Source organism: Aedes aegypti, chromosome 2 (assembly GCF_002204515.2).
Source record: "Aedes aegypti strain LVP_AGWG chromosome 2, AaegL5.0 Primary Assembly, whole genome shotgun sequence".
Taxonomy (NCBI): Eukaryota; Metazoa; Arthropoda; class Insecta; order Diptera; family Culicidae; genus Aedes; species Aedes aegypti.
In genome coordinates this window covers 322,840,278-322,962,173 of record NC_035108.1, presented here as the reverse complement: position 1 = coordinate 322,962,173, position 121,896 = coordinate 322,840,278, and the positions used below count along the sequence as shown (strand labels likewise).

At 37.6% G+C, this 121,896-nt stretch overlaps 2 protein-coding genes and 1 long non-coding RNA gene across 6 annotated transcripts; 2 read left to right on the top strand and 1 right to left on the bottom strand.

Annotated features, from left to right (window-relative positions):
- Window positions 1-2,869: 2,869 nt before the first annotated feature.
- On the top strand, window positions 2,870-38,746 carry LOC5565693 (transcriptional repressor CTCF). The gene is made up of 4 exons (XM_021845833.1): window positions 2,870-3,462; window positions 25,370-26,296; window positions 26,399-27,193; window positions 38,291-38,746. Exons 1-4 carry the CDS (start codon window positions 3,328-3,330, stop codon window positions 38,447-38,449), a joined length of 2,016 nt encoding a protein of 671 aa, XP_021701525.1. The 5' UTR covers window positions 2,870-3,327; the 3' UTR covers window positions 38,450-38,746.
- Window positions 38,747-40,989: 2,243 nt separating this feature from the next.
- Window positions 40,990-118,657, top strand: LOC5565689 (nicotinate phosphoribosyltransferase). Of its 3 annotated transcripts, none has more exons than XM_021845830.1 (11): window positions 40,990-41,609; window positions 56,436-56,606; window positions 56,675-56,801; window positions 56,869-56,952; window positions 57,038-57,165; window positions 77,567-77,707; window positions 77,780-77,951; window positions 82,603-83,202; window positions 98,478-98,743; window positions 98,799-99,208; window positions 117,327-118,657. In XM_021845830.1, exons 1-11 carry the CDS (start codon window positions 41,498-41,500, stop codon window positions 117,402-117,404), a joined length of 2,289 nt encoding a protein of 762 aa, XP_021701522.1. In that variant the 5' UTR covers window positions 40,990-41,497; the 3' UTR covers window positions 117,405-118,657. The 3 variants fall into 3 exon arrangements, with proteins under 3 accessions (XP_021701522.1, XP_021701523.1, XP_021701524.1); XM_021845831.1 differs by having other exon boundaries at window positions 40,991-41,609; window positions 82,981-83,202; XM_021845832.1 differs by lacking the exon at window positions 82,603-83,202 and having other exon boundaries at window positions 40,991-41,609.
- Window positions 110,099-113,144, bottom strand: LOC110676753. Of its 2 annotated transcripts, XR_002500688.1 has the most exons (3): window positions 113,029-113,144; window positions 110,361-110,575; window positions 110,099-110,303 (listed from the first exon to the last, which is right to left on the bottom strand). It is a non-coding gene; the product is annotated as an uncharacterized LOC110676753 (long non-coding RNA). The 2 variants fall into 2 exon arrangements; XR_002500687.1 differs by lacking the exon at window positions 113,029-113,144 and having other exon boundaries at window positions 110,361-110,662.
- Window positions 118,658-121,896: the final 3,239 nt, after the last annotated feature.

Sequence of the window (121,896 nt, the reverse complement as noted above, 5' to 3'; positions counted from 1 at the left end):
AAACGAGTTCAAAAACTACAGAGCGGTAGACTTTAAACCCATTTTTCTCGAAATATGAAAAATGTCACTTAGTCCACTCTGACTTAACGCCGACCATATATAAGTGAAAATCAAAATTTGTTGTTGCCTATCTAAAAGTATAGATATTCAACCTAAGTAAATCTGAAATGAATTATTTTAATGTATACTAAAAAAACCTGAAAAGCTATGATTTGGAGAAGTAATCTTATGTGGAGAGAAAAACTAGTGATATTTTAGAATTTTGCCATTTTGTCAAATGTTTTCTAGCAAAGCTAAAAAATTTTAAACAATAATTTTTATGCAGTATCTTAGATACAATGTACATGAGCTCGAAGGATTTTGATAAAAACATTAATTACTAGTTAAGTTCCAACAATACACAAAAGTAATGCGCTGGCTAGATAAGAATTGAATTCCTAAAATAAAGAAGTTCAATGTAAAAGGTTATTTTATCAAACAAAATTAGCACAGGCCGCATTTAAAATACCCCAAAAAAATACAGAAACACAAAATTTATTTTTTTGAAAATTGCAGTCAACTCTCGCTTACTCAATATTCCGTATCTCGATATCGAGTTAGAGAACCATAGTGGATGTTGGTTTTGATAGCTAACTCGATGGTCCCTTGAATCGTAGTAGCTTTGGTTTTGTGTTCTGTAACTCGTTACTTCTCTAACTCGATGGTCCCTACAATATCGAGTTGGGGAGAGTTGTCTGTATTGTGATTATCGTTATCAAAATCGTGCCAATACTTTCTGGGACACCATATAATTGTATCTTTTCAAACTCATTCAAATGAAACTTTAAAAGCCTTTTAAAGAGTTTCAACTAACTTTTTTCCTGAAGTTATACTGAGGAATCCATACAAAAATGGAAAAGGGATCCTCAAAAAATTATTTAAAACTAGTGGTCCCGGCAAACTTCGTCTTGCCATCAAGTAGGCTGTTGCAAAACGTCATGTAATCCCACATACAAAATGACACCTTACTCTTCTCCCGTTTTCCCGATTAATCCGGAGACTTTTCCAAACTTTTTCCTTGCACGAACACGTCGCATCTCTTGTCGAGTGCAATTGTGAAAAATTAACCTCAATCCGTTGATCCGTTCTCAAGTTATTTCGTGACATACAAACACCACTCCATTTTTATTTATATAGATATTTTGACATTTTATTTTGTTTCATATCATTCACATTTTGATTATTTCTTCTGGAAGCTGAACTATCAATTTGTTTAGAAGATGCTTTTCTGGTATTATTCGCAGAAACTAACCAAGAATTCAAGAAATAATGCAGCGGTTTTCCTAGGATCTTTTGTTACATGTTTTTGACGATCCCTCAAAGAATTCAATCGGTAACTGTACTAGAGAAACATTTGGATGAGACCCGGAGAAAAAGATTCTTGGACTCCATAAAATGTTACTTAAGAAATTCTAGAACAATTCTTAAATGAATTCCTTTACAAAACTCCTTGTAATTTTATCATGTAGAAATATCTGATTGAACTGCTGATGGACTTTCTAGAAGTATGCTTGAAATAATATCAAGAGGAGTGTCTGAGCAAATTTCTGTTAGTGTTTTCAAGCTGTAGTTGCAGTCATTTTTGAATGAACATTTGTACGAATTTAAGAGATATGAAAGATGTATCAGTGGAAAAGTGACTGGTGCTAACTCTGAAATAATTCAAGAAAAAAACATAAAGAACTCTCAAAGATGAGTTGTTTTCATATGTACCTTCAGACTAACGATGTCTTCTTAGGTGCATTTCCATAAAAATATCCTGAGAAATTCGTTAGAAAAGGAATCCAATGAGATATCCATAAAGTAAAATATCCTAAGGATATATCTGTGTTGTATGAATTAAAATTGTAGGAATGTAGGATTTTTAGATTCCCGGTATGGTTCTTTGAGAATTTCCTGCGTAGATTCTAAAGTAGATTGCAAAAACAAGTTCAAAAATCAAAACTAAAAAGACGAGAACTTATCACATGCTTAGACTCACCGATATTAAAAAATATCCGGAAAAAAATCATTCGAGAACACATGGCTCTCACGCCGAAGTCCTGGGATCGAATCCCATCACCGAGATAGTTACTTATGATTTAAAAAGTTATAGTGACGACTTCCTTTGAAGGGAAAGTAAAGCCGTTGGTCCCGACATGAACTAGCCCAGGGCTAAAAATCTTGTCAATAAAGATATAAAAAATCATTTGAATCCCGTTCAAATCCAAGACTAGAGTATCATTTTTCGTAAGGGGCTTGCACTGATAGTTTCGCTTCTAGACACTAACTAAGAAGTATAAAAATACTTATGAAAGACTGTCTATTGAAACAACATCGCAGAGAGCCCCAAAAATCTATGCTGATGGAGACCCAGGATGTCCCACATCAATGTATCACGTTGACAATATGCGAACACTGAACCCACTAACACGTGCAACAAACCATGCTGAACCCCAACTGGAAAACAGATTTCACCCACAACTTCATCCAGAAGCTACCTATCTCGACGGAGCGCAAATGACACGTTGTTGTAAACTTGGCTGAGCGCAATTTCTAGCGATCCCAAACTGCATACAACTCCCCAGCCACCCACACCATCGACCATTGAATCGTCATCGCTTCTGGATTGACTCCAACGACACATTTCTCTCACTCAATTTCAACGACGTTAGTATTCAGCCAACTCACTCACCACAACGTAAGAGTCGTAAGTGCAATGTTACATCGTAACTTACGGCACTATCTACACTGAATAGCGTAGTATCGCCTGAACTGAGCTCTGAGAGTGAATCTCGTAAACGCAATTTATCCACTCAGAATCGGGCTGCATGTGGTGTATTGAAATGTACCCAACACAAGCTGAACGTGCTCAATCGTTGGCTCACTCTCGCAGCAGCAACAACAACAAACGTAAGGGCGCAATTTTCGTCGTCAACGAATTCGGTACAACTTTTTTTGAGGCGGGCTTTTCACCCAAAGGAAAGTGATTAAGGTCATAGAAAGTGACGTGGGAGGATTCGTTGGGAAGTTAGGAACGTTTATGGCTCAGAATTTTCACGAATCTGTCGTGCTGGAGTGCGTTTTGAAGTGATTTTCTCAACGGTGTCGATCGAAAACCTTGAACTATACAAAAAGAGCAGTGAGTCCAAGTGGAAGGTACAGCTTGACTCGCCAACAAAGAAAGCACGGAGCATGGTTGTGATAAAGCGTGCAGCAGTGATGTAATAGAAGAACTCGTTCCGTTGTTGAATATCCTCAGTTATTTTGGAACATTTGGAAGATTTGGATTGGAGAGGCCTTCCCATAATGAGTTTGGCGCTCAATTTCGAACGCAAGTGTCGCACCTGCGGTACAGATATCTTGGAACTGACATGTGGAATACCGATCTTCGGCAGTGGACTTCAGCTGGACCAGAAAATTCATCGCTATCTAGGGTTGAATGTAAGTATCGGAAGCCTGTTTGAGGGAAAAATCTTCATCTTCCACTGATTTCGAACTGCGTCATAGGAAAAGCGCACTTTTTGTCCCACTTACATTCACTTGCTTCAGTCGGAGCTGATGGTTTGCTATAGGCCAGGAGAAGTGGATGAACTTGTCATTTTTTTTTTCTGTCAAATCTCATACAAAATCTACTTTTTCTTTGACAGAAATTCACTCTAGGTGAACCACTTCCCCTGGCCTATAGTCTGCTATACAAGGAACGCGCATCGCAAGAGAGAGGGAGAGACTGGCTGGCTGAATCCTCACTCGGTCGGTTCGTTGTGCACTCGCCGTTTAGCTGGTGTGGGTGGCCTTGAGAGATTCCGAATACGAGCTGCGATATCACCTCATTCTCAAGAATGCAATTTCCACTGAACATCGAATGTACTGTCGCCCCACAGTTATGGATAACCCAGAAGTATGGATCAGTGTTGGATTGAACTTATAATTCTTAATCAAATATAGTTGCAACCACGCAGTTTTCAGATTGCGCTCCGGAGCAGTTGGTGCTCCGCGTAGTCATAGTCGGCTTCCGCGACAGCTCATAAAACTTCAACCGATGCTTTTGAACACCTTAAGTTAAAACTTTTTGTTTGAAAATTCACCATAAATTTTGTGTGAAATGCAAACTAAATGCATTGACACTTAACTAAAACGTATAGTTTTGATCGAAGAATGAATGGCATTATATACAATCAGCTACGAATGAAAAAATCTGCGAAAGCAAAAACTAATGCTGGAAATTAAAGTCATGCCCTTAAGGTAAATTTAGAATTGAGCTATATCTCGAATTTCCAAGAATACAAATCATAAAACCAAAACTACAATTTTGCTGTTTTTTTTTTTTTTGTAAAACATTTTTTGTAGAAAATTAATTGTGAACTTTTAGTAACAAGAAATATTACGCTCGTTCGTTCAATTTTTCAAATTATTAACTAAAGTTAAATGGCTTCTAAACAACATCCATTTTCCCGTTTGCAAGCACCTTACTAAGAAATATTCGGCAGTGAACCAAATACAATTCTATTTGAATGCCAAATTGCTACAATTTGAGTTTGTACTTAAGAAGCTTAAAAATAAAAAAAATCACATCTATTTGAATTAGGTTTTAGGTAAATCTTCGTTAGAATAATATGGTCAATTTACACTTGTCAACACACTTCAACACATATTTTTGAGCGATTTTTCTAATCACGAGTTCAAAATTAATAACGGTTTGACTAAAATGAGTTTATTGACTAATAGTAAGGCCCTAGCAAAATTAGAGCGAATGGCAAAAATTAAAAAACAGTTTGATGATTGAACAGACGATCATTTTGTACGGAAAATCGAAAAAGCCACACTGCACCACATACCACCTATTATGCTAAAAAATTGTATGTTTGTATCAAGGAAAGATATTTTCAGTCAACTCTCACTAACTCGATATTGAAGGGACCATCGAGTTAGGGAGGTATCGAGTTACAGAACACAAAATCAGTGCAAATGCGATCCAAGGGACCATCGAGGTAGCCATGAAAACCACTTTTACTATGGTTCTCTAACTCGATATCGAGATACCGTAAATTCGGGTGTAGTTGATCAGTAGGGTGAAATTGATCACCGTGTCACGCGATTTTAATTCTTACAAATAGTGCACCAAATTCATTGCAATCTAGAATAAATGAACGGTGTTTGTCTTAAATAATGTATGTTTGTGTATAGTGAAGTTTTTTGTGTAACAGAATGTTTATTTTTATGAAAATAATGTTAAATTATAGAATCAAATTTGGTGTGAAATTGATACCCGGGTAGAGGAGAATTGCAAAAGAATAACAAAACTTACCATTAAAATGGAATGTTTGAATAGCAAAATTTGTTCTTTGTTTGTTTGAAATAAGAGATAAAATAACAAAAATAATAACTAAGTTTGTATGGCATAAAACTAAATAATATCATATTTTGCCATTGTAATAACATAATAATAGCAAAAATATAAGCAACCGTAAATAACAAAATATGTTATTATTTAGATATTGATAACAAAATAATAACTAAATAAGCTATTCACGAGTAGATCAAAAGAATGGTAATTTTAGTTCTTTGACTTTAATATCTAAATTTAGCATGACTGAAAAATAAACTTTTTGCTTCCTTGCAAAAAAACATTTGCTTTTTAAATCTTCAATGAATATCATACGAATTGTAAAATGAGCTATTATGACAAAATTTGATGTTGGTTTGTTCTCATTAATTATTTAAATAAAGTTTTCAAATATCAATATAATGACATATTTTACTGTGATGGCGATGTTTGTTATTCTTTAGATATTTAATGGTTTTTTAGTATTTTTGCATAAATAACAAATTTTACCATGATAGTATATTTTGTTATTGACTAGTTATTACATGACTTTCAAGTATAACATACCAATGATAAATTTTGCTATGCTACAGTGATACCTCCATGAGTCGATGTTCCATGACGCGATATCGACTCATGGAACCATACTAAAAACAGAATTTCATGGTTACTATGATGGTCCCTAGAAGCCACTTTCCAAAGGATTGCTGTTCCATGACTCGATATTTCCATGAGTCGATGGTCCCTTCAATATCGACTCATGGAGGTTTCACTGTAGTATGTTTTGCTATTGATGAGATATGTAATGTCATATATAAGTAACATAATAATGGTTAAACTAGATATGATTTCAAAATTTGTTCTTATTTTACCATTATTTTGCTATTCACCTCTACCCGGGTAGACATCCATAAACTTCTAGTTCTAAACAAGGATTTTGACATAGTGTAAACCTGAAAGTTTGTGAGGATGGTAAAAATATATATCCAAAACAGATTTTACTGTCAAAACTCTTACCAATTTGCTCGTTTTGTTGAAAAAATTGATTTTCTGCTACAAAGTAGAGAAATCCTATATTTAGGCGTTTTTGCGGTATTATTGAAATTTTATTATTGATTATTTCCATAAATATTGTCTCGGTAAGAATTTGGCAAGCATATTTGAATTCAGGAGGCCCAAATTGAGTATGTAAAGTTAATTTCAAAAGTAACAATAATCAATTTGACAACTGATCAATTTCACCCCGAAATGGGATTCCACGATTTTTAACTTAAGAGCTACTTTTTGGCACTAACATCACATTTGTTAGAAAATTTCGGTGCATGAACCAATGAGGTTCACCGCCGTACTTGTTTTCCTGCATTTAGTTTTATGGTATTGATCAAATTTTATAGTGCATACCAAGAAAACAGTGAAAAATGATCAATTACACCCAAAATTACGGTACCGAATAACGAGTAAGGGAGAGTTAACTGTATATTAATGCTTTTTTACATTGGCTTGTTATACAGTGAATAATTAAGACCGGCTAAAGATCGGCCCACTATTTACACTTACAATGGAAGGTCACGATGGTGTTACACGGGGTTTTCAACCGGACTATTTGTGTTAGATTCTACATGTCGAAACATGAAAAACCCCAAAGCCTTTCGGGTGATGAGCCAGTGGTGTAGCCAGGAGGGGCTCTCAAAGGGTCAATTTTGTACGAATATAATATTATTGAGTCAATTGAAAACTTGCCAAAAACAAAATTTCTCAGTATTTATTGTGATATTGTGATTGTAATAAACAGAATGGACATTAATGTATATTTATAATGTATTTTTATGTCATAGGCGTAACTAGCATGGAATATGGACACCAAAACAAATTGGGTTTTATTAGAATAGTATACCAAGAAGAAACCCATCCTGATTGCGCCTATGGAATAAAAAAATACATCTTAAACATACATCAATGTCAATTATGTTCTCTACCATTACAATTTACTCTGAAAAAATATTTTTGTCAAATTTTCAGTTAGTTCAATAATATTATACATGTACAAAATTGCCCCTTTTAGAGCTCCTCCTAGCTACATCACTGGCCCATCACCCGAAAGGCTTTGGGGTTTTTCATATTTCGACATGTAGAATCTAACAAAAATAGTCCGGTTGAAAACCCCGGGTAACACCATCGTGACCTTCCCTTGTTAGTCGTTCAAAATGTTCAAACTTATGCTGTTTCCGAGGCTCCTGTCGAGTAAGTAATGCAACTGCATTCGAATGGTCAAATTATAGGAACATAGGAAAATATGATGTGTTTTCACAAATTAGATACATCATAGCAAGCGTAAATTGCTATCGCACCATTAGATGAATGCGAATTGCACCAGCACGATGAGAAATGTTTCACAAAATGACACATAAGCAACTTATTACTGAGGCGACCGATTTGAAAACGGTCTTCGGCAAAGTTGTAGCTGATGAATGTATCTCACAGTATCAATGTAGATCTAATCCCCAAGAACACATGGGCAAACACTATGACCAATTGAATGAATTGGTTGCATTTCTCATAGAAATTCCCATACAAACTTCAAAGGGCTTGTGCAGTCTCAATTTTCATCTAAATGAGCTCAAATTTTGGGAGGACACTCAGAATTTGATCTAGAATCGAATTAGCGGTGTGGAGCAAAAACGATTTTTTGAACCACTCCACTATGGTCCAGGAATCAGTTTTACGCGGAAAGATGCATTTTGAGCTTTAGAATGAAACATTAGACAAAAACGGTCTTCTACAAAGTTGTTTGTATTAGTAAGGTCCTTTGTTTGGTGTTATTGAAAATTAGGGTGGACCACATTTTCGTAGAAATTGTGTAACTAACTTTCTTATTTGTAGAAATTATACTATACATGCTTCAGCAAAGTTGTAGACCATTCAATTTTAAGCAACTTTGCCAAAAAAAGTTTTTTTATATCTCTTAAATTGACCGATTTAGAGCTATTTTCCTACAATGACATAGGGTGGTCCGAACAAAATTGGTTTTCTGGCTCTAGAGTTTTCAATTCAAATTTCTCATCAAAGTAGTCTATGAAACACTTTTAGAGCTTTAAAAAATGCGTAATTTGGTGAGTAAAGAAACACGCTATCTCTTTCCGTTTAGGAGTTATTGTTGTTTTTCTCTCAAAAACATGCCTACTTTGATTGTGAATATCTCTGATTGGGGCAAACATAAAAAATATCTTTTGACGGCATTCAAAAGACAAAATAAAATTGTATATTATATCAAAAAATTACAAATGTGTTATTTTTGTAACTCTAATAAAATGCCCTTAAAAACAAATGATTTTAAGCAGAAAAACTTTAATAACTTTTGAACTAAAAAAGATATCATCAATCTTTTTGCATGAAAATTTGCGTTTTGTTAAGTTCTAAAAGTCGTCCATAGACGACTTTGACGAGAAACTAATATTAAAAACACTAGAATTGAAAAACTGATTTTTGTTGGACCACCCTTTGATGATTAAAAAAAAATGCTCTAGATTGGTCAAATTTTGAGCTACAGAAAAACTTTTTTTGGCAAAGTTGGTCAAAATTCCAAGTTCTACCGCTTTGCCTAAGAGTATATACCAGTATTTTTGCAAATAAAAAAGTTGATTATATGATTTGTGTGAAATTGTGGACCACCCTAGTTTTGAATGACTCAGTATGAAAGCCTACATTTTTATAAACAATTTTGTAGAAGATCATTTTTGTTTAAAATTTTATTTTCATGCTCAAAATGCAAAATTATAAAGAAATACATACTATGAAAATCTTCAAAATAGTTTTAAAGCCCTATCTTTCTTATTTCAGATTTTTCGTCAAAGCGGTCTATGAACGACTTTTAGAACTTAACAAAACGCAAATTTTCATGCAAAAAGATTGATGATATCTTTTTTAGTTCAAAAGTTATTAAAGTTTTTCTGCTTAAAATCATTTGTTTTTAAGGGCATTTTATTAGAGTTACAAAAATAACACATTTGTAATTTTTTGATATAATATACAATTTTATTTTGTCTTTTGAATGCCGTCAAAAGATATTTTTTATGTTTGCCCCAATCAAAAATATTCACAATCAAAGTAGGCATGTTTTTGAGAGAAAAACAACAATAACTCCCAAACGGAAAGAGATAGCGAGTTTTTTCACTCACCAAACTACGCATTTTTCAAAGTTCTAAAAGTGTTTCATAGACTACTTTGATGAGAAATTTGAATTGAAAACTCTAGAGCCAGAAAACCAATTTTGTTCGGACCACCCTATGTCATCGTAGGAAAATAGCTCTAAATCGGTCAATTTAAGAGATATAAAAAACTTTTTTTGGCAAAGTTGCTTAAAATTGAATGGTCTACAACTTTGCTGAAGCATGTATAGTATAATTTCTACAAATAAGAAAGTTAGTTACACAATTTCTATGAAAATGTGGTCCACCCTAATTTTCAATAACACCAAACAAAGGACCTTACTAATACAAACAACTTTGTAGAAGACCGTTTTTGTCTAATGTTTCATTCTAAAGCTCAAAATGCATCTTTCCGCGTAAAACTGATTCCTGGACCACTGTGCACTCTAATAAGCATACACCTCTGATCAAAGTTTTCCCTCGCAATTCCTACAACAAATCATTTAATCTGCCAAATCTTATACTGAGATGTTTTGCTGAAAGTTCTCTGTGAGTTCCATCAAATAGTTTGTTACCGCTCCACAGAGGGCGTAGTAGACTTGGAAACAAAGTTACGTAATTTAGAACGGTTCTTATGAGTATTAATCCCCCGATCCAAAACTCAATTCGCAACAAGAACCAGGTTCGAGCATTGGCGTAGGAACAGGGCCCTGCCCTCCTCCCCAGAATTTTGGACTGGACGCGACTCTTATTATTGACAAAAGGAAAACTCTTCAGTAGTATCGTTCTTTAATTTTTAAAAACAATAGAGGGACAACCTCGCTTGTCGGTTCACACTTAAACAGACTGTGAGTGTTCGGTAAATAAAATTACTGAAACTGATCGGTAATTTCTAAAAATACCGATGTTTCGGTGAACTACTTCTTTTTGACAGATCGCTATCGTTGAAATTACTGAGTTTCGGTGAAACATAGCGAATCTGTAATATTTTTTACCGACAGGTCTGTGAATCTTCAGTGTTACCGAAAACTGTAAAATATATAACAGAATCTTCGGTAATCGTCCTCTTAGACTACCGACTTCGGTAGTTGGCATGTTGACAGCGTGGAATCATCATAGATTTGTTTTCTATTGCCGTGGGATTATTGCTGCTGTACGTGTTCATGTTAATTCAACATAAATTAACTAAAAAGGATAGTAGTGCGCATATTGTAACGATAAAGGTAAGTCAATCTAGTCTTTGTATGTTTATGTATTAATCATCAATATTATTCACATCCCAGACATCATCGACGGCAGTTTTTGTGTGCGATTGATTCCATTGGTTCCGATTGCGCTGCCGTATCGGTCGTCAACTGAAGTTGAAGGCTGTGTGCCTCTCCTCTTTTGGATTCTGATTTTTATATTTATAAGAAGCAGGTTTGATGAAATACAGATTTGTGTACGATATGATTTGCAAACTTTGTTTTTTTTTTCCTTGAAAATGTGAGATTGCCGTAAAAAAAAAACAAAAACAAGACTACCGTTCTTCGGTAAACGATTACCGATGATTCGGTTGTTTTGACAGCTGAGCAGGAATATTCGAATTACCGACTAATCGGTAATCTATTCGTTTACCGAACGCATTACCGAACGTTCAGCTGTTGAGATTTCGGTAAACGAATTACCGACTTCGGTGATTTGAGCTGAGTGTGTTGCTTTGAAATATGGATTTTCGGTGCACTTCGTTGATCACTCTTATTTTCTTCCTCGGAGGTGGTTGCCGATAATCATTTAACAAATTCATTCGAATACAAACTCTTTCAATGGAATTAATGAAAAAGATCGCATAACTGGCAACCTTGCTCGCCCTTTGGTGGTGGTGGAGGATCAAAAACCAAAACAAAACATAGAGCTTAGTGACATTTGAACACACGTAGACTAGCATACGCTCGTCATACACAGTTTGTTTTTGTTTTCCGTAAAGAAACTTGCACACGCTTTTCAGACTCATCAAAATGCATATGGAAATATTACCCAATTTGAAAAATTTACACCCGGTTTCTGGCTGTTTTTCGAGACTGAGTGCATATTGTTTTCCTCTAAGGTTCACAACTACATCTACACTAGGGCACCCATACCATTGGACGTGATAACCACTATTGAAAGACAAAGGCAAAATTGGTAACACGTGGCTTTTCTCTTTGTCAAAATCCAAGGTTGAACTTTGTCGTCACACTTCTAAGTGTCACACTTTCAAAGTGTGCGGTTCGATTTGGTGTGAACGGCGCAATATCAGCGTGTCCGTTCTGACTTCGATGAATCGCGCAACAATGGTCCAACTGTCGCTCGTTCTAGCTTATTGTTGTGTGCGATAAGCGCAATTTTGGACATCTCCGTTGCAAAAAATACCGTAGTCCGTAAAAAACTTGAATGTTCTGGAAATTCGATTCCCAAAATTAGGAATAATGCAAACAATGCTGTTTAATTAGTTGAGCATAGAGCAGGATGGAGGATGCTCTGCTCATTTCAACATGGCTAAGTTTTCTTCAGATGGACGGCAGAAAATAGGGTAGCAGTCGTATTTTGGACCCCCTAAGAAAGTGATTTTAGTTTTTTGTCCCAATGAATTAATTGCACAGCGTAACCAAGTCAAAGAACATGTCAAAATGTAGAGAAAAACTTACTCTACGAGATAAAAATGCCCATACGGCCATGTAGGATTCGAAAAACGTCGAATATAATCAAATTGTGAAACACTGTTTTTCAATATTTTGGACACACCAATACATTTTGGACCCTCAAAGTATATATTTTGGACCTCCGGCTTTTTTTATTGTTTGACGATAAAGTCCACGACACTGGTTGTATAATGTACTTGGCCATAGTCTAATCAATCGATTAACAATGGAAAACCGAAGAAATTCTACGCCTTTAGTTCAGAAATTTGAAATAAGTTTTTGTTTACATTTGTGAAATTTCTGACGGCTTCGATTTCTGTGTGTAACGTGTTGTAACGGTTGCATGGATTGACCGAATAAATTAAATTAATTTCAGATAAAATAAACACATTTTCTATGTACAAATGGTTGATGCTAGTGCGGAATAGTTATATGTTTCCAAATGGCATGCGAATTGAGTTGGTCTTTCGATTTAAACTGGTAAATTTGCAGGAAAATGCCCCAGGGGGTCCAAAATATATAGGGGTCCAAAATATATTGGTTACCCTAGTCCAAAAAACCGTATGGTCGGAAATATGTATGTAAAAAAAACTTTCCTTCTTCGGCTTCATTTTTTTTTTCAATTTAGCCTAAAACTACATTTTTGAATAAAACTTAACATGTTCAGAAATTCGAAAAAATGTTTAACTAATTTCAGACAAACTTGTGGCTTTAAAAAGTTTCGACATTCCTTGATGAATTTTAGTATAATCAAATTCCTCAAGGAATATCGAGGGCTGGGTTAAAATTTGTTGCTTTAAGTTCCTTGAAAATGAGTCTTAAAATATTGTGATATTTGTTCATGCTTTCAAAGTGAATTCATTCCAAAGCACAACCATTTCTTCTGTGCCTACTTTTTATCCACACATTGCAATGCAATCATGATTCCGAAATATGTGAATTTTCGCTTGCAGCTCCTCCAAAAAAATCATTGAGTCTGTGAAATCCTATACTGAGACTTTTCGCTAAATGTTCTACTAGAAATGTCTTTTGCCTTCGAATGTTTTGAAGAAATTTGTTGTAAAACCTCAGCAATACTTTTGCTTCCAAAATCAACAAAGCGGTAACTTTGTAGAGAAACTTGTAAATAAAGAGATGTATTAAATTATAATTTGTTTTAATGTATTAAAGAGTAATTTGCTTTAATAACAAAAAGAAATACACATTTCTGACACATCATTTAGAAATAATTCATCAATTGGTAGCCTCCATATTCTGGGATTGAGTTCTTGTGCAATTCCAGGACGGAATTGCTAGAGGCTTTCTGTCAGAATTCTGGGGAATCCAAACATCAAGGAAGAAATTATGCTAGATTTTTAAGATAATTTCTAAAGATGTTCCGAAGGAACTTCTAGAGATTTTTTTTGTTTATCAGATAAAGTTTAATTATCTTGTAATAATGTGTAACCACAGAAAAGATTATAAGTAATCACATCTTTTGTTGTCCATCGGTTGTTTCTACTTGCTTCAAACAATTTTTGTTTCTCCTTCTTCCTCATGACGCCTTCAAGAGGAACTTAAACTTCATAAAGCCACAACATTAACTGTATAAATAGGTAAATTATAGGAGTTTTGAAAAATTGGTTAATTTTTATATGGCTGCTGATTTCTGAAAGTCCATCAGGAGCTCCATCTCCAACGAAAAATGCTCCAAGATATTGATTCAGTAAAACATACGTCACAAATTTTACCATAAGACATCTTTGGAAAAACTCTTGAAAAATACCGCGTTCAATTTACACAGTTCTACAACAATAATTAAAAAAATCCTCCAATAAGTTTATTTGGCAGTTCTGCAAGTAGAGAAAAAACTGATTTCTACATCAGTCCGTTCACCGCAGTATCATGAATCATCGGAGTTCACGAAAAAATTTTCTAAGATGTTAAAAACAAATATCTTCAGTAAAAATGCCATCCGTTTCAACGCCAATCATTGTCCATCAAAAAAGACGAAGAAAAGTGAACAAGATTTTTCGAAGTAAATCCTACAAAAAGCATTCAAGCTTTTCTGTGAAATATCATCAGGATTTTCGTCAAAAACTTACAGAAATTCTGCAGTGAGTTCCTGAAATATCCGATAGTAATTTAGTAAAATTGTCCGAATAGATTTTAAGATCAAATTCAACAAATTACTTTAGAAGTTTTTACAAAACTTTGTTTTTACATGTTACTCTGGATATAAATTGGATATGGATATGGAGTGACTCGTAAAGTATTTTGAAGTAGTTTTTGAACCAAGACGAGTGGATAGATATTCAGATGTTATGCATGGAAGAAATGGAATAATTTCTAGAACCTAATCGAATTCCAGATGGCATTTCTGAACATTGTTTTTGAGAAGTTCAAGAATGAATTACAATATTCTTTAGTAAAGCTGTTGAAAAATTGTTGTACATCTTTTAGAATAATAAATGGATACCCTCCTAGAGTAACACCTGGAAAAATCATTAATTTTTTTCAGAATGTCCTGGATAATATTTGTTGCGAAATTTTAGGCAATCCTTGAAACATTTCTGAGAGCTTTTCTGAAATTTGAGAAGAACTTCAAAGATAAAGTTGGAATAACTGTTGGTAAAATCTTTGAAAAATTTGTGGGAAGAATCCTTTCTTGGTAATTTTGAAGACAATTTCGGTGAAACTCCTAAAACTTCTTGTAATATTATAAGAAGAAGAAGAAATAGAAATATTATAAGATAATAATTCAAGAAAATCCTTAATAAAGTTTTAATGATGCTACTTCAAACTAACAATTGGAACTTATTGCTGTGTGCGTTTGAAATGCAAATATCAAATGCGAAAACAACAATATATGTAAACAGCAATATATGTAATAAGTTCGTAGATGAGTTCTCCAGCAAGGGAGAAATGTTTAAAAAAATGATCAAATTGATTTTTGAGAAACACTTAGAGAGGTTTTTGTAGAAAAATGTAGATAGACCTGCGGAGTACTTATCTAAAAAATTGCTAAGAACGGTTATCCAATTGAATTCTGTTTAATTATTTTTGAATATTGTTCGAGCCGAATTTCTTAGCAGCAGCAAAACCACAAACACTGTAGTTTCAGGGCAACTATAACTGAAACTTATTTCTTAATTAGCTTAATACTTAAGTGCATGAACAGCCCAAATTACTTACAAATCTTCAGTATCTCACTTCACCTGAATTCCTCTCTTAGCTAACAGCTTTTAGGTTTACCTGATATTTAGAACGTTTTAGGATGCAAAGCATGTTTATTTTTACTTTCGTGATTTAATCGTGATTGAAAAAGGGTATTTTAATGTGTTTGTGCTCAACGCTTGTAAATGGGTTACTGTAGAAATATAAAATTTATTATATAAAATTAGTTGTTTTTAGTTCAACAAATTTTAATTCACGAATAAAAAGTTCCGAAAACTATCAAAAATCTTTAAAGAAATCGAAGAATAATTAGAGTAAAACCCATAAGAAACAATTTTGGTGAGACTCCTGAAATGTTTTCATACAGGAGTCGTAACGAAATAAAGAAACAGTTTTACACTACTGCGTCATAAATACGGACTCACTGAAATAAGTATTGCAACACTCAGCTGAATAATGAATCACCCCCAAAAAGTTCAGCATCACCTCAAAACAGGTTAATTCACATTGCTATATCTCGAGATCCTTACGACTTGCAAAGAAGCGATCTTCAGCAAAGTTGTTCAAGGGATCAAGGATATCCGGAAAGGGAACAGTTTATTGGAAGTACACAAAGACAATTCCAATTCCAGGATAGCTTATTGAGCACAAAGAAAACAAGCTAGTCCATTCCTCTGCAGACAGCTACTGACTGATAACTCAACTAGCAACCAGTGTTGTTGATCGGCGAGAGAATCAGCGAGAGCCAACGATAATTGTTCTCTCTTTCACCTTCCCTCTTCGCACCGGGTGGTAGGAGAAGCTGCGCATGGGCAAGTCAATAAATGAACGGATTGTGTCATTCGGTTGACTTGTTCATTTTCTTCTCTTCTTGCAAATGAACAAAGATACACAGCGTAGCCGATTGATTCATGCCATGATAGCGGCTGCATAGAGATCGCATGCAGGAGAATCGCCGCCCGATAATTTTCAAAAAAGAGAGGGATTTCACTCATTTGATCGCAATCATTCCATGGCGGTTTTCGCTTTACTCGCACCTATTGCGATACTTTTCTTTTATTTGCTATGTTGTTCATTTTGGACACGGCTCGCACCTACGAAGATCTATCTGGCCGTTTGCAATGCTTTTGCAAGTCCGACAGCTTTAGCGTGCGTATAATTGACTTTCTTACAACACAAATTCAACAACTCTGCACCCCTTCATAATTCTTTTTGTACGTTAATTTGACAGTTTTGTACGAACTTTAATATTATGAGGACAATCATTTGCCGCTTCCTTCAGCGTTGAGCATAAATGCAGTTAAATTATTTTAATCCGAAACAGTTATGATATATTATGATATACTGCAGAAGAAGACGTGAGATATCCTTGATATTATTTGTTACAGTGTTTAAACGGTTTAAATTGAAATATCAAACTGCAATACTTAATCGCTTTATTTCACATTCAACAAAGCGTTCTGCTTATTAAAAAGCTGAAGAAAACTGTTTTAATTTTAGTTTATTTGTTAAAAATCCAATTTTGCTCGGATTGTTCAGTAAAAACGGGAGTTCAAATGTTTGCAACAATTTATATCGTATTATTTTCAGAATTTTCGTTTGCAATAAAAGTCAAAATTAGAACGACCTACATCATAAAACTTTTGGAAGAGTGCATATTTTGAAATAAGTTTCGAACATTTGAGCGAATTATAATACGGATTCAATGATTATAATCATAACTCAGAAAATAGAACATCCAATATGAATACTGACCTGCGTATTGTCGTGTGGGTGTCAAAAAACTTATCCATGGCCATTCAGTGGCTGTTTATAATGTATTATTCAAATATACCACATTGTTTTCATTATTCTGGTTTTAATTTGCTGTAAAAATATTGGCCCAAAGTCAGCATTATGGACCAATGTATATTAAAGTTATGTTGGTGTCAATCGAAACTATTATTCAATATAATAATCAGGCTCTTTTTCCAATGTGTTTATATGGTGACTATGAAATGGAACTTCTAATTAAAACACTGTGTTTAAATCAAACCAAGGGAAGCATTTTTAACCATTGCTCAAATTGATCCTATTAGCCTTAATGCACTGTGTACATTAGCATGGGACAAAAATCAGATTCTCGCTCCATTCCACTTTATGGATTGCATTTAGGTCATGTAAAAATGTGCAAAATTTCAGCTCGATCGGTGATACTATAATTTAGCGCCAGCCGATCAAAATTTGTATGAGATTTACTATAGGAAAATTTATCTTGGCAAATAAAAACCGCCGGAGGTCGCTCATTGAGGCATCTTGAAGAATATTTTATTGTAACAACTATTCTCTATAACGACGGTCCCTTGCGATGTCGTTATAACAAGCTTCGGCTGTAGATACCTTTGAATACTTTGATAAGATGGAAAGACGAATTGCGTTCATGTGAAGTTTATTTGGACGATCTCGTTCACAGTAATTTGAACTATTTGAGAAGAATTTTATCAAAATTGAAAAGAGAACATCTAGAAAAAAAATATTAAAATGTGCCGGATACTCCTATTGGTTTTACCACATTTAAACTGAGTTCACTGTACAACACTATTTCAGTAAACCAAAATTATTAAAATATAGCAATCGTCGAAAAGGCATATTATAAAATTTATGGAGAAATCTTATAAATAAATTTCAATTTCAACATTCATATTGTCAAATTTGAGTATTTTAAATACTGTATTTATTTTGAACTTCATCGCATATATTCATCATTATTATCATAAATTCATTAAAACACTAGTTTTAATAGAATTTGGTTTAATCTCAGTGGTTTTGATCCTTTGGCCGTGTCACTTACTCTTGCGAGGGCGAGCGAACACTTGTTCGGCGTGCAATGTGTTTATCGAATTATTTCGCGAATCCGGTTAGGCGTGAATATATCATGAATAGCATCACCAACCAAAGGTGGGTTCCCTCATCCCACTAACCCAATATCCTCCCCATGACAACTGTGGAGATGCAGAAGATTCTTCGGTCTCTAGTAACAATCGTTATCTAACTAACATTCCTTCCCTTCCCCGATGACTGTAAGGACCTGGCCGGAGTCAATATTGACTTTTAAATTTTGAGCTCTCGATTTGTGCACATTGAGAATGGTAAGCTAATCCCAAACTCCATTCATTGAATTTCTGTGCAATTGCTTCGATTGCTCTGGTCAAGTACGGAGTAGCAACTGTACGGTCATTTATGCTCATGCTCAATTTAGTTTAATCTCAGAATCCCGGGAATTCCCGAAATCCCGAATCTCGGGATATTCGGAATATATATTTTGCAATGGTTTTTAGTAAAACGGCCGTAAAAGTCCACTAGTGCCTATAGTTACACTAAGGTTACGCACACTCTTCGCGGCAAGAATTACACAGCGAGGGATGAAATTTGTCGAATTCAAATTGCTGTTAAACTCAGAGAATAACTCAGATTAATCATAAACATTAATGACCATGCAATTCGATCAACCCATATGTTTTTTATTTTTCATAAATTGTCAAACGGTAGTGCAGTCGGAAGTATTGCGTCCAGACCTATCGCAGGCGCAATGATGGAGTGAAATTTCACTAGTATCAACTTCATGTAGCTTAGCAAAAAGATGATGGTTAAGGCGAAGTAGGCCGTCCTTGAAATTTGTATGCGTCATCGATGATTGTGGCTAGTTCATCTCTTGACAAATTATTGAAAATCGATTGGTTTTTCACTGACCTAAATGAAAAAGTATCATCATACTTTCTGCATGTGAGCGCACATAGTGATGGTTTTCTGAATCAATATTCAATATAATCACTGAGTTTTATTAGTTTGAATTTGCAAGCTGCAAAGTCAACATGGCTGCCAGAACGAATGATGAGCTACTTACCCTTAAAAACGTGTAATTTTCCCTCTCTAAGTCAATATCTCTCTAAGTCGATGTTACCAAATTCGATGGGATCTGTTTCAGTTTGCTATAAAGGTTAATCGATATTTTCAAGAAAATTTACAAATATTCTCTAAATGATAATAAATTTCTTAAAATTGAATGTTATGATTATTTCAATAGTTATATAAAGGCTTATAACTTATTTCAGGGCAACAAAATTTGAAATTTTTGAATGCTGCTTAAAAACTGTCACGTATATAGAATGTTAAAATTTTACTATTATTCACATTAAAATTACTATTTTGAATGTATGTATTTTGTCAATATAATTAAAAGTTGAAGAAGATTAGAAAGATTTGGAAAATATGTGTTCTGTATCTCGATACCAACCTAACGCGATTGTCCATCAAATTTTAAGCTAGGGAGAGTTAATTGAAAAATTAATTATCATGACAAACGCACGGTGACTAAACTTTGGAATCAGTAAATCACAATGAAAAATTCTTAAGGGAATTAAATGTTGCAGAAATTGGATTTGTCTTCATTACATAATATCACAAGGTTTGAAAGTTTAATAACTGAAAATTATTAAAAACCATTTTTACCATAACCAGTCACACTATTCTATTCCAAGCAAAAAGTGACAACTATGACAATACAAAAATATTATGAATTACATGGATAAATTGTCATATACTTAATGCATAGCTTTCTTAAAGCGAAGTAGGCCGTCATTGAAATTTGTACGTGTCGTTGATGATTGTTGCTAACTCATGTCACAAATTCGAATTACAGAAAATCAGTCGTTATTGCACTGATGCATCTGAAAAAGTATCAGTATACTTTCTGCATGTCGGCGCATGTAGCTATACTTTTCCGGATCAATATGATCCATGAGGACTGAGATTTATCACTTTGAAATTGCGTGCTGCTATGCCAACATGGCTGCCAAACCGAATGACTGGCTTCTTAGCCTTAAAGCACTGGATAATGAAACATTCGAACATTATTCATCCAGAAAACACCTATCACGTAATAATTAATAATGCTATAAAAAAAACCTAGAAATAAATGAAAATGTAAAAATTTCAGTGAATATGTCACACATCTACCTACAGAACCATTTCAATTGCTATAAATTGGTTATCGTCATCAATATGACTAGCTTACCCTATGCATCAAAATTCGTTCAAATGCTCATTAAAAATGAAAAAAGAAATGTTTAGCTCGCTAAATCATTTCACAAGATTGAATTGAAAGTTCAAATCTACAAGAAGATGAAGACGATACTTCATATATCACAATCGTTTGTGAAAACATTATACTAAAGGACTGTTCACGTTAGAATTTTTGTCGGTTTCTTGAACCCTTCTTCCCCATTGCTGGTGTAAGATTTTTTGTTTAAAAATTGAAAACATTGTTGAACATTGACATTGTTGAAATATTTTTTCGCATAGTAATTGAAGGAAAAAAAATCTTGAAATCCGTGCGAGAAGCCGTACTTAATACCAGCGCATATACGAGTACACATTTGAATTCTAATCACATCCAAGATTCGGCAGACAGTTTTTAATTCTCTGCCACGCCAATATGTATTTTCTGATATACCATAGGAGTCTCTTATGCATTCTGTTACAAAGTTTAAAAACACGTGACGAACGGGTCGAGTTTTCAAAACATTGCCAGTTTGATGACACGCACCGTCTATAATCTATGTGGTCGCAAATATTTCTAAGAGCGCCCGAGCGACCGACGCATTGATGCAAGTACCGATAGTATCTTCACACAATCGAATAGTGATCCGATCGAGAGGTGCAAATTGATGCGCAGGATCGGATCACAAAACGATAATGAACAGCCTGCTGGCAATGAAGAATGGATCACCAGTCAACACAAGTAGACTGCAATGAACATACGTGCCAATCGAACGATGCTGACTCTCGCGCAATGTTCATTTCAACGTTCTCTTTGTCATGTCGCCTTTCGCCTGAGAGGGTGAACTCGGTTGCCCTCTCCAAACGCAACAATCGATTCGGCAATAATTTCGGATTGAGTGTGGATTGAGGCGAGAGAAAACATCCTTGCTAGCAACTGCTGCTCCTTTTATTTCATCCAGGTATCTACAATTCATTTCCACTGAGCATAACATAATATACCTCTAAATACTACCACCGACGATTCCCGTATATTCTACCTACGGGTGCGACACTACAATCTCAACACAGTTTAGTTCGCGATTTTGCCACTAGGTGGCGCTAGTGAGCATGTAAAATGGAGCATTTTGAACTAGTTCTAGCTTGTGATCCATAAGAGATAGAAAGTTTGGGTCTTCGGCAAAGTTGCTCAGGGGTTCAAGGACATCCGGAAAGCGATCACAAGCTAGAACTAGTTCAAAATGCTCAATTTTACATGCTCACTAGCGGCAAAATCGCGAACTAAACTGTTCCCTTTCCGGATGTCCTTGAACCCCTGAGCAACTTTGCCGAAGACCCGAACTTTCTATCTCTTATGGATCACAAGCTAGAACTAGTTCAAAATGCACAATTTTACATGCTCACTAGCGCCGCCTAGCGGCAAAATCGCGAACTAAACTGTTCCCTTTCCGGATGTCCTTGAACCCCTGAGCAACTTTGCCGAAGACCCGAACTTTCTATCTCTTATGGATCACAAGCTAGAACTAGTTCAAAATGCACAATTTTACATGCTCACTAGCGCCGCCTAGCGGCAAAATCGCGAACTAAACTGTTCCCTTTCCGGATGTCCTTGAACCCCTGAGCAATTTTGCCGAAGACCCGAACTTTCTATCTCTTATGGATCACAAGCTAGAGCTAGTTCAAAATGCTCAATTTTACATGCTCACTAGCGCCACCTAGCGGCAAAATCGCGAACTAAACTGTTTGCTTTCCGGATGTCCTTGAACCCCTGAGCAACTTTGCCGAAGACCCGAACTTTCTATCTCTTATGGATCACAAGCTAGAACTAGTTCAAAATGCACAATTTTACATGCTCACTAGCGCCGCCTAGCGGCAAAATCGCGAACTAAACTGTTCCCTTTCCGGATGTCCTTGAACCCCTGAGCAATTTTGCCGAAGACCCGAACTTTCTATCTCTTATGGATCACAAGCTAGAGCTAGTTCAAAATGCTCAATTTTACATGCTCACTAGCGCCGCCTAGCGGCAAAATCGCGAACTAAACTGTTCCCTTTCCGGATGTCCTTGAACCCCTGAGCAATTTTGCCGAAGACCCGAACTTTCTATCTCTTATGGATCACAAGCTAGAGCTAGTTCAAAATGCTCAATTTTACATGCTCACTAGCGCCGCCTAGCGGCAAAATCGCGAACTAAACTGTTCCCTTTCCGGATGTCCTTGAACCCCTGAGCAATTTTGCCGAAGACCCGAACTTTCTATCTCTTATAGATCACAAGCTAGAGCTAGTTCAAAATGCTCAATTTTACATGCTCACTAGCGCCACCTAGCGGCAAAATCGCGAACTAAACTGTTTGCTTTCCGGATGTCCTTGAACCCCTGAGCAACTTTGCCGAAGACCCGAACTTTCTATCTCTTATGGATCACAAGCTAGAACTAGTTCAAAATGCACAATTTTACATGCTCACTAGCGCCGCCTAGCGGCAAAATCGCGAACTAAACTGTTCCCTTTCCGGATGTCCTTGAACCCCTGAGCAATTTTGCCGAAGACCCGAACTTTCTATCTCTTATAGATCACAAGCTAGAGCTAGTTCAAAATGCACAATTTTACATGCTCACTAGCGCCACCTAGCGGCAAAATCGCGAACTAAACTGTTCCCTTTCCGGATGTCCTTGAACCCCTGAGCAACTTTGCCGAAGACCCGAACTTTCTATCTCTTATGGATCACAAGCTAGAACTAGTTCAAAATGCTCAATTTTACATGCTCACTAGCGCCGCCTAGCGGCAAAATCGCGAACTAAACTGTTTGCTTTCCGGATGTCCTTGATCCCCTGAACAACTTTGCTGAAGATCGCTTCTTTGTAAGTCGTAAGGATCTCGAGATATAGCAATGTGAATTGACCTGTTTTGAGGTGATGCTAAACTGTTTGGGGGTGATTCATTATACAGCTGAGTGTTGCAATATTTATTTCAGTGAGTCCGTATTTATGACGGGTAGTGTATATAATATGGATTGTCTAAACAATTAACGATGATTTGGTGCGCTTTAGTTGTTCAGAATATGACGTTTTCATCTTTAAACTTCTTTGAACGGTGTGTGCTTGACTTGTTTAAAGTTAATTGTTCTCAATAGATGGGACGCAAAGGGGTGTAAGTGAGTAGTACACGACACTAAAGACGACGTTTCAGTTGAGGTCGAAATACGCGTATCTGTCAAAAAATACAAATTCTAGTGGAATTAAATGCTATAGTACTAAATTCGGTTTTCATCCACTTATAGGCATTCCACTACACAGCTCGAAGATTAATTATAATCAAAAATGTTGTTGTTTCCAAGCAACGGTATTTTTAGGGTTTTTTTTCCGTCAGAACAAAAAAAAAACAACATAATTCGTAAAAGATTGGCTTGGTTTAAGTTTTTTGGCTCCCATGCAATGGGAGCAGAAAAATGGAAAATTGCTGAAAACACTTCAAAGTCAATTTTCCCAAAAACTAAGTGTTTGTCACTTTCCTTGCTTCTAAGTTGCTAACCCCCTCAACTTAAGAAATCAAGATAGCCACTGTTACTTGGTGTGGTCCTTTGTGTAGTAAATTCGATTACTACACAAAGGACCACACGAGTTCCAATTAATATATCAATAATAAAAATCTAAAAATAAAATACTTCTGTGAGAAATCGTAAAATTCAAGGTGTATTCCTGAAAACACTTATGTTTTGCCGTGTCAGTGAGGTTAATCGCTCTTATGCATCATCACAATGATTCTTAATCATACTTTCCTCTGGAAAGCGACCTTTAATTGATTCATAACTGTGAGGTGACTGTATAAACAAGTAACAAACATTGAATCACTCTTACATGGGGATGCTTCTCATCAGGTGACACACACTCGGGCAATCATCCCCCCGAGAAAAGAGAACGACCTCCACCAGCATAGGCAGCACGCGATGTTGTCGTCATTGAAGCCATGTAGCATTTGATACAGCATACAACCTGGCTTATGGAGTGCAATCTCAAACGAACGCGCGCGCCAATGCTTAGCTATACTCTCTCACGTTGGTTGTGCCAACCTGTTCTGATGTTGTTATTTTGGTCGATCAGAGTGTTCTCCATACACACGCTTTGGTGTAAAAATGTGAGGGACGTGGTCCCTCTCGTTTCGCTCATGGACCAGAACACACCAACGAATAGTTATGGCACGTGTGTAGAGGCTAGCTGAGCAAGCTTCTCTCTGTCCATACGTTATGTTATCATGTTGGTTTGCTCGGATAGTTCGAGAATAGTTATACACAATCCACTGAGTTGTTCTCAGTATACATTCCCTAGGTTTGCTAGGGAACGCAAGCCTAATGCTTTTATTGCTCTTCCACTTATCCACAGATTTGAGCACTAAATCTAAACTCTTGGAATATTGAGTGGAAGTTAAACCCTATGTCGGATGTAATTTCATCAATGTCTAATGATATTACATGAAACATCGTCTATCTCTTGGACTTAGCGTACGCAATATTTCGATGTCGAAAAATAACCAATCTCATGTACGAGCCTTAAGATACTGAGGATATCTGCAAAAAACATGATCGAAAAGGAACAGGATATTGATGTTGACTATAGACACTTTGAGTGTTATGGTCTCGTCTATAGAAATACGTGGAGCTCAACACTTCAAACTACCTTAGCCATGTGAATATCCATGACAGGAAATTCATTTGCAGTCCAGGATATTTAACGCGTAACTCTTCAAAAGGACTCATCTAACATTGAAAGGCTCTCTTTATTTACTCAATATCTGAGTCACATTATCCACTTCTGTTGCATTTGTTGCATATACAAAAGCCCAGCGCTAGCCAAGGACGTTGTCTTTCCTATAGTGAAAAACTTCTCAAAAACTTAAATAGTTTAGCTGTTTTAATCGAAAGAGAGCGAGAGAGAAGATTGAAGCATCGCTCATTGTTACATAGGTCCAGCAAAATTCAACAAGGAATTAATTATTAGTCAAACTTATTCATACGCTACTTGTGCTTCATATTACAGATCTCACTGCACGATGATCTCCCGAAATTTCTCTGCGCCACCTGTTTCATCAAAGTCGAAAGCATCGACAAGTTTGCCATCCTGGCGAAGAAAACCGAGGAGGCCTACCTCGGTTGGTTCAAATGCATCCGTGCCAATCTTGCCAAGCACATTAGCCCCCTGCCACCACCGCTGGCTCCGGTGCGGCAGCTGCTCACTATTCCTGGCCCGGGATCTCCAACACCCGGGATGTCGATCACACCGAAAATCGACTTTACCGCGCTCAAACAGGCCGTTGATGAACAGATCAAGCAGAACGATGCCCCTCTGGGTACGGCCATGAATCCAATCCGGTTGATCAAGCCGGAGATTTCGATTGTTTCGTACAGCGATCTGAAGTTGGGTCTGTTGATCAAAGATCAGGAGTTGCTCAAACTTATCCTGAAGGCACTGCGTTGGGCTGAACACGATCAGAGGGCCACGTTTGAGGTGCTGATACAGCGATTAAAGAATACTACGTTCCGGGAAATTCTGTCAAACCCGAACCTGTTGAAGGACAGTGATCTTACTCAGTTATTGAAGTCCTACATTGGACAGGAAGCGTTCAACAAGTTTACTGGTGAAAATGGAAACTGTTCGGCAGGAAGCAGCATCGATCTCAGCAATAGAGGCGTAACCATTAAACCGATTGTCCACATTTCACCGGTGAAAGCGAATCCAGGTCAGCAGAGTTCATGTTCAATGGTTTTACCAATTGTGAAGAAAGAGCGCATACCGACCAATGAAGAGAGTTTAACCCAAATGGAAGTTGGAATCGATCCCAATCTGTTTTTGGATGACGAGGAAAGCCTGAGGAAATCAAAACCGGTCGACAAGCAAAATATGGAAAATGTCGTTACAATTCAACTGGTTCCAGCAAAGATGACTAGCAAACTACATGAGAAAAAGGTAAGACAGCGAATGAATAAAAATTAGTAAAGGTATCTCGGTATTAAACCGCTGTTTATTTAAATAAATTTTTTCTTAAATAAACATTTCATTCATTTTTAGATACCACCGACGACACTGTCTTGTAAAGTTCGAAGCATTGCGAGTTGTTCGAATGCTGGAGCTATCACAAACAATGCAGAATTGGAGTACAAATCTGCAGCAAAACCTTTGATCAAATCAAATAATCCCCCAGTAGACAAAAAAGTTATTAAAATTCGCGTTAAGAAAAACAAGGAGAAAATACAAGCAACGGCATTACCCGTTCCTATACCAGTGAATCCCATTTCGCTGCCGATATCAATTCCACCGACAACGACGATTACAATGATCCCTGTGAAGACCGCAGAATTAAAGCCTGAAGAAGAAAAAGTCCTACCACAAGCCAACAGTCCACCACCGATTCCTGCACTGAACTTGCAAAAACCAACTGAACCAGCAAAGGCTAAAAACGAAAAACCCAAGCGGAAACGTGATGCCAAATGGACCCTTAAACTTGGCGCCAACTCTGCCAAACGCACCAGGAGCCAGGCCGGTTCCATCAAAGGCTCCAAACTGGTGTGCAACGTTTGCAAGAAACGTTTCCCATCGAAGAGCAAACTAACAGCCCACATGGAGTCACACCCGAAACCGATTGATAAATACACTTGTGACAAGTGCGATCGAGTGTTCAGAACGGCTGCGAATCTAGCCAAACACAAGCAGTTTCACGGAGGGGAGAAGTTTTCCTGTGATCACTGTCGCAAGGTTTATGCCACGAGCAGCATGCTGAAGACGCACAAGCTTAGCCATAGCAATGACCGGCCGCACAGGTGCACGATCTGCGACAAGACGTTCAAACGGAATCAGGATTTGAAGGTATGTTTATGGAGAGGTTTAGGGACTGTCGATTATATCTTCTTCTTCTTTCAGGCGTTACGTTTCGAACTTAGTCTGACCATATTTACCGTATTTAACCGGTTTTAAGGCCTATTATTTATTGTTTTTTTTTTTCGATTTCTCATCATAATAGGCTGATTTTCATTACGCCAATCTGTCATGAAACGGCCTACTTTCCTGTTTTGTGTTGCGTAATGAATCATTATAAGGTACCGTGGGGCAAGTGGGTTATAGATTTCGCATAGGTGGGCTTCTCCAAATTGTAGAGACTTTAAATTAAAACAAATGTGGTCATCTGCTAATCTGCTAATCTGCTAATATCAACGCACCCCCTAGCCATGGCCAATCTACGTTGTTTACACAAACATCCCTATAAACCTCCACGCTGGGAAATACGTTTACCGAAAAAGGCGTTATGAGGTTCTGCACTGCATTCTTGTATTGGATTTACTTTAAGGTGATTATAAAACAAAGCCAAACTTTGAATTTTCAAATGCACAAGACGAGAGTATCTGACAACAGTTCGCGTTGAAAACCAATCAAATTGCTTGCTTGCTGGTGGTGACCATTGGAATAGATTGAATAGATTTTCAACGCGGAGCGCTGTTTGGTTCTCAAGTCTTGTGCTCTTGAAAATTTGAGGTGTGGCTTCGTTCTATAATCACCTTAATGGCATTGTTGTTAGCAAATTCACAAAAAGTGAAAGAGAAAGAAAACATGATTTGTGCAGGCAGAGCCTCATGCTGTACCAGTTAGCACGCCCGACGCCCACCGATGACAGAGTGGGTAGGCTCGCACCATCGTCCCGCCCTTCTAACTATTTTTGAGATAGGCAGTTCTGTCAGGGTGTAAATATTTATTATTATCCATGTAATCAAACCGATTTACGACCTTCCACGTGTTAACGACCTTAAGGTGAAGATGAATCGAAGCCAAAGTTCAAATTTTCAAGAGCACGGATCTGGAGAACCAAACATCCGTTTGAGCTGAAAATCTAATCGATTGGTCACCACCAGCTAGTGACCAATCGATTAAGTTTTCAGCTTAAACGGAAGTTTGGTTCTCCAGATCCGTGCTCTTGAAAATTTGAACTTTGGCTTCGATTCATCTTCACCTTAAGGTGGGAATATTTGCGTGCCGGGTATGCGTATCTTCCTGTTGTGACATCACTTCTCCACAATGGCTTGGAGGTTTCCTTCTTCATTTCGGTTGTTCTGGAAAGATAAGAAAACAAGGAAAGGAAGGGGCCACATCACTCCACAGAATGGCGGCCCATCTGATATTAGTTTTGTGTTAAATAATTATTGTTGTGAGTAGAGATCCTGAAAGGGAGAAATGCGAGTAGGCGGTAAGCCGCCAATCGAACCGTCAAAATCCCTTTTCAAAATGCTTTTCATGTGCTAAGTAACTTGTAAACTCCTACTCAATTATGTTTTGTTGGCCTGCACGTTTTATTTAGACACAATTTTTATTTAGAAAACTATTTGGATCCGAGATTTTAAGTGCAGATTGAGCATGTTTGATAAACAAGCATCCTGTTTTCAGTTGAAGAAAGTTTAAGAAGTTGATGATTCTGTCATTTATACTAGCTATATACAAGAATTCACTGAATAAGTTTCAAACGCGCGATTATAATACTTCAGTTTTTGTGCTGTTGTATTGGTGTATGTAGTGGGAAACCAATCAGTTTGGTGATTCTAACGGTAAAAAAATAGCACGACGAAAGGAAAGTTGATAATCTCTGATCATTATGATTTCAGTCCTAATTTCATGATCCGTTTAATAAATTCCGCGTATGATTCGGCAATTTTAACAATTTATACATGTGTATTCGAAGAAAACAGACTACGAGCATTTATTACCTTGCAGATATTTATCATTTTCTACAGCCTAATTTAATAATACCTACATTGGTTGTAACAAAAATTTGATCTTGGGATGTTGATTTGCCTCCTAATCATAGTTTCGACAATAGTCACATGCCTACTATCCCTTATGGCAGTGTTGTTGATTCTATTGTCTATCGCTCATCAGTTTCGCGCCACCCGGCAGGGACTTGGTCCTATGTACCCAATACTCTGCTGTGTCTTAACTTCACGCAATACATACTGTAGATGTGTGATACAGTTTGCGGAATATTATGATGTATCACTTCGTTCAGATGGAAAATTCTGTTATGGTACCATATTCACATATCACATAACTCCCACCTGGAACGATGTAATACATCGGAGACATGTAGATTCAGATGTATGTATACGATCTATGCCTAGTTCGGCTCTGATCGACAGGCAATCAGTGTAGGGGGGCTGGGGGCAAGAAGGACACCTTAAGATATATAGGTTCAAATCATGGTTGATAAGCACAATTTTTGAAGATTATTCCAGTGTAGGGGCAAGCTCAGCTCTTGTTCTAAATGATGTTATCGATAGATTTCAAAAATATAAGAAACACATGATGATTTGAGATTTTTGAAAATGTCCCTTCTTATGAGGTATTTAAACGAAGCACGGGGCAAGAGTGCCACTCGTATGGGGCAAGAAGACCACCGGAACAAAATGCCACAAATTTTGTATATTATTATTTCCCCGCCTAAAGGATAAATTCTAGAGTAAGTAAAGATAAAAACTGAGGGATAAAAGTTGACTTATAGTTAAAAAGTAATTTTACGAAATTAATTTAGTTTTCATCTTATTTGACTGTAACAATAATAGTAAGCATTTTCAGAAACCATTTTGAATGTCCAAGATGGTTTATTTCGATTTTATTTAGTAGGAAACATTGATTGAATGCAATATTAAACAAGAAAAATAAAAGTTCATTTGATTTTATATGAGGAAATTGCGGTGTCCCTCTTGCCCCATAAGACATACTGTTATTATATATGTAAAATTTAATGTCAAAAGGATTTTTTCGAAAAAAAATTCCTCACAGTCATATTAAACAATTGAAAATCATCAATACTGTGCGGAAAAATCAATATGTTTTGTATTTATTGGGAGTCAAACCTTGTTTTCCAGTCTTACATTCTTATAATATTTCGCATATTTTGCGTTGGTGAGTTAAAGACATTTTTCTAATTTTTTGTACTAAACATTTTTAACTGTAATATTTACACAACCCTCAATCAGTACTCAATTTATACTTATCCTGCGTTAAACATAAAAAAATTGATTTGAACTACGTGAAATTAGAGGTGGCACTCTTGCCCCGGGTGTCCTTCTTGCCCCATGTCCCCCTATTCAGTTTTTCAACTAGCTTGAAGCGATGAACGTTTCAAGACAAGCTCTCCACTATATCTGCTAGCAATCACCGGTCGTCGATAGACATTTCGGTTCATTTCTGCTAAAGAAAGATCCGATTGTATGCCAAAGACTATGGCTCATGCTTTTCAATACAGCTGGAAAAACAAGAACTACACCCAGCACCAAATAGTACGTAACTATGAGGCGGACCGGAAGGTTTGATGAGCAATCCCCACCAAATTAAAACAAATGTGGTCATGTATATTTTTTAGCTTGACTCCCACCAAATATAAGCAGTATGCTGAAATTGATTTTTATGTAAAATTGAAGAAAAAAGTACAGAATAAGTTTTTGAAAAACGTCTCTTTACTTTTCACTTGCCCCACAAGTGGGGCCTCAAAGTTTCACGCATGAGTTAAAAACGTTAATTCACATATTCAGTAAGATATACAAATAATTTCACTTACCCCATTTACCCACTTGCCCCGCGGTACCTTACAACAATATTTCATAAATTGTAAAATAATGGTGAATACATTCCGATATAATTTACCATACCCTCTAGTGGTCTTCTACGAAATTACAAAAAATGTTGTACCGTGAATTCGGGTGAAATTGATCAGTAGGGTGAAATTGATCACTGTGTCACACGATTTTATTTCCCTCTAATAGAGCACAGGAATCAATGCAATCAATGTAAACGAACGTTGTTTGTCTAAACTATTGTCGAATTGCATGTTGTGAAGCTTTTTGTGTTAAGGAATGTTTATTTCTATGAAAATAATAGAAAATTCCATAATCGCGTTCTGTGTGGTATTGGCAGACATCAATTAACTTATAGTTTTAAACAAGGACATGGTGTCAACCTGAAAATTTGTAAGGATGCTTGAAATATATCCCCAAAACGAATTTTATTTTCAAATTTCGTACCAATTTGTTCATTTTGTTGTAATAATTGATTTTTTTATAGATATCAGAATATTCCTTCGGATATTGCCTACATTTAGGCGTTTTCTGCGGTATTGTTGAAAATTAATTGTATATTATTTCCACAAATTTTACATTCTTAAGAATTTGGCAAGCATATTTGGATTCAGGAGGCCCAAATTAAGTAAAGTTGTTTTCAAAACTAACAGTAATTGTTTTGACAGGTGATCAATTTCACCCCGAAATGGAATGCCTTTATTTTTTATTTTAGAGACGATTTTCAGCACTAAAATCACAACTGTATGAAAATTTAAGTATATAAACCAATGAGGCTCACCGTCGTTCTTGTTTTCCTGCATTACGTTGTTTGGAATTGGCAACATCATAGAAAACAGACATAGAAAACCGTGAAAAGTGATGAATTTCACCCGAAATTACGGTACATAACTCGTTGCAGAACTCGAAATCATAATTCTGCAACTTGTTCCGTAAACTACTATTATTTTATTATTGAAAAGGGTTGATTTGAATTTGAAAAAATATCAATTACTCCAGAAGAAATATTCTCTGAAGCTTAGTGCAAAGAACGAACCACTGAAAATCAAGCGCGAACCTGCTCTTAGTCATTATTTCAGCGTTAATTTTTTTTTTCAGAGATTCTCCGTTTTCCTTTTGAAATTAGAAGGGCTTGAATAGTTTTTAGTTTAATAGTTTTCAACATAAAAAGAATAAATGTGCCATTGAATAATCAATAATGAAAGATGTCTACTATCGTTTTTAACTCATTCGGCCTAATGACACTTTCGGCCTACGTATTTCAGTATAACGAACTTCCGCCATACATACATCGGCCTTACGTATTTCGGCCCAATGTTCCAACACCCTTTTCGAGGTTACATGCGGCCTGTGGGCCGTCGTTTGGTGATCACTGGTTTAGAGGAATCCGTGAAATAATCTAAGTGTGTAGAGTTTCAATTTAAAAGGCTTATTATCAATGCAGAATCAATATCTCGCATAACTTATGATCGCGCCCTAAAAGCCATTGGTAATTATGTGGGTAGTTCGTTGTTTTTGATCATTTGAATGGAGTTACACGTTATTCAACAACGCTATGGTGAAGAAAGGATCATTCCCTACCTGCCAGTGGTGTTGGTTTGGAAGCTTATTAATTCATTTGCTCAAAAACAACGAGCTATACACGTGGTTACCAATGGCTTCTAGAGCGGTATCCCAGATTATATATCGTATACGAGATAAACGCCTGAAATACAGAATTATTAGAAAAAAAAACCTTTAAATTAGGCTGTCTAGTTTTTTTCTAATACGTTATGTTCAGCCTACCCAAACTGGGACTGAGCCTGTTTTTCAGTATTGTGTTCTTTTGAACACTTCCACGGCTATTGACTGCATGGGAGAATTCTTTGTCAATGGGATTCTAAAGTTTTTGATAAAATACACCCAAAATTTGATGGTGTGACAAACACAAATAAAACAGGAGCATAGTTTCCAAAAAAACATTTACAAATTAATTAAAGTTCTCCAAACACATTTCAAAACGAAACACAAAAATGCTAAATCTCACCAGAATCTTTGCAAAGATTTTTTTAATAAACTAGTCAAAAGATTTTTGAAGATTAGTTCAGAGCTTCCTCCAAATATCTGCTTCAGTTAACTCCAGGAATCCCTCAAAATATTTCTTTAGCAATTACTCCTGGACACTTTTTGTGGAATAGGTTCCTGTCGCCCTGCTACAATTTTAATACCAAACGCTTATGTTAAGGCCAGAAACACATGTTATATATTGCTATGTGCGTTTGAAATGCAAATATCAAATGCGGGAACACCAAACGCGGTAAGATTTTTCACAAGTAAGGCGAAGTCAAAGATAGCTTTTCTTTGCTAGGTTGGCGGTGATATGGATCACGGTTGCTAAGTGTCCTTTGATTATTTTGTGTTACCGCATTTGAAACGCATTTGAACAATATTTGCACGTTAAACGCAAACAGCAATACTCAATTTTTAAATGTTTTTCGTTCGTTTAAACCCAAAAAAAAATAGTAGTTTACGGAACAAGTTGCAGAATGATGATTTTTACAGCACGAGTCGTAAATTTATCCTACGAGGCTAGCCGAGTAGGATAATTACGATATGTGCTGTAAAAATCAAGTTCTGCAACGAGTTACGTACAACAGTTTTTGCAATTTCGTAGAAGATCACTTGAGGGTATCAGAAATTATATCGGAATGCATCCGGCATTATTCTACAATTTTTGAAAAACTGTTATGTAATGATTCATTACACAACTCAAAACAGTTGCGTAATGAGAACACGTTGCGTAATGAATCATTACAGCACTGATTTCAGTTGCGTAATGAATATTCCCGCACTGCATACTTCAGTGCAGGAAAGTAGGCCGTTCCATGACAGATTGGCGTGATGAAAGACAGCCTATTACGATGAGGAATTGCAAAAAACATTTTTTTGCAATTTGTCACACCTTATTTTCCGTGTCTCTTCCGAAATGTCCGACCCAGTGTTATATAGTTAAACCCCTGTGGCGTTTTTGTCGACTAAGTAAACGTTAACCAAGACCAAAAGTTTCAAGGTTTATTTATGGACCCGTTTTTTAAATTAATGTGTTATTATGATATAGTGGTTATCACGCTCAATGTTATGGGTGAAGATATGGTTGTGAAACTTAGAGGAAAACACTGCACTCTGCTTCTAAATTCCCCAGAATCCGGGATTTTTTTTTCAGATTGGATAATACAGTATGGCCCATAAAAAAATGCGAAAATTGTTTGAACGGGAATATAGCATCCACAAGCGATATTTTCATTGTTTTTGATAGTGAATGTAATTTCTGATTATTGTAGTATATTCTGACACAACTTCGCTATCCAGGACAATTTTTGTCATATTTTTCTTACTGTCCTAAATAATGCAATAAAGCAAATAAATTCAAAGGTTTTGTCCGCCCAAAGCAAGAAACAGCGTCTGATTGTCGTATACTCTGGTGATAAACTTTCCACCTTCAAAAATCACCCTTTATTGTTGAAAATTTTAGTTTGAGTATGGAGGAGTTCTTAGAGAACGCGTTTTTCATGAACACAATAAAATATTTTGCCAGGGTCATAGTTTTGAGGGCATTTGCGTCTTATAGGTTTGATATGCCTTTATTTTTTTGTTAAGGTTGAATAAAAAATAAATACGGGGCCTATACAGTGTTGCTCAGACTCATTTCCCCGAAAATAACATTTTCCGAACTACGAAGCCACGAACTACTACAACCATGCTCTATCCTCCTAAGATAGAAAAGCAGATGGTTAAGCTTGAGTACTGCACACAAAATCGATCAATTTTGATCCCAGAGAGCCACAATTCAAGTTTCGGTGAAATGAAATAAGTGAGTGAGTGAGTGCGAATCATTTCACCGAAACTTGAATTACGGCCCACCGTGATCGAAACTGTCGGATCCCATGTGCAACACTCAATCCAAACCACCTCCCCCTCCATCTCAGGAATACAACGCACAGTTATAACAGTTCATGGTTTCACAATTCGAATTTCGGGGAAATGAGTCTGGTCAACACTGGGCCTATAACAGGTTTTTGTTGATAAAATTTGTTCCTTCGATAAGAGACAACTTATATCAATACTAGCTCATAGGTTTCGACCAAAACGGAGCCGCTTATCACACTTATATGAAGGTTCAATCAAAGCTCTCCAAAATGAGCCGTTTTTTCGAAAATATGTTTAAGTCTCCAACTACCCAGGTATGAACTTATTTTATCATTTGATATGGGCGTATGCTGGAGACAAGGCCTGTGAAGAATCTCACGATATCGTTGATGGCTTAGAAGCTTTCATCACACAGATATTGAACTTGACGTCCGAATGATAAAATTTGAAGGTATGCTTCCAATTCCTCTCTGATATGGTGAAAGTAACTGATAAAAATCATGTCCAAAGCGAAAAAATGAGTCTAAATAGATTAAACAATACAAGTAATGAATAATATATATGTTTCATTCACATTTTCTGTGTAAAAACTACCAGAACACATGATATGACGATTTTCGCATTTTTTTTTATGGGTCATACTGTATTTCCATATGCATTTTGATGAGTCTGGAAAGCGCATGCGAGTTTCTAAGATGAAAACAAAAACAAACTGTGTATGACGAGCGTATGCTAGTGTTCGTGCGTTCTAATGTCGCTAACCTCTATAGCCATTTTATGAGTGGGAAAATTTGCTCATGTAGAAACAAGAACACGCTCTATCGTGTTATTTAACAAAATCATTTCATCAAAATTTGAGTATACCTCCATGAATTCAAGGTTTTTTCTTTAATCGAAAATTCATCAGTGGCATATACTAGCACTAAGTCAGAGACTTCAAGCTATTTCTATTTTCCCGAACAAATCCATCACTTTTTTTATGCAAGCATCTCTGAAGGAGTTTTTCTTGAGTTTTAAATAATTAGTTTGCTGAGGACACAAAAAAGCACTTTAATAGCTTCTAAAAATGCCCAAATGGGCAATTTTTAGAGAATATATGCTAAATATTCCTGGAACTTGTATAAAAATTCCACTAGAAACCCTTGATTCTACAAGAGTTTCAACACGAATCTTTCCATGAGAATTTAATCAGGAATTCCACTGGGAACTCATTCAATCACGTTTCAAAGTAATTACTCAATAAATTCTCATATACTCCTGCCAGAAACTTCTCCTAGCAAACATTCTTGAATCCTAACAGGAATACCGTAAATTCGATGAAATTGATCAGTAGAGTGAAATTTATCACAATATCACACGATTTTCTTTCTTATTGGATCACAAATATCAATGCAATACATTGCAAATGAACGTTGTTTGCCTCTACTTTTATCGTATTGTGTGTTGTGAAGTTTTTTTTTGTGTTGAAGAATGTTTATTTCTATGAAGATAATGTAAAATTCTATAATCGTGCTTGGTGTGGTAATAACAGGCATCTATTGACTTCTAGTTTTAAGCAAGGATTTGGACATGGTGTCAATTTAAATCATTATTGTTCATTTAGGTAATGCTTTAATGCATCAATAGTAACAAAACAATTTCCAAGTAAGAGAATCATTCCTATTTCCAAACAAATTCCTATTTCGAACAAATTTTGAAAATATAATTTAAAAAAATATTTACATCAATACATTTTTATCTAGATTTTCCAACCAGTTTTACCAAATTTCAAGATTAGTCGTTTATGGTGATATTCAGTGACTTACGAAATAAACACCTTAACTTTAACATTGCAATCTTTCTTCATGGAACAAGCAAAAAGTATATTGATATATTTGTTAGGGCATAAATCAAACCAGTTTAATAACTTAGAAAAGGTAGAATAGACAATCCCTTAACAACCCACTTTCAAAAGGAGATTTTTTTCATAAAAATTCTTAAAAACCGAAACCTAGATAGAATTTTTAAAAGTTTTTGCCTGTGCTGCGATCTCAATTAAAAATACAGTGAAACCTCCATGAGTCGATGTTCCATTACTCGATATCGACTCATGGAACCGTAGGGTAATCAATATATTTTGGACCTCTATATATTTTGGACCCCCTGGACCGTTTTCCTACAAATTTCCTAGATTAAATCAAAAGGCCAACTCAATTCGCAAGTCATTTAGGAAGATAGAACTATTTCGCACTTGCATCAACCGTGTGTACATGGAAAATGTATTTATTTTATTTGAAAATAATTAAAATCAATCGGTCCATCCATGCAACCGTTACAACACGTTACACACATAAATTGAAGCCGTCACAAATTGTTCAAATGTAAACAAAAACTTTTTTCAAATTTCTGGATTAATAGCGTGGAGTTTCTTCGCTTATCCATTGTCAATCGATTAATTAGACTATGGGCAAGCATATCATATAACCAGTATCGTGGACTTTGTCCCCAATCGATAATAAATGCCGGAGGTCCAAAATATATGCTTTGAGGGTCCAAAATGTATTGGTGTGTCCAAAATAATGAAAAACAGTGCTTCACAATTCTATTATTTTCGGCGTATTTTGGATCCTACATGACCGTGTGGGTCTCCGTGAAATTTCACCGTAATCTCAACAACTGAAGGTTCGGTGAAAAAGCTTTCACCGAACAATCTGTAAAATCTTTGAATAAAATTATAAAGAAAAACAAGAAATGGCCCGACCGGGAACCGAACGTCCAACCTACTGATCAGGAAGCAGGCTTGCTACCACTAAACTAGCTTTCACTGCTTGTTAATGGTGTGCAAAAACTGAAACAAAAGGAAGCTTATGCCTGCCAGAGTGGCTTTCACACGATTTCACCGAAGTTCGGTGAAAATAATGCTGTTACCCAACTGTTCGTTAGTATTTCACAGATTTACAGTATTTTTTTTCACGGATTTCTTCCGGTAAAATAGTTGATTTCACGGATTTTGTCGGCGAAATAGTAGTTTTTACAGGAAAATCTGTATTTTTGTTGTTTACGGTTCAAATTCGGTGATTTATTTCACAGGATACTGTGATTTATTTTAAGTGTGTATAACTTCCCGACTGAGACAGAGTTTGCTCCTTAAATTGGTATTCATTTAAGCATTTTCACAGGTAAAAGCTGAGTCCTTTTTTGTCAATTGACCATTTTAGCATGAGTACGGTACCTATCCATCTAGTATTCATTGCTTTCTTCTCCATGCTCCCTCTTACTTCGAGCAAAATAGACCGATATGCCGATAAATAAATTCAAAATATAATTATCACGGTCGATACCTTTGTATGTAAAAAGCAATATACAATATGAATGGTTTAGCAGTTTTGGACGTTTTTTTTCTTCTCAAACCCCCAAATGCTCCTAGAAAAGATTCCGTCTAATATAAAATTTATCATTTCAGTTTCATCAGAACCAGCACACCGGATCGCGCCCATTCAAGTGTCCGCAGTGCCCGAAATCGTTCGCCAGCTCGGGTAACTGCTTTTCCCACCGCAAACGCATGCACCCATCCGCAGCTGAGGAAAAGGAGAATTCCCAAAAGGTCGGCCGAGTACAGTGAATGTTTTATTAAGAAGTGAAATAGTTATCTATGAGTTATCCCACTTTAGAATTTCGACGTTGAAATACCCAGCCACTGTGATAAGAAGTACAATTAATGTAAATAGTTTATCCCGAAATAAAATCTGAACTCTAATTTCGATTGTTGAGAGACGCGCTTTGATTTTATTGGATTATTCTAAAGAAGTCTACATATTTCAACATTGAATAATTTATAAATTGTGCAAACTCGTTACATTCATAAGATTATTTTTACGTGTGCGCATTTGTTAAGGAATAAAGTGAAAACGAAACAGCACGCTCTCAGCGTCCCTCTAGCGGCATTAATCCGAAACTCCCATCACCCGTAGCAACGAATCGAAACCACGAACCAAACTTCTCAATCGCGAGGGAGCGTCGTCTTGCCGTTCGCGGGACGTCAAATTTGACCTTCAAAATACCTTCAATGGCGGGCCGTTGCGCTGTGGAAGCACGGTAGAAGAATTGAATAGTTTCGGAAAGTATCTGTGTTTTGAATGAATTGTGCTCGATATTTCTCAATTTAATTGTTAAATAATTAAATAATCGTACGAATCTCAAAAATGAATGAAAATCAAACCTCCATCACTGCGTTTATCAATGAAACAGAAATTCAGCCCAGCCTACTGTTTTCATTCTCCACGCTCCTCATCCACGTTCTGCAGTCGTGCGCTGGAGATTTGCACGGCGGCCGTCTTGATCTTCGTCTTCTCACTCATACACCGATAACGGTACTCGTAGTAAAGCAACGGTCTTTCGTTTGTTTGTCTGGCTTCGCTACAACCTACGCCGTCGCCGCACAGTGGTTTAAAGCTGGCTAAAAGTAATACAATAAAGTTTGCAAATTCTTTCACTAACATTTTTCTTGTTCTCTTTATATAGATGGAGAAGAGCACAAATTTTAAAATACTTGCATTTTCTACTGTAGAAATGGAAGTTATTTGATGTAACACCAGTATCAGAAGAGCATCGGTTTGTCTTAACACGGTTTTCTTCATACAAATTTCAAGCTCGTTTGGTCAAAAATTTCCAATTTTGGAGTTACGTAATAAATGGACGCTGCCTACGAAATTTACAGGTTATCATAGCTAGTGTAAGATAAATATCTAGGAAACGCTCTTAAATTCTCGCATAATTTATGATCTCGCCCTAAAAGTCATTGGAAACCATGTGTGTAGCTCGTTGTTTCTGAGCATTTGAATGCACTGAGGAAAGCAAACGTAAGACTGTCATAAGATTTGCTTATGGAATTACGACACAAGAAAAATCTTTGAAATTCATAAGACCATCGTATGGTTTTCGGCAGATGTTGTTTCCATAATACACCTCGAAGGAATTTCGTAAGATGATCTTATGAACCAGCATTGACTTGATAACAAAATCCATAGATAGTCTTATGAAATACGTTCTGATCCATTCTTGGTTCCATAAGACTGTCTTGCGTAATTTGAGCTTTAGATTATAAATTTCAATGAATGAATAATATTTATCCGCGTTGAAAAATAGGTTAACCAACTTGGGAAAATCAAATTTTCATCCATTTTGTCATGTCGCAAATCGATTAAAGCACTTTACTGTAAGCATTAGAATCGATTTGCGATACGACAAAATGGATGAAAATTAGATTTTCTCTAGTTGGCTAACCTATTTTGAACGCGAAGAAGTATATTATAACAGCGAAACATTATTGAGAAAAGTTGTGAAGAACGCTTGAATTGGTGCAGGTTTACGTTAGGGCGGATTAATGGATGAGGGGAGTTTGTGATATCTTACGCGTCATGCAAATCGTTTTGAATTTTCAATCAAAAATCTTATTCTTTGAATCCAATTCCTAAATCTGATCGAAAGAAAGTGTTAGTTACAGCGGAATTGATGATAAATAGAAAATATTTACCCTTTGATGCATTAGAAACGGAGTCAGCCAGCGAGAAATCAGCAAACACGTCCATTTCGGAAGCCATATTGAATTTATGATTGTGAAATGGCTGTACCGAGAAAATTTGCCTCACGTGGTTCTGCACAATGATGAGCAATGGGGTTCATAAGCGTTCTTATGACATTGACAATTGATTATTATGAAAAAAATACACTTGTCTTATGAATCTCAATCTCGTCGAATGAAATACGCAAGTGTCTTATGAACCAACAAAAAAATAATAAAAAACGCGTTCATTAGTGTGATCTTATGAAAATAATGCGAGATTTTTGCCTCAGTGTGGATTTACATGTTATTTAACAACTCAATGTTGATGAAAGGATCATTATCTACCTACCAGTGATGTTGGTTTGGATGGTTATTCATTAATTTACTCAGAAACAACGAGCTACACACGTGGTTATCAATGGCTTTTGGGGCGTTATCTCAGATTATGCGAGAAATGATCATTATCCCTCAATGTGTAACCGATGAATTAGGGCTTTTGAGACATTTATACTTTTTGTCAGCATTTCTATGAAGTGCGACCACTGCAGACCGTCGATGTCGTCGCGCGCTCCCCACACATAAACCAAAACTGCAACTTTCATTGACATTCAGTCGTGCTTTCGATTTCGTTCGGTTCGGTTCGCAGAAACTCTAATCTAATCCTTGGGCTGGAGCTGGCCAATTCCTTCTGGGGCAAGGGCACCGCACTCACTCATCTCTCTGGCTGGTGTAAGAAGAACTGGTTCCTACTCTGATAGTGGCCTCCCTGCCTCCTCGCTATCAGTCGGATTTCAGTGGCCTCAAGTTGCAGACGGTGCTCTGTCTGGTTGCAAATAATTTTCGCAAATTAAAAGTTTGGTGACATTTCGAGCCGCGCGTGGAAGAAAGGAAAGTGTTTGCGGTGTTAGTGATCCGATTAATTCGCGAATTTCGGAAGTTTGATTGTGATAATTTTGGGCACAAGTGTGGGTAAAATTTGGCGCTGACAAGGAAAGGTGATAAGAGTGTCCCAAACGCCAGGAAGAATTTCGGCCAAGATTTTTGCAAACTTCCAAGCTTAGTGCACAGTTCTAAATCAGCTGTTAGGGAAAAGTGGTGTGAAATTACATGATGTCATCCAACAACAGTGTCGATTTGCTGGAGGATGGGGCTTTCGCCGCCAGCAAGAACAGTTGGAATCGGTACTATTCCAACAGTGTGGTCCAGCCTCTGCTAACAGGTAGGACTTGCATCATCCACTCTGTAATCATCGCAATTATGAACTCTCTTTTCTCAATGAGCAGCTAAAATACACTCTTGTGCCTACGGAATATTTTTCTCTTAATACATGTAGTAATGAATAACTGTAATGCCTGATTAGAAGTAAATCTGTCCGTTACAATTTATTATTGAATTATGCATTCGAAATCAAAAAAAATATCCTTTTTCTATTAAATCTATGTAAAGAATATTGCGTCGATGTAGTATAAACTTATATAAATTCCTGTAAAACTGCTAGGTGAATTATATAAAAATAATCTCGAAAACATTTTATTTTTTTTTATGATCATTTTCTGGAGAAATTCTTGAAGGAACCTGAAGAAAATTGTCTGGAAGACTTTCCTGATATATTCCTGAAGAAATTTTTTCGGAACTTCTCATAGAAACTTTATAGAATCTGTGCAAAAAAACTTGAAAGCATTTCTCGAGAATTTTTGAACATGTTCTCGAACGAACTCTTGAAAAAACGAAAAGTTGAGAAGTTTCTCCATCTCTAGGAAAAAAAAAATCAGGAAATGTGCTAAGGGATATCATGCGGGAGTTGCTGGATTATTGTCTAAGAGATTTTTTTCAAATTCCTTTGCTAGTATAATTTCAAGCATTACATTTTTTCGCATTCTGTGGCTGAGGGGAGCAAATGTCTACGACTTTTGCATAGCAGAACATTTAAAATTAAACTACCGGAAAAAAATGGATATGAATGAGGAATCCGAGTTATAATTCGCTTGAAGTATTAAGCAAGCATAAGCATTGATGACCATACAATTCATAGTTGCTTATCCGTGATTGACCAGAATAATCGAAGTTGCACAAGGAACTAAGAGTTGTATCTTGGGAGTAGCTTTCCATCTTCAATATACACTTTCGAGAACTCCAAACATTAAAAAGTCAATAACGGCGCCGGCCGCGTCCTTGCAGTCATCGGAAAAGGAAAAGAATGTTAGTGTGACATCCATTGTTACTAGAGACCGAGATCACCTCTGTACCTCCATGGTTGTCATGTAAAGGAGTTTTGTTAGTGGGGAGGGATCATAGCTGCATGATCAGGATTAACCTTGGTAATTGATACGATTCATGCAACCTTATTTCAAAAAATACCTATCAGTACGCTAAAGAAAACGTGAACATACGGTAAGTCGACACTTTAAGCGCCGAACATTCAAAGGTAATTTTTTATAATGATAAAAATCAGGTAAAATGAAATGTATGGGATTTTTATTGTTAATGTACAAGAGTCTATGTCTAAACTTACAGTGACGAACTGTTCATATTTTGTAAAATCAATTGATTGAAGTAACATTCTCACCGTTGTCATGATAAAATACGTTTCAAAATGTATTGTATTTTTAAAATAAAAGTATGTAACGAGCTCACCAAATTGATCCTCCATCCATTTATTGAGCAGCTGTAAGCTACTTTAACCCGTATAGGCCTGAGTGAAAGCAAAAATTCTAAAACCCTCACCGCTCAGCGAATTCTTAATGGATTCAAATGATTTTTTGTCAGTATACTGGCACACATATCTAGTTTCTAGAAGTAGACAGAGGAACTCGGAAATATTCTTGTGGCCGTAGTTATTCCGGTGGATCACTGGGTCAGGTCGGGTAAGAAGGGTACTGTGCGTTTGTGCCTCTGAAGTTAGTCAAATTTCAAGTCACAGCTAATTTCCGGAATCGGCTATAATGTGGCCACTACATGACGGAATTTTAAGAAAATTGCATCAGTGTAAACCTTTTGAGAAACGATTGAATTGGAAAACTATGAGTTTTACATTAGATTAGTCATAAAAATGACCATTTTCGGGTCCCGGGACGCCTCAAACTTATGAGAAAGTGGCCAATTTGTATCTAAACATCTGTGCTAAGCTTATGGGAACGCATTTTAGTACACAGTTATGTTTGATTTCTACTTTTCGGGAGTTGAAACGGTTTAGTATCCAACGAATCTACAGCTGGTTCTTCCGGGCATTACGTCCGAATGGCCACATCAGGTATATTTTAAACGGTGCAAAACTCTTGATTTATAATGCTGAATATCAGATCTTAATGATTTATGCAAATTAAAATGATTGTCATTGCAAATAAATAAAGGTTATTTGGCATGTCCCAAACAATAGCCCTTTTTTACCCGACTTGACCCAGTGACCCACCGGAATAACTCCGGCCACATGAATATTTCTGAGTTCCTCTAGCCACTTCCAGAAACTAGATATGTGGGCCAGTGAACTGACAAAAAATCATTTGAATCCGTTAAGAATTCGCTGAGCGGAGAGGTTTTCAGTATTTTTGCTTTCACTCAGGCCTATACGGGTTAATCAGCATGCTCATTTCACAAAAGCAGAATATCACTCCGGCGCCGTGAAAACCCGAACTCGATTGTACACAGAACGCGTGCAAATTAAAACGATAAAAAAACTTCGGCGATGAAACAAAAAAAAAAACGATTTTTCTGGTACAGTTAAAACGAAGCCAAAACTCAAACCCTCAAGAGCGCAAATCTAGAGACCAGACAGCGGCTCAAGCTGAAAACTTGATCGATTGGTCAACACCAGCGAGTGGCCAATCGACCGAGCCCTACCAATTCTTCCAGCAATTTTTCAAAGGATGCTTAAAGGAATGTCTCCAGAATTTGCTTCAGGAAATCCTTGAAAACTTCAATGTTACTACCTCCAGTAATTTTCTCAGGGATTACCATGAAACATTTTCCAAAGACTATTCTAAGACTTTCTCGAGATATTTTTTTCACCAACTCTTCAACCAAATTCTTCAGCTGTTACTCTGATAGATCTTCCAAAAAATCCCATACAATGTTTAATGAAATTCGTCCAGGGTTTTTTTTTTTCTTCCAAGAAAGCCGACAAGAATTTCTAAGCCATTTCATCCACATTCACTCCAAAGAATAGTTACAAAAAATCCTCGAGTAATTATTCGAGTAAATCTATTATTTTAAATTCGACATGTGTTTCGTGATTCAGTTTCTCCAGATTTTGTTCATTTCCCCAGAATATCATCCAAGGGTTACTGCAGTTCTTCCAAACATTTTTCAATGAATTTGTCAAAAAATATCCATGGAATTTTCAAATATTCATTTAAGGTTCCACACCGGTTACAACTACAGTTATTTATCCATGAAATTCTTCGATCTTTCCTAAACAATTTCTTACAGATTACGTTTTTCAAGGAGTTCCTTCATAGAGATTCAATATTGATTTGTTTTTCTTTTTTCTATTATCTTAGCTATCAATCTGAAAAATCTTCTAAAGTTTTGCCAAGAGATCCTCTAGAAATTCTTATTTATCAAAAATGACTTAAGAACATACACAAGTTCTATCAGAAGTCACTTTAAGATGCTTGGACAAATCTTTGAAGACTTCCTTAAGAAATCTCTGGAGGAATTTAAAAAAAAGGAGATATCTTTGAAGTAATTCCAGATCCTTCTCCTTAGAGAAATTCCTAGTCAAAATCTTAAGGAAATTCTGCAGGACGATTGTGTAGGAAATCCTGAGAAATCCCTGGAGGCATCTCTGGAGAAGATTCTGGTTGAATATTCCAACATGTTTAAAACGGGAGCCTTGGAGGATGTTCTAGGAAAAACCGATGGGAGAATCACCTGACAAAAACCTTGAAGACTAAAGGATTTCTTGAAAAAAATCTGAAATTATATAATTAAGCAATTCCTGATGGAATCTCTGAGGTAATTTCTGTGATTTTTTTTTTTTTTTGAAAAATACAATTTATACTTTGAGATATCCAACACAAAATTTTTAGAGGAATTCCCTAGGTAAATTCTTGAAGTATTTTATGGGAAAAAATCACTAAATGAACTTCTAAAAAAATAAAAATCTCTCAAATTACAATATTTATCTTTCTATCTAACTTGAAGATATCTTTGGAGTTACATCTGGATTTATGGTCAAATACCTAAGATAATTTCTGATGAAATTTATTTAGAAAATCATCGAAAATGCATACAGTAATACAAACAGTATTATTTGTCGCAATGTCACGAGGAAACTCACAAAAAAGATTTAGAAATATTCTCAGAGAAATGTCAGGTCTTATTCCATAAAGAACCAAACATTTTTCTCCTGGTTTCTGTTAGGTTTCATTTTGTTTTTGATTATTTTTTGGTCTCTTTTTTTAAGCAAGAGGCTTCTTAATTTCCTATTTTCAAGACACGCAGTACCTACCAACCCTGCTCCACGAACAATTTTTAAGATTATTGAAAAATTTAAAAAAAAGTGATCTGGAATTTAAACAACTTTCAATTTACAATTTCGTAACAACCATGAATCAATAAGAGCCTTTGAATGTTTTTTAATTAAATGCAAACAAATCATAATTTATCTAAATTACCACATTTAAATGTTATACAGGTCGGATACCCGGGAGCTTCTGAACACAATGATGAACAGAGCTCTTACAAACGAAATAAAGGACACTATTTTAATCAATACAATTCATTTGAACTGAACTTGAGCTTCGATATTGGTAGCACACAGCTTTAAAATATCTAGAAGAGTGAATACACTTAAAAAATTGTCATTAGTTTGTTTTGGTCTTATAAAATTAAAGTGTATGTTGATCCTGGAATTATTAAAAAAAAACCTGAAAATATCAGGGAATTTCACTGCGGTAAACAAGTAGACACTCTGAAAATTCTTACTGGGATTCTACCAGCAATTTTATCAATAATTCCTCTACAAAGTTATCCACAGATTCAACCGGAAATTCCTCCGGGGAAAATCCTTCAGGCATATCATCAGGTAACATTCTTCCAGAGATTTCTTCAAAGGTTCCTCTACAAATTATTCAGGATTTCCTCCAATGATTTCTTCAAATCGACCCAGAAAAATTCCTCAAGCAATTTCTTCAGTAATACTTCAAGGTTTACTTCAGGACTGCCTCAAATAATTCCTGCAGAAATTGCTATAACAATTTCTTCAAAGATTCCTCCAGGAATTCTTCTAGAAGTAAGTTCCAGCTCCAAGGATTTCATCACCCATTACCTTCTTTCAGGTACATCTCAAGGGATTCGTCAAGAATTTCAACACCAGTAATTCCCCCAAGAATTTCACCAGGACTTTTTTCAGGGCTTTCTACAGATTCTTCCTAGGATTTATACAAAAACTTCCCGAGGAATTTCTTCAGTGATTCATCCAACGCTTCCTTCAAGAAATCCACCAAAAAATCCTCCAAAGATTTATTTAAGAATTCGTTCAGCGAAACATCAGAAATTTCTAAACAGATTCTTTCAGGATCAAGAAACCCCTTCTAAGAATGTAATACAGGAATTCCATCAAAAACTCTACCGCGAATTTTCACCAGCGATTGCTCCTGTCAAATATCTTCCAATGATTTCCCTAGTAATTCCTCCAGAAAATCCTTCACCGATTTTCTCTAGAAATTCCTTCAAAAATTCCTACAGAAGGAGTTTCTGCAGGGATTCCACCATGAAGCCTTCAGGGGTTCCACGAAAAATATGGATCTATCGAAACTTCCTATACAGGAAGGCATTCCTTCAAAGATTCCGTTTGCAATTTTTGAGAGGTTCCCACAGCTTATCCTTTGGTATTCTTCAAGGGAATCTTCAATAAATTCTTTTACAAATTCCACCAGTGATTCCTTCAAAGATTCTTCCTTGTATCTCTGAAGGGATCCTACGAGGCATTCGTCCTGGGATTTCTGCAGGAATTCACGAATCTACCAGAAATTTCTTCGAGGATCCCTAAAGGAATTTATCCATCAATTCCTTCTAGTATTTCTTGAAGGAATTTTTCCAGGGAATGAACCAGGGATTACCCTCAAAATCTTTGAGGAGCTCTTTCAGGGATCCCTGAAGGAATTCCTCTTTTGAGTCCCACGTGGAACTACTGATCAAGTCACTGGATAATATACTGGTGAGTTCCCAAATCCAGTGTCGTAAAAATTCAACCGAATGATTCCCGATCAGTGCAAAAACGAACAAATACAAACTCCGTTAGCACGAAGCCAATCTGACTATGAAAGCGTATGCAACGAGAAAGAAAGTGGGTGCAACACACGCGCACATTCAGTTTCACCCTCTGTTGGTGTCATTTCAATGTTCAATTTTACCTAGAGGCACTGAAATGAGAATTAAATGTACAAAATTACGACTGAATTTTATATTATTGGTGTGAGAAAACGGCAATGTGATGCCTATATTTGATGAATCATGGATGTCTTTAAAGAAAAAAGTACAACTTTTACAATTTGCGGATGTTTTTGGGGGTATTTTGGTGAAAATGAATTTTTTCACAGGCGAAATTGAATTTTCTGCCACTGAATGTCAGTAGGTGGATGAGATTCTGTGTAGAAAGAGTAATTGAAAAACTGAATGCACGCTCTATCAAATTCGTGCAAGTATTGTCAAAAAAACTATCACACAAAGAAGAAATCAACGATGATGGATGCTACTGCGGGTCGAAGTTGCTGACTGTATATTGAAATATGTAGACACTGCCCAAATCACTGAAACCCTTATAAGAAATTTCTGCCAATTCTTGAAAACCCTCAAGAATCCCTGGAAATATTCCGCGAGAAGGTCCTTGAAAAAAAATCGGTTGAACCCCTTGAGAATTTTCAGGATTGATTCCTTGAGGAGTTCCATGAGGAATCCCTTAATGCATTTTATGTGAAATTCTTTGGGAAATTCCGAAAGGGAAAGCTTGTAATTCCGGTTATCAAATCTTTATAATAAATTTATGATAAAATCCCTGTAGGAATTGCTAATAACCCTCGAGAACCCTTGGAGACCTTCCGGGAGGAATTCCTTGAGGATTTTCGAGAGGCATCCCTTGATTATTTCCGGGAGAAATCCATCGCTTAAGGAATTCCGGGAGGATTCCCTTGAAGGGTTTCTGGAGAAATATCTTGAAGAATCCCCAAGAGAAACCCCTAGAGGAAAATTCTGGTAAAATAATAATAATAAGCTCCGGGAGGAGTAATAAATAGCCTGATGGAACCCAGAATAACCCTAGACGAATTTCCGAACAAACCTTTAGAGGAATTCCTGATGAATCCCTGACAGACCTTCTGATGGAATCCCAAGAGGATTTTATAATGAAATTTTAGAATTATTTATAATGGAATCAATGGAAGAACATCTGAGAAGTGGTATAATCCCTAAAGGGCTTCCAGGTGGAATCTTTGAAGAAATTTTCTGAAGTAACCACTAGAGGAACTCCTGTTGAAATTTCTGAAGAAATTACTGATAAGATTCCTGATGGAATCCCTGAATGAACTTTTTATGCAATCCCTAAAATAAAGCCTGTTGCATTTCCTTGAGAAACTCCTGATATGATCTCTGGAGGAATTCCAGGCGGAACTCCTAATAGATTACTGATAAGATTCCTGATGGAATCCCTGAATGAACTATTTATGCAATCCCTAAAAGAAAGCCTGTTGCATTTCCTTGAGAAACTCCTGATATTATCTCTGGAGGAATTCCAGGCGGAACTCCTAATAGATTTTCTGAAGAAACTCCTGACGGGATCCCTATAGAAACTACTGATGAAATCCCTTGAGGGATAATATATGCCTGGCGAAAATTCTAAGAAGAAATCCTGACGGAATTCCAGGAGGAATCCCTGATATAATCTCTAGAGGAATTCTAGCTGCGATCTCTGAAGGAACTCCTGATGAAATCCCCAAAGAGACTTCTGGAGGAACCACTGTAAGAATTCCAGGTGGAATCTCTGAAGGTACTCCTGATGGAATTCCTGGAGGAACTATTGATGTAATTCCTAGTTATCCCTGTAGAAATTCCTAATTGAATCCCTATAGGAACTCCTGATGGAATCCCTTGGGAACTTTTGATGAAACCCCAACAAGAATTTCTGTTGAAAGACTCAGGAGAGCTCCTACAGAAACTTTTGATAGAATCCCTGGAGGAATTCCATGTGGAATATCGAAAGAAAATGCCAATTAAATCCCTGAAGGAACTCCTGATGAAATCTCTAAAAGAACTCCTGATATAATCCTTGGAGGAGTTCCAGGTGGAATCTTCGAAGAAATTTTCTGATGTAATCTCTAGAGGAACTCCTGATGGAATCTCTATAGGAACTCATGTTGAAATTTCTGAATAATTTACTTACTAGATTCCTGATGGAATAATTGAATGCAATTTCTCAAAGAAATCCTCATGCATTTCCTTGAGGAATCTATGAAGGAACTTTTGATAAAATCCTTAAAAGAACTTTTGATGAACACCCTGGAGGAATTCCTGATAAGATTCCTGGTGGAACTCCCGATACCATCTCAAGAGGTACTCCTTATTTGTTTATTTGTTTTTGATATTTCTAGAAAAATTCTGATGGAATTCTTTCTTTGAACTCCTGATATAATCTCTGGATGAATGCCAGGTGAAATTTTAGAAGGAATTCTTGATGAAATCCCTGGAGGAAATTCTGATCAAATGCCCAGAAGAACTCTGATCGAAGTCCTAAAGGTACTCCCGATAGAATCCTGACGGAATTCCTTGACAAACTCCTGGTGGAATCCCATAAAGAATTCCGGGTGAACTTTCGGAAGGAATTTCTAAAGGAGTTTTTACAGGAATTCCATGTTAAATAACTGGACAAAATCTTGATTAAATTTCTGGAGGAACACCTGGTGAAATCCATGAAGGAATTTCGGTAGAATTCCTAAAGAATTTCATTCAGCTTTACCTGGAGGAATTCTTGGTGAAATATCTGATAGATTCATTGCAGGAATTCCTGGTACAATCCTGGAGGAATTCCTTATTGAACTTTTGATGGAATCACGGGAAGAACTGCAGGTGGATTTTCTAAAGAAATAAGTTAAAGTTCATGTTTTCAATTTTACGTGAATGTAATCTTTAGAAGAGTTGAAGAAGAATTACCGATGAACTTTTTTCCAGCGTGTACTGATTTACTCTCGACCTAACTTTAGTGCAAAAAATAAATAAAATAAAGAGATCTAATGACCATGCTCTTACCCTTGTATTAGTCCCACTAGTCCGTCGACATACACGCCGAGTGACGTTTACCGTCTAGCCAGCACTATCCCTGAATTGTAAAGTAATTCAGTTGTCGGCCACCCAGAGTGAATGGGGCTTGTCGTCTAAGCGTTGAGCTCAGAGATAAACCCAGTTCGCAATAAAATAGTCTACTCAAGCCTCATGCTGGTGGCGATGACAAGTCCACACGACAGACAATGTTGGTAGTTGTTCAGCTTTTTGGCGGCGCCCAACGCTCAATGAAACGGATTGTTTGTCAACAAAAGCGTAATCGGCAATAATTTTCCGATTTGCTCTCGCGAGTTGGTGCAAAGGTTGGCTGCCGGCTCGGATTTATTACAACGAGCAGTTTCATTGAACAATATGTGCAACGTCACTTTGACGTAGGTTATCTTATCGGTTTTAGAACTCCCGGAGACAGAGAGGACGCCATTCTTGTCAAGGCAATCTGTCAAGATTAACAAAGTGCGATGTGTGTAAGCTCTCGTATTCATTGTGCAATAAATGTGTGTTTGACAACTGATGAAGGCTCCTTTGTCCACATACACACGGATTTTGCACTGGTCAGCTGGAAGGCGATGACTTCCTGAAGCTTTGACCGACTTTGAGCCGGATTGCAGATGACTTTCTGTTGCCTACCTTCTTATCAGTATTTAAATTTCTGAGGTGCAATGTTTGGCGGGCAATGAAAGTACACTTCCTTGTTGTGTCTGGATGCATGTTCTTAGTCTGGAGTTTTTAATTGATGTGGCGTGTGCACAGTAAAAAACAAAATTCAATTAATATCAACCGAACTAATTTTTGACTATGTGATTGTACACCAAATTTGCGACGGGACTGTTGAAAAATGGAGTGATAATACAATTTATTTGTTACCGTCGGACGGGGCTACTTTTGATTCCAGGGGCTACTTTGGACACTCACCTTTTGTATTTATTAGTAGCGTAAATATTAATCTGAGCAATTTTGTGTCTTCAGCACTTTTATTAACCAATATATGCTCTACCACTAGGCATGTTTTTTTCTTGGAACAACATCAACAATAACAGGATAAACAAGAAAACATTTCAAAAAAGCCCGAATAAATATTCACAAGGTATAAAACATTGGCTATACAAACATTGTTTGAGTTTTACCCATGTCTTGGAAACTTATTGGGAGTATCGCAAAACTATCAAATCGTCATGTTTCATGAAAATCTTGTGATTTGTTTTGCTTAAAATTGTTGTTTTATTAAAACAATTGATCAAAGGTCTTATTTTTGCGACTTTAATTTTATTATAATGTTTTGGTTTGTGTATTTTACAACTTAAAAAATAAATAAAATAAATGTTTGTAAAAGTGAACAGACATAAAACGCATATATTTCAATACGTACCAATGCCAAATTCACAACATAATCTCTAAAAAACAATTTTCCGTCATAATTCACATGAATTTGTAGTACAGAACAGTTGCATCCTTTAAATGCCTAAATTAAACTACTGTTAAGCCAGCTCTAAACTGCTTAGAAGCTAAAAGCATATTACAAAAGCAAACTTACTTCTTTACGATCATGCTAAACTTTACTTCATAGATTGCGTTTTTAATGAAAATTACTTACTGGTATTAAATTAGTTACCGGTATAAATGTGATCCTTCAACATATCGTTCATATAACAGTAAGAATAGAAAAAAAAAGAGTTTTTGTACATAACTCATTTATCATCGCAGTACCTAGTAGTTACGTCGTTCGTTTATGTCAACTTGAAAATCGAGCATTCGTAACTGATAGTTCCATTTAAGAGGAAGTTGAAAATTTAAGTTTCATACTGCAAACTGAGAATAGTGAATGGCATGTTTCGTTGAAATTTGTTATATATGTGTAATTGATTCTAGCTTTGCAATTTTCTACATTAAGTTTATCAATGAAAAACGTTCCATAACATCACAGTGGACGACAATTTATTGAATCAATTTGAAAGTTATAAAAAGAAATCATTTCATTAGCAAATTGTGAAAATGTCCAAAGTAGCCCCTTTTTTGTCTTGAAGGACACGCTTTTTTCGCTATTCAAGCATTTTTGTTATTTCTTGATGGATTTGCCTCATATTTTGCACATTTATTACGTACATATATAACTAAAATATAGGCAAAAATTATCAACATCTATCCATAATTCTAAGAGTTACAAATACTCAAAGTTAAAGAATGTGGAAATAATGTCAAAAGAAGCCCCGTTTGACGGTACTCTAAGAACTAATTCGTAAAATTTCACTATTTAAAATATTATGCTTAGAGTTTTTACAGAAAATCCCGAGAACAGATTGTTCATGTCAGAAATTCCCTCGATAAATCTTAGGAATTCTGTAAACGATTCCTCAATTAATTTCTCCAATAATTCTCGCGAACCTTTCTAAAGGTCTTATCTACCATTCCAAGGCTCTCTTTGTTTACTTACTCTTTAATCAATAATCATCAATGAGCAACGTTTACCTTTTCTATTGCATTTTTTGTTTGAAATGCTAGCCAATGTCTTTCGATCCACAGTGAAAATCTTCCCAAAAACTTTAGTATTAGAAAGAGATCGCGAGAGCAGAGAATCATCAAGAATTTGGTCATTTAGGGTAATTTCGTAGAAAGAAACTAGGGAGACTTACGGCATCGGCACCATTCGACTATTATCGGCAACCAAATTTCAGACGCCAAATACAAAGTATTTTTCTATCAAAACACATCAATGGAAACATTCAGATGATTCTTTGTTCTGCCCGCTTCCCGCTGACGAGATTTCCGAGACTGAACAAACAATATCGCCAGAGATGTCATCAATTCGCAGTGTTGTAAAAACGTTTCCAAAAGCATTTTGACAAGTCTGTCGGTGTGAATCGATAGAGGATTGAGCAACGCATAAATGTAAACAGAAAAACACAGAAATTGTCTGCTAATGTCCGCGAAAATTACAAAAGAAGCGCGGCATCGGCTTAGACTGCCGAGAATACGTAAGTTCCCCTATATCTTCATTGTAGATAAACAAAACCCCATCAAGCGATACATTACTTCTGTTGTGGATCGTCTAGCTTTCAGAGCAGCTCTTTACAAAAGCAACTTAAAAGCAGTAATTTCATGAAATAATTCATTAGTTAACATTTTATGTAAGGTACCGTGGGGTAAGTGGATACAGAAAAATCAATAGTTAACTTCATTGTTATGTATAGCTAACGTGAATAGTTTAACTCAAACTTTTTTCTGTTGATAACAACTAAGGGACTATTATACTTCAAATCGTCATTTATTTCGATTTTTCTGATTGTTATGTTTTGAGAATGAGAGACTTGAAAATTTGCGCCAAATGATCCACTTGCCGCACCATGGTGGGGTAAGTGGATCATCATTAAAAAAAATCTGTTCTCGAAACAAATGTAGTATGATTATGTTTAATAAGAATGATATTACCCTCGCACTTGTTATTAGTGCTAGTAATGTTACATTTTATTACTTTAAAATTAAAAAGTATCTTTATTTAATCAAAATATAATAAAAAGTATGTATATATTAGTTCATACTAATTAGAACAAAAAAAAAACATTGTAACTAGTAAAATTTGGAGAAAACTCATCCATTTATACGCATAAGTTATACAGAAGTATTGTAGGATTATTCCTAACGATATTTTCGAAAAGCACTCTTGGTTTAAAAATATTAGTTACATTTACTTTTGAATAACAAACTGAAATCCTTCTGTTTTATTTATGAATATATGTGTATCATCTGTCTAGAACAATTTATATGGTTAAATCATGTACGAGACTATGCTTTCGATTGAAAAATTAGTATATTTTGCTCTTTTACAACTCAGCTTAGATAAACCACGAAAAGTTTCGTGTGAATTTTGAAATTATTATTCTTTTTATATTTTTTTATACCAGAAAGGTTAAAAAACTTTTAGGTGGATTAATTCAAATTTTCTATGGTCAATTTAACAAATTTAAGCTGGGAATGGAACAAAATAAAGGAAAACTACATTTGCGGGTATAAAAGCTTATTAAAATTCTCCTAAGCAGTCTGCCAATAAATGATAATTATTCTTGATCCACTTACCCAACCCCACTAAAAAGTAGGGGTAAGTGTACCATGTCCAATATATTTGTATTTATTCATAAAAATGACAAATTTTTCATTGTGATTCATTCAATTAGAACTGAAATGCTCACCATGTGTCGAAAAAAATAATAGAATTTGATTTTAGACAGAGATACAATGGATATTTGATTGATGGAAAACAATTTTCAAATTAATTACTTTTTGCAGCTAACAAGTTTGCTTGTGTTAGTGTACGTGTAGTACCAGTTTTGCAATAGTATCAGTGTGGGCGTAAGAATATAACCTAAAACAAAGCAATGGTGCGAAAACATTCAACATATCCAAGTATTTAGGCTTCATATTGACAAATGATCCACTTACCCCACTGATACACTTCCCCCACTGTACCTTATATAAAATTAACTATTCTACTGCAAGATTAAAGAAATTCATAATTTTGGATATCAATCAACGACTCATTGACTAGAGTATACGTATTCCGATTACGCGTAGTTCTTAAATCTCCTTGTGAATGTTTCCAGTCTGGCTTTTCGGTAGACTGCATTTACAGTCTTAGTTGGGACGTAACGATAGAAAATTGAAGAAGAAGATATCAATGTAATTGCTTTAGTTAGAGAAGCACCTTAAGGTTTGCAAAAGCAGATCCCTAAGCGGAAGTGGCCAAACATTTATTGTTGTTTTAATTAGGCAATTCTTGGCGATTTTTCGGCGGGTTGTAAATATTCCTGAAACATGACAGATCTGTTAAATTAAGTTTATTTTTCCCTTTTTCGGCACGGTCCTCTTGGTTGAACACTTGTCGGTGCCTAAATTTTTAAAGCAAATCGGATTTCTTCTGATTTTCTTTTGTGAAAAGTTCAAGAAGTTTCTAAACAAACCTCTTATTGCAAAATGGGAAAATCGTAGAAGTACCTAGTGAAATAATTAGTTTGATTTGAATAATTCTAGTGGTATTTATGACGAAAATTACGCATAATTAAATATGGTGAAGTTCATAGCGAACATGTAGAAGACTACTTTGTAAAAATGGATAACTTCTGATCGCATTGCTGAGGACATTTGTAATGGAATTCTTGAAGGCATTTTCTGGTTCCTGATAAAATTGTTCAAAGATATTTTGAAATCTCTATTTTATCGCTGATTTTTTTTTTAGTGATTCCATTATCCGAAGTGAAAAAAATCGATACTCCGGATAATCGAGTCCGACCTGTAACTCCAAACAAAGAGCCTAACTAATACAAACAACTTTGTGGAAGACCGTTTTCGTCTAATGTTTCATTCTAAAATTCAAAATGCATCTTTCCGCGTAAAACTGCTTTCTGGACCATAGTGCAGTGGTTCTGGGTTCTTTCGGTGGTCCAGAAAAACCAATGTGGTTGTTAGGGCCGGTTCGCGATTTCCGTTGGAATAGTAACGGTGGATAAAACGGCCACTTGATGTAGTTTAGTGGCTATATTCGGCGAGAGTGGCGCTACAGGCTATTTCACTATAAAAGCTCAAGGAGTTGACGTCAACTTCCGCCGCCAGGAGCCTTGGAAACTATTTTTATTTGGAATCTCACATTATTCACTTCAAACATAATTTGGATACAATTAAAGTATTTATTGCTTTGGAAGCTCAATTTGGAATGATTTTATTTCTGAGATTTTAACTAACTAGGTACTACAATTAATGGTACTTGAATTATTTGTTTTATTTCCAGATCTCTACCAGATCACGATGGCCTACGCTTACTGGAAATCGGGCAAAATCGACGACCACGCCGTGTTTGATCTCTTCTTCCGAACTAACCCGTTCCACGGGGAGTTCACCATCTTCGCTGGGCTGGAAGAGTGTCTGAAGTTCATGGAAAACTTCCACTATTCAGAAACAGGTAATGCCGGGATTATTTTGAAGTAGAGCAATTGTTTTCTCAACATTTTTTTTTTGTTTCAATTCCAGACATAGAATACTTAAAACATGCCCTCCCACAGGGCATCGAAGAGGAGTTTTTCGAGTACCTTAGCCAGCTAACCGCTAAAGACGTCACATTGTACGCCCTGAAGGAGGGCTCGGTTGCATTCCCCAGGTAAGTTATTGGGAAAAACTTCTCGATTTCAATTGATTTTCTAATTGGCATTTAATTGTTCCGACAGAGTACCGCTCATCAAAGTGGCTGGTCCACTGATTATTGTGCAATTACTGGAGACAACCCTGTTGACCTTAGTGAATTACGCTAGGTACGTTCCGAACATCTAGCTAGGAAATTGATCGACAAATAATTCAAGTTCGCCTTTCGTTTCTTTCCGTCACCTCTCTAAACAGTTTGATGGCCACCAACGCGGCTCGATATCGGATGGTTGCCGGGCGGCACATCAACCTGCTCGAATTTGGCCTCCGACGAGCTCAAGGGCCCGACGGAGGCCTTTCCGCTTCCAAGTACGCCTATATCGGTAAGTACTCCTTATAACACAGCACCTTTTTCGAGAACAATGTCAAAATCAGCGTACGGAAGCACGTTTCGTTCCGCGTGTCAATCGTCCGTCTGTCGCTCTTATTGAACAATTGTGAAAAATGTCTATCGATTTATTCGTGTTTTTAATCACCCGCATGAGGTTCAAGTACGGAAAAACACGCAATACCAATCTATGTGGATGCCTCAAATCAGACCTACGGAGAAGATTCCTGAGAAAGCCAGTACGGTAACCAACGTGCCGATCAATCTCTAAATCGTACATCACAATGCACAATGGTCCGAATTGGCTATTTAGGAGGAAATAACAATTTGTTTTTGTGTTCTTCAACAAATGTTATTATGAACAAATTTGCTGAAGACACTTTCGACTAGCTCTTCATTTGAGATTAGCAGGGCTGTAAACAGTGATGGAAGTAACTGAAACAAAATTCTTTGGGAATTCCATAGGAAGTCCGTAAAAAATCACCTAATGAACTCCTGTAGTAAGCTTTTGATTCCTATTTGAAGTAAACTTTGGGTAAATACTGAATAATTTCTGATGAAATTCCATGAGAAAATCATAGAAATATAATTGTCGTGAATGAAACACTTATCGCCTGGTTGCTGTTAGGCTTCTTTTTATTTTTTTAGAATCGATTTACTAATTTCGAATGAAGAGTTGAATCAGAAGTTTCTTTAAAAAGTTGTTTAAAATGACATTTTTCAAAAATTTGCTAAAAACACAATCTTAAATATTTTTTATACAAATAAAGTTTGGTTCTAAATTTAGTCCTAAATAAGCACAACGCGTTATGCTTGTACCATTGCAACGGTATCCAATTTATATCTAAGAAAACGCAAAACTCAACTACAAACAACCTACCATACGTCTGAAATCAACGAGAACAAAGAAAAACGTCCTACTCAATCCATGATTCGAACCATTGTACAACATTTGTAACAGCCACCACCTACACGAGAAGGAACTAACAATGCGGAAAAACCTCCGAGCTTATTCCGTGCCCGTCAAAACTGTCATAGATTCCGAGGCTAACCTTGGCAATCGTTTGGAATCCTTGGCGACGACCACCCTCACCGAAAATTGGTGCAGCTGTAGCTTTTGCATCAATGTATGCTTGTTCTGAAGTGTTGCAGTTCTAGTAGAGAAAAAAAATACACAACATTCGACGATCGAAACGGAAGCACCTTGACAGTGCAGTTGTTTATTCCGACGTTGAGCATGTTCCACCGGTTTCCATGCAAAGGGATATAGGTACCGTAAAACGGGGTAACTTTGATAATGCGGGTAACTTTGATAGTGCGAGACCCACAACATATTAAACGAAAAAAACGAAGTTTCTGTCAATCAGTTAAGAAAAACGAATGAAATAGTAAAAAGTAATAGTATGACACTTCATGTCAAAGCTATTTTCGTTGGAATCAAGTGCATTTGAGGATTTATATGCAAATTCTAAAAAATTACAAGTTTTTAGCGTTTTTGCACCGCTTACAAACAATCTGTTCTACGATCACTATTTGATAAAGTCATAATGAATTCGTCACTTATCCATGACAGCCTAGTTATAGTAGAACATGAATTCGGTCTCAAATCTCTTAGCGAAATCCATTTTTACAAACTGAGATTATTTTTGTAATCTAAGTCAGAAATTTACATATAGCGTTAAACGCCTAGAGGTATGTAACGCCCTATAAATGTTTCATAATTCAATAAATTTTGTTCGATTATCAAAGTTACCCCAAAACAGAAAACCGACTTTCGATTATATGAAAAATAATATATCCATACAGAATAAATCTTTTGGCAATCTATCAAGTACAATCGATAGCTAGGATGCCAGTACTTGTTTTAAAAATATAAAATGTAATTCTTTGAAACAGCATGCATAAATATTGAAGTTTTCTTCAAAAAAACTATCAAAGTTACCCCGTTTTACGGTACCGTGATTGTTTGATTTGGGATTTATGGTGTAAGTCAATGCCAATGACAGACACTGTTTATTTCCAACAATTCGATGGCTATTAAATCGGTAAAACTTATGGTCCTTGTTTCATGCAACTCAAATTTATGAATGTACTTCCATCCCACTAGGTAGACTCATTTCGAGCACTTCATTCCACACTGTGCACGAACCGGTACCAACTTAAAAAGTAATTTACATATATCATCGAAAGTTTTGATTGAAAACTTTCCGCTCGTTATTCGAGGCGCACTTTTCCCCCCATCAGTGCAGTGCATGTTTGAACTCATCAAAACACGCTCTATTGTCGGAAGGAAATGTGCCCTCTCCAAGTACTCGCGTGAATCGTCCATCTCTTCCTCTATTAAGGTATTCATGAGTACAAAACGGTGCGAGGTATTTAGTTGTACAGAGAGGTATTGTTTTCAACGTCAAAAAAATGACTAATAATGATTTCAGAACCAAAATGTTCGTTTCAAAGTTCAATTTGATTGCCTGAAAACAAAAAAAAAATAAATTAATTTTCAGACTACTCTCTGTACTCTGTTATCCCCTATTATTGTAAATAGTTTCCTGTAGTCAAGTAAGACAACCGCATAGGTATCCCCCGTTTACTCTACTATATTTGAAAGCCGGTGTGTGACAACTGTTCGCATAGTTATTCAGAAATTAGTTTGCTATTCATCACAAACTTTGCTTGAAGTTGAATCTTTTTGATTATTGACTAAAACGTAACTTAACTTAACCACTAGAAAATCTTGTACTTCCACATCAACTTCAAGTAGGGCGCATTTTCTGATGATCAGAGGTGTATGATCTATGAAAAGTTCGATGAATCTATTAAATAGAAGAGGCTCTATGGATCTATACATTCCTACGGAAATTAACCGAATTGAACTACAACATATTCCCATACAATTTACATGCATTCTGTAGTTTTAAGTTGTTTAGTTGTTTAGTTGTTGGAATCCGCATGAGCAAGAGCTTTTGGTACAAAATTGAGTAATTGAGAAAAATGCCGGAGATTCTGAATACAGTTGTAGTAACTTCGGAAATAAGTTAATGTTTTCTTCTTCTTCTTTTTGGCATTAACGCCTTCACTTGGACAGAGCCTGCTTCTCAGCTTAGTGTTCTTATCAGCACTTCCACATTTATTAGGTGAGAGCTTTCTTTGCCAAAGTTGCCATTTTCACATTCGTATATCGTGTTTTTTTTTTTTTTTTTTTTTTTTTATAGTAGGGTTCAAAAAAGCTTCAAAAGCCTGGCCTGTTGTGTGTTGGCACGGTGTGGGACTCACGTTAGGCGTGCTTAACCACTAAAAAACTTTCCCTACTGCTCCTGTGCCTCGATCTCCCCCGGAACTACATCAGGCAACTTCATCGGGGGAGGGCTGTGCTCATGCACTTCTGTGCTCATGCACTTCTTCAATCTCAGCCTCTAACTGTTCTGCTAGTTCGCTGTTGGAGCGTTTTGCCCAATTGGCGGTTGAACATCTCGCCGGGACTTTGGACAGCTTTCTGTGCGACGACGCATACTTCCCTTGGGCTGGCCTCGCAGCAGAGCTCTGTTGATCTTCTACTGGACGCTCATGTGCACTTCGTTGCTCTACGACGACTTGTACTCCGCTGCTGCTGTTGGAGCTCTCCTAGTTGACCAGTTGGATGCCGAGGTCGGTCCAGCGATTCCGGTTGGAGGATGACTTCCGGTTCACTGGCGCCCATACGACCCAAAACTGGTTTGTGACGATCGATGCTACTCGGCTTAGTCCCCGACGGTGGAGCTAGCCTACTCCGGCTACGCGCTTCTTCATGATTCGATACAGGCCGGTGGAGTGCCGAAGTCGGTCCAGCGATTCCGGTTGGAGGATGGCTTCCGGTTCGCTGGCGCTCCGACGACTCAAGCCGGTGTTACGCTACGTACTACTCAGAGTAGTCCCCGGCGGTGGATCTATCCTACTCCGACGAAGATTTCCCCGGCGGCGGAAGATCTCCCGAACCGATGCTATCCGGGCAGATGCCGAGGTCGGTCCTGCGATTCCGGTGGAGGGAAGCTTCCGGTTCACAGGCGCCCCGACGATCATTTGCCGGTGCAACAACGCGATCTACTCAACTAGTCCCCGGCGGTGGACTTAGCCTACTCCGAAGCTGGCCGGGCAGATGCCGAGGTCGGTCCTGCGATTCCGGTGGAGGGAAACTTCCGGTTCACAGGCGCCCCGACGACCATTTGCCGGTGCTATTTCGCGAATTACTCAGCTGGACCCCGGCGGTGGACTCAGCCTACTCCGACTCGACGTTGGTCGGCCAAGTGCCAGGGTCGGTTCTGCAATTCCGGTTGGAGGATGGCTTCCGGTTTGCAGGCGCCCCGACGACTATTAACCGATACTACGCTACGCCCGCTCTACTCGGTCTAGTCCCCGACGGAGGATCTAGCCTACTCCGATCGCGACCCGGAGCTCTCTGGTCTTCACGCCATCTCCTTTGCAGCAACGACATAATCGCCGTTATTCCCCTGTTCACCGCATTCCAAGTGCTTTCATGCTGGCACATGTTCTGCACGATGTTGTCCGGATTTAGAACGCTTGCGGTTTCTGGCATCATCTCGCTTCGTATATCCCTGAATCGAGGGCAGTCGAATATAACGTGCTCCGGTGTCTCCTCGATATTTGGACAGGCCGGACAATGTGGAGATTCTGCGTGTCCAAATCTGTGCAGATATTTCCGGAAGCATCCATGGCCTGACAGAAACTGGGTCAGGAAGAAGTTAACTTCTCCATGTTTTCTGGTCGTCCACACCGACACGTTAGGAATGAGCCTGTGGGTCCACCTTCCTTTCTCCGAGTTATCCCACTCCTGCTGCCACCTGGCCATTGTGTCCAACCTAATGGTATTCCTCACATTCCGTGTGTCCCTTTGCTGGTAACATGCGATGTCTTCAGCCAGAGTGATGCAGATGGGGATCATTCCGGCGATAACGCACACTGCCTCCGATGATATAGTGCGGTAGGCACTCGCAACCCGTATAGCCATGAGCCGGAACGTACCTGCCAGCTTATCTCGGTTACGTTTGGTTCCCAACGCTGCAGCCCAAGCCGGGACTCCATACCTCAGTATAGACGATGATACGGTCGCTAGAAGACGCCTCGTGCTGCTTCTTGGTCCTCCAATGTTGGGCATGATCCTGGCTACGGTGTTAGCAGCTTTCGCTGCCTTTTCGCAGGCATAGTCTACGTGGCTGTTGAAGTTTAGCCTGTCGTCGACCATTACTCCGAGATGCTTTAGAGAGCGCTTCGATGGGATTGCGTGCCCTCCGACGTTGATTTCCAACTGCTGTACCGCCTTGCAGTTGCTGACCAGCACCACCTCCGTTTTATGATGAGCCAACTGTAGCTTGACTCCAGTCATCCACGATTCGATGGTGTCTAGCGATTCCGCCGTCAGCATCTCCACCTCCTCCGCAGTCTCACCAGTTATCGCAAGAACGACGTCGTCTGCGAACCCGACGATCTCGACTCCATTCGGCAGTGACAAGGTTAGCACTCCATCGTACATCATGTTCCACAATGTTGGACCAAGTATGGATCCTTGTGGAACTCCCGCCGTGACTTCAATTGAAATCCGTCCCTGGTTCGTGTCGTAGACCAGTACCCGGTTCTGGAAGTAACTTTGCAGAACTTTACACAGATATCCGGGAACCCGCATTCTGTGTAGGGCTGCGGCAATAGCCTCCCAACTGGCACTGTTGAACGCGTTCTTGACGTCTATTGTTACCACTGCGCAGTATCGATTGCCTCTCCTCTTCTGCTTGGCCGCTTTCTCCGCGCACGCGATGACTGCCCGAACAGCATCCACCGTCGAAGTCTTTTTACGGAATCCGAACTGCCTTTTCGACAATCCGTTCTCGCCTTCCGTGTAGATCGTCAGCCTGCCGAGGATGACCTTCTCCAAAAGTTTGCCAAGAGTATCCAGCAAGCATATTGGTCTATATGAAGCAGGATCTCCTGGCGGTTTTCCCGGTTTTGGCAGTAACACCAGCTTCTGCACCTTCCATCTGTCTGGGAAGCAGCCTTCCGTTAGACACTTCTGCAACGCTGTCCTGAATATGTCTGGGAACGCCAAGATTGCTGCCCTTAGCGCAACATTAGGGATACCATCTGGTCCGGGAGCTTTGTTCAGCTTCAATCCTTTCGCAACCGTTATCAGCTCGGCGTTAGACACTTGTATACCGGCATTTTCCTCATCTACGTCAGCGTACGGTGTGGGCGGCCACGCTGTTGGAGCATGCGTAGGAAAGAGACCGTTCACTATCTCCTTCAGTTTGTCGGGACACATTTCAGCTGGGGTAACTGGGCCCTTGGTCTTCGCCATCACTACTCGATAGGCGTTGCCCCAGGGATTTGAGTCAGCTTCCCGGCACAACTCCTTGTAGCAGTTCGTTTTACTCGTCGATATTTCCCGTTTGAACGCGGCTCTGGCCAGTCGGTAGGTCACTTTACGCTCTTCCATGCTGGCTTCGGATCTAGCTCTCTGCACGCGTCTTCTGGCTCTTAAGCAGGCTGCGCGAAGGGTGCTGAGTCTGTCGTTCCACCAGTATGCAGGACGCCGTTGATTCCTTGGCTCCAGTTTTCTCGGCATAGTTGCGTCACACGCTCTCGCCAACGCTTCTGTCAGCTCTCCTGCATCCATGTTTGGAGCGTCGCTTACTGCTCGGAGTGCTTCGACGAAAAGATCCTTATCGAAATGCTTCGTCTTCCACCTTCGTTCTCCATTCCTCCTCTGCCATACTGCACAACTTCTCTGGCCAACGCAGTAGTGGATCGCTTGATGGTCACTGTGGGTGTATTCTTCGCTAACTCTCCAGTTCATATTGGTGACCAGTGACGGGCTGCAGAAGGTCACGTCGATGATGGACTCCCTACCGTCTTTGCGAAATGTGCTAGCGAGACCGTCGTTGCACAGCCTTACGTCGAGCTTCGCTAGAGCTTCCAGCAAACTGTATCCTCTCGCGTTGGTCAGTCTGCTACCCCACTCCACGGCCCAAGCATTGAAGTCTCCTGCTATTATTACCGGCGTTCGACCGATCAGCTTGTCGGTTAGCACATCCAACATCTGGGTGTACTGCTCCAGTGTCCATCTCGGGGGGGCGTAACAGCTACACACGAAGATTCCGTTAATTTTAACGATCACGAAGCCCTCGTATGAGCGTTCGACAACTTCTTGGATAGGGAATCGGCCCATTACTTGAATCGCCGTCGTCTCTGCTCTGTCTGCTACCCAATTGCCGTTATCGGGAGGAACCCGATACGGTTCTGCAATGATCGCAATGTCGCACTTTGTTTCTGTTGTCGACTGCCACAACAGTTGTTGTGCGGCGTCGCAATGATTGAGGTTCACCTGCGTTATCTCCATCATCATTACTGCCCTGCCTTCGCCTTCTGATATTTGGGGCACTTGAAGCCACCCGTCGTATGGGCGTTACCTTCCTCCACCTTACACAGCATGCACCTAGGTGACTTCAGGCAGTCCCTGCCAACGTGACCTTTTTCACCACATTTCCTGCAGTGTTCGGACCTGTCCGGGCCTTTGCAGTTTATTGCCCGGTGGCCGAAATCCATGCATTTGAAGCATCTCTCCACCGGATTTGTCTCCCGAGGGATCAGTTTCAGCGGGCAAACCGACCATCCCACCTTGATCTTACCAGCCTCGACGAGTTTTTTGGCTGCTGCGACTGGTAATCGGATCGTCGCTATTTGCATACCTCCGTAAGCTCTCCTCAGCCGGATGGACTGTGGTGCTTCTTCCAGGTTGCATTGAGATAGCAGTGCACCCCTCACGTCGTCTTCTGTTGTGATCTCGTCCAGTTCTCTACATTCGATCACTGCCTCCTGGGATAAGGCTCTCACGCTTGCCTCGTTGCCCAGCGACTTCGCGACGAGCTCTCGGCAGGCCGAACTCTTGATCGACGGATGTTTCTTAAGCTCAAAGAGCATGTCACCTTTCTGGGTGCGCCTGGTTCTCACCACGTTTTCACCCAGCTCCTTAAGCTCTGGGTCCTCCCTCACTCTCCTGAGAATCGCCGCGTAGCTTGTCTTATCGCTTGCCTCAATGACAAGAGCATCGCCCCTGAACCTCTCGCGAGGTGACCGTTGCTTTTCTTTCTTCTTCGGTTCCTTTTTTTGCCGCTTCCTCTCCTTACGAGCTGTATTCTTCTCCTTTTGACCTTTCACGGTGCGCCATCCACTGCCGTTCTGCTCACTGACGCACTCATTGCCGCTTCTCTGCTTTTTGGGATCTTCCTCCTCTCCTGGTGTATCCCTCGTTCTTTTTTCCGTGCGGGTGGTCGGATTGTTCCTAGGCGTCTCCTGTGCAACGGCTGTTGCATTCACCGAAGTTAATGCTTTTTCGGCTTTTTCCGCTCTACTCCACAATTCCTTCTGTCCGCGTTCTGCGGCTGTAACGGCAGACTTGATGCTCGTGACCAGCTGCTTGATTCTGAGGTGGACGTTGTTTTTCGTCTTGACGAACTCATAGAGTTCATTGACCTTCCTCTTTACTTCCGACAGCTCCGACTTATCATGCTGCCGGTCGTCTTGAGCGGTGCTACTCCCCGACTTTGGTGTGAGCACTTGACTCAGGAAGCCTGCATCCCGCTGGTTTCCCGGTAGCTCACTCGGTGTGCTGCATCTGCTAGTGCTGGCTGCTACCGTCTGTGGTATCACTGGCGATCTCTGCATCTTTCCGCTCCTTGCGAATACTATCGCGTCTTCGTTCCCTCCACTAGATTCTCCATCCAAATCGATTATTTGCTCCATTCGATTGGGTCCCCCCTTCGAGCCGCTATCTCTACTCGTTGTAAATAGTCGCCTCTCGTGATCCCATGGTTGTCTATGCAAGCAGGGAGGCCATGCTAGGGTTGACACAATCCTTCATGGGGGTTGTGTTCAGAGCCGGATCGGCGTAAGTCAGGAATGTTACATCTGAGCCTACTACTCACCGAGGTTGGTGACGAGTTTGGAACGTACACGAAGGCCTGCCAAGGTTTTATCAGGACGGAGGCAGTTTCCTCATAGTCCTATTCGCCGTTTCAAGTTGGTGTCACCCTTCCTTACTCAGGGAACAGTAGAGTACGCTGCCAGCCCACGACTGTTAGTCGACGTATCCAATCCGTAATCCGTGTCCTGTCCATTGTTCGGCGTTGTGACCAGTATACCATAATCAGGATTTTACTGGCATCCATCCTGATGTGTCGGTTGGCACTCCAGAGGGCTAAGGTACTTTGAAAGCGGTACCAGGTCGCTTGTTCAGGGTTACTTGCAGATATGTGGTTTTTTGTAGAGATTCACCAGAGCCCACTGATGAAACCCCGCCACATCCTAGGTAGACCATGCTTGAGCCCCTGGTCAGATGGACCAGACGCTCGGTCACCTCCCGAAGGAAGTACTAAAGGTGGTATTCCATACGGCTGTATGTACGAGTTTCGCTTGGAAAGGGTAAAAATCCCAAGCTCCCACCTGGCACCTCCTCACTCTAGCTGATGTCAGAAGGACAACAGTGCCCAGGTTGCACTACCAGCAAAGTACGCAACCCTTTGCTGGCGGTCTTTGTCATCGTTAGACCCGTGGAAGCGTGAGGTAGGGGCTTGTGAGGACCAGAGCTATGTTGGACGCTCCTTCCTGGTTGTCGACTCACCATTTTGCAACCCAATATCGTGTGGCAGGTACGATTATACTCTATGCCCAGGGAAGTTAACCCTCTAATACCCAACCCCGCCTTTAGACGGGGTACACTTTGGAATTTTGTGTATTTTTCCGTAGCTTGGAAATCAAAATGATTTGATTTTTGGTTTATACCTTGACTCATAACACGCATATAAGAAAAGTTTGTATTTTTTTGTATTTTTAGAAATTGTTTGAAAAATTGAATTCTTATATAACCTACAAATGCCTGGGCTTCATTTAACGTGTAAAATAAAAATCGTACCTTTTATATTTTTCTACGATTAACCTATCACAAAAGAAGAGCCTGGTGGTATTAAAATCATTTCAAACCTGCTTTCCGTTAGTTACACGGAAAATAAAATACGCTCCGAAAAAAAAATAAAAATTTAATATTTTTGAAAATACCGTAACAATTTAAATTTTTATTTTAGCGTTAGCGTAGTTACGGTATACTTCGTAGATTGGATACTAGCAACATTCATGTTTCTTTTTAATAATTTCATCCTGACTACTTTCAAGAACAAGGCAGGGGAGTATACCTTGTTCAAATCATAAATAAGAATACTAAAAGCATGAATATCGCTATTCCCGGCCACGCCCATCTTTACCGTAACTTGGGATAGGGGAAGGAAATGTTGATGTAGCACTTACTTAATGAGAGGCCACCGACTCAGCGACACCCTCATAAGTGCTACGGAGTTGGAGGTTGGGGAAGGTATATTGTCAGGATTCGCCTAGAAAGCTGGCGATAGACCATAAATATTTGTTGTTTAAGCGTTTTCAAATTAATCTTTTGAATGCCGGCAATCAAAAGAGAAAACAATAGCTTATTTATAGTATAAAGTATTTCGCGAAATGCTTGTCGATTGTGCGTTAATATTTTTGCTCAATAACTAGTAAAAAGCAAAACCGATCCCTCCAGGGTCATCGGATTGTATAAAATAACGATACGCGTAAAAAAAAATCACGCCTATTAAAAAACTGTACTGTGCCCATTGAAAAACTGTACTGGGTGGTACTGTATTTTTAGATAATCGAAAAACGAAAGGAAGCGCGTTCGAACTAAACACCCTAGGATAACACATTCGGTTTTTCTGCTCAAAATTGTACGAAAAGCAGAATCGATCCCTCCAGGGTCATCGAACGGTTAAAAAGCATCCACAACCGATTGTTAGTTGCGTAACACCCGCCCGGACAGAACGCGCAATCTGAACATAATTATCAAACTCCGAAAATAACAGAATTTCCACGACGCGGGCAAAAACGATCCGGAAGGCTCACAAAAGAAAAAGTATCATACTGGAACAAACTCACCGGATTGATTCTCTAAATTTATGTGCTGCCTGTCACTTCCGGATGGTTCGGTGAACTTAGGGCAGCCAAAAACCAACAGTACTAAGGACACAAATCAAACAAATCACTTCTTCATTTTTCATTTTTCACTATTCCATTTCTGAATGTAAAAACTGTCCTGCTTGGGCTTCACGAAGCACTACCCAGCAAGACGCTCCAAAACAGGAAAAAAAATATCCGGCGACGAAAACATGCGCGAAACCGTGAGCCAAATCTATCGGACGACGCAAAACCGAACTGTCCTGCTTGGGCTTCACGAAGCACTCCGTAACAATTTAAATTTTTATTATTGCCAAAAATCAACAACTAGAAAAGACTTCAATAAAAAATGAAAAAAAGCTAGGGATGTTCAAAAATAAAAATTATAAAAATCAAAACCAAAATTTAAAAATTTGCGAATAAAAATAAATAAATGCCCAAAACGTGTTTAGAACGATTAGATAACGAAAAATAATAGAGTAAGGTGGGGCAAAAGTTCGACCTTAGTGGTATAATCATAGTTTCCAGGAAAATAATTGCAGATGAAACAAAACAAATACCATACAGCGAACCTTCAATATATTGGCTATAACTTTGCTGAACAAACTTGTGTCAAAATATTTACCCATTTTTAGTATAAACAGTTTCAAAATTGATTGTCTTAGACGAACTTTTGCCCCACCGATGGGGCAAAAGTTCGAATCTAGTGTGGGACAAAAATTCGTTGGCTAAAACACAAAATATTAATACTTTTATGCCAGGCATACTTTATACCAACCGTAAACTTATGTTTGCCGAAAAATACACACTAAATTTTCATCAAAAAATGCCCAATTAACCCTGTAATTGTAATACACCCAAAAAATAGCAGTTTTTCACAAAATTAAGTGAAAATGTAAAATTTTTGTGACATTTTTCGCACCATTAGGCAAATTTAGCTAAATTTGAAGATAATATGTAGATCTCCGGAAATTTGAAAAATTTTCCGTGGGTTTATACATGGGTCGAACTTTTGCCCCGCTATGGGACAAAAATTGATTCCAACTATTTATGGAAAAACCAATACACGTCTAAGCATCCTTATAATAGGCCTAGAAACGCCCTTACATAAAATATTGAAAAATATTTTATCTTCATTTGGTTCCATGCATCGAAAGTTTGACCAAGTATTACAATATTTACGTCGAAAAACAACAAATAGCCATAACTTTTCCAAATCTCAATCGATTTTTATGATATTTGGAGTGAAAGTCTCTTACTTGAATAGCATTAGAAACACCATGACATTTCTAAGTTTTGATTTTATTTGAGCTAGAAATCTTAAAAAGAAACTCTTGCCCCACTCGAACTTTTGCCCCACTTTACTCTACTTAAATCGAAAATAAAAATTTGGGTATTAGAGGGTTAAGGAAATTTCCATTTCGAAAAGATCCTGGACCGACCGGGATTCGAACCCAGACACCTTCAGCATGGCTTTGCTTTGTAGCAAACGATTGGAGGGTTTGGAAGCAGTGTTGACAGACTCATGCTAAAATCAATCAATCAATCAATTTCCCGCGAGATAAAACTCATTAAAGATCTGCTTCGAAAGTCTCATGCTTGAGTTTTTCGTGCAAGATCACTCAATCACACTTAAGCCGTCAAAAATAGATCAGTGATAAAGCCTGCCAAAAAATCTTGAAAACCGAATGTTTTGGTTTACTTCAGAAAGGATCACTATCATTTTCACAGACTAGCAAAAAATCATTGCTTTGTGTGTTTAAACTGTGGAAATATAAGTCAAACAGATGAGCTAACTCATCCATGATGTTTTGACTGCTATTGTGTGATTGACAACTCATGCATGAAAAATTTCAATCGTGAGGTATGAGAATTTGATGTTTTCATAACACCGTTTGGAAGTAAGGGATTTGTTCGTTTTAACAGGCTTCTGGCACCACAATATAACCCCATGGAAAAAAAAACGAGACACCAACTCTGGTACCCACTGGGAAGTGGTTCCCCAAGACAGTTCAATGTTAGTAAACAAATAGTCGTTTAGGAACAAACAATCTAAAATCAACTTGTAAGATCGCACTAGAACTTCAAAGGCACAAATCTCACGAAGAAAGCATCAAAAAACAGTGAACTTTTTATTTTGACTTTGTGCACTTGCTGAAAACTTAAAATAAGAAGATCAGAAACGTTTGCCTCCTATTTCTCCAGTTTAGTGCTTTAAAAATCGTGAGTAGGGACACAAGTCGGCCATCTTTGGATTCTGAGATGTTTCACCTTAAGAAAAAGTTACATATCAAGTATCCAGGTTTTTAAAAGCGCTAATGGCAGCCGCAAACAGGCTCGATTTCTGGTAGGGGCATGTCGATTTGACGTTTGGCTTGGGTCGTTTTCTATTGAACGGACCCAAGCCAAACGTAAAATCGTTGAATCCCTACCAGAAAGCGAGTTTGTTTTCGGCAGCCATTGGTGCTTGTAAAAAGCTGGATTAAGGGTCAAAAACTCTAGCTAGATCATAATCACTGCAGAATAAGTGATCACGTGGTAATTATTCACGCTATTAATGTTTTTCAGTGACCAACACACGGTTTCAATCAATCTGTAGCACTATCAAGAATATTGTACTGATAAATAAATTACAATTTTATTTGCTTAATGCCTGGTGCCTCAACCAGGCGATTTCCATAGTCTATCGCCATCAATGCACCGGTGATGGAGTAGACAGCATGATGATGATGTGATATGGAACGATCCGAATTGTATCGCACTCGGCCTGTACAAATCAACAAAATTCAAGCGTTGATAGTGACAGTGAGCAACTCTGTGCTCAAATAGGGCATCAAATGGTCTTTTGGGAAAACCTCCGGAGATTCCTTAAAGAATTCATTTCTATTTCATTTTTCTATCTCTAGAGACTCTTCCAGAGAATTCTCCAGGAATTGTTTCGACAATTCCTTCAGGGATAATCTCTTACGTAACCCTTACAGTAATTTCTTCATTAGGGCTTTTGCCAAAGATTCCTCCAGGAAGAACTATTGTTTTCCATGATGCATTTAAGATCAGTTCCGATAGGGCTCCATGAATATTTTAGCAATTCCTCCAGGAGTTTCTCTAGGGATTCGATAAGGAATTCGTCCTGGGATTCCTGCAAACAATATTAACAGGGATTCCTTTGGAGATTTCGCAAGGAATTTCTGCAGGAATGTCTCTAGTGATTCCTTCAGTAAAATTTTTACTGGGATTCTTCCAGGAATTTCTCCCATAAATCCTGCAAGATCTGTTTAAAGAATTTTTCAGGAAAGCTTCGGGATTTCTCCATACAATTTTGAAGCGATTTCTTCTGGTATTCCTTCAGAAATTCCTCTAGAAAATCAAGGATTTTTGCAGAGAATCTTCAATGCCACACTTTTTCAATTTTATCGAGAGATTTTAAGAGTATGTTAATGTTCAATTAGTGGTTTTCACATCTTCAAGGTGCCATCCAGGAATTTCTACAAGAGTTACACTAGGACAATTTTTTCAAGGATCATTTTTCAAGATTTCCTCCGAGTGTTCCTCAACGGAGCATGAGTATGAGCATGAGCATAGATGACCGTACAATTCGTAGTTGCTACTCCTTGATTGACCAGAACAATCGAACTTGCACAGAGAATTTATGAATGGGGCTTGGGATTAGCTTACCATTCTTCAATGTGCACAAATCGAGAGCTCAAATTTTAAAAGTCAATAACGGCGCCGGCCACGTCCTTACGGTCATCGGGGAAGGGAAGAAATGTTAGTTAGACAACCGTTGTTACTAGAGACCGAGTATACCTCTGCATCTCCACAGTTGTCATGGAAAGGATATTGGGTAAGTGGGATAAGGTAAAGATCCATGATATAATCACGCCTAATCGGATTCGCGATATAATTCGATAAACGCATTATACCCCGAACAAGTGTTCATCACTCGCCCACGCAAGAGCAAGTGACTCGATCAATAGATCAAACACTACTAACGATCCGCGGCGCTTTTTCATTTCACTACTCGACCTACGCTATACATGTTTGATCCTGCCCTCGTCACCCGCCCCCGCAGGAGCAAGCGTCAAGGTCGAAAGATCAAACAGAACTCATCCGAGGGTTCCTCAACGAAAACATAAGTAGTAGTCCTCTCAAGATTTTTCCGGGAATTGTTACGAAAATTTCTTCCGGTATTCCTCCCCGAAAGGCTCCAGGGATTTTAGAATGAAAATCTCTACAATTATTCCTCCAATAAATGCTCTACATTAATTTCTTTTGGAAAATCTCTTCATGAAATCCTCCAGAGATTTCTCCTGGGATGTCTCCAAAAAAGTCCCTGCAGAGGTTTTTCGATTTTACCGCTAGGTGGCGCAAGTGAGCATGTAAAATTGAGCATTTCAAACTAGTTCTAGCTTGTGATCCTAAGAGATAGAAAGTTCGGGTCTTCGGCAAAGTTGCTCAGGGGTTCAAGGACATCCGGAAAGGGATCAGTTTAGTTCGCGATTTTGCCGCTTGGTGGCGCTAGTGAGCATGCATTCAAAAATGAAGTGTCACATGACATGAATCATTTGGATATAAAGCGAATCATATCTGAATAAATTGAACAAGAATGTAATCGGTTCTGAATTACTTGTATATGAAATGAATATTACCTTAAACACTTGACTATGAAGTGAATCAGACATGAATCACATGAAGTGATTCTCACCTGAAACACTTGAATATGAAGTGAATTGGACATGAGTCTCTTGTATATGGAGCTAGTCATATCTCAAACACTTGAATATAAAGTGAATGAGACCTGAATGCCTTAAATTTACTTCAAAAATCAAACATCAGTCACTTGGAACTAATCAATTCTGAAAAACGTACATAAAGTGATTCAAGCATGAATCACTTAAAAATGAAGTGAATCAGTCCTAACCTGCTTGAACATCAAGTCATACCTGTAAAAGTAAAAAATTCTAGATGAATCAAACGTGAGCTAAGTACTTGAATATATTACTTGAAATAGGTGAATATGAAGTGCTTCAGACCTGCAGCACTTGAATATAAAGCGAATCAAACCTGAATCACTTGAATATGGAGCGAGTCCGACATGAATCACTTGGATATGAAGCGAATCAAACATAAATCACTGGAAATAAATCCTAAATCTCTTGAATATGAAATCAATCAGACCTGAATCACTTGTACATAAAGTGAATCAAACTTGAATCATTTGAATAAGAAATCAACCATTTGGATATGAAGTCAATCAAACTGGAACCATGAAGAGATTCTGACTTGAATAATTTGAATATGATGAATATGAGTCCTGACTGAGTCACTCGCACATGGAGTAAGTCATACCAGAATCACTAGAATATGAATCAGATATGATACATTGGAATATACATTTGATCAGACCTGAATCACTTTAATTTAATATGATTCCATCCCTAATCACTTCAACTTCCAAATGTCAAAGGATTTCTGAACAGCATTCTGGAAATTCTATCTTATCAACTTCATAGTGTTTAGGTACAGTCATCCCTCCAGAGTAAACTGTTTCCTGGATGCCCTTGACTTTCCAAACAACTTTGCCGAAGACTCAAACTTTCTATCTGATCTGGCTCAAAAGATAGAATTTGTTTCATATATTTAATTAAATATGCGTACTAGTGCAACCTAGTGGCAAATTTAGGAACCAAAAAATTTGATATTTGGATGTCCTTTACTTTATTTCTGTTCTTTACTTACCGAAGACTCGAACATTCTATCTCTTGTGGATCGCTAGCTAGAACTAGTTCAAAATGTTCAGTTTTACATGCTCACTAGCGCCACCTAGCGGCAAAATCTCGAACTAAACTATCTGTCTTCCGGATGTCCTTGACTTTCTGAACAACTTTGCCGAAGACTCGAACTTTCTATCTCTTATGGATCACAAGCTAGAACTAGTTTAAAATGCTTAATTTTACATGCTCACTAGAACCACCTAGCGGCAAAATCGCGAACTAAACTGTTCGCTTTCCGGATGTCCTTGATCCCCTGAACAACTTTGCTGAAGATCGCTTCTTTGCAAGTCGTAAGGATCTCGAGATATAGCAATGTGAATTTACCATTTTTGAGGTGATGCTAAACTTTTTGGGGGTGATTCATTATTCAGCTGAGTGTTGCAATACTTATTTCAGTGAGTCCGTATTTATGACGGGTAGTGTATGCAGTTAAGCAAGCTTTTTTTTTCAAAACTGATTTAGGTATAAATCACAGAAAACCTAAAATGGATAGCTGTCTCTACTATTTGATAGAAAATATGTTTGTTTATCCGACCATAACCAAGGGGCCACTTCCCCGGGGGCAACCAGTGAGGTAACCCGGTGATGCCAGAGTAACCTATGATTCTAACATATATGCACAGACATATATACAGTATTGGACAAAACATTTGCAACTTTTTCGATTTTCCATACAAAATTACCAACTTTGGTAAGCTAGATCTCAGTTATTTATCGTCCGATTTGAATGAAATTTTCACAGCACATCAGATATAACTTGAATTTTAACATATATTTTTGAGTGATTTTTCCAATCATTGGTTTATAAATTATAACCGTTTATCTAAAGTGTAATTTTCGACGAAAAATTCAAAACTGTTTTTCTCAAAATCTGATAACCCTACACAAAAACTGTCTTCAGCAAACTTGTTCACCTCGTTAAAATCTACAACTTTGCTGAAGATACCATGAAGCTAATCCTTCAATATGTTTAGTTATGTCATTTATAAAAAATCGTCAAAAAATTGACTTTAGTCAAACCGTTACTGCTTTTGAACTTGTGGTTTGAAAAATTACTCAAAAATGTATGTTAAAATTCAAGTTATGTCTGATGTTCTGCCAAAATTTCATTAAAATCGGTCTATAAATAACTGAGATATAGCTTACCAAAGTTGGTCATTTTGTATGGAAAATCGAAAAAGTTGCAAATGTTTTGTCCAATACTGTATATGTGATATATGCATACAAAGATATCGACCGTGATAATTATATATTTTAGAATTTGTTTATCGGCATATCGGTCTATTTTGCTCGAAGTAAGAGGGAGCATGGAGAAGAAAGCAATGAATGCTAGATGGATAGGTACCGTAAGGGAACGGCGAGAGAAATTGGATTAGATGTTGAAGAGGGCATACCATATGAAACAGTATTACTTGAAACCTCCTTCCTTGTGGCTAACGTCCCCTATGGGAATGGCTTGGGTGTGTTTTGAGAATGACACTACCAAGACAGCCTAGTAGTTAGGTAGTTAACGTGACTTTATAGGAATTTGGACCACAGGGTGGGTTCTCATTTATGTTCTATGTTATATTTAAGTCGGAAAAACGAGCGTGAACGGAACTGTCATTTTGTATGGGACGATCCATAGCGTTTTTCAACAGCCTACTTGATGGCAAGACGAAGTTTGTTAGGGTCACTAGTAACCAATAAATCTAGAGAAACTTTAAAGTAGATGGAGTACCGTGTACCTTTTAATTCCGCTCCTAAATGCTTATCTTTGACAGATACGCGTATTTCGACTACCACTTGCAGTCTTCTTCAGTGTCAGTTACTCGTATCCACTGAGTGTCAGTTACTCGTATCCACTGAGTGGATACCAAATTTGAACCTTGACACTTGTTTGCCGTTCACTTTTAAAAAGTGCTAACACAGGGGTTGTTCCTATCTGACATTTCGGGAGGGACATAGGAAACCAAATACACATTTTTTTTACTTTAAAAAACCAACGAAACACACTTGAAAATTGAGAAAATTTGTTTTGAACTTAAGCATTTCGTACCAGAATTGGAACTGGGCTTTAGGACCCTATTATAGCTTGTCACGTGTAAAGAATTTTGTTTGTCTGTGGGTAGTGTATGTTTTCAAGATTTTTTCAAATAGTAAATTCCGCCTTTTTCACATGTTAATCTAAATTTTACCAGAATAATCAGGTGGATATAATGTTTAGCATAACGAAATTCTACTTAGAGCTAAACACGATCGTGCCATGATTTTCATGATTTCGCAACTCTTTTTGTTGATCCTTTTTCCTGCAATAAACTTAACAAAAAGTGCTGACTTGTCCATGGAAAACACGTAATATAAATGTTGACGTTCTTTTCGATGGTGTCATTTGGCAAATGTACCAGTAAAACGATATACCAGCTGTAAAGCATCGAATAAATAACCTTCGAAGCCGAGCAACATGAGGCGCAGTGAAAAGAAATAATTGCAAAACAGCTCACATTTGATTGCTAGCAGTAGAAAACCATAGGCGCTCGCTCGCTTGCTAGTCTATATCGGCTGTTATAGAATGCTTTCACTGCGGTTGAATTTCCGCGTGGTGTATTCGCTTTTTAGCAAAGATTGATCAATAATTCCAGTGAATATCTTGGCATGAGGTGCTCCTTGCTTCTTCCGTTCCGCTTTGCCGGGTGTTATTATTTTTATGGGGTGTATCGTGTTCGTCTATGACTGTATGTTGCGGCTTTCACAGTTTGTATGGCTGGTTTTCGTTCTATGCTGATGGGGTGGCAATTGTACCACGCTGGATGTGTGGTGGGTGAACAAGGGTATGTTTGATGCCACACGCGGGTAACTTGAACAGGAGATTGAGAAACGAAACTTTGGAAAGTTCGTGGATGTTACTGTCGTGTCATGATTGAGTTTTTGGCGTAGCCAGGATTTCCATCAGGGAGGGTGGATGACCTTAACACCTATACTATTTTAATCACTTATCACCAGGTTTTGAAGATATTTCGATGTTCCTTGAGAGATCGACACGTAAAACTTTTTTGATCGTAATTTTGTTTTAGTCAGTTTATTACACGTCTTCCATCCACTAATTGACCTGCATTCCGAAGTAGCTGGCGCCGTTATTGTTATAATAATGAGAGAACCAGTACTTAAACATTGAAGATGCTACTGTACTTATTTTGAGCATAAGCATGAACATGATTTTTTCGATTCTTCAAAAAGTTTATTTTAAGTTTCTATTAGACAATGCTACAGCAATTATCTTAGTAATTCCTCAGATTATTCCTACACAAGTGTCTCCAGGAGTTTTTCATGCATTTCTCTAAAAACATACCAAGGAAGAAAATTTTTCAGGAATATCAGAAACTGTGTTAGAATTTTGGAAATTCTCCATTTTGCTGAGAAACCCCTGGAATAAACTGGCTACGCCCAGGTATACTGAACATTTTTCGTACTGCAATATGAAAAACCTAGTGGACAAACTGATTGGACATGTTTTAGGTACTACCCGTGAACTCTCATTGATTTCAACAGACCTATAATGTGTTATCAGTTCAACAAATCAAACTATATCGTCTGTTCCGTTCTGTTTTCTCCCATTCCTAGGCGGCTTCGATGGAACGTCCAACGTGTTGGCTGGCAAACTTTTCAACATTCCGGTGAAGGGCACCCACGCTCACGCGTACATCACCTCCTTCACCGGCACCCAAGAGCTGAAGACACGTGTACTCGCGCACAAGGAAACCGGTAAGTCCCATCGAAGTTATTTTGTACATCCCTAGAATAATCGTGACATTCTTCCCATCGAATCGAATCAAGGGGACAAACGCGACCTGCTGGAGCTGGCCATCGAGCACCGCGTGCAGCTGTCCAAGATCTTGGACATCTCGACGGAGGAATCGAGCGAGGGCGAACTGGCCGCGATGGTTTCCTTTGCGATTGCCTTCCCGGACGGATTCATGGCCCTAGTCGACACGTACGATGTTAAGAGGTATTCCGCTTTTAGGCTACACTCTCTCGGATATCTTTCCTGTGTTGGTGTGCATATTTCTTTTACTTTTCGTTCTATTAGTTCGAACGGTTTGTTGTGAGACTCAGTATTCAAAAATTGTTTCGATTTCACTTGCGTCGATCAATTCTGGTTTGACATCAGCCTTTTATTCCACTATTCTTCCTTCTGTTTCGGTTTACTGACTTTATCATTTTTTACTATCGATACGCACACACTAGTTGGATTTGGCTCTTTACGCACTGTATGACGTTGATTGGTTTCTATGATTTCATCGGTGTTATTTTTTTACATCAAAAAATTGCATAACTCCTAACTAACAACTAATCTGAATCCTTGCTAAATTGATGACGATAAAACTGCGATGTGGATGTATGGAAATTATGCTGGAAATTTATTGAAGGGGCTTGTTCGCACATGTCATAACGCCAAAAATGGCCATTTTTGACACCCACCACCCTCACTTTTTGTATTGAAATTCTGCAAATTTTGTATGAGCTGTAACAATTTTAGGATACCCACCCACCCCCTTAAGCGTTATGACATTTGTGAACATGCCCAAGGGTGATCGTTTTCGATTGAAAATCTCTGTTTCAAGTATCGAGGGAATTGCTCGTAACAATATCCAGAGTAGGGTAGAATCATCGGTTTTGGCTTACATATGTGATTCTTTATTTCTAAATAAAAAGAAATATGTAAACACATAATATGGATTGAAAGTATATATTGGGCTTCCCATATATTTTCCAGACATTTTTCCTTATGCTGGCCAAATCGGTGATTCTACCCTAATACAAAAAAAATGATTCCGAAGAATTACAAATGGTTTGCATGAAATTCCACCTTACGCAACTTCTCAGGAATTCCCGCACAGATTCCATAAGAAAGAACTTTAGGAATTCTTTCATTGATTCGTCCAGAAATTTCTTTCAGGAATGCACCCAGGAACTCTTTGAGTGATTTGACCGGAAGAAGTTCATCCAGTGCACTGCAGTGATCCATTGAGGGATGTTTAATCCTCTAATACCCAACCCCGCCTTTAGAGGGGGTACACTTTGGAATTTTGTGTATTTTTTCGTAGCTCAGAAATCAAAATGATTTTATTTTTGGCTTGAGCCTTGACTTATAACACGCATATGAGAAAAGTTTTTTATGACTTTTGATTTTTTTTTTGTATTTTTGATAATTGTTTGAAAAATTGTATTCTTATATAACCTACAAATGCCTGAGGTTTATTTAACGTGTAATATAAAAAATCGTACCTTTTATATTTTCCTACTATTAACCTATAACAGAACAAGAGCTTGGCGATATTAAAATAATTTCAAACCTTTTCGGTTAATTACACGGAAAATAAAAATATTTTCAAAAAAAAATTAAAATTTATTATTTTTAAAAGTACCGTAAAAACTTGAATTTTTATTATTGCCAAAAATCAGTAACTACAAGAGGTTTCAAGAAAAAATGATTTTTTTCATTTTTTCATCATAAGGATGTTTAAAAATAAAAATTATAAAAATCAAACCCCAAAATTCATAGATTAACGAATAAAAATTTGCTTAAACGTGTTTAGAATGATTTTAGATAACTAAAAATGATGTTTAGATCGAAAATAAAAATTTGGGTATAAGAAGGTTAAAAGTTTTTTTTTCCAAAAATTGCGTTCAGGAAATCCTTTAGTAATTCAACGCTGACACCTCCAGTGGTTTCCACAAGGATCGTTTCGAACATTCCCTAAGGGATTCTCCTAGGATGTTCTGCATAGACTGCTTCCAGGATTTTCCCTCAAGATTCATCTGAATTTACACTGTTTGTTCCGGTAGCTACTCCAGAAAATATTCCAAAAAATCTTCAAGAAAAACAAACAGATTTTCTAGAGGAAAGTTTATATAAGTTACTTAAGCAAATTTTAAGTTATTTTTGATTATAGAGGTTTAACTACAGAATCATTTCCCAGTCATTTTGCAAGCGATCGTTCCAAAGCTCCCCGACGGATTTTTCTAAAATTCTTCTAGAGATTATTCCGAAAAATAATTCAAAAGTTCTTCGACAATTTTCTACAGATTCCTTAAGTAATTCACAGATTTTTGTGAATTACTTTACAAAAATTCCTGTATCAACTTTCGAGATATTTAAATAAATTCATAAAGGGTGTTTTTTTCATGAAGTTTCACCCGGAATTTCCTCCACATATGTCTCTAGAAATTAGTATTCTTCCGAGAATTCATGTATTGCTTTTTAAGAAGAAGTTTTCCAAGATCTTTTCTAGAAATTTGAAAAGATTTTTCAAAATATGTTCTTTTATTTGGCCTCATAATTTTATAAGCCACTTTTATCGGATTTTACAGGACTGTCTCTAAGCATTACTGCTAGATTTCTTTCCAGTGATACATGCAGAAATGCTTCAGTGCTTCCATTAGCAATTTTCTAAGAATTCCTTTAATAGTTCAGAAGTATATCAAAGTACATTTTCTAAGAATTCCATGATTTTGTGAAAAAAATGGAGAAGGATCTGAGCAAACTCCTGAAACCCCCTGGAATAGTGTCTTGTGTAATTTGAGAGAAATTACGAACTTTAAAATAATTTTCTTGTAAAAAACTTGCAGAAAAAAATGGTAAAAAAATCTGCTTCAACTAGCTTACCGTTGAATCCGTTTATCGAACTGTTCAGCTGTTGAGATTGATAAGCAACGACCCACCTTGGATCCTGGCCCTACAGGAGATCAACCAAGTCAAAATCGAACAGCTCAACAGCTCTCTTGGCGGAGAGTGTGGACTCTCAAGCAAAAGAGCAATATCCGCCGCTCCGTCGCTCTCGGAGTGCTATGATCCATTCCGTTCATCATTCTCAACATCGATTCTCAACTACCGGTTCTCAACTGCGGTCGGAGTTAAGCTCCAGGGAAGTGTACCAATATCTATAGCTTGCGTCTAACTTACCATGTGGGAATATCCCTGACCTACGTGGAGAGATAGAAAAGGGCATTGATCATCTTTCGGAACCAAGAATGGTTGTCGGTGACCTTAACACACACAACCCTGCCTGGGGTTGCTCTCGCTTTAACGCTAGAGGCAATAGTTTGCTTGACCTCTTCGAGGACAATGATATCGCTATTCTTAATAACAGCTCTTCCATGCATTTTAAAGGGCATTATTCAACGGAAATCAACGTTTCAGCCGTTTTGTCTGGAAAAGTCGGAATCTCCTATGTCGTATATGGATAACCTTACAAATTATTTACAAAACCTTACAAATCCATTCTGGAACTTTATATATGTGATATTTACTGAAATTTCTATATGCATTTCAATTCTTGGAAAAATCATCGAAGACATTCCCCAAAGATTGGGTCCTGGAAGAATTCATCATGGGATGCTCATGCAAACTGCTTGAAAAAAAAGCTAATAAACTGTCAACAATGCTGCAGTAAAGAATAATCCAAAAAGTAATTCAAGTAAGAATGCTTAAAAAAACACTAACGCATTAAATCCTTCGAGTGGACGATTTTGTCCTTTGAAGAAAGTTCAACAGCAGCCAACTGTCTAGAAAGATTCATCATCTAGTAATCGCTGGAAGAACAACAAACTTGGTCCTGGAATAACATTACAAAAAACTCAAATTCTCATAACTCACGCTTAAGTTTTTTGTTGTCATGTCAAAAAATCATGGAAGAGCTGGCTCACCTGTTTGACTGGCTAATTTCCTTGTGTATTTGATTCTGCTAGAAATATAATAATCTTCTCTAACATTTTTCACGAGTTTTTTTACGGGTTAAAGCATTTTGAACGGGCTTGGGTGTGATTGAGTGATTTTGCATGAAAACCTCAAGCACGAGTTTTGCGTAGCAGATCTCTAATGAGTTTGCTCTCGCGAAAAAGCTCAGTGATTGAGGTTTGAGTGTGAGTCTACCAACACTGGTTAGTACTATAAAAGAAATACCCGATAGAAAACCATATTTTTGTGGAATATCCTTAGTGAAATTCCTGTAGTTTTCATTGGTAATATTATCTCTCCAACTAATTTGGATTTTGAAATGATTTTAAAGAAATTTGTAGTGCAATCTGGAGAAAAAATGCTAAGAGAGCTTCGGAACAACCTGCGTTAGCTTACCTGGGGAAATCTCTTGACAGAATGTATGAATGAAATCCTGGCTAGGTGAATCAGGGAAAACCCCATGAGAGATGTCTTAAATTAAAACCTGAAAATTGTTAAAGGTTTGTTAAAGCAATTTCTAGAGGAATCTATGAATGATTTAAGGGATAAGAGAAGTTCAGGGGAATACTTCGAAAAAAAAACTCTGTCTGATTAATATCAGAATCTTTGTAAAACATTGTAAATTCCTTAAGAAATCCTAAAACATATAACCTAAAAGTTTATGTAATCCGAGATAGTAACGATGGATTTTACAAACCTTTCTAAGCCAATGTTCTATGTGTAAATCTGATAAAAATTCCTTTCAATATCTTTGGATATATCTATTTCGGTTCATTATGTCAAAATGCAAAAACTGATGAAACATCCATATCGCAAAAAAGTGTAACAAGACCGCTCTCTATACTCGCGTATCTTTCCTTCTATATCTCTCTTTACTAACAAAACTCATCAACTGCGAACCATACGTCCCTTCCGGTAGCGAAAAGCATGACACAAAAAGTACGCTCCTAGGCGACAACGGTTGTTTGCTAGATATGTCCAATTGTGACCCGTGTTGTCCCCTGATCGGTTTCGACTCTAGCCAGACGACGACGACGATGACGACCACGATGATGACCCCGACAGCAATGACAACCGACGAGCTGGACGCCGACCCTGCCCTGGCCAACGAAAATCCGGCCGAGGGCACCGAGGCACAGCAAACCGAAACTAGAGAACCGGAAGAGCGGGAAGACTCCGGTGGGCCCGTCACTAGTAGTACTTGTTATTATTGTTCCGGTCGTATGGCACGTGTCAACGACTATTGTGAGAACGGTAATTTCCAGCAGGGTGATGATACTAATGATGATGATGCTAGTGCTACCGATCCACCAGAGGCGGAAATCGATACCGACGGACAAAACGCCAACGGAGACGGACTGTCCAATGGCAATGGGATGATGTCCCCGGAGAATGGCGACGGCGATGGCGAGGACGATACGATGACTCCGCCGCCCATGTGTGCCAACTGCGAGGCCAACGCACGCAATGCCAGGGGCTGCGTCATCCGTCATCTCAAATCTGTGGGAAAGTGCTTCAGGTAAAGCGAATCCATGCCCCACCCCCACCCAGAGCGAACTTAACCGATCCGCTAGCTGATCATAGATTCCTTTTCGCACTTGTGCTATCAGTGAACCTTGTCCTTCTAAGCTTCGCGATAGATCTTTCCAGAAACAAATAAGTTTACTGAAATATTTTAGAATTTCTCTACGGTCGATGGGACGATAGTTCCCTAGTCACATTTTAGACTTTAAGTAATGAATCTGTGTAAGGATACAGCATTTCAGTTATTTTCTTGCATAGCACATAAGCCTGAACCTGGTTCCGGTTTTTATCTGGGATGGAGCCGAGACCGAAGAACAAACGTATATTTAAACCGAACCACGATACGCAGCTACTTGTACGTCATGGAATCATTTCAGATGTAATGTAAGACACTATTTCACAATGTAAGATATTACTAATCAATTATTTAGTTAACATCTATACAAACAACACTGAAACAACGATTTCACGCCTCCATCATCAAATCTGCCAAATCGCTACGCACTTGATCCGCTCACCTAGATCGCTACGCTCTACGCCTTCTTGTACCAACCGGATTCGAAGCGAACACCTTCTTTTCAGAGTTGCTGTCCGGCATTCTTGCAACATGTCCTGCCCATCGTGTCCTTCCAGCTTGCAAATGGTGCTAACGTTATATGAACATTCTATTGGCTTGGGCTCTCCAAAAACATAACGCTTGTTTTGCGTCACGACAATCTGAATCATGTGATATCATGAGTCCAAATCATGGTGTACTTTCATAACATAAAAAAAACTCTGGGATCATAACATCAGGGTGCATAATTATGATTTTGGGATTCTGATTATTATCCGTGTAATGATGTCATTACGTGGTTCAAGTTGCCGTTTTTCTTGTTTCATTACAAATTAGCATTTGTAAGGGACAGTTTAACAGACCTCGGGTCGTACCCGAAAGATAGTTTCGGGACCAGGTTTTAGCTTCCATACCATGCAATAAATTATCCTGAAATGTTGTATCCTTGCACTGATCAGTAATTCCAAGTCTAAAATGGCTCAAACCTAACGATAAACTGTTGTTTATCCACTCACAGAAAGTCTTACTCGTTTCATTGATCCTAATGAAAAAACCGCAAATCATTCAACTTATTTGTTTCTGGGCACTAATTGATTGAAATAAAAAGATCTATTCCGGGGCTTAGAGTGTTCCATTGGTTTGCTTCGTTTTCGTTTGATCCCTGGATTCAGTCTCTAACCCTGTGCGCGTAAAACCTGGACATTAGAAATATCGATATATTAACAGCCCCGAACCATTGAGAAAAAACGCTGTGTCGCGCTAACTACTCCTGGGTTTTGTGTGTCAGGATGTCATCCTCGGTTCATATTAATTTGTTGTGTTTAAGATTTTAATTTAATTCCCAATTCCGCACATTTTACTAATTCCAACAGATTTTGTTATTTTGATTTCTGCTGCTCAATCAAATTGTCTTCTTCTACTGTTACATCATTGTTACTATAGCAATGCATGCCGAAACCGTGCGAACACTCGGAACCATACATCCTCACTGCAACTGAAAAGCAGATTCTGCACATCTCAGCAACAGACAGACACACTCATACATCTCATCCCACATCGGATCACACCCTATTGCTCCTTAGGAGCTCACCATATTGGCAGCCCAATAACTACTCCCTCGGACATCGCAACTACACGATAATAATAACACTGTTAATTGTTAGCAATAGCAATGAAATGTTCGTCTTCCGAAATAATCTTTGTTAGTATTTATGCCCGTAATCCAATGAATCTCGGGTACAGGAAGAATGTTCCTTGAACATTTGATTCAGATTAATCAACGGAACCGAAACGATAGCAATCAACTGGGTCATCTAGGATCGTACTTTTTGTGAATGCGTGGAGTCTAAAGCATACCGAAATACACGAATTGGCTAATTCAATGTGTGGTTTGGTGTACCTATAGATCGAATCATTTGTTGTACTGTTTTATTTAAAACAAATCCACAGCGTTAGACTCCGTGCAATATGTATTACGTTTATGAGCTATCCATTTGACATTTTTAAACTCTCTTAGATGGTAGAAGTATAATTAATCGGTATTTTTTTAACTAAAACCATAAGTTGATAACAGTCGGTTTTAACCTACCTAGGATTACACTACACATTTTGTCCGAGAGAGCACTGCATGGCTTTGAACGATGTGATTCATTCAGTAGTTTTGCTTTCTGTTTGATTTAAATCAGTAGTTTTGTTTGTCATACAACTAATATTCCTAACAAGCGGTTCGAATCATATTTGATTTATTAGTACCTTTCCAGGATATCTTTCTTTCTACGCAAAAGTTCTAAAAAATTTACCTCTTTTAGAATCCGTATTGATTTTATTCATTGGTCGTCTGGTTTCAGGTATTTTCCAAAATTACTTAGGGGACCAATAACCATAGCCTACGTAATTGTTTCTGGCTACAGATGTGAACTCTTGTTCCATCACAGTATTGTATTGAGTTAAAGAGTCTGTTGTAGAAAATGCAAATTGGTGCAACCCTTTTTGAATAATGATCTTTCACGATTCTTGTCTATGAGGTTCCTCTGGCCGTAAAAGGATCCTGAAAACTTCAAAACGCCACTTGGTAACTCTCATATTTATTGGAGACAATTGAAATGTTGTGCAGGATTATTCAAATGATGCTCCCTAATATCTGACATTTTATAGCTCTTAGAAATTTACTGAATATTAAACAGCAGTCGAATAAATTTTATTTTTGGAGTTGCGTTTCCCAAGGAACATCTGAATATCTCCAAAAGCAGGTAACCTATAATCATAATCAACACAGATTCAAAAATAAGGATGTTCTGATTAAAAACAATATCGCATTTTCAATATTTTTCTTAAAAATTCAAAATGCCCTAAATTGTCCTAACTATTCTTGATTCTGGACTCTAGTGTTTAGAAATACATATTTGAGCGAAATATCATTCATTTAATTTAAATGCTCCTTTTAGATATATTTTAGACTATCATGAAACGTTGGAACAAATTTGAAATAAATTAACCTAATTGTTCAAAGCACACCAGAGCGAAAGCTTCGTAATTTATTTTAATGCTCTGCAGAGCCATGCAGGCTTTAGGATCTATTGTCAGAATCGTCTCTCGAATGTTTTGTTTTTCTTTCACACAAATGTTGTAGGAATTGAAACAACATTGTTAAAAATCAAGAAAGCCAGATTGGCATAAAAAATTAATGTGTCTGTAAAGCCCGTGCTTTGATGCGCAAATATACAAAACGAGTTTGCTTTGCTTCCCCATTATTTGCCAGGATACTTGTGTCCTTTCCATGCCCGTGGAAATGAAAATCAGTGCCAGTGAAATTAACCATGCTGTGAAACAATTCACAGTCTAGAGAAATAACAGAAATGTAAGCCTTATCCCGGAAATAATCATCAGCGGTATTCCGTGTGCAATTCTTGTAATTATTAAGTAAATAATTCATGAAGTGTGATATCTATTGAAAAATTATGTTTACAACCAACCGTTCATGCATCGCAAGATGGGCACTTTTAAGGTAAAAACGGTTTTCTAACAAAAACTAAACAAGTGAAATTCAAAATTATCTCAAAATCCAAAGCAGCTCAATAAGCGAGTTAATTTGCCTTTAAAAGTATACCTTAAATTTCCGAGAATTCCATATGATGATGAAAAATGATTTCAAAATTTAAAGTTGATTTATAATATGGCCATTTTCAATTTAATTATTTTTTTTCACGGTACTTCCCTGACCGTTACTATCAGAAAAAAAATCTCTATCAAATCTGTGCTCACCAGTTGTTATTCATAGCAAAGCTGCATGTCTGGGCAAAATTAAAAAAAAAAAAATCGTGAGGCCCATTTTGAAGTTACGCCCTTTTGAATGTTTAAGTCCACTAATTAAAAGGAAATCTGAGATATTTAAACAAGTTTTCATTGGCCGTGATTTTCCGAATCAAATTTGGTTTATATAGTCATTTGTAATTTCTGGAAGGCGTGTTGAATGCCATGGACCATTAATGGACCATTAGAAAACTAATCTATACCGTTGTGCATGTTCATCGACACATTGCACTTACATGCTGCAAAAACCTTTCAAAATCAACTGATTTTTCATAGGCTCAAGTGCTTTAACGCATTACGCAGCAATTTTCATCATACAACCAAATTAGTGATTTTGTGAATGCACGTACTCACGATTCAGATTATTTTACATGCAACATCCCTGTTGTATATCAAAGCGAAGTATACGACAAGGAATACTTAACGAGTTGAGTTTTCGGTTATGGGTAGCAGTGTATGGAATAAAATAAGATTTGCGACGTAGAAAGCAGCGATACAAAATGGAAGAAAATAATGCAGACCTAAAGACCATCACCGCGAGTTCCAGTTCCTAGAATGGCATTACATCGATTTCCATTATCACAGGACAGTGTCATTCAAGGTAATTATATATTCGGGACAAGCATTCAGCGTAATAGTGTGTTCAGGGTGATGACACTGGGGTTAATGAAATTCGGGGTTAAGGTATAGAAGCTTCTCAAGAGAGTTTTGATTTTTAAGGAAGACATGTAATATTGAGCTCTGCAAGTGTTATGATTTAAAATTCAATGAAATTGATAATAACCAATCACTGAGGCTTTTTCACGAGTTAGCTATAGAGCGGGGTTGATTGATTTATACAATTATTTTATTTTAGGGGTTTGTGTAATTTAAAAGACCGGTAAAAACCCAAAGGGAAAATTACAGATTTGTGAAAAATCTAAATGTAGTAATGTATGCTGCAAATGATCACAAAAGTATCTAGAGTTCTACAGTTTGACCAATAGTGCAATACTCAGCAATAGAAGTTTAAGTTCTGGGGCAGTACAAAGTTAGCCGGGACAATCGAGGGGGTGTTATTTTATGAATAATAACAATTACATAAAAATGGCTCCGTAATGCCTTACAGAACTTGAGCCTTTGAAAATTTAACCAATTGTGAAAGATTTTTGTGACATGTAAGTGCAATGTATCATTGAAAACATTTGAACATGCTCAACGGTATTAGATTGCTTAATTAATCTATATAAAATTAGTGTTTTTAATGGTTACACCTCTGAAAGGGAGTAACTCCAAATTTCGTCTATCTAATCATTCAAAACTCCTCCAAGAGGTTCCAAATAAGCAAACCAACTAACTTTGAACCAAATTTTGATGGTATATTTCTTCTGATAATCAGTGCTGTTTAAATATTTAAGATTTCCTTTGAATTTAGTGGACTTACACATTCAAAAGGGCATAACTTCAAAACGGGACCTACGATTTTTTTTAAAGTTTGCCCATACATGCAGTTTTGCTATACAAAAGGACTGGTGAGCACAGATTTGATGGAGATTTTTTTTCTGATAGTAATGGTCAGGGGAGCACCGTGTTTGTCTCAAGACAGGTAATTATGTTTGCTACCAACCGTCCATACATCGCAAAACACTTGAGACAAAATATAGGGTAAATGATGGCCTCGGCACCCTGAGGGTATTTTCGGCAGCACTAACTTATCGTCCTTGTTAAGATTTTTCTACGGAACCAGAGTCACCTTCAATGTACTCAATATATTCCTTGAACTATTTTCTTCCATGTAAACCTCATCTTTCACAAAAATATGATATAACATGGGTTTTATCATTGAATGAAATAAATGCTTACGAAATTATCGTCATTCGTGAGCTGCCGAATAAAACAATACAAGAACAGCTTAAGAAAAACTCACCACTTTGAAAGGTCCAATTCTCCGCTCTAATACCAATTTGTCACACAAGCTACGCACCGATCACTCATGCACTATCAAACTTTTGATTTGTCTATAAAGCACTCAAAAATACTGAATTTACATGCTTTAAATCACAAATTAAAATTAATGCACTTTGCTTTCCTCGGCGATCACTTTTTTTTACGGGAATAGGTTGCCAGAAAACCATATTCAATTGCAGTGTATTTTTTATTCACAATTTAAATTCATTGAAAAAATCGAACACAACTAATTAATGAATTGGAATTAGGCAACAAAGCATGCATTGGTAATAATTGAGCCTTTCAATACTTTCCTTATCTGAAGGTTGTAGCGCATAAACTTCAATATACTGAGAAACATATAAAACATACGTCTTTCAATAGGTAAACTATTTTGGCAACACTCCTGTTGTTCTACAGGCAATCAGAGGATGATGTTTTTGTGTCAAGTCATAAGTGCATTGATTTGCAAAGGGCCTATTCTGATTTTCTCATACACTGAGAATAATATGAACGTAAAAAACTGTAAAAATAGCCTGTAGAATTTTCGATTTTGCGTTACCCTTGAGCGATTTTTTGCGCATAGACACTAGGGTGCGGCTTATTTTCCAAATGTTCTCAAAACCGAAAATTCGTGTGCTCTTATTAGAAGAGAAACCGCAAAGTTTGAGCCAAAAATATTAAGATTTATATATTTATTTATTCACAGACTGAAATTTTAATATTATGTACTTTACTTAAATTCTATCTCTTATCCTATTAACAATTTAGAGGTGGCGCATGCGTCTTGAAGGTGAATTTTCAAGTTATAAAAAATGGCCTTCAGTGAAGTCACCATAACTTCGGTTATTTGTCACCAATTTCAAAACTTATAGCATCATTATTTTCTAAATTAAATTTATGAAAACTTTGTGGAACATCAAATTTGTCTTAAATCAAAACAAATCTTTGTTAAAAGTAGTTTTCTCGAAATTTTTCTTCCTTTTACTGGAAAATTCATATTTTTTTGACCATAAGTTCATAAATACTCAACCTATTTCAAATATTTGCACAGTTGAAGCTTGTTATAACGACATGGCTAGGGAGCGTCGTAATAGAGAAATGTCGTTATAGAGAATAATGATAACATTAAAATCTTTTTCAAGGGACCGAAAAATGTCGCTATAGAGAGCTTTTGTCGCTTTCAAAGTGGTCGTTATAACGAGCTTGGACTGTACATGTTTTTGAAGCAATAAATAGTTGTTTACATACTGTTCATACAACATATGTTTCTAAAAAATGGTTTTGGGTTAGTTTTGTAACAAAAACTAGCCGAAAACATGATTTTTTAAAGAAAAAATCGAGTTTCTTTGGATTATTTATGTTTTTCTTTTAACAAAAATTACATTTTTTCTATAAAACTTGTGTTTATAAAGCATTTTGTTTTAATTACGAGTTGAATAGTGCATTTATTTTTATTAACATGAACAAAAATATTATTGTTTCAAAATTATTTAAAAATTGATGACAAGTCCTTTTCAAAGGTTTATCAAATGAGGAAAACCAGTTTCAGCTTTAAAAATATTATTAAACTTACAAAAATTTAAATAAAAACTGACGTTTTTCGTTAAGAAATCATAATTTGTGCAGTTTTTGTTGAATAACTTGGTCAAATCAATTTGTTAGTGAAATGTGTCGAATGAAAAGTATGTAATTAATTGAGTAAGCTTCTAAACCATGCAAAAAGATTTGAAATCGGTTGAATATTCATGAAGTTATGGTCAAACAAAGATATTATTTTAGTAAAATGAGGAAACATTTGGAGTAAACTGCTTTTTATTGAAACTAGTTTTGATTTTACACAAATTTGATATTCTACAAAGTTTTCATAAATTTAGTTTTTAAGATAATGGTGCTGAAAGTTTCAAAATTGGTTAGAAATTACCGAAGTTATGGGACTTCACTGAAGGCCATTTTTTATAATTTGAAAATTTACTTTCAAAATCTTATTATTTTTGGCTCAAACTTTGAGGTTTCTCTTCTAATATGATTCGAATTCATGAGAGTACAAGAATTTTTGGTTTTAAAAGGTTTTGAAAGATAAGCCGGCACCCTAATAAACAGTAGTGTGAGTAGCGAATAGGGGCATGCTTGTAACCCATTCAAACGCAACTCTGAAATTCAAGTAATCCGATAATCGTGTTCCGTTGATTTTTCTTGCAGAGCACAATATTATGAATCAATTAACCATGACGTCACGCTGCAACTTCTGGATTCGCACTTGCTGCAAGACCATGACATGGCAATTTTTACAGCCGAAATGCTGCCAAAGTGAGATTGAATACAATAAATATTCGATAAAATAAATGAAAACGAAATAAGGCAGCGTCCATTTATGACATAACGTTAAAATGTACAATTTTCGACCATTCCCCGCAACGGTTTTTGCATGGAAAAAATAAATTTTGTGTTTGAGCCGCAACGTTTGAGTCTACTCCCCTTTCCCCTAGAGCGTTACGTAATTTGTGGACGGTGCCTTCTTCTTCTTTCTGGCGTTACGTCCCCACTGGGACAGAGCCTGCATCTCAGCTTAGTGTTGCCAATGACCATTTTTGCATGCGTATATCGTGTGGCAGTTACGAAGATACTCTATGCCCTGGGAAGTCGAGAAAATTTCCAACCCGAAAAGATCCTCGACTGGTGGGATTCGAACCGAGTATACCCCATTAGGCATAAAGACGTTAGGCATAAGGACGTTAGGCATAAATATGTTAGGCATAATGGACGTTAGGCATAAAGACATTAGGCATAATGGATGTTTGGCATAAAATACGTTAGGCATAATGGACGTTTGGCATAAAATAACTTGCGAGTGTTCCATTCAATATTCTTCGCATATCGAAAATTGTTCGAGTCCATTTACAAATTCCATAACGTTGATGGGGGTGGGTGGGTGTCCTTAAGATGTAACAGCTCATAAAAAATGGAGAAAATTCATACAAAAAGCATTGAGAGGGGGTGGGTTAATTGGTTGGTTATTAATTACTATTTCCGGTGTTAAGAAAATTGACAATGAATCTATTATCACAAGATATGGAATAAGATTGTTTTCATGGTCATTGTTATCATTCTGAAGTCCAGTTCAATCCATTTTTGTAAGAACCCATTTATATATTTATGCGATGTGCAAGTTTTATTTATTTCTAGAGGTTTTTAGTTTGGTGAGTATATTAAATTTTTTTTGTTATATTTCTCTTACATAATTGCGTTAATTCTAAAGAAGGGAAAACTTCCCTATAATAATTAGTACTTATAATGCAAATGATTACCTTGAAGACAAAAATCTTAGGTCAATTAACAAATTTATGTTATGATAGGTGACATCATTTTTAACAATAATATTCTGGTAGACGCCAAGAAAAGCGTTATATTCCCACTCTAAGTCTGCTCATCAATTTAATGTGGTGAAAGCAGCCAACAATTTTCGATGATTTGTAAATAGTTTTGATCAGTCACATATGAAGGCAATGCCGAGAGCACCTTGAAATCTACAATTCCGATAACTATTAGAACAGCAAGAATCCACAAAACAGCATATTATTGGAAGAAGGTCCCTTTCTAACAGTCTTTAAATTGACCGTATAAGTATAAAGAATAGCCTATGATTCAGAGAAAGGAAAATGTATGATTGAAGTGTTAGGAGCAATAGTGACATTAATTTTTGAATAAACATGTCTCGAAAGAACAGTTTAATTATGAAAGAAGAAAAATTTTCTGATTAAAGCATAAGCAGCAACTCCAACAATGTTGTCAACAATATAACTATGAAGAACAGCCTTCAATATAAAGAAGGGATTATCTCTGATGAAAAATTTGTCAATGATATGTGTACAACCAACCTCAAAAATGAGCAGCAGTTACAGCGTCGTTCATATTCTTGACATTACGCCACGACTCAAGCTCTTTGCTAAGTGTTCTAGAAGCTCTTTCATAGTTATTAACCAAATGTTTGTTTTGCCAAAGTGGCCATTTTGCATTCTTATTTTTACACGATACATGAGCACGTTTATACTTCATGGCCAAGGATCCTGGATCGACTTGGAACCGAATTAAAATACCTTCAGCATGGCTTTAACCTATGGTCACAACATTTTCATGCTAAACATTTAATCAAGTTTTGTCCTAGAAATTGACCTCAATGGATTCACAACTATGAGACGACTTCAAGGCAATCGTTATTCAAAAGACACACTTTTGATCATCGAAACCCTTCACAATTACCAAAAAAGTCAGTTCACTTTTCACACAAACAATTTCATATTTTTATTTTGTGAATTATGCCTATCGTCCGTTATGCCTAATGTCCATTATGCCAAACATCCATTATGCCAAACGTCTATTATGCCTAAAGTATTTATGCCTATCGTACTTATGCCTAACGTCCTTATGCCTAACGTATTTATGCCTAACGTCGTGCACCCATTCGAACCCACGACCCTCAGCTTGGTCTTGCTGAATAGCTGCGCGTTTACCGCTACGGCTATCTGGACGGTGCCTTAGTCTGCATAAATTTATTGGCGTTGTGTATTCAATTTGACTCTCTGCTATTCTATTTATAACTGCAATTCTGTTCTCAGTGTAGTCTGTATTTTTCTGCATTGGCCCTTTCAACGAGTAGAACATAATGAGTGACGTTTAATTTTAGGATTTGTCAACAAATACGAAATGTTACCAATACATAAACTAGTTTTTGCGCAGTTTTGGATTGCCGAAGTGAACATTTTTGCTGCCGACAATAGTAATTGCATTGCCGATAAAAGAACAAGTGCCTCGTGACTTTGGTGAGGAAAAATAGAAGATTAATGTCGTTTTTCTTTATTTGCACCGCCTGCACCGTTTTCCCACCGGTGTAGAAAAAGTTGCACCCAAACCGTTCTTTTATTCCGCAGGTAGCACACCGTTTTTACACTCGATTGCCACCGGTGCAGAAAATCCTACACCCTGATCGAGCTGGGTGTAGCAGGTAATGCACTCTTTTTACCAATACATGTATGGATCTTAACTGTCAGTGGTGTTCTTGTTTTGGTCGTTTTGGTAGATTTTGTTGTTTTCGGTAACGAACAAGCAAGATCTTCATTTGCGCTCATTTTCGACTACGCAGATAAAATGGATTTATTTCGGAATTGAATATTCTTAGTATTTATTAATGCTACAATAAATACAGGTTTTATAGGAATAAGATATACTGAGTATGTTTCATCAGTAGAAGCTTTTACGGCTTATATTTAAAAAAAAGGAAGGCTTCTCTCAGGTGTTTGAATTGCATGTATACCAGTACTACAGTAATACATTAAAAACACTTTAGTTCGGTCAAATTTTCCGAAATTTGCTCATGGATGTCAACAAAATAGAATAAGCAGCGGCTGGAGCTGTATGTTCCCGTATCTTAAGCACGGAATTCAGAATTTCTGGTTCTATGTTTTTCAAAAATATTGACGAGTAATCGACATTGATTTTCCAATAGAATTAAATTCTAATGATGATTGATTTCCGTTGCTCTCTTCGCCTTATTACAAAAAAAATCAGCTTTTGCATCGTGAGCTAGAAACATTGCGGGAGTATGAGTTTTGGCGAAGTTATTATGTATCCGGTAGAAATCAAGACCAACATTTATTTATAATTATTGTTTTCTCGGGCCCCGTGCGTCGCAGCTAATATGTGAATAGTGCGCTGTGTTCATAAAAATCGTAAGAATGCAGCGCCACACTAAAAAACTGATTTCAAAATCGCGCGAGTTGAGGCGCGTCGCGAGTCTCACTGGCGCGATCCGGTTTGGTGGCGGTGCGACAATATTAGCCAGAGAGAGGATCGATGAAATTAAATAAGTCCTTACACTATTGAAATATGAAAATTCAGATTTTTTTAGCATATATTCATGATATCTATTCTCAGGAAAAATAAATTAATGTTCATATGCCAAACATTTATTTAAACATTTTACATTCAGCCAGTGTTGTAAACACCATTAACAAACTATCCAAAACCCGAACGAATCTAATGTTTCCGAATCCCTTACAGCAAATCATGAATAACAGAAACAGCTGTTCTATCTGTTTGAAGAATGACATTTTGTTTTGATTGACGCTTTCACTAATACTATCATACGCCGTCAAAATATTGCACCGAAACCGTTCTATTTTCCGGTGTCAATTGTTACACTCGCACGGTGCACCGTCGGGAATAATCGAAAACGACATAAGAAAATAAAATTGCGTTTTGTGTATAATAAACAACAAACGAAGAGTGCTCAAGTGTAGTTAAGGTGTCTGCTGCTAATTGTTGCGTAAAATTGCCCTTTTAAAAGTTCAGCTGCTTAGGCTGCCGACAATACGTAAGTTCCCCTAATTTGAATAATGGTCACTTTTTTAATCGCTTTCAAACTTTAAATTTCATTTATTTGTCACTGTATTTCAGATAGATAGAGCAACTGACGCGAGCAAAGGATCAAATACTACTCTTTTCTTTCCGAAGTATAAATAATTTTAAATAAATAGAGAGCTGTGGACCTTTCATGATTCTTTTTCCGGACGCTTGCCTACTTTTGTCTCAAACTCCGGACAGCTTATGAAATCCATAAATAAAAACGTCAGAACATCAATTGAATTCTTCAGCTGAGGCAGTTTTATTTTTTATATATTTAGATGGAAATTGCGTATGAAAACAAGCCTTGATTTTGAGAGCTTTTGAACGGCAAAAATTGAAACATTTCGTGTGAAATGTCATAATTCTTCAAAGAGGTTTTAAACATTTATCATGTCTAATAAAAGTTTTTTTTATTAATAACACGTGTTTTATGAATTTGCTGAACATCGCAATTTTCGATCTCTTAAAGTCAAGAAGATATCGGTCGATTTCGATATCATAAGGCTCATTTGTTTGATAGTAAAACACATAAAAAGCCTCAGTTTCTATCACCTGCCGGAAGAGAAGATATGATACTTTATTAAGGCTTCGAACACAAATTACGTAACGCATGAAGGAGGGAGGGGGGTTCTGGTTACCGTTACGTTAAAAAATTTCGGTTGCAAAAATCAAACGTCCCGGTAAAGAAAATGCGTTTGCTAGACATTAAGAGGAGACATTATTATTTAGAGCGAAAACAAACATTTCTACGGCGTGACTTGCTTTTTCTAATAAATTTTAAAATTTAGGGGGAAGTGTCTTTAATGAGCGTTACGTATTTAGAGGGGAGGGGGTTCAGTGAATCGTTACTTACTGTTACATAGAGAGGGGGTCGAAAAACTTGTTTTTTTTGGCGTTACATAATTTGTGTTCCATGCCTAATATGTAAAGATTGTCTGCGCCATTTTGCGCCGGAAGCAGATATTGGGGCCTAAACTAACCCTTTTAAAAAGAGTATTTTTTTAATAGCTTTGTTATTTCAAAAGATATGTGGTGTGATGACATGTTCAGCGTTTCTATATGACAAACAACTTTGTAGAGAATACAAAAAATGTTAAAAATCTTTGAAAAAAGTAAAAAGTAAACAATGAAATAATAAAAAAAATGGTTTTAGAGGTTTTTACATACAACAGCATAAATGTATCTCAAAAAGAAACAGAAAAATCATGTCTTCGACAAAGTTGTTTCAAATTGCCACTTCTACAACTTGGCCGAAGACACCATATGTCTATCTAAATGTTATAAAAAAAATGTTTTTCTATCACACTGCTAGGTGGATTGATTATAAAACTTTACATCAAAAGGTGCGCTTCAATATACCAATAAACTTCTCCGAAAAAACTACAGTCAACTCTCCCAAACTCTATATTGAAGTTACCATCGGGTTAGGAAGTTATCGAGTTATAGAACACAAAACCAGTGCAAATGCGATGCAAGGGATCATCGAGATAGCCATGGCAACAAACTTTTACTATGGTTATCTAACTCGATATCGAGAAGGAAGAGTTGAGTTGACTGTATATCGCTGAAATCAATGGTTAGGACGCTATTCAAAAGTGCACGAAATAGACAAAATAAAACACAGTGGATGGCAGCCACTGCAGCCTTCTTTTTATTCGCATTTCCAGAGCATAAATCTCATCGAAGATAACACAAATGTTGTTTAGGTGATGCAACGTTTCCATAGGGTACTGTCGCTACTGCAAATCTTTGAATGATTGCTAAAAATGTAGATTTTTACTGTAATCTCGGTAAAATAACGTGAACGCCATTCAAATTTTCAGCACATTTTTGATTATTAAATAGAAATCATTGGGCAGTTCAGGGAATTCGTCCTCCAGATTGATTAGTGAGCATTAGTTTTCATCTGAGAGTTTTTATATTCCTAAGTCACAAAATTACCACATTTTAATTGTAGGTGTATGGCAAAATAAGTCAAACAATTTAAAAGGCGCTGACAAATTACGATAGCTTATGAGTAATTTGAGCCAACTAGGAATAAAAAAAAAGATTGTGAATAAATTCTCGCATAACTTCTGATCTCGCCCTAAAAGCCATTGGTAACCATGTGTGTAGCTCGTTGTTTCTGAGCATTTGAATGGATTTTCATGTTATTTAACAACGCTATGGGGAAGAAAGGATCAATATCTACCAGCCCGTGATGTTGGTTTGGATGTTATATCTTTCATTTGCTCAGAAACAACGAGCTACGCTCGTGGTTACCAATGGCTTTTAGGGCGTTATCTCAGAGTATGCGAGAATTTTTGTTTGTAACATTAAACGTGTTTTAAACATTAGTTTGTGATGGGTATCTATAACAGATTTTTCCCCACAGTAAATTTCTAACAAATTATTTTCAACCTCTTACCTTTCGAAGTTCTTTCTTTCAATTCATCATCCCCAAGCTGAAGCTCTTGGTATCCAATTATTTTGAATATATATATTACAATACCACACAATTATATGGATTGTTATGATTTACCGCTTTAGTGATAGTCACTTCTCGCTGGCACCACAGATAGAATATGTACTAAGCCAGCGCATTGTTGCACTTTTTCTTCTTTTCTTCTTATTCTCTAACAATCATATTTCGGCACCAATCGACAAATAGTATTCATCCTATTTATCAGTGCAACATCGAGAGCAACAATCATAAGATCAGTAATGGTGACTTCAATTGGCTTTCATTAGAAAATTGTTATCCTAAATTGGAACCAATACCCCTAAGGTTAGAGCATTGATATTTAAAAATTTGTTTGAAACCTCTTAACTCTTATGTTTTAATCGAGCATAACTCATTGCATCATACAATCCGAATCACATCTACATCTCTCCAACATTGCAGGCTTCTCCACACGTGGTTTCTTATTGTTTCCGTTTCCGTAACCTATCAACTTTACTAATCACATGTTTTCACTGAACGTTCCGATTTCCTTCGATGTTTTCCTTTGGATTAAACATTTCTACGAAGAGCACGTTTCTAAACAATTATATTTACATTATTACTTTCCTCCGACGATCCACTACCAATCACTTAGGAGTGGCTTGTTAAACTTTTGCGCAGTGGTACTGGCGCTCAACGATCAGGGCTTCCGCGCGGTCGGCATTCGTATCGATTCCGGAGATCTGGCCTATCTGAGCTGCCTGGCGAGGGAGACCTTCGAGCGGATCAGTGAACAGTTCAAGCTGCCATGGTTCAGCAAACTGACCATTGTCGCTTCGAACGACATCAACGAGGAAACCATACTGAGTTTGAACGAGCAAGGTCACAAGATCGACTGCTTCGGAATTGGAACACATTTGGGTGCGTATTATTATTCGACGTCTGCTTGTAAGTTTTCAACCACATTCTTTTTCAGTTACTTGCCAACGACAGCCGGCTCTGGGATGCGTCTACAAGATGGTGGAGATCAACGCGCAACCGCGCATCAAACTGAGCCAGGATGTGGTAAAGGTGACGATGCCGGGCAACAAGAACGTGTTCCGTCTGTACGGTGCCGATGGGCACGCCCTGATTGATCTGCTTCAACGGGTGGACGAAAGTCCACCGGAAGTCGGCCAGAAGGTGCTCTGTCGTCATCCATTCCAGGAATCGAAGCGAGCCTACGTCATTCCGACGCACGTCGAGCCCTTGTACGATGTGTACTGGGCCGATGGGCGAGTGACGCAGGCGATGCCCTCGCTGGAGGAGGTACGCGACCGTGTGCAGAACTCGCTCAGAACGCTCCGGCAGGATCACAAGCGCACGCTGAACCCGACGCCCTACAAGGTAACGTTGAAAAACTACTTCCAAGTAGCACACATGTTATAATTGATACTATTATATGACCGGATCTAGTCATATATCAGTTAATATGCCATAAAGGTAACATGTTTGTTGCTGAGGTTGCCGCATTTTTGACGTTGGATAACGTCTTACGGCAACATACTGGGGTACAATTTCGAAAAACGAAAAATCGCTCGCGTCACGAAAAGTGGTTAGATTTCGACTGTTAATAACTTTCTAACGCCCGGATAGATTTTCAAGATTCTTGCACCAATCGATTGTAAATCTTTCTACGAATCTACTCCAATAATGAAAACTATTGATTCTCATGACTAAACTATTGAAAAATTGAGAAATATCGAAGCATGTCTTATTTTTCATAGAAAAGCACATTTTTCTTGTGTATTCCTGACACAGACATCATTGCGCGATATCTTAGCCACTTTCGTCATTCAAAGGGAAACGCCCCTTTCGGTCTTCTTCTTACTTCTCTCCATTATCTCGTGTTCAGTCGAAGCCAATCAAATTCCACTTCACGCGCACGCGCACGACCGCATTTTAATTAAATCGTCTTCGGTAATCTTTTGGTGTGTTTCTGTCTAAGAATGGAATGAAAACCCAGTTCGATCGATTGTGACTACCACCAACCGTCCTTTTCAGGACGACAATTTCATTTTGAAAGAGAGTTATGAGAATTTTACACCGTGAAGAGCGACATTACTGGTGAATGGATGTGATGGATTCATATTTCGGTCAGTCATTTGCATGCAATCTTTCATTAGCGTCAACATTAGTGCTTTTCGAGAATCACAGGGCCAAGAAATCAATTTCCCATCGCGCTCTTGCAGGGCAATCTTCGACATTGTGTGCATGAGAGATAAATTGGGGACGGCACTAGAATGAGGATCCCGGTTTGCCTCGCATTTAGCGATGATTGAATAATGCCGTTGTCGTCGTCGTCGCTAACCACATGCATGACAAAGCGATCAGTATAAACTTGTCGATTTGAAAGCTTAAACTTATCAGCAACAGCTTCGTTGATGATTTGATTTGGTAAGAAATTGTCGATTGAAACCAAATAATCGCACAGAGAAGACTGCAAAAATGCTACCGCCGCCCGACGGGAACCTAAGTAAAACTTTGTTTGCCATTTCACTGGAAAACTAATCATCCGAAATTTCAATTGGCAATTAAATAAATAAATTAATTAATAATAATAGGTGAAATATCTCTAGCCGTAACTCTTTTACGTGGAATGCATTGTTGTGGCTCTGAAAAGGGCCGTTTTGCTTGTGTCCCAATTCAATTTAAACTCGTTCGTCACGGATACGACGAGCGGTCACACGCTTGGCGTGGATCGCGCACATGTTGGTAGCCTCAAAGATAGGCCTAGCTCGCTTCCTGCAGGGCCATGACGGCCAAGCTCTGTAATCGCAGATCGGTCTTGAAGTCCTGAGCGATTTCACGGACCAGGCGCTGGAAAAACAATTTGTGGATCAGCAGCTCCGTCGAATTCTGGTAGCGACGGATCTCACGCAGAGAGACCGTTCCTGGCTGATAGCGATACGGCTTCTTGACTCCTCCGGTGGCTGAGACGCTCTAGCGAGCGACTTTCGTGGGGCCGCTTCCACTAGTGGACTTACGGGCAGTCTGCTTGGTAGAGCCATCGTCGTAGTGTTCTCTGGGCGGATTGAAACAAATGAATGATTGAATGTGCGCGGCTGCCGGTCCCTTTTATGACCTTCTCTTGCGAGCGAGCGAGACGAACAGTGAACAGCGAGCGAGCAAGAAGAATTCATCCATTGCGTACCGCATAAAAGGAGCCGAGCCGGCGGCCAAGCATCAGTTTTGTTACAGTCCTTGCCGAAGATAGACCGGACTCGGAAAAGGAAGCGCCAAGCGTCATCGCAAGGTTTGCGTGACAACATCAATTGCATCATCACCAAACCACCACCGTCTGGCTCGCCGTGGTGACGTCAAGCGTACCTTCGGTCTCATCTACGAGAAAACCCGCGGTGTGCTGAAATCATCCAGAATTCTGTCGGCTACGCTCTGAAGTGGCAGGGCCGTACGCTGTACAGATTTTGAGGTTAAATCACCTCCATCACCGAAACCAGAATTCAAAACTAGCACTGAATCCATCAAACCTGAGCATGGAATGGCGATCGACGATATCCAAACCCAACCGTCCTTTTCAGGACGACAATTCAATTTTGAAAGAGTTTTGAAAATATTTCTACCATGAAGCGAAACAGTATTGGCAATTCTCACAGCAACAGAACTGTCGGTGAACTAAATAATAGTTACTCGATTCTCACAGTTCAATCGGCCCTTTTCAGGGCTAACAAATGTGTACTAAAGAGTTATTTGTGTTATATTTGCTAATGTGTTTACCACATTCTTGCTATAATTCATCTCTGATTAGTTATGAATAATTGACAAAACGACAATTTGAGAATGTTTCCGAAGACGCTGCTGCAGTGCTGTCGGAATACAATATATTTTCTATTGTTAAGGAATGATTCAAATATTTTGAATTAATTGATCCAAACTAGCAATGATTAAGTTTACACTTAAAAATCAATTCTTCAATATAACGGACTAAGCTTCTGAATACATGTAAAGTGATTATTTTGTATTAACACAAATGTCTATAATAAATCAGAATTGACATGCAACAAATAGTGTGAAAATTAATTGGATTTTTAGCAGTAGAAAACTTTCATAAGTTCGTGACGGTCCCAAGCCAGGAAATAGAAGAGGCTAACGTTTTCCAACGTTAACTTGGCGGTCGTATCTTGGAAACAACCTCTTACTTTTTTCGCATTTTAGTTTTCATTCGAATAATTCGAAGGAATGTGGCTTTATCCAATGATACTAAAAAACTACAGTACTGGACAGAATAAAGTACGCATTGGCCGTTTTTCCATACAAAATGGTCAAGTTTGGAGATCTGAATTTCAGCTTCTAGTGGTCCGATTGATCTGAAATTTTCACCACAGCCTAGATATAACATAGATTTTACTCTATTGGAATATCACTGTATTTGAAACACAACCTTTTGAATTATTGAAAATCTCTCAATTTGCAAAAAATTGCATAATTTTTTTTTTTTTTAAACAATCAGTTTGTAGAACATCATTTTTCGGATGTTCTACAAACTTGTGTGTCTCATCAAATTGCAAATTTTTGCAGAAGGGCATATTGCTCTAAATATTTGCATTTAAAAATTATTTCTATTTAAAAATTTTGTCATTTTTATGAAAATTTGAGATTTGCGATAGCATAAAAGTTTGTTAATGAAAATTTATGAATTTCTAGCCTAGCAAATTTGAGGTTACTATCAAGCTGCGGTGAAAATTTCAGGTCAATCGGACATCTAGAAACCGAGATATAAGCCTCCAAACTTGACTATTTTGTATGGAAAAACGGTCAATGCGTACTTTATTCTGTCCAGTACTGTACTTCTGTTGACGAGTTTAAGACCTCGGGGCGAGTTCAGAGTTCAATATGGGTGCAATTATGTTTTCTAAAAGTGTAAGGGCTGGATACCAAAATACAAATTCAAGATATCCGGAATGGATTAGATCTCTTCGTAACCCCGAATTCTGGATTTCAAGGATGGTAGCAGATCTCTTTATCTCATTAGGGCTGCTGAAAGAGCATTGGAAGATATGTTGAAAACTGAACTCAACTCAATTTTGACGAAAATGCAGATGGGACTGACTTGCGATTCACGGCAGTAACGGTCTCTAAAGTTTCTTTAAGCAATTTCAAGATAAAGTAACTGTAAAATTACTGATATTATTAAAAAAAAAACACGAAACCATAGGATGCAAATCTACTTGGGCACTTCCATGATTCACTTTGGCATGGGAGTTTTTCTCGGCCGAATTGTCTGAAACTTTTTAATAAGAATCACTTCAATACGACACATATTGTGGCCAAATATGAGCTCAGTAGCTTAAAAAAACTACTGCCGAAGTGACTTTGCACTTTTGAGCCAAGAATAAGATCCGGCTCCCTACTTGGAATGTTTAATGTCGAAATTATACTGATATTGTAAAGGCATTCTGTTTGTTGTTTATGTTAGAAAGGATAATAGTGATAAACCATAAGCAACATTGCTGCGTCTAATCTTTCAGAATTTCTAAAGGAGTACATTCAGAAATCCAGGGATCCCTCGAGAAATTCTTCTAAATCAGTGCTTCCCAACCTTTTCGAAGCTGCGACCCCCTTTGAAGCATTTCACGGATCTCTTAAGTGGATGTTCTCGAAATGGAAGTTCTCATAACGATTGCATAACATTTTGCAATAATCCACTTCGCGGTTTGCAATTTCGCGGTTAGTACCATTTTGCGGCATATCATTTCGCGGTGGAATCTATGACAAAAGGTCGAAAGGACAAAAGATCGAAGAACACAATAGAAGGGACAAAAGGTCAAAAATCTATTTTCAAAGAAGAGAAAATTCTCACCAACCACATAATTTTAGACCTTTTGTCCTTTCGACGTTTTGTCTCTCGATCTTTTGTTCATAAACCTTCACGGTGTACCGTTTCGCGGTTTGTACCGAGATGTTTCATCTAACTTAACAGAGCAATTTGAAGGACTGCCTATGTTCAAAAGAAGAGTAAATCACCGATGAAAATGTTATTAGTGATAATGTCAACAATTTTTGGTGCAACTCGTAGGAAAAACAACATCGCAAAATGATACAGACCGCTAAATGGTACTGACCTCAAAAGACCGCGGAATGGTTTGCCGCGAAATGTCGGACAACCATCTGTTTCATAAAAGGAGCTTCATAAAAGAATCTTGGTATGACCCAAAAAAAAACAGGTAGTTGAGAAGATTCCATAAGAAACTATTGTCAGCAATTAGTCTAAAATATAACCACAATCTAAAACGTACACAAGCTTGGAGGTACCCGAAGAACACTTTCAATTCTTCGGGTACCTCTACGGTTTGGGTTTGCACTACGATTCATACACGAATTTCTTGCCAATAAATTTCTCAAAGATAGGTTAAAAATCCAACTTTGCAAGCTGCTTTATATATTTTTAGATTTTTTAATGGGCTTTTTATGAGCCAACCGGTTGTCCCTGCATTTTCTTTTAAGAAGCTTCATAGCTCATTTGTATGTCGCTTCAGCTTTGTTAGACAGTTAAATGTAAATGAAGGGAGTAAATTTTCGACCAAGCCCGCGTCCATTGGAACCGTGTACAGAGAAAATTTGCCGAAATCCTTTCCGAATCGATTCAAAAGTTCCATCAAGGATTACCACTTCCGATTGGCTTAGCCTTGTGAGGTCCTCGACGGTACTGAACGTTTGGTGAAACGTTATGGTGAAAGCATGGACCGATGCACGAGTTCACTAATTTGACGTTTGAGCGGTGCCGAATTCACTAGTTTCCATGGTCACGTAAATAACACGGCACCGCTTAAAAGTCAAATAATGAAGTCGTGCATCGGTTCATTATTGATGTCATCGAAATCTGTTGGATCCTTCGTTAAACTGGAATTTCTTCGTTGGCGTTGACCCTTGGCTGCGCTGATTTCGACATCGTAGCTAGAACTTGCAAAGAATAATATGTAACTTTAGTATTCATGAAAGCTAATATAGTTGCGGTTATGCTAGTGATTGTTCAAAATTTTGGATATCTTATTCCGGGCCATAGTGGTTTCTGCGATCGTGTACCTACACGTTACATGTCACCAACACTACATAAAGATTGCTGGTTGAAAATATAAATAAAGATCAGCTGTTCCCAGCAAAATCAAATGGCAGTATTTTCAACCAGCAAATTTGCGCACGTGTACGTGACACCGCTCGGCGAGAGCTCAATAGACAACCATTTATCAATACACAGTGTTCTTCGTAGCCAGGATGTCCCAGGTGATAAGTGAATATAGCCCACTGTCTGTTGTGACAGCTGTGAATAATTTTTTTTTTAGAGTTTGCTATGGTTTGGTTATCAATTTTTGATATCGTTAAATCAGCCAATAATCCGCCAAAAAGTTGAAGCACATTCAATATTACAATATCGGCTTTGAAAGGAAAACAAACATTAAAATGCATCCTGCATACCTCCAAGCATGCAATCAGTTGATTTATTTGAACGCTTGTTCGATTACGGATCATAAACTTTCAAAAAAAAACATCGCTTTATGACTACACTCTCAATTCAATTTATCCGAAAATGGGTAAACACATCAAGATGTTAGACGATAGAAGTCTTCTCTTACCATGGGCCTGTCTTATTCACAAGTAAGGGGCCGTCCACTGATTACGTAAGAGGCAAGAGGGATTTGAGATTTTTTACGCACCATTCAATTTATTTTTAAATATCATACAAAAAGACGTACTATTGGAGGAGGAGGACCTGAAACCCCAAAATTTGCGTTATTAATGGACAGTCACACAAAGTGTGGATAAAGAAAACTTCAAGCGTGTGCTGGAATAAGGGCGTAAGTCGCATGATCGATTTCTCTTCATCGATCCTCTCTTCTGCGAATAAAGGTGACAAGATGCAAGTTTGTCAGCACTTTTTCACTTCAGACCGCTTGGCAGCGATACAATGGGCCGTATGAATAAAATGTAGTAAAGTTGAGTTTACTACATTTTCGGTAGTAAACGCTATATGTGGAACACGAGTGGAACATGTTTGTGTCATTTTCCTTTCTACACCTTTCGAACATACTACAAACAACGCGTTGCTATGAATAAAGGTAGCATTTACTACAAAGCTACTGGTAGTTAGCTTCACAAGTTGCGACACATGCTTTGAGATTGCGGAATTGAATGGAATAATTTACTTTTGAGTAAAAATCATGGGAAAACGATATGAGTTTTGATATTTCGGAAGGTATTTTGAGTTTTGCTTAGGAATTCTGAGGTTACGAAAACATTCGCCCCGCCAATGCTGAGATTCCGGCAAGGGGGGGACGGACCTGGTGTAGTGGTTAGAACACTCGCCTCTCACGCCGAGGACCTGGGATCGAATCCCATCCCGACATAGTCACTTATGACGTAAAAAGTTATAGTGACGACTTCCTTCGGAAGGGAAGTAAAGCCGTTGGTCCCGAGATGAACTAGCCCAGGGCTAAAAATCTCGTTAATAAAGTCAAATCAATCAATCAGATTCCGGTAAGATTACCGGCAGTAGCAATTTGTAATATCCGTGTGAATTCTTTCATTACGATAATTATGTTATTTTCTATGAATTTTAGGATGTCGGTAGGAATTCAGATATTTATAATGTAATTTGGAATTTTACGTGTAAATTCTGACATCTCAGATTTCCTTTTGAATTCCGGAATTCCTGTAGGAACTTTGAGATTCCGATAGGGATGTCCGATTTTTTATGATAATTCTGGAAGTTTAAATACCATTCTAGGAATATTGCGGAAATATTAGGAATCTGGTAAAGACTCTAGAATTGGGGTGGGAATGGGATTCCGAATATTAATCTCTTGGAATTCTGTGGGTATCTTTGAGACGGTATTTCTGTAAGAATCTATGAGATTGCGGTGGGATTCCTGCGAATTATTGTGTGAATATTTGTAATTCTGAAAATCAATCTTCGTAATTATTGTAAAAACCTTTAAGATTCCGTTGATCTCCAGTTCCGTTGGAATTTCAAAGCAAAGCTTTAATATAAACGATTTGAATGTCGGTAAATATTTTATAGATTTCAATGGGATTTTTTGTGAAATCGACAAGAATTTTGATAATTTCAAAGGGAACCCTGGTATTTTAGGGGAGATCCTCATTGAATTCTAACGACTGCCAATGGAATCACTACAATTCCCATAAAAATCTCGACATTCTAAGTTCTAGACATTCCAAGGATACTATCAGAAACCCCACCAAAATAACGAGAATGTCGCAGAAACACTTAGAACTTCAGGAATTCAACATGCTGTTACGAAAACACACGGGGAGCATCAACATTCTACCGCAATTTCACCAGAATATCAGTACTGGTGCTAGAAAATATATGGTTTCAAATTTGATAGCTGTAATCTCAAGATCTCTTCATAAATGTTAAGCTAGTATTTAAAAAATCTTCAATCACTGGCGTTGGCGAAGACCGAAAACCACCCAGAAAATTCTTTGATGTACCATCATCATAAAATCATAGACATAAAGAGAATACCAGACTAATCGCAAAATTACACTACAAATCTTGTCAAATAACAGCACCTTCATGATTTGTGCAAATTGTCGCGTAATCGATTAGATTCCATGCATTGTCTTTATATGCATGATTGTATTAATTTTAAGCGTCACTCTGAATAGATTGTTCTTTACGTGCAGAATCAATAGAGATAGAAAACTATAGAGGACGAATGTCGCTGCTGTTCCCTTTGTTCTCGCTCAGAAACATGTCGGGTACATAAGTGTCAAACTGCATACTTTTTCGCGTTGACATTTATAGCCCTGCCTATCTCCGCCAGCAAAAGATGTTCCTGCAGCGACGCCAGCGACATTCTTCCTCTATAGTTTATTACCTCTATTGCAGAATCACTCTGCACTCTGAATGGAAATTTCTTAACGTGCAGCTTCAGTCACTGCTCATGTTCGAAAGTAGTAAGTACTACATGTTCGAAAAGTTTTTTATTCACACCAAAAGTGTAGTAAACTTTGTGGATTTTGTTTTTGAGTAGATGCTACATGTAGTAAAGTTCAAAGTTTTTTATTCATATCACCCAATGAGTGATATGAATAAAAAACGTTGAACTTTACTACATGTAGCATCTACTCAAAAACAAAATCCACAAAGTTTACTACACTTTTGGTATGAATAAAAAACTTTTCGAACATGTAGTACTTACTACTTTCGAACATGAGCAGTGACTGAAGCTGCACGTTAAGAAATTTCCATTCAGGGTGCAGAGTGATTCTGCACGTAAAGAACAATCTATTCAGAGTGACGCTTAAAATTAATACAATCATGCATATGGCGGAAATGTATGGAATCTAATCGATTACGCGACAATTTGCACAAAATCATGAAGGTGCTGTAATTTGACAAGATTTGTAGTGTAATTTTGCGATTAGTCTGGTATTCTCTTTATGTCTATGATTTTATGATGATGGTACATCAAAGAATTTTCTGAGTGGTTTTCGGTCTTCGCCAACGCCAGCGATTGATGTTTTTTTCAATATTAGCTTAACATCTATATGAAGAGATCTTGAGACTACAGCTATCAAATTAGGAATTACATATTTTCTAGCACCAATACTGAGAATAGAATTTAGAGAGGTAGAATTTTGATGCTCCCCGTGTGTTTTCTTAACAGCATGTTGAATTCCGGAAGTTCTAAGTGTTTCTGTGATATTCTCGTTATTTTGGTGGGGTTTCTGATAGTATCCTTGGAATTTCTAGAACTTAGAACGTAGAGATTTTAATGGGAATTGTAGTGATTCCATTTGTAGTCGTAAGAATTCAATGAGGATCTCTCCTAAAAATCCAGGGTTCCCTTTGAAATTATTAAAATTCTTATCGATTTCACAAAAAATCCAATTGAAATCTATAAAATATTTACCGACATTCAAAAGGTTTATATTAAAGCTTTGCTTTGAAATTCCAACGGAACTGGAGATCAACGGAATCTTAAAGGTTTTTACAATAATTACAAAGTTTGTTTTCAGAATTACAAATATTCACACAATAATTCGCAGGAATCCCACCGCAATCTCATAGATTCTTACAGAAATACCGTCTCAAAGATACCCACAGAATTCTAAGAGATTAATATCCTTAATCCCATTCCCACCCCAATTCTAGAGTTTTTACCAGATTTCTAATATTTCCGCAATATTCCTAGAATGGTATTTAAACTTCCAGAATTATCATAAAAAATCCGGCATCCCTATCGGAATCCCAATGTTCCTACAGGAATTCCGGAATTTCAAAGGAAATCTGAGAATCTGAGATGTTAGAATTTACACGTAAAATTCAGAATTACATTATAAATATCTGAATTCCTACCGACATCCTAAAATTCCTAGAAAATAACATGATTATCGTAATGCCAGAGTTCACACGGATATTACAAATTGCTACTGCCAGTAATCTTACCGGAATCTCAGAATTGGCGGGGCGAATGTTTTCGTCACCTCAGAACTCCTAAGCAAAACTCAAATACCTTCCGAAATATCAAAACTCATATCGTTTTCCCATGATGTTTACTCAAATGTAAATTATTCTATTCAATTTCGCAATCTCAAAGCATGAGTAGCAACTTCTTAAGCTAACTACCAGTAGCTTTGTAGTAAATGCTACCTTTATTCATAGCAACGCGTTGTTTGTAGTATGTTCGAAAGGAGTAGAAAGGAAAATGACACAAACATATTCCACTCGTGTTCCACATATAGCGTTTACTACCGAGATTGTAGTAAACTCAACTTTACTACATTTTATTCATACGGCCCAATCTTGCGTCCTGACTCAGGACTCCTGAGGTGAAAAAATGCTGACAAACTTGCATCTTGTCACCTTTATTCACAGAAGAGAGGATCGCCCGGATAAACCGAAACAGTACAGGCACTATTTCTCAAACTATCCACTACCACTTACGACAATATCTAAACAGTTTCGTAAAACATCCAAATTAACAATAAACGAACAGTACCACAAACGGGTTTGACAGTTTGGTGAATGGTAATTGGATAAATAACAATGTGGGGAATAGGCGGTTAAGTTATGTAACCATAAAAAAACGCCGATTTTCTCGAACAAATTTTTTCGTTCATGGTTTCACAAATGGTAGATATACTATCCATTTCACGGTCCAAATAATGTAAAGCAAACAGTAGAAGAATTGTTCAACCATAAAAATTGCATGGGAAGAAATAACGTATGTGGTATAATCGATTTATTGTTTTTTACGGTATTTTATTCCTGTTTATCTTACATGTGTGAATCAAAAGAAAAACATTTTATACACTTTTTTGGAAGCCGTTTTATTCTAAACTTTTCTAGGAAAAAAATATGGTGTATTCTTGAAATGATATAATGATTCCTTTTTCGCTGTGCTGTCTTCGGCCTTTATTGCAAGCTCCGTCGAATTTGGTCTTGCATCTGAACCTAGAAGTTTCAAAGTTCAATCACTTGTACAATAAATTTACAATTTAAGGCGTTTACCTTACACTTCGGGTTCAAATGCGATCATTAACTCGCCCAACATCGCCTCTTCGAATCCAGTAGTATGAGAGCAGCAAACGTTGATCCTTTGCTCCACGAAACTTTGAGCCATCGACGGAACTTTTTGGAACTGCCATCCTGGTCACTCAAATCCCGATAGATTCTTTAAGTAATCGATGAATCTTCCTCCACCAACCGATAAATTGGATCTCCATCTGCAAAATAAACACCAACAGCACAAAAAACTCAGCATTAAACCATAATAATGAAAAAAAGTAAGAGGTTGTTTCCAAGATACGACCGCCAAGTTAACGTTGGAAAACGTTAGCCTCTTCTATTTCCTGGCTTGGGACCGTCACGAACTTATGAAAGTTTTCTACTGCTAAAAATCCAATTAATTTTCACACTATTTGTTGCATGTCAATTCTGATTTATTATAGACATTTGTGTTAATACAAAATAATCACTTTACATGTATTCAGAAGCTTAGTCCGTTATATTGAAGAATTGATTTTTAAGTGTAAACTTAATCATTGCTAGTTTGGATCAATTAATTCAAAATATTTGAATCATTCCTTAACAATAGAAAATATATTGTATTCCGATTGGGTTTGGATATCGTCGATCGCCATTCCATGCTCAGGTTTGATGGATTCAGTGCTAGTTTTGAATTCTGGTTTCGGTGATGGAGGTGATTTAACCTCAAAATCTGTACAGCGTACGGCCCTGCCACTTCAGAGCGTAGCCGACAGAATTCTGGATGATTTCAGCACACCGCGGGTTTTCTCGTAGATGAGACCGAAGGTACGCTTGACGTCACCACGGCGAGCCAGACGGTGGTGGTTTGGTGATGATGCAATTGATGTTGTCACGCAAACCTTGCGATGACGCTTGGCGCTTCCTTTTCCGAGTCCGGTCTATCTTCGGCAAGGACTGTAACAAAACTGATGCTTGGCCGCCGGCTCGGCTCCTTTTATGCGGTACGCAATGGATGAATTCTTCTTGCTCGCTCGCTGTTCACTGTTCGTCTCGCTCGCTCGCAAGAGAAGGTCATAAAAGGGACCGGCAGCCGCGCACATTCAATCATTCATTTGTTTCAATCCGCCCAGAGAACACTACGACGATGGCTCTACCAAGCAGACTGCCCGTAAGTCCACTAGTGGAAGCGGCCCCACGAAAGTCGCTCGCTAGAGCGTCTCAGCCACCGGAGGAGTCAAGAAGCCGTATCGCTATCAGCCAGGAACGGTCTCTCTGCGTGAGATCCGTCGCTACCAGAATTCGACGGAGCTGCTGATCCACAAATTGTTTTTCCAGCGCCTGGTCCGTGAAATCGCTCAGGACTTCAAGACCGATCTGCGATTACAGAGCTTGGCCGTCATGGCCCTGCAGGAAGCGAGCAAGGCCTATCTTTGAGGCTACCAACATGTGCGCGATCCACGCCAAGCGTGTGACCGCTCGTCGTATCCGTGACGAACGAGTTTAAATTGAATTGGGACACAAGCAAAACGGCCCTTTTCAGAGCCACAACAATGCATTCCACGTAAAAGAGTTACGGCTAGAGATATTTCACCTATTATTATTAATTAATTTATTTATTTAATTGCCAATTGAAATTTCGGATGATTAGTTTTCCAGTGAAATGGCAAACAAAGTTTTACTTAGGTTCCCGTCGGGCGGCGGTAGCATTTTTGCAGTCTTCTCTGTGCGATTATTTGGTTTCAATCGACAATTTCTTACCAAATCAAATCATCAACGAAGCTGTTGCTGATAAGTTTAAGCTTTCAAATCGACAAGTTTATACTGATCGCTTTGTCATGCATGTGGTTAGCGACGACGACGACAACGGCATTATTCAATCATCGCTAAATGCGAGGCAAACCGGGATCCTCATTCTAGTGCCGTCCCCAATTTATCTCTCATGCACACAATGTCGAAGATTGCCCTGCAAGAGCGCGATGGGAAATTGATTTCTTGGCCCTGTGATTCTCGAAAAGCACTAATGTTGACGCTAATGAAAGATTGCATGCAAATGACTGACCGAAATATGAATCCATCACATCCATTCACCAGTAATGTCGCTCTTCACGGTGTAAAATTCTCATAACTCTCTTTCAAAATGAAATTGTCGTCCTGAAAAGGACGGTTGGTGGTAGTCACAATCGATCGAACTGGGTTTTCATTCCATTCTTAGACAGAAACACACCAAAAGATTACCGAAGACGATTTAATTAAAATGCGGTCGTGCGCGTGCGCGTGAAGTGGAATTTGATTGGCTTCGACTGAACACGAGATAATGGAGAGAAGTAAGAAGAAGACCGAAAGGGGCGTTTCCCTTTGAATGACGAAAGTGGCTAAGATATCGCGCAATGATGTCTGTGTCAGGAATACACAAGAAAAATGTGCTTTTCTATGAAAAATAAGACATGCTTCGATATTTCTCAATTTTTCAATAGTTTAGTCATGAGAATCAATAGTTTTCATTATTGGAGTAGATTCGTAGAAAGATTTACAATCGATTGGTGCAAGAATCTTGAAAATCTATCCGGGCGTTAGAAAGTTATTAACAGTCGAAATCTAACCACTTTTCGTGACGCGAGCGATTTTTCGTTTTTCGAAATTGTACCCCAGTATGTTGCCGTAAGACGTTATCCAACGTCAAAAAACTTACCGCAGGATGATGTTTTCAACCTCCCGGCTAGCCACTGAAAACAATACACTCTAAAAAAACATCTACCTAGACACTAAAGAAAATTTAATTCAGATGTTTCAAAATGTTTTAATTTTGAAGGTGAAAATGTTTTCATTTCGAGAATAAAAACTCATTTTTGTTTTCTATATAAATGGCGTAATTTAGTTTATAATTTGTTTTAGTTTTAATTGAAATCCCAATCGAATCGAAATACAAACGCAAGTTTTTATTTTTAATCAGATTTGCTTTAACTAAGTATAAATTTATTAGAGTGTTTTTTTTTAATCTGGTGGCTACTGTTTCCCAAATAGGTCATTTATTATATTTAATGGTTATAAGTTTTGATTCTCAGTCACATTTCAGTAAACATTACTTAAACCATCTTTTATTGTTTCGAACTAAAGAGCTTATATAGTACTACATAAAAACAACCGTTTGTGGTACATTAACATTACCAGTAATAGGGAATTTATTGTTTGAAAAACAAGCCAAACCGTAATTTTCTATGCGGGCGATGAAGAGAAATCGATCATGCGACTTACGCCCTTATTCCAGCACATTCATAATAATTGTCCACTACACTGAAACAAGCGTTGCAGTAATGAGAACCATGAACGTGTTTTTAAATTTACTATTCCAACCACGATTGAGCTAGCATGAACGCTTTTTATTTGCGTTTTGTTCCCTCTCAATCCAACCGCGTCGATAGCCGAGCGGCTAGCGTTCGCGCTTGGCAATCGTCAGATCCTCGGTTCGATTCTGGTCTGCTGCAAGTTTTTAACCATGATATAGTAATTTTTACTATACAAATGGTGTCATGGTAAGATTGAATGCACAAAATATTATAAATAAATGCGAATTTAGTCTGCACAAATCAAGTGGCGTTGTGTATTTAATTTAACCCTCTGATATAGTATTTTCAACCGCAACGCTGTTCTCAGTGTAGAATGGGCGACTAGCTGCAAACGTCCAGCTGGACTGTTTCGTTAAGTGGATGTTCAATGGCGCTGGACTTGCAGCTTGCTTTTTGTTTGATGGTGGCTATCAGTAAAATTAAACCGAATAAATAAACGTTCTCGACATAAATTAGATTGTTTAATTGAACATCAGAATGAATTACCATTATTATTTTGTTTTTAATCTATCTCATTCTGACGGCCTGCAAATATGAACAATGCGTTCGGTAATAATTTTAACAAATCGTTCGGTAACCATTCCCGAACGATTTGAAATATTTTGACAGCTGCGTTTTGATTCAAATTACGGATTGTTCGGTTATTCTTAACTTTACCGGAAGCATTACCGAGCGCTCAGCGGTTTATATTTCGGTAAAAAATTTACCGGAGTCGGTGATATTTTCTAAGTGTGTATCATCCACAGACTCTTGCACCTTCTTCATGTGCCCGAGTTGCAGATACTCTTCCATGAAATGATTGTAAGAGTCCTTGGTTGCAGGATCTCTTTCAAGTCGGTGTTCCAGGCTCAAAAAGCGACGATCGGCTTTTGATCTGGATTCTCCCAAAACCTTTTCAAGGTCTTCAGTTCGCAGGCGCACGGCGTATCGATCAGTTGCATTCCCGAGCAGAAGCGAAGTTCTGACCATCAAATCGAGATATTGATTTGATTGACATAAGAGATAAAAGATCTGAAGATAATATCTAAATTTTATTCCTGGAACTTCTTAGCCATATCAAAATTTGATGTTTGCAGATCAAATTAATAGCTCGCTGATATTGGTTAGATCTTACAAAAGCTAAATATGATATGCTAATGATATTCTAGGAGTAAATTTTAGATATCATTTTCAGATCTTTTATCTCTTATATCTATCAAGTTAATATCACTTTTAGATGTCCATATCAAAATTAGCTATTGCTGAGCTTTTTTCACCTGCTCGGGTTGCGTGCCGTCGTTGTAGCGTACAGCTCTTCACAACGGCTTTCTTCGGTAGATCTAACTGTACCCAATGGAATGGTTTCGAATTTGCGTAGAGCGGATTCCAGTCGATCATCGGCAGTAGAAAGATAGCAGAACCATGGAAAGCCGCGCGAGAAGCGGGACCAGAGACCGCCCAACCAAATGGAGTTTCGACTACCCACGGAAGAGCTTTTCCCAGATAAATCTTCCGTCCTGTATGCAATTCCTAGTATGTTTCACTACCGATAACAAGATCAACACATCCGGGAACACTGAACTGGGGATCTGCTAGCTTGACGTTGGGAAGTTTCCACGCCGAAATATCTATCGGCGTTGCAGCTCCGACGATGGTTGTTTCGGTATCAAGAATTGCAGTTTCATCGAGATCGTTCGATCTCCCGACTCGATGGTTGCAGTAATGGCACTACTAATCTTCTGTGTGGATGATCCGATGCCTCCACTGTAGACCGATGGCTGTAGAGATTCTTTGCCAGTGGTTTCGAAATGAAATTCGACATCGATGTCGAATCGAAGAGAGCTCGGGCCTTGTGCGTGTTACCGTGGTCATCGACGATGTTAAGAACAACCGTTTCCAGAAGAGTAATAGCTAGAAGGCGAAGCAGTTGCTGCTTTGGCTGACATTTTTTGCTTGAAACTCTTCTGTGAATAGCCGGCCACCTTCGACGAGGCTTAATAATGACTCTCTGGTCCCACTGAATTGAGAATCCAAACGCGCTGATACAGAAATTTGACCAGTTAATCGTACTTCACGTCGTCCTTATATCTGGTTTTCTCCTCCCACGCGGACAGTGTAACTTGATCCAACTTGTAGCAGAGCAGATAAATGAGCGGGAAATCCCAATGGAGCCACATTGTATGCTTTTGCTTGATTGCTGGCAGATCGTAAAGAGCCTTGAAGGGCTGCTTCTTGAGGTCCTTGCGGTTGCCGTACCTTTTCAGCAGCGCATCCCATGTTGTTGCGTAGTTGTCAGCCTCGATGGCCAGCGATTCAAAGGGTTTCTTGGCACTACCCTCGAGAGATTGGAAAAGATATTGAAGCTTGGAGACGGCAGGAATGTCACCGTTCACGTGAACCATCGACGTAAACGTATCCCGGAATGAGATCTAGCGTGAAAAATCACCATTGAACTTCGGCATTTCGATATTGGGTAGGTGGAGGTGGAAATTTGCATGATATTGAGGAGTTATTGTGCATCGGAGTAATCGCTGCAACGTCGCTCAACTGTCGCATCGCTGAAATGTTGAGCGCTTTGCAGCTTAGTACTTGACGTACCTATTCCTCAGCCGAATCGACAAACCGTGCGATCATTTGGGGATGAAGGTACAATAGTGTTGCGTTTTCTTACTGTATTCAATGCCGGCAGATAGAGATATGATGAGGGATAATGTAATATATTGGACTAGTAAGATTGTGGGGCTTGGGGATGCTACAAAGGTCATTAGCCAAATACTTCAATTTACCGTTGCGTAGCTGTAGTATAATTGGTAATGCGTTCATGTACAGAATGGAAATTGAGGATTCAAGCCCCGCCGGCTTGCTACATAACATTTCAGCACAATCTTACCACAATTACACTTAATATGGCAAACATATCTCTATCTGCCGATATTGAATACCTTTCCCCTAAAGCAAAAATTTATCTCAAGTATCCATCATTCAATCATCAGCAATCATCAAGATTTAAAAACCGGATTTTCGTTCAAATTTAATTAAATCCTCATGGAAATCTTGAACATTGCTTCAATTTTAAGCGAAAAAACTGGTTTTGAAAATCTGTAAAACGATGATAGTTATTTTCCTCTTAATGTTTAGAAAATTTTTGAAAATTAAGTTAATAATTTACTACTTAATACTTATATCTGCTATGTGCCATTTTTGAAGAAAAAGAAGACCTAATTGTGACCGTTTTCAAGGAGGAGTTTAATTTAGTTCTCACATGACATCCTTAGTCGAAACTACAGAAACAATGTGAGTTGGAGTCAGATTGAATTCTTTTTTCCCCGAACTGACCCAGTAGTGGCCCATCGGAATAGCTACGGATTGGTAAACATTTCCAAAACTTTGCATGGTCTTCGATGAAGTAGGCGTCCATACAATTCCATTCGAGCAAAAACGTAGGAAATCCGTTGAAAATAGTCGAAATTGCAGATACGGGTTGAAAAAAAACGGTCCTAAAAGAAGTAAATAGAAATGTAATCATTATCGAGCTGTGGAAAAGATACAATCTAAAGATTTAACCTTGGACAAAGATCACAGATTGACAAGTCTCATATTAAAACTATTAAAACCGAATTACATTGAACAATCGTTCTAATATATTTTACTTATTCCATTTCAGGTGGCCGTGAGTGATAACTTATACAACTTTATCCATGACCTCTGGTTACAGAATGCTCCGATTGGGGAACTGTCATGATAAGCTGGTACCGAACAAAATTCGAAACATCGTTTTAGCCATTCTGAATATCCAGTGCACCGAAATATACACATCCCAAACCAAGCGGAGTGTACAAATTTGTATTTGAGTAAGAATTTGTTATGTATCGCAGTTAGAATGCCATACGTTTTGAGATCAAGCTTCCACAGTGGACACGGATCCGAAACTCACCCGGTAGGGTGTTTTGAGCACCTGGAAGCAAAATTTTACAATTTGTTGAAATAAAATAAAAACTCACAAAAATATAAATCAAACAAAAATATGTAGCTACTCCAGTGCACAAATCTAGTGCTTAACAAACAACAAAACCAATTCTATTAATAAGGGAGGTGATTTTGCATGCTGGCAAACAAGAGCTCTGAAAGACGGTAGCTATTGTTTACGGGAATGTGCAGTACAGTTTTAGGATCGGATGAAAAGCGAAGCGAAGGATTTTCGAATGGAAGCTTATTTTTAGAAATGGAGCACTATTTCCAAAGGAACTACTATCCATATACAACAGACAGAAAAAAATAGATCATTCCGAAGCTTAAAACTGCGTGCTGTTCAGCAAAACCCCTTTTGTGAGTGCAAAGACAGCCAACAGAAAGTACAACAAGTTTAACGCTTATTTGCTCGCAAGAGTTGTTTAGTTCTCAGTTTTTTAAAGTGCAAATTCCACATGAGTTGTTAAATAGACGCCAACTCTTTTCATATGTAGTTTTGTTCAACAATAACACGACACACTGTGCCTTAGAAAAGGGTCCGCCCGATTGAAAGTCATAAACACTAATTCTAATCTGTTTTTTAATGTGTTATTATCTATTTATTTGAATTTTTAAAAATAAGCTTTCATTTCAAACACTCAATGATGGATAACATAATTTTCCTCTTCATTCTACCTGATTTTCACACTCAGTAGTTCTTGTTTTCTAGAGGTATTCAATAGATTTTGTCACCTTGTCTCAAAAGTTCTCAAACTAGAATGAATGAATCAATGAAAATTGTTGTTCTCAAATAAATAAATAAATATGACGCCAAGAAACCCTCTATTCTGGAACACCATGTTACAAAATGAGGACAGGGGGTATAAAAACCGTTTGAAAAAACAAACCCGAGTAGATGATTTATAAAATAACCTTGACGCTGAAACCACTAAAGAATAATTAAACCTGATCCATGTAGCTAAATGAATATAACATTGGTGCTCTCAGAGCTGTTGGATATTACATGTGAATAGAAATCACCACGAATAGTTTTGCAACTGATTTATTTGATATCACAGTCCTTTAGAAGCTTTTTTCAGATTTGATACAAAGTATTATTAACGATGGTTGATGATGACCATTAGGAAATAGATAAGTGGGTTGGCAATGCGCATCGTACCTTCGTGCTGTGCGTACACGAAAAAACTACCTAAAGCAATAAAACAGGATTGTACCTCGTTTGGCATAAAGCCGTTTGGCATAAAGTCGTTTGGCATAATGGTCATTTGGCATAATGGCCGTTTGGCATAATGATTGACTTGAAATAAATATCGGCATTTTTTAAGCTTTTACCGAGATCAACACCACCGAGCCCACAGCAAAAAATTTTGGTAGGTTCTAAACAAGCGTGGTGTTCGTTCAGAGATTATCCGAGCTAAGCATTTCAAAAATTGTTGTGACATTATAGAGCATTACTAAATAAAACTCGTGACGGGTCTCTACATCTCAGAACATAGAGTACCCTTGAGCTTACATATATGAAAACAGTAAATTGGCAAGGAAAGTTCGCAGTTATTCATCAAGGGAACGCTCATAGAATATTTCGCTGCATATCAAGCTCTGTCCCAGTTTGGACGTAACACTCGCTGAAAATTACTTGATAAAAGAATGATTTTTTTGCAAAATATCAAAAGCTTTAATCAAAAGATCTATTAATGCGACTTAATGCAAAAATAGCCTTTATACGAGAGCAGATTATTTTTCGTTTAAAATGTTTCAGACTATAACGCAATAAAAAATCTTCACAGCACAGCTCAAATGAACAACACATCTTTAAAAGAAAATATTTGTGGCAAAACTTTTCAACGGTTCAATATAAATTCTAATTTTGGAAGTGTACATCAAAAACACCGTCTATTATCAAGAAAAGGGAAAATTTGTGATTGAAATAATATATTTTCCAGCATATCTCGTAAGGAGATCACGCGTTTGCCCCAAAAAAGTATATATTGAATATTGGCAGGTTCTGAAATAATTATAATTCTAACAACACATCTGGCAAGAATTGATAATAAAAATGGTTCACAATTAGCTTTACTAAATAATAAAATTTATAACAGTATAAATATAAAGAACAGCCTATTTTTAAAAGAAGGCAAAATTTACAATCAAACCAATTGACGCCAAAAATTATTGCGGCAATGATTGGTTCCCCCGAAAAGTGGTGACGAAAAAGAACGATAAACAGTCAAAAGAAGGAAGTATTCTGTTATTCTCGGCTAAAAATGTTGGCAAAAATGCTGAAGACAGTAAAACTCGAATGAACCGCCAATTAAATAAAGAAGGGTGCATATTAGATGGTCAGTTCGTTCACCCCCCTGAAATGTATATAGTTACGACAATTATGGGTGCTAAAAATTTTCCGGGGGAGTGGGCTAGTCGAGGAAACGGGATATTCGGAAAATGGTATTCGGGGAAACGACATTCGGGGAAAAGTAGCACAACCCATCAAAGTAACTGCATTAATCGATTTCTCTTTTCGCTGATAATTTGAGCAGATCAATGTTATCGATTGCCGCCCTTTTGTCAGTTGTATACAAAAATACTTAAAAAATATAGCTCCAAAGAACAGCCTATGCATAAAAGAAGGAGAAATTTATTGAAATTTAAAATCAACAGTTTTCATACCTATAACAATGATTACATCATATTTAGGAAAAAAAAATAGAACAATTAATAAAAGGGTAAATTTGTGCTTAATATATCAAAGTATTCACAAGTGCAAAAATTTGTTCCAATAGCGAAACTCAAAAGAAGAATTAATATATGAAAGAAGGGTAATTTCTGGATAAATAATAAAATACTATTGGCAATAACTTTCCTAATATGCTAAATTTATTCAAGAGCGAATGATTGTTGAATAGAGTGCCATTTTGTATCAATTGACTCCAAAACAAGCCTTGTGTCATCAGAAAGATTCAATAGAAACGTAAAAACGAAAATTGAGAAATTCTTGGTTTCAGACTCATTATGCCAAATGACCTACCACCATAAAACAGTACTTTTCAGTGCTACTAAAACAGTACTTTCCAGTACTATTTTTTCTACTATTGATCCCTTTACGATCCTTGTTTAGACCCGTGCCTTCGATTTTTCGTTGGACCCGTTGGCGAAAGCTAGCGGTGGTAATCCTTCTTGGCAATCGTCTTGGGAAAAAACCTCTTAGGAGGTCTCGTCTTCTTTCGTTTATTCACTTAACATGGTTGCAACTACAAACAAAATGAAGGGTGAATCTCTGAATTTACAACTTCCTTCCAAAAGAGTGAGATTTAAAACTGTCACTACACGTAGCAAGAATGGAAGAAAGGACGATCTTGAGCTCCATTAGGGGAAACTCCTAAAGTAAATATACTTTCATAGCTGCCTATTTGCCTTTTCAATGCTCTGGACAGCAAGTTAATTTGCTCCAAACTGACTTGCGAAAATTGACTGACAATAAGTCAATTTTTTTTTGTCATTGGTGACTTTAATGCCAAACATCGGTCATGGAATAATTCTCAAAGTAATTCCAACGGCAGAATTTTATTTGATGAGTGCTCTTCAGGATATTTCTCAATTAAATACCCTGATAGCCCTACGTGTTTTTCCTCTTCTAGAAATCCTTCTACGATTGATTTGGTCTTAATCGACTCTAGTCATCTTTGTAGCCAACTTATTACTGATGCTGATTTTGATTCTGATCATGTCCCTGTTACATTTCAAATATACCATGAAGCGATTCGCAATCCTATCAGCTCCACTTTCAATTATTTTCGAGCCGACTGGGATATATATACAGTTAACTCTCCATAACTCGATATTGAAGGGATCATCGAGTTAGGGAGGTATCGAGTTACAGAACACAAAACCAGTGCAATTCCGATCCAAGCCATGAGAACCAACTTTTACTATGGTTCTCTAACTCGATATCGAGATACGGAATATCGAGTAAGGGAGAGTTAACTGTATATGAAACATATATTGACTCTAATCTTGATGTTAACATTTCTTTACAAACAAAACTTGATATTGACCATGCTCTTTAAGGCGAAGTAGGCCGTCATTGAAATTTGTACGGATCGTTGATGATTGTTGCTAATTCATCTCACGATTTCGACTCAAAGAAAATCAGTTGGTTTTGCACTGACACAGATGAAAAAGTATCATCTTACTTTATGCTTGTTAGCGCGTACACTGATACTTTTTTAAGTCAATATAAACTATCAAGACTGAGTTTTTTCACTTTG

What these genes read in the sequence shown, in the direction of transcription:
- LOC5565693 (XM_021845833.1), top strand. Translation starts at nt 3,328, where the DNA reads ATGAGTTTGGCGCTCAATTTCGAACGCAAGTGTCGCACCTGCGGTACA. An exon ending in ATCGCTATCTAGGGTTGAAT is followed by an intron (nt 3,463 to 25,369) that starts GTAAGTATCGGA and finishes TTCATATTACAG; the next exon opens with ATCTCACTGCACGATGATCT. An exon ending in GCAAACTACATGAGAAAAAG is followed by an intron (nt 26,297 to 26,398) that starts GTAAGACAGCGA and finishes ATTCATTTTTAG; the next exon opens with ATACCACCGACGACACTGTC.
- LOC5565689 (XM_021845830.1), top strand. Translation starts at nt 41,498, where the DNA reads ATGATGTCATCCAACAACAGTGTCGATTTGCTGGAGGATGGGGCTTTC. An exon ending in GGCTCGGTTGCATTCCCCAG is followed by an intron (nt 56,802 to 56,868) that starts GTAAGTTATTGG and finishes TTGTTCCGACAG; the next exon opens with AGTACCGCTCATCAAAGTGG. An exon ending in ACTCGCGCACAAGGAAACCG is followed by an intron (nt 77,708 to 77,779) that starts GTAAGTCCCATC and finishes AATCGAATCAAG; the next exon opens with GGGACAAACGCGACCTGCTG.